The sequence below is a fragment of the Pezoporus occidentalis genome, unplaced genomic scaffold, assembly GCF_034315485.1.
Source record: "Pezoporus occidentalis ecotype Australia unplaced genomic scaffold, CSIRO_AGI_Poc_V1 ctg106, whole genome shotgun sequence".
NCBI classification, from domain to species: Eukaryota; Metazoa; Chordata; class Aves; order Psittaciformes; family Psittacidae; genus Pezoporus; species Pezoporus occidentalis.
This window is the reverse complement of record NW_026912843.1, coordinates 826,909-962,253: the sequence shown is the minus strand read 5'-3', so window position 1 is coordinate 962,253 and position 135,345 is coordinate 826,909. Positions and strand designations below refer to the sequence as shown.

Sequence of the window (135,345 nt, the reverse complement as noted above, 5' to 3'; positions counted from 1 at the left end):
GGTGTGTCAGTGATTTTCTCTGTCATTATTAATGGAAAATAGCTTATTTAGATTTTTCTGAGAGAACTACGTTTTCCACAAGTGTGCCTTCCCCTTATATTAAACACTGTACGATGATATAGTTTATAGAGTTAAAAACCTTTAAAATGAGGTAATAGGGCTTTTAAAACCAACAGAACTGTAGTAAAATCATGGGAAGAATGCATGAAAACATGATCTGTAACTAAAAAGATAAATTTTCAGGTTTAGCCCTCATCTATCATCCCAAGACACACTTCCGAGCCGTAAATACCAGCAAAGTCTTGGATTTCAGAGCTCTCTCAGCATTTTCAGGTTATTTGGACTGCTTTTATCTTGGTTCAGGCATGGAATTCCAGTCCCCAGTTTGGTGAATCTCTGGAGTTTCTTCTGCTTCTTGCTGCATTTCTTCTTATTCTGATCTGAGGTATGTACTCAGTGCCGACTGACTTTTATTAGGCATCTTCTCAACCAGGCTGTTTTATTTCACTCTTGTGTTTCTTGTTGACCAGATTGGGGGCTGAATGTAGGGGTCTTTTGTATTTACTGAAGTGAAAGAGCGATATGGAGTGTGCCCACAACAGCTGAAGACTAAGAGCTGCAGTGTGATCATAAATGCCTCTCCTTCGTAAAGCCATCAGCACTGGTCAGTGGGAGGAAGTGTTACTATGGGCTGGTCTTCACCATGCCTCTTTGGAAGACTGCTGCTACCAGCTGCATTAGAGCAGAGTTCTGCAAAACACCTTCTGAAAGGCCTGCTAAAATCTGTCTCACAGTGACTGATAGATGTTTTGGATCTCTGCCTGCTGTCCAGGCAGGTAAGTGGTCAGCATCCTCTGGCTTTTTCCTTTGGGCATTTCCTAGTCTCTAACACCTGCAAGACTCCTCCCCCGGAGGAGGTGTTTGCTTTCCCAGTTCCAAGCTGATTGCCACCTAATAGCTCTGTGATTACACATCTTTCCTTCAGTAATTATGTTTGCTGTTTCCAGTGTGCTTTTCTGGCTCTTGCATACCGTGTTTCTCCACAGCATTCAGTATCTAGCTTCCCGAGGTAGGCCTTTGGGTTAGAAAGTAATGCATGCAAGCTGAAACTCAGAAGGCAGAGGGTAAAACTAAACCCAGTGCAAGCAGCCACTAAACGGAGCAACCTCCAGTAGATGAGTGTACTTTGATAATGGGTCACTAGTTTGATTGTTGTGTCTCTCTAATGATACGAAAACCAAAGGTAGAAATTTTCTGACCTGACGTAGGGAATTGCTTCATCTACAATTGTGTCCTGCAAAACAAATCTTTATTAAAATTAGCAGATATTGTGGAAAGAAACTCCTGTGGGAACAGGGGATGCGTAGCTGGTATCCTAATGAGCTTCAGAGTAACTGACTGCTATTAAGATCTACATTTGTGGTTTGAATGGTGGATCAGTTTCAATGCAGAAAATGAACTGAAATTGCTTCACTTGCAAGAACTGAAACCTTAGCTGTTTTATCTGCAAAGTGGAGAGAATATCATTCAAAGCCTGAAAGCAGCTTTCTGTTTGTGGTGAGTTGGTGTGACTGCTCTGCTAGTGCTGGGATATTTGTCTTTATTTTCTTAGCAATTTATTTTCCACAATCCAAAACACAGAGGGAACTGAAAGAAAGAAAATGTGTTTTTAGAAGCAGAGAAAATGAAAACTACAGAAAAGATCAAGGAATAGAAAGAATGTGTCTGTGTTGACTAATGTTTGATGAGTCATTAAACTTTCAGGGTTACTTTACAACTTGTAACCAGTTCATCAGGATGTGACAGATGTGCCCTATTGAAAAAGGGATGAAAGAACAAAGAAAAATTACAGCTCTCTCATAACGTGAGCCTGCGGATAGGAACTCCTATTCTCACTGTGGGTAGAAGACAAACATTGAACAGCATCTCTCTAATGTTCTACTGACTGCATGCCGCATGTTTCCACCCTTCTGATATGTTGACGAGGTTCGATTCTGGCCTGTGCAGTTGTGGGGAGTGATTCAGTGTTGCCACCTCTTCCCCATAGAGGCTGTCCAGGCAGAGGAGCAAATGCCAAAGGTGTTGGCATGCTCTTGGGTTGGATTCCAAATCAAATGGGGGAAATCTTTTGGTTTTAAGCAGTTTGTGGGGTATAATTGTGTTGCACACAGCAAGGCTAACATGAAGAAATTGTATGAATGCATAAATAGAACTAAATTGCTCTCCTACTTTAGTGGTCTGTGGGAATTCCCTGTCCTTGTGTGACATAGTGCTGCAGGCACACAGTTGCCTGCAGTGTATGTTTCCATCTGGAGGATTAATATGGCCTTGGTATTGTATTTGAATGTGAGGCTATTCCCCAGTTACTTCCTCTAGATTAGCCCCGTGTCCCTTGCCTGTGTCTTTGGGGTGGCAGGTACTCGCTCCAGTTAGAGCTGCTTTAACAGGTACTAGTAAGTGTCATGGCTTTGATACTGCAAGCTCTGCCTCTTCTGCTCAAAGCCCGATGTCCATTACTGGGAGAAGGGGGCATTTTAACTCCTTATTGCTCACAATTTAGAGCTCTTCTGACGTGAATTAGCTGCAGCACGCTGATTCAGAAAGCAGGGTAGCTTGGCTTGGATTGCTTTAGCTAGAATTTGTACAGCTGAAGATATAGTTTTAAATATTAATCTGGTCATTTTAATCTCTGTAATGAACAGCTTTAATGCAGAAACAAATCCACTAGGAAGAGTGGCTGAAGATTTTATTTCAAGTTAAGGAGAAACAGCCCAGGGCTGTTTGTTTCCTAAAGCAAACAACCAAAGCGTGGTAGCAAAAGGAGGTAACAGGCTGTCAGCAATATATTCTGTGTGCCACTGCTAGTTTGAGTCAAACAAAGGGAACCTGCAGAACCTGCAGGACTGTTACCCATCTACTGCTGTAAGCTCCACATATCCTGGGCCTTGGTGAAGGCTTAGAGCTAGAAACCAGTGCATGAATCCACCTCTCTGTTGTTTGTTGGAGGTCTGTTACATTGGCACCATGTGAGAGGGCAGCCAATGTGTACACAGAGGCTGCTGCACTCAATTCTGGTCCTACACAATGTTGCTAATGAAAAGCTGAGCATATGAAGTATCATGGGCTAAAGCAGCAAGTGGGAATGGGAAAGCTAATGAAAGAAAAGGTTGGCATGCTACCCAGAGACAAACATGCAGAGATTCACATGGTTTATCCCTTTTTCTCTAAGTAAGTTTACACGTGGGTGGGGTTGGGATCCAGAAGCTTTACAATGAAAAAGCAAGTTCAGTTAATGAAAGACCAAATTGCATTTGCAGAACCTCTTCTCTTGGGTCCTTGTCTGGTTTGGTTGGGAAGCCAACGATTCATCTATCTCTGTTAGTTTTTGACAAGGGAAGTAGGCTTGCTCTTTATCTCTCCGGAGTGTTGAGAGGGAGATGCTGTTGTTCAATGAGGGGAAGCGTGTACATAATGTCTGTTCATTTGAAGAATGCTAGAAACCAAACTGTTGTAACTTCAGGAGCTGGTTGTTTCCTACTAATTCTTTTACACTGGGGATCATCACAAAGCTGTGACAGAAAGGAGCTTGCAGTTCCTCATCCTAGGAGTTACAGTATCAGCGATTCTAAAGTGCCCTTTATTTGGATGCCACTGAAAGTTCCTATTAGTCTAGCAAGCATTACAGTGCTGTCCACTTGGGTATCTTGAGTGATTAATTTTTCTGTATTAAAGGTAATTGTGCTGCAGGAGTTGGCCTCAGGCACTGCTCCATCTCTGTCAGTGTTAAGTATGTAGCAAATCGCCTTAATATGTGTAGGAAGTGCTGCCTGGCATGGCTCCAGTTAGTTTGTTGTTTGCTTTCTTTCTGCCCTTCTACTTATCTGTATTAATCATATTAGCAGTTGTATATGCTCTAATATGCTTTACTTCATTGTTTTTAGTGAGGGTAAACATCCAAAGATGTTTGCCAGGGAGAGCAGGAAAAGGAAGGTAAAGGTTCTGTGTTCTCCAGGGGACAGGTACTGAGCAGTGGTGAGTCTTTACCAGGGTGTCACAGAAGTCACTTGGCTTCCTGAATGAATAGCTATTTACCAGTGTCAGACTTGGAGCAGTGATGTCTCTCCCACCATTTTTAGTATTCTTTTAGGTCAGTGTTGATGTGATATAAAGCATACACTGTGGGTGGTTGCCTATGATTACTGTGGTAGTTGTGGTCTGAGATAATTTGATTTAAACGCTTAATATGTGTAGGATTGCTAGTGTGTGTGGAACAGGCAGAGCAAGGACTTGGAGCTGTGCTCCAAGGGTGAGCTAGTGCCCTAGCTGGCAGGCTGTTTACATGAACAAGTGAAAAGAATCACAGGACGGTTTGGGTTGGAAGGGCCCTTAAAGCTCCTCCAGCTCCAACCCCTGCCACGCACACAGACACCTTCCACTGGAGCAGCTTGCTTCCAAGCCCCTGTGTCCAGCCTGGCCTTGAACACTGCCAGGGATGGGGCAGCCACAGCTTCTCTGGGCACCCTGTGCCAGCGCCTCAGCACCCTCCCAGGGAAGAGCTTCTGCCTAAGAGCTCAGCTCAGTCTCCCCTCTGGCAGGTTCAAGCCATTCCCCTTGGCCTGTCCCTACAGGCCCTTGTCCCAAGCCCCTCTCCAGCTTTCCTGCAGCCCCTTCAGCCACTGGAGCTGCTCTGAGGTCTCCCCTTAAGGAGCCTTCTCTTCTCCAGGCTGCCCCAGCCCAGCTCTCTCAGCCTGGCTCCAGAGCAGAGCTGCTCCAGCCCTCGCAGCATCTCCGTGGCCTCTGGATTCACTCCAACAGCTCCACGTCCCTCTTGTGCTGCTGTCCCAGAGCTGGATCAGGACTGCAGGGGGGGTCTCCCCAGAGCGCAGCAGAGGGGCAGGACCCCTTCCCTTGACCTGCTGCTCACGCTCTGGGGGTGCAGCCTACCAGTGTGGAAGTGTGCAGCTTTACAGGTGGATTGCATCTTGTATTTAGAGTTACTTGGAGTGAGATATGTATCGAAACGATTACACTGCTCCAGTCAGGCTATCTCAGTTGCCTTGGGGGCTGACCTTTTGTAATACTGAAAATATTCTGAGAAAAAGGAGAAATTAACCCGGTTTAACATTTAGACATAAATTACAACATCACCAGAAGGAGGTACTTGTTTGATTTGTCATTTTACAAATATTTTTGGTTAATGTAAGTGGAATGTAAATGAATTACGTAAGGGTTAAAGTTAGGGAAAACTCGGTTTCTGATTCATGAGAGCAAGGAATGGTTTCTTTGTCCTGATAGGTGTTGATCTCCTTACTAATGGCATCGACAGGAGGTGCCTGTAGTCTCTGCAACGCTGTTGACTTTGGTGAGGAAATAAAGTCAGTGCATTTGGCTTTGTGCCCCATTGCCTTATTTTCAGGATGATTCCTGCTGTCTGGATGGGAAATGGAACTCTGTTGTAATGCTGAATAAAACTAATGTGTTGGCTTTTGCAGATGGGGGGGCTGGGGATGTGGAAGCATTGTCTAACAAGGAGTAGCTTTAGAAGAAAAGGCAAGAGTAAAACTGTTTTCCAGTAAAGCAGTTCTAGAAAAATTGTAGTTTCCAGTAAACAGATACTTGTGGATGTTAGTAGGTGAGTCACAGAGTGTGGTAAATGAACCCTCTAAATGAAAGTTAAAATCTAATTAGACTAGAATACCTTACAAGAGAAGCCAGGAACTAAGCTTAATTCACTGGGCCTCTGGGTTTGGATTGTGATTGTGATGGTTATGAAGGAGAAGAGATCCTGAGCCTCAAGTAAATAGCATAGAAACAAGTTGGAAGGATGCCGAAAAAACTGCCACTGTCTAACGTGGTAGAATGGGAGGGATGGTTGTTTGTTAGTCTTGTTCAGACTTCAAACCTTCAGTGGGGTAGCAGTGTGGGATAAACACTATGCAAGAGCAGCCTGTCTCCCTTCTGAAAACTTCCGCTGCCTTGGACCTCTCTCTCAGTCTGGAGCTAGATGGAACGCAAATGGGAGCCAACTGCTCAGCTACTGGTTTTCCTCAAGCAGGGACAGAGCCTCTTGAAGATGACACTTTGCTTACCCACTGGATAAATGCTTTCACCAGAACCCTAAACTGCTGTCAGGGCTTGTTGAGTGTGGGAACACATCTTGCTTCTGTCTGAGGCTGCAGTAAGTGCCTGGGGAGACACCCTTGTTCCGTGATCACAGATCCACAGGCATTTGTAGCTTCACACACTTCTGTATGGTGATGTGCTGCAAATGACAGTTTGTTTAGCATGGGAACTTCTCCTGCCTGTCCCATTGTTCTGCAGGCTTTAGTGGCTTGGGGACTGCGCTTTGATCCCTCCAATAAGGAAAATGGTTTTGCTTGCAAATGCCATCAACTCTGACTGTCTATCTGTTCCCGAAGTGTGATGCAAAGCATTCTCTCTTCTATTTATTATTTCTCATTTAGTGACTTATTATTTCTAATCTCAGCAAATGCCTATTGATCCCATGGAAAGTATCTGAAAAAGGCTAATAGGGAGCTCCTAGTTGCAAAGGACATATCAAGATGAAGATGGGTTAGGTTCTCAGGAGTACATTAAATAAGAATGATGCTGCAGAACCAATGGCAGAGATGCTCTCGCTGTAACTAGGACATAATACATGGTTGTCTTGTTGACAGAATTACATTAGCCAGGCATAAGTTTTGTAGACAAGAAGATAAATGTTTAATGCATGCACTACTTGAGAACAGAACACAAAATACATTGGGAAGTTGCAAAGGTGGGGTTTAATTTGTTTCTTTGGAAACTGGAGCTTCATAATCAATTTATTAGAGGGACTGTTACTGTCTAAATCCAGCATAAGCAGTACGAAGGTGGGAAGGAGGTTCTTGTTTTCACCCATGTACTGACTTCCTCAAAGTAAGTCATGCTTTAAATGTGTATATGCATACATACTTACAGGAGTACTTAAAACATGGCTCTAACTTGAAAATGTGTATGAAGTGTGTGAGAAAAAGGATTTAAAAATAAAATCCTCTTTAGATAAGGCAGGCAGTTCAGGACTTAGGTGAGGAATTACGTGTTTGTTTCTTACTGTTGGGAAGTTAAGGTGGAAACATATGTATGGATATAGCATGTTCTCACCTTGCTGCTGCTTCGTCCCCCATCTGCTTTATCTCCTAACCTGAAGTGCTGCAGAATGGAGACCTCCCTGGGTGACAGACATCCCTTATAGTGGGGTACATGTGGAAATCTGGACTGCCCCTACAGCCACCACAGGATCAAGAGCAAAGGAGGTAGAAAGAATAAGGTTCATCCCCTTTGAAACTCCTTCCACAGTGTGAAACCACAAATGCAGGTTCTGCTGCTATGAATTCCAAATAGGGCCTTCAGCTGGGAGTGCTTACAGTTAAAAACAGTATTTTCGTGACAGGGGATAATACTCAGCATGAATAATGATGGAATAATCTGGTTTATGGTGTGGAAAACCATGAAGAGGAGATAAGTGCTGGTTGATAAAAATGAAGAACTTTATTTTCCTTCTGTTTGTCCTAGGAAATATTTTTGGGAAAAACAGAACGTTTAATACAGCTACATACCCTCTGTTTCTTTTCTGTCTGTGTTTTCTGGTGTTCATGGTTATTCAGAATCGGATTATTTGGAAAACATCAGCACTAGTTCTATTAGGTATGCTCTTCTATTAAAAAAATAGAGCAGGGTTGCTCTGTCTTTAGGAATTATTTGCAAATAGTTCACTTGAATTTCCAGCTACATCTTGGGCTTAACTTATGACTTAGAGACTTCTTCTACTTCCAGAAAATAAGGGCCTTTTGAATTATCCTCTGCTGGCCTTGAGTTTTCCCTTTAGCTTCTTCCAGGAATCTGGTTTGTTGGAGAGCAAAAGACACCTATTGCTTGTATGAGTGCCACATGTAATTCTAAGAATACCAGGAACTGGTTTTGGGGATTTTGTTGGTTTATTTTCCTGGAAATGCTCTGCCCTATCATGTAATAATCCCTCATGTGAAAGAAAAACAAGCAGAAGATATGACTTCTCTAGCTAGTTTAGAACAGCAGTTGATGTTCCTTCAGATCACAAAATCATGGAATGGTTGAGGGTGGAAGGGCCCTCTTAAAGGTCTCCTAAAGGTTTCCACCACACATTTCCTGAGATTAGAGCAAGAGTTGTCTTTTCTGAATTGGGCCAAGAGCAGCAAGGCTCTGTTCTCATTGTGAGGATACCAACATGGTTGTATTTATGCAAAATCCTGATGGAGAGGCACAAAGTTCCCTTTTCCCTTGATAACATCAACAAACAGGTTGATGGTTCTTAGTTATGTAGTGGGTAGTACCACCCATGTGAACCCCCCCGCCCAGATCTTTGTCCCTGTGAGGGTTTTACCAAGACACCTTCTTTAGTTGCTTTTTAATTTAATGAATTAATCCATTAAGTTATTAATCACAGAATAATGTGTCCCTGCGCATGGCAGGGGATTGGAACCAGATGACCTTTAAGGTCCCCTCCAACCCAACCCATTAGAGGACTCTATAATCCTATTTTCCAGTCACAAAGATCATCTGTCTAAAAGCATGAACTCTCAAGTTTGAAACTTACTTTGATACTTATTCTGCCACCTCCCTTCCTGTGCTACTTCCAATAATTTTACCATAAATACCTAGCTGAAGGTTTATTCCGTACTGTTTCAGTCTACTCCTGGCATGCCAGAAGTTTGACCAGTGCCTGAGAAATCCTCTGGTTTCTTCCTGACGGCTTCAGATGCGCTTCTGTGTTTTACACCAAGATGATGTAGTGCACTCATCATCCACAATCTAATTGATCTAAGTGCAAAATGGAATTAAATCACACTGGTAAGGTAGGCCATTTCCTTCTCATTCTGAGAAGCTGTGAAAAGCTTCTTTTTATTTCTCTCTAAGCTGTTCAAGCTTTGCCGATAATGAGCTTCTAAGAGCTGTGCTGAAGAGTGCTGCCATTGAGTTCTAACAGGGAATGTGAGAGAGAAATACTGTAGGCTGATATAATAGTTCAGGTTGGAAGGGATCTCGACTGGTCATTTGGTCCCATCCCTTACTCAAAACGGGGCCAATGTAAAATTTGGATCTGATTTTGAAATTAGCTCAGGTTCTTGTCCAGTCAAGTTTGAGTATTTAACAACAAAATCCTCCTATAGCTCTGGCAGCTTATTCCAGTGTTTGAACACTCCCATTATGAAGAATATTTTTCCTTATGTGTGATTGAAGTTGCCTTTGCTGCACCTTGGTTTTGTTGCCTCTTACCCTTTTGTAGAGCACTTCTGAGGCAGGTCTGCCTCTAGCTTCTCTTTAGCATGTTCTGCAGTTCCTCAGTCATCTTAAGGCCTTATTCATCTGAGCATCTTCTGTGTAGTGGTACTCCACTAGACTGACTCATTGTGGTGTTATTTGTGTTATCAAGAAGTGAAGAATCTCTTCACTTGTTCTGCTAGCTACACTCTTGCTAATACTGAACAGCATGTGGTGAACCTCTTTTGCCTCAAAGACATGGTGCTGCCTTATATTTGACTTATCATCTGATGGGCGCCAGGTCCTTTTCTGCTAAGTTGCCATTGAGGCAGCTGGCCTCCAGCACGTACCATCGTGTGATGCTCTTTCATTCCAGGCACAGGACTCTGCATTGATGTTTCTTGACTTCATAAGGTTTTCATCAGCCCATTCTCCAGGGTGTTGAGTTCTTTCTGAGCAGGTAGCCCTATGCTCCAGTGCACTGACTGCTTCCCCCAGTGCGGTGTGACCGTTTTTGTCTTGTAGTCATGAAGGTTGAACAGCTCAAGTAGCAGTCACACCAAGTAGCTGCTGGTTGGTTGTTATGCAGGCAGCAGTGCCCTTCTTGAATTGCAAAGTAACAATTACATTGTTCTAATGCTGAAAATCTCAATTATGCTTAATTGAGATGATAATCTGATCACAGGCCATGCATAATAAATACAGAGTTGATCATTTGCAGGTGCCCTGAGTATTTTGAACTGCTCATCTGATGCCTGTAAAAGACAGTTGTATCTTAATGGCCATAGTTGATGATCTAAGTCCTGGGGAGCTCTTCCCCCATGTTTTCCCTATTTTTAACTGCCTTCCTCTTCAAGTTCTGCAAGCACATTCTGCCTTTTCTGTGTGCTCAGTACAGTAATTACTACTCCATTTTTTCTCTTTCTAAGTTCTGGAGTGTAAGAAATGCTCTTGATATTTGGCTTTTCTTAAGGTTTTCTTTTCTAAGCATTGACAATTTTCTGAAGTGTATTTCATTGGATGTGCCTGTGTAGGGAAGCTGAAGGGTCCTTTCCCTTGTTAGCATTCATGTCTTTTGCCTAAAAGCTATGTTAAAGAGCACTAAAAACCTGTTAGGAATTCCTCTCTCTGAAGGCTGTCTGATTCTGTCTTCCTTTAATAAAGGAAAGAAGTGAAATGTGGGAAGTTGTTTTTTTTCTCATAAAGGATCCTTGTATTTTTATTCCATCTCAATCTGGTACTTAGAACAAGCTGCTATACCTTTAGATGCTGTAGAAGTCTTCATGTCTTAAAAATCCACCAAAGATCAATGTGGTTACTAATATTAGACTGGGGGGCTGCTGGTTTGCCTAGTACAGTCTGTAGTGTTGAAATCTGAACCACAGCTGATCAAGTTGTAGGTTGCCAGCTTTTAGCCCTGATCACACCTGATCACAATGAAGGGAAGCGCTTCCTTTTGGCACCAGTGGACTCTGGCTCAGCCAAACCATTGGGCTAGGAGAATCCTGCAAGCTGGAGTCTTAAGTTGCATGAGGGCATCCTAAGCTACAATGCTATCAAGTAGATTTGGCTATTGTGTCAAGTAGAATGGCAGTATAAAACACTGCCTTTATTTGTTCGTTCCCTTCCTGTGCCTCAGCTTTGTTCTATTTATTGCTCACCTTGACATACTCCATGATGGTAATTTTCCTGGATAATGCTCGTGTTTGTGCAGCACTCGGTTCAGTGCAATCTATTACCTTTGCCTGGGGCTTCAAATGGCAATAAAATTTACACAGGTCTTAAAGCTGGATTGGTCAGACTGCTCAATGACTTACACCTTAGAGTGAAAGCTGCTGCAATAGGAAGTAAAATATACCCAATCTTGAAACATAGAATCATAGACTATCACTGACAAATACTTTAGATCCTGAAAACTAAAATGGAAGTCAAGTAGCAACCTTGTTCTTAGTACTCAGTGAGGAGAGACTGGAGGTCTGGACATCCTTCCCAGCCAAATCAGGGGTTTGTGACCTTCCCCATCTGCAAAGATATATCAGCATTCTTGCCATGCTGTGGAGGTGAGAAAACAAATCTCTCATTCTCCTGAGGTGCATAAATATCTCAGTAACAAATATGGTAGGGAAGCCTGTAAATATTACAGAGATGCATGAAGTTCAGAAATGAATGAGGTTAAGCTGAGGGCTTATTGTAACTTTCAAGCTCTTAGACTTGAATAAACAAGCAGAAATGATAAGATTTTGCTCAAAAACATTTGAGGATAAATAAGGAGTGTAGAATTTAGAGTAAACTCATTCTTTGCTTATCTTCCAAGTGTTACTGATGGCATTAAACCTAGCAATTTCTACAATACTTGATGCTCTTGGTGTTCATGCAACTGTTGCATGAGTTTTATGGATTAGAAGGAGATAGCAGCCTCTGCTGGCAAAAAACCTACACCAAACCCAACCCAACCAACCAACAAATAGACTCATCAACCTTCTAGACAGAGTATTTTTAGGCTATCCATACCAGCATGTGTTTAGTGGGTCTGAAACTGTGGAAAACCAAATGAAATGTCTCACTGACTGTATGATTTTACATCATCCTTTAAGTCATCTCATCAACTTGATTAAACCCACTCTTCTATCCTTCAAGTCTATGTGGAACTTGTTCCAAAGCTTGACCCATCTGCTGGCCCTGCATCCTGCATGTTTTTCTGCATTAGAGGAACTGCCTGATTTGGTGAAACTCATGGAGATCCAGGAATTTTGAGGAGTGTAGTTGCTGTTGTGGGCTCCAGATGTATGAGGCTGAGGCACAGGAAGGGAACGAACAAATAGGAGTGTAGTTGCTGTTGTGGGCTCCAGATGTATGAAGCCGCTGTACTGTATATACAAGTAGCTGTGAAAGAAGGCAGTTTTGGGGAAGCAATAATTCATGTTCACCTGTTTCATTCTCTTTCTCCCCTCCCTCTGCCTTCCCCAAAATGCAAGTTCTATTTTTCTGTGTGTGTGTGAAATCAGTTATCTCACTCAGGGCTCTGCAACATGTGGGAGCTTTGCCAGGACAGCACCTACCTCTGACAGCATTGTTCTAAGAAATTAGATTTCATTTTAATGCACAAACCCCCTTCTCACTGTGTTTGGTCCTTGAACATGTACATTTAGATTGGTATTTGAATGGCATCCTTCTACATACTTTTTGATAAATGGTTGTGAAACCAGGGTTCCATGCTAAAGACTACTAATAATACAGGAGAATATGTGCTGTGTGTGGAATTAGAACCACAGAATGGTTTGGGTTGGAAAGGGCATTAAGCTCACCCAATTCCAATCCCCTGCCATGGGCAAGGATGCCTCACACTAGACCATGTCACCCAAGGCTCTGTCCAACCTGGCCTTGAACACTGCCAGGGATGGAGCATTCACTTCTTTGGGCAACCCATTCCAGTGCCTCACCACCCTCACAGTAAAGAACTTCCTCCTTATATGTAACCTGGACTTTCCATTTTAGTTTGAACCCATCACCTCTTGTCCTATCACTACAGCCCCCGAGTCCCTCCCCAGCATCCCTATAGGCCCCCTTCAGATACTGGAAGGCTGCTATGAGGTCTCCACGCAGCTTCTCTTCTCCAGGCTGAACAGCCCCAACTTTTCAGCCTGTTTTCATGCAGAGGTGTTCCAGCTCCTGATCATTCTCATGGCCTCCTCTGGACTTGTTCCAACAGCTCCATGTCCTTCTAATGCTGAAGACACCAGAACTGTACACAATACTCCAGGTGGGGTCTCAAGAGAGCAGAGCTAGGACAGGATCAGCTCCTTTGACTTGCAGTTTAAATTATGAATTTAGTTATGAATTCCAGTTCAATTTATAATGACTCTTTTTTCTTTGTGAACTAAAGTAACAACCAAGTAAAAATCACATGGGGCTAGGATGTGCAATGTATATAGAGGTTTCATACATACCCAAACCTTACTGCTTAAACTGGGCACTTCTCATTCTTTCAGCTATTTCTAAAGGAGTTTCCTTCTAAGGAAAACCAACCACTGTTTATTTTAGACCTAAAATGCCCCACTAAATTTATTGTGATATAGAAGGAATGTAATCTTATCTGAAGCAATAAGCCCTCCATCTGCAGCTGATAAGCACATTTTTGATATAATGACAATAATAAATAATTTTCATGTGTCTAAAGATTCCAAACTGCATTCAGCTTGTTAAACAAGAGCTGTACACTTGGAAAGACAAACTAGCCATGAAGCTTCACTCCTTGGATTGAAACGGTGGATCTCGCTACTCCAGAAGGGAAAAACCAAACCAGAGTGAGAGATTTCACGTTTGGAACAAATGTTCCAGCTTGGCCATGCCTCAGAATGGTTTTGAGTGCATCCCTGTGATCGGGAGCCCTGTTGGGAGAGATTAGATGCAAATTCTTCTGTGATATTTTCTTAAGAATGATGATGAGAATCATTAGAGGATTTCAGTGAAAGGTCAGTAAATCTTGCAGAGCTTCGGGGAGTTCTACAGCTTTATTCACACACACACGCACACAGAGTTTCTAATTAACAGTCCTGCACCTTTTTCCTGGCAATGTAGCAGCAAGATGTGACTGTATCCTCCTGCAAAGCTTTCCCTGTGGTTTTTGGGGGTTGTTTGTGTGGGGCTTTTTTAACAAACTGTTTTGAGTCTCTTGAATCAGATGTTTCAAGTGAAGATTTCCTGTAGGGGAAAAAAGCCTGAACTAGACTTGTTATTCCAGTGACAGCTGGGGAATGGGTGAGCTGCGAGATGAGCTGAGAGGTGGTTGAACTGTAGAACCTCACCCAGACAAAAGCGATCATAGAATCACAGACTGGTTTGGATTGAAGGGACCTTAAAGCTCATCCCATTCCAACCCCTGCCACGGGCAGGGACACCTTCCACTAGAGCAGCTTGCTCCAAGGCCCTGTGCCCAACCTGCCCTTGAACACTGCCAGGGATGGGGCAGCCACAGCTTCTCTGGGCACCCTGTGCCAGAGCCTCAGCACCCGCACAGGGAAGAGCTTCTGCCTAAGAGCTCATCTAAATCTATCCTCCAGTCTAGTGCTACAGAGTACAGAGGGGAAAATTGGTGAAGTGCTAAAAGCACCTACGTAAGGACTCTGACCAGGGCTGCTCACAGTGCATTGTCAAGAGCTCAGCAAGCTGTTTCCTGTAGTCCCTTGTTTTCTCAGGGTGTAAACAGTAGGAAAAGGCAGGTCCCAAGGGGAAGAATAGGGCTAATGTGCATGGCAGGGAGTTCGGGAGGGAATGGGGTTGTAAATGTTTCAGAGCAGCTGAAGTTCAAGGATTGTTCTTCCCAAGCCATCAGGTTGAGGCTGATCTCTCCAGGGAAAACTTGTGAAGAGCTGAGGAGGGTTTCTCAGTCTGCTTCCAGTGGTCAGGTGTTCATTTCCGATTCCAGCCTTGAGTGTAAGCCTGGACAGGCTCTAAGCTACTTTAAGTGTCAGTCTAGTAGCAGGAAAGTACTACCTGAGGTTAAAAAGCAAGGGATAACTTAAGCCTTTCAACTCAGTGTTTGCTCCTAGCTTCTAGCTAGGAGGTTTTATACTGCATCATCTTTCTGCTGTCTCATGTAAAAGTAGGAGTGTATGTGGTAGCAGGAAACGAAATCAAGTTGTTCATTTGCCCATGTCGTTGTGAGACCAGATGGTACTGAGAAAATGGGCAGGATTTGTAGCTGCCATTGACACCACCGTTCTTCCTGCCACTGGATGGCAATGTTTGACCAGAAAACCTAACCCTATCAGAGGAAATAGTGAAACAGGAAGCCGATACCCTCTTCTGTTGGCAGAGGAGGTACACATCTTCCTTTGGGTATATGGCTTTCTGGAATCTGAAGAGGAGGAAAATATTATGTTGTATTAAACTGTGAACCAAATTTCTTTGCTCTGTTTATTATTATTATTCCAATAGAGCTTAGAAACCTCTTGGGCTCTGAACTTCAGTGTGATAGATGCTGTAGGGAGTGTATGTAAATCATTTCATGTCTATGAGAATTCAATAGCTTCCACTGTACCCCAGCTCTTTTAAGAAGCACCTTCTAAGATTAGGAATGTAAGACTCGGTATGTAATTTAAAACACACCAAACTGTGAAAAAGAAGCAAAAGGTTGTAAATGATGTCAACTATGATATAACTATATACCAGCACATGAATTGTACTTGGGAAGATGACATTGGTGAGGTGGTTTCTTAGTGTTAAAATGAAAACTGAGACACTGGAAACATCTCTGGCTGCTCTGGTCAGCTGCGAGCAGTGCTGTGCATTGCACTTTGTAATCCAGGTAGGGATTCGGCCAACTATGGGAATTTGAAATCAAATAATATTATAAGTAGATCAGAGAATATGTAACAGCTTTTTGGTCAAGTAATAAGCCGAGGAACAGTAGTAATGTCTTCTTGAATGCATATATTATATAGTATATAGTATATATTATGCCCTCTGTGTGTGCAAATAATGTACTTGTTTCATTTTGACTCAGTTGTTTTACCTCAGTGTTGGTTGCAGACAGTTCTCTGAGCTTACCAGTGTGGAAAGCTCAAATCTCAGTGTCCACTTGACCATACCTGACTCTTGCTATAGCAAGAAATTTGTTCATCAGCGTATAGGAGTTTTTCTACAATGTTTACGCCTCAAATCACACGGTGTGTTATATCCTAAACCACTCTTTGTGTCATGCAAGGTTACCAGTGCTGCTTGTCAGAAAAGATTGATTTATTGAGCGAAACAAATATTGGTTAATAGAACTATACCTGCTTAAGTTTTTAATGTGTAATTTATGGCTAGAACTTAGAGCATATTTCACTGCATGAGACAAAGGGGCTATTTAACTTAATACTGTATTTTCAACAGAGGCCAGTGGCAACTGACTAGAGAAGAATGTAAGAATGAAGTAAACAAGATACAGAGGTCTCCTCATTTGAAAGACTTCTTTCATGAACTTGTGTGGATTTTTCGGGGAGCTGGAGGGTTTGGTTTGATTTGGTTTGGTTGGGGGTTTTTGTTTGGTTGGTTTTTAATTGAAACTCTTGCAGAGAGGAGTTACAGCTCTATCAGATTTTGTGTAAACACCTCATTTCATTTGGGTTTTGGTCATACTGTGGTGTAGAAAAAGCATGTCAGAACCTTAGAAAATCTTATTCTTTGTAGTCCTACTCTGCCATCACCCAGAATTTATGTGGATTTTTATTAGGCTTTGTGCCAAGTCAGTAGTTGCTTGGGAAACCATTTTGTTTGATTCATTAGAAAGGGGTCAGTGTGGAATGAAAAAACTGACTGCAGTGGAGATAGAATGCAAAGGTCTGTTACTCTATTGGGAGCAGTGCTCCTTTGCATGATAAACTTGAGGACATTGGACATGAAGGAAGAGGTGAGGGGGAAGAGGACATGTAGCTCACTGGCTCACTAGATGGAGGGGTTAATTCATGGTTACTTCATAGGCCATTTTTCTAAAGAGAGACCTTTCTACCAGTGCCCTCAGCAAGTGCCTACTACTTAAAGCCAGGAACGAGACATATTTGGTTTATTTCCAAAGCTGACATGGAAGCCATCCCGTGTGGCTCACAAAGGTGGAATACTGGACAGGTATCCTGCCCCAGGAAACACTGCTGCAGTTGTATAGAGATCTACTGAGGAAGTCCTGGTCCCATCAGTCACAGTGTGCTGCTCTATGTGCAGCAGCGTGTGAACCATGGAGCTGGTGTTGCTTAGCTGCCACATAAAGCACTGAGAGCCTTGTTCTGCATTGAAGTCATTATTGTCTAATTAATTTAAGGCTAATCTTGTCTTAATCAAGGATGGAGTTTCATTCTCCCTTGAAGTAAATGCTCAAAGGGGTTTAGGGTTTACACTGCAGTGTAAATGCAGCGTAATGCAGCAGTGTAAATGCATCTTTACTTTTTCAAGACTCCTTTCTCTTCTTTTCACCATGTCTAAACTCTAACTGTATAGTTATAAACTTTGAGCTGGAAGATATGCTGCAACAGAGAGCTTGGAAATGGTGGTTCGGAGATTGAGTTGTGGTTCTGAGTTATGCTGATGTACTGCAAAGATGATTGCAATAAGGAATGTTGCTTCCCCTCTGTTTCTGCTGGCTGAATGGACTTCTATCAAATAACTTAGAATGTAATGGGGAGAAAAATGTGCCTTTGCTTTCCTTTCCCCCCACTTGGTTTTCCTGCTGTCCTATAACAGGTCGCTTCAGATTGTGATTGTAGTCGTTGAAGAATGAAAATTATCTCAGTGAGAATGGAGATAATTTAAAAATCAAAAAGGAAAGGACATAGAGATTATAAACTGGGGCAGTGGGCACAATGGGTACTTGTGAGGAATCATAGAATCACAGAATCATAGGATGGTTTGGATTGGAAAGGACCTTAAGATCATCCATTTCCAACCCCCCTCCCATGGGCAGGGACACCTCACACTAAACTATGCCACCCAAGGCTCTGTCCAGCCTGGCCTTGAACACTGCCAGGGATGGAGCATCTAGAATCTGTGAATCTTCAAAGAGTAATGTACTTGATTGTCATGGAGAAAAAGAGATGCAGAACATCTGTGAAGATCACTCTACAGCCACTGAGTTTTCAGATATCTCCAGACATCAAACTTGGCAGGTTTTCCAGAGCTCTCTGGAATGACTGTCTAAGCCTTTGTATGCACAAAATTGCCACTTACAGACATTAAAAATCCAGTCTAGCACTCTGGGAGGCCAAAAAAAACACTTGGGAAAGAAACACTGGGCCCTTTCTTCCTTACTTGATGCTTTGAATCTTATGGCATTTTATTCCTGACCTTTACCTGCAAACTTCACATTAATTTTCAGATGTTTTTATCATTGAAAGCTCTCAAGTCTTGAGTTGGCAGCATGCACATCTTCTGCCTAGTGCTTGACTGTCGTGGGTGCATTTGATAGTTGATAGTGCTGTGCTTCCTATCCTGTTTCTCAGAAGCCAAGCTTGCTCTGCTTCGATTGGCCAACATCCAAACACTTCTGCCTGATGTTTATGTGCTATAAAAGTGTTTCATGGAATAAATTCTCACTTAGCTCATACTTTTTGAGAAGGGCCAGATCTGTAAGGTGTTTGTAACAGCTTACAGACTGACTTCTGAGGTTGCATTCCAACAGTGGTCGTTGTTCTGTGGTGCAGGAGGGCATTGATACTAATGTCCTCCTTTAAAGCTCACTTGGGTGTTCCTACCTTCTAGTGCTGTCTACAGTAGAGTAGAACCCAGAACAGCTACTGGCTCCCAGCAAGAACTGATGGAACAGGGCACTGGAGCCACTCTGTGCAGCCTCTTCTTCCCCAAGCTCTCTGTCCCTTCAGTACATCTTCGCATTCCTCTGTGCTGTACTTTGCTTGACAAGATGTATCCAGGGCTGCTTTGGGAGACACAAACCACCAGCAGCATGTTAGAGTTTCTCTTTGGTTGATTGGTTTTCTTTCCTTTCTGTAAATTGCTTTTCTGGCATTCTCTTTTCCTCAGTCCTGATGGTAACATAAATGTTTAGTAATGTGTAACCTGACAGAGACATCAACCAGTTTGAATAGAAACATATTCAGTATCTGGGGTTTTTGGTTCCCATTTAGCCATGGTTTCTCCCTCTAAAGTGGAAGTATCTTTTCTCTTTCATTCAAACAAACAGCAGATTTTCTGCCCCCCCTCCCTAAGTGTAATAGAGTCTTGAAGAATGATTTAGTAGAGGAAAATATCTTTTTTGTCCCTAAATCTAAACATGGAAAGAGAGCAAGCTGCCAAGAGTCGATGAGATCTGAAGTGTGGACTTCCACAGAAGTGCTAGTACACACACAGAGACAGCAGTGGAGGTAGTGCCACGTAGCATTGATTCAGGTTGGTGGCAGAAATACAGAGGAATGAAACAAGTACTAGATAAAACAGACCCATGTTATCTGGCTGCTAGGAGTAATCTGTAGGAGAACATGCTCTGTACGCTTTAGGTGATTCATTGCTGTCCATAGCAAGCTAGTTGCCTAGAACTTGTCAGGGAAAAAGTCCTTTGATGCTACAAACTCCTGTTGAATGTGGATTCAAGTAAAATAGGGTAAACAAGTAAAAAATGAACTTGTTTGGAAGCCTGACTTCCATGGAGGGAAATACACTATTTTGTCTACATAAAATAATTGTACCACTCTTCTCACAGAGAAGTTCCAGCACCTTGATGGTTGGTGAACTTGGAAGTTCCTTTAAAATGCTGACTTAATGCCAGGGTCTTGTCACATCCTTGCAGTAAGATGCTCAAATATGTCTGAATTATGAGTCTTGGGAGAGATAGGGAGGTTTGGACAGCTAAATTAGCTTAAACCTCCATCTGTGCTGAGCATGATCCAACACACATGTGCCAGGGGCTGCTTTCCTTTGCCTCTCCCAACTGTGGCACAGTTACTGAGGCAGTGAGCAGGGCACTGACAGCAGCAAGGGCAAGTGTTCCAAGTTCTATTTGCTACCTCCTATAATACTAATGCAACATCTGTGTTTGAAATGAGAGCGTTTGGAACAGGAGAAAATGCAAGGAAGAAAAGATACAGCATCGTGGATGATAACACTGAATTTGAGTTCTGTCTTCTGTTTAAGAAGTGTTTTAAGTGATTGCAGATGCTGTATCTGGAAATTTCTGATATTAATCCACATACATCTACGTCTGCATCCTGCGCAGCTCAAATGTATTTGGTAAAATCTCATAGGTTGTTTACTTGGTGGGCAGTTCGATCCTTTTATGTTTCCATTTAAAGTTTGCTTGAATTCACACTGCAAAGGGAAACTTTTGAAGACATTTCAATAGGATGTTCAAAGATAACAGCAATTACCAAGTGAGGAAGAGCAGACTACTTCTAAAGCTCTAATTATAGTTTTGCTAATGGAGAGCAGAGGAATGTTATTCCTTTGGCTTTGTTTTAATCTGTTTCTTTTTGTGCATGTCCAGATCAAAGTGCTGTGGTATTCCTAGATGATGACTCTGTTTAAATGTTGCTTGCTGTGGTATGAAGTGTCACTGTTAAGGTCAGGTTAGTGCAGCCTGTGTGGGTCCCCTCCTTGGGGCAGTGATATAACAGACACTCTTCCTTATTTTTTCCCCTTTTTTTCTTCTTGGCCATGTATCTCAGCTATAATTGCATTTTGGCTACAGGCATGAAAAGCCTGAGGTAGAGGAAGCAGAGCACTGGCAAACGTGTTCGTAATGCTAGATGAGATGGAGCAAAGGAAGAGACAGGATCAGGTAATTTTCCTCACTGAACTAGTGCTTGTGGTTGTGGTAGTGCTGTGTCCTTCTGCCCACTACCTGTTTTCCCAGAGAGATTAGGAGCATCTGCCTTCCCAGTCTGAGCTTCTAACACAGGCTTCTAACCTGGACAATGTTGTTGGTATGGGAGATAAAGGTTCCAGACTTCCTGATCACCACAAAGGAAAGCTTGAACAGTTCGTGGTGTGCACGGCAGTGCTGGGCTTTCTGCTCCAGAGCAGTGCAACAACTATAGGGCGCTTCTCCAGACCTGAGTAACTTTCCTATGGCCATTTATCATTAAAGCAACTAAAAACATGCCATGGGTTCTGTCAAACGTTTGCTTTCTAACTCTGAATACTTGTAAAGACTTGGTGATTAGGGGAAGATTGCTGCTTCTTCAGGATTAACTTGTTCTGAACTCTGTTCTCAAAGAGGAAAAGAAACAAGCAACAAAATCGAGACTTTTCTAAAGAAGTCTTCTAAGCAAAAGCTCAGTTTTCTTAATTCCAGTCAAGAAAAACAGAATGAAGGAATCGCTAAACAGTTGACTGAATCCTTGAGGATGGAAAGATTGAATCAGGAAGTCTCTGTAGGTGTCGCTGCTTGCTATTCCTATTGTTCACAGCTGCATAGTGATGCTTTACTAATGTTACAAACGATCAGAACCTAGTGATCTGTAAATACCAACCACGGTCTCTAGGACTGTACACATGGAAAAATCTGCAGGGAGGAGTCTGTGGAAATGTTGTGTTTCTTTGACCACGTTCTGAGGTGTGCTGCTGCGTGTTGCGGCTCAGTTCGGCTGGAGTCTGTATCTGTTCCTCATCTTGACTGGTGCTGTGGGAACAGAATTTTGGTTCATTTCAATGTAGAACAAGAAGCATTGACTATGGATAATTGGAATATTGGTGTGAATGTAAGAAGAATCTATTACCAAAAAGTCCACTGTTAATTATATTATGAATAGAATAGAAGTCTTCTTTAAAAGGTGCAATCACAGCAATGCAAAAAGGCGACTCATGAAAAGCTTGGCAGCCCTCAAAATAGATTCTTTAAGTAAGTGGTTGCATCTTATCATATTTTCTTCATCTGTTATCAAATATTATTGGTTGTATTGTTCATACTGCGTCAAGTGTTTATTTCTGATATGTATTTGTGATCTTATTCTACTGTGTGAACTTCTTTGATGGGGATGGGAGGATTCATCTTGGGAACAGCTAAATGAAGCAAATTCCCAAGAGCAACCAAGGCATTGTGTCTAATAATGAGCCTGACACAGAAAAGTACTGGCAATATAATTTGACTATCAATCACTGTCATCTCTGGAGCATGTGAAGCTTATGGCAGCTGCAAGAACAGCTGTAACCCAGGTCTATTGTCCTTGTGACCATCCCATGCATTTCTGAAGCCTATTAATGGCATTTTTAGGGCTTGAAACTGGATGGTAGTAATATAAATCTGAATATTCTAAATGACACTGGCTCATTAGGCAGTGCTTTCTACAATAATATCTAATTTTTGAGAGTTCACTTGGCAAAAGAAAAGACATTTGAAATGGGACAAGTGTTACAGCTTTACAAATGCGAGCAGCGTTTTCCTATTTAGCACAAAGCGAGAGGCAAACACTCAACAGATGTATCTAATTGCTCCTTCTGCTCAGTGTACTTTATTCCTTCCAAATGCCTGAGGGAAGACTTTGCCTTTCTGTGAGGGTGAGGCAAACAGCATCTCGCCTGGCATCAGGGCCTTTATGGATCCAGATGGATAGGTGTATTCCACAGCAAGAAAAGGAAGGTGTATAGTTGTCTGTCTACTTCCTTGCTTTTACTAACAACGATATGTAATGAGCAAGATGTCTGCGATGTCTGCTGTATGTCTTAGTCTTGTGCTCCCACAGTTTCTGTGTTTAGGATCCACCTTCTTCCTGCTTGAATTTTATCTGTTTATGAATGTTTTGACAGTCTTGTTCCCTGTAGATTTTGAAGTCTTCAGAAGAAGAGTTGGACGTTTCCAAGGCACGTGAGCACGAGACTAATGGTACTGTGCATCTTTAATCAGAAAAATAAGTGTTGGAGACTTCTGAAAAGGAAGACCCCTGGAGAAAAAATGATGAATTTCAGCTCCTGCGTTACTAGCTCTATTCCAACGTAAGCTTCATAGTCTCAGGTGGCTTAGCCCTGGTTTGCCTCTTTGCTGTTGGTTAAGTGAATTGGAGATATTTAGTGTACTTTTAGCATCTCTCATGTATAAGCAACTGCTAAGGCTTCTGTAGGGTATTTTGTGCTGCCTTTTGAACATGAGCCTTCATAGGCACTACGCAGGCTTCCAAGTTCTAGTCATTTTGATGCAAAGTTCGAGTGGATTTGCTGAATGTATTTTGCTTGGCAGCTGTGGGAGTATTGAGCCATATGGAGCTCTGCTGAAAGCTGAGACAAGCTCAAGACTTAGAGTGATGTTTTAAAAAAACCCTAACACAGCTTCTATTTCTACTAGGGACTTGGAGGGAATCCTCAAACTAGTTTCACATACGCCACTGAACCTCAAAGATAAATGACAGTTGTGATGGAGAACTAGATTTAAAGATATGTTAGAGACTATTTCTTCCAGTCAAACATTGCTTCAACTCTTTCTATGGCTCTCACACTGTGTATTTAAGTGCATTCAATCTTTTCTGTCTGAATTCATCAATGACAATGATTTGCTTCGGGTAATCATGCAGAGTGGAGAGCACTGGGTAACAGTGCTTTTTGCAGATGTATTTCCTCTTAAGTATTTCTGGCTCAGAAAAATTTGAGAACCTGCTGGATATCAAAGGCTCTTTCCTAGCTCATAGCTCCTTTCATGTTTATCTCTTCCACCACACTATCCTCTGTGATACCAAACTGCTCTGTTACACAATACCGTTCAGTCTGGGCTGAGAGCAAAACTCTGCGGACGTTATAAGCATTGAAGGAGTTCAACAAGGAGGTGTTTGGTAAAGAAGGTAGCAGTGCTTTGGGATTCTCTGTTATTAACCTGTTGATGCCTCCTGCTGCACCATTTCTGTGATAGAATCTTTCTGCAAACTCAGCCAGATGAATGGTGTGTCTGACTGATGTATACAGTCAAAGTGAGAGAAGGACTGTTATTTAGTACCTGTGTCTGCAGGAAGATACCAGTAAGCCAGTCATTCAGCTCAGCTCACCCATGCGACAGTGCTGTGCAGATGATTGCACACTTCCCACTAACAAGATTAGTTCTACTGTGTAATGTTTGTGGTTTATTTTACTCTTATATCAAACCAACAATTGTCATGTGTCCTCTAGTGTTGTGGATATTAAAATGCAGCATAAATATTTGGTCTTCTGTAGTGATTCTGGCCTATGAAATAATTCTGAGTAGGATTCAGTGTTCTGGGTTACTACTCAGGCTTCTAAATTTAGAATTTCATTTTGAGAAGACATACAAATTTTAAGGGGGTAGTTTTCAAAAACTGAGATATTTAACTTCAAATGACAGTGACCAAGTAACTCTAGTAAAGATCTAATAACTCCTGAAAATAAATACATATGTATACTATATCTAATAGAAAAAAGTAGCATATACATCAAATCATAGAATAATTAGGGTTGGAAAGGACCTTAAGATCATCCTGTTCCAGCTCCCTGCCATATGCAGGAGCACCTCATACTAGACCATATTGCCCAAGGTTCTGTCCAACCTGGCCTTGAACCCTGCCAGGGATGGGGCAGCCACAGCTTCTTTGGGCAATCTGTGCTGGTGCCTCATCAACCTCACAGTAAAGAACTTCTTCCTTAAATCCAAGCTGAACTTCCCCTGTTTCAGTTTAAACCCATCACCTATCATTTACAGTCCATGGTGAAGAGTCCCTCTCCATGATACAGGTTAGCTGAGCTGCTGGTCTAGGCAAAAGTAACTAAAGATGACACAATGGGTCCTCCTTCCCCTCTACTCTGCCCTGGTGAGACCGCATCTGGAATATTGTGTCCAGTTCTGGGCCCCTCAGTTCAAGAAGGACAGGGAGCTGCTGGAGAGAGTCCAGCGCAGGGCAACTAAGATGATTAAGGGAGTGGAGCATCTCCCTTATGAGGAAAGACTGAGGGAGCTGGGTCTCTATAGTTTGGAGAAGAGGAGACTGAGGGGTGACCTTATTAGTGTCTATAAATATATAAAGGGGGAGTGTCACGAGGATGGAGCCAGGCTCTACTCAGTGGCAAACAATGATAGGACAAGGGGTAATGGGTACAAACTGGAACACAAGAAGTTCCACTTAAACTTGAGAAGAAACTTCTTCTCAGTGAGGGTGACGGAACACTGGAACAGGCTGCCCAGGGAGGTTGTGGAGTCTCCTTCCCTGGAGACATTCAAAACCCGCCTGGACACATTCCTGTGTAACATTATCTAGGTGTTCCTGCTCCGGCAGGGGGATTGGACGAGATGATCTTTCGAGGTCCCTTCCAATCTCTAGCATACTGTGATACTGTGATACTGTGGTTTAAACTGAAACAGAGGAAGTTCAGCTTGGATATAATGAAGAAGCTCTTCCCTATGAGGGTAGTGAGGTCCTGGAACAGGTTGCCCAAAGAAGCTGCGGCTGCCCCATCCCTGGCAGGGTTCAAGGCCAGGTTGGACAGAACCTTGGGCAACATGGTCTAGTGTGAGGTGTTCCTGCAAGTGGCAGGGAGCTGGAACTGGATGATCTTAAGGTCCTTTCCAACCCAAACCATTCTGTGATTCTGATTCTATGGTAGCTTGATTATAGGATGCAAATATCCACAAATGTCCATGTCTTTTCTTCTGCACATGCTCTCCTACTCCCTTATAAAAAATACCAAATGGACCAGTTATTCAGCAAGGCACAAAACTTAAAAAGATTTACATTTCATACAAGAGAATGGAAAATGTGTTCTGCTTCTACCACTAGAGAATTCCATGGCTCTGACCCTGCCAAAATCTGCATAGCTTATTTCACAGGCTCAGCTTTGCCTGGTAAAGTAGCGAGGATCACCTGGAGTGCATTAACTTGAATCATGCATGTACATTAAAACCTCCAAACCTCTGGATTTCATTGCTAATGTGTAATTTACTCTGATTTTACAGTGATGATTTTACAGAAGAATTTACAGTGATGTTAAGCAGACGATATGAAGGCTACTGAAGAAACTTATAGGTGAAGTGAATAGAAGCTGAATCCAGATAAACATGAATTAGGTGTCAGGTATGAAAACTACGGGATTCTACGTGGCTGTAACTGGTTGATGTATATGCTCTCTGCTATGCTGGAGGTCAGGCAGGTCCAAAGCTGTGCTGCCCTTCATGGAATAACTAACTAAATAATGTCTCTTTAACAGAAGATGTTTGGGAATGTTTCTCTTGGCAATCGTGCTCTGTGTTGCAAACCAATATGTTAAAATATCTGGTGTATCTTCCTGTTTGAGGGGAAGGATTTTAATTTCACTTGGTTGATGACTTTCTTTATAAAAAGAGTATTTTGTGCCAATAGTACAAAAATGTTATTAAGACAAATTAGATCTACAACATTTCCAATTATTGAACTTTACTAGATGAATAAAGCAGCAGGGAGTTATGTTCCAGTAACTGCCTTTCAACAAATGTGCATTAAACCTTATTGAACTGATCCTCTCTCTGAAACTGCTCTGTTTTGCTGTACATTAGAGTAACGGTGTGTCAAACGCCGGTTCCACCAGCAGTTCCTGCCTCCTCCTGATCTTTTTCAGGATCTTGAAAGTGTTTGGGGAATGTAGTTATTTTGGATAAAGGGACACAACTTTATGGACCTAGTGAAGCTCTGATAGAATACATTATCTCAGAATCTGCACCTTTCTATTTAAATATGGTAGTGCTGTTTAAGTCTGTTTGAACAGCAAGGCTCTTGCCCATCATAAGGAAAGCTTGCTTCCCTCTGCTTTTCTTGTCACATGCAGGGAAACCAGTGAAATTCCACCTCCTGTGGGAGGAAAACTCGGGCTGCTAGTTCTTACTGGGCAGAGTGGTGTTGTTAATCACGGCTCTGGACTTCAAACATGAACCCATCTATGCCAGGAGTAGTAGTGAGCTCATTTCCTTCCTTTGTCCATGCTGAATGGAGACTTCCTGATCTTTCAGCTGGCAGCATAGTCTTGTTTGTAGGGCCACTTGGAAAGGATGTGGGTAATATCTTGGGAGCTCTGCCACCCTTGATTAAAATCTCTGATGGCTGGCTAAGAGGATGAACGCTGAGATGCTGCAAAAGAGTGTGTGCTGAAGTGTGTCACACAAATGAACTTGTGGGCTGTCCATTTTGGTGGGAGAGAGGTGTCAGTGCTCCTGACCTGACTGTTGTGTCTGCCTGCTCCAAGCCATTGTCCCATGCAATGCCTGGGTGCAAAGCCTGTGTCAGGGGGATATTGTTGCCATTAAGAAGCAAGTAACTGAGTTATCTGACTAGGCTTTTTATTTGGGGAGTTTGGGTTTGTTCTGTGTTTTGTGGGGTCTGACAGTCATTTTATATAGCTTTCTAAAAGCCAATGGAATACAGATCTGTTGTTGGTGTATTCCATCCCCATGGAATATTCCTGCCTATAAAATTAATGCTTTTAAGAGGTAATGTGTAATCCAGGAATGCTTTGGTGTTGCATCCTCTGGGTTCAGTGCAGTTCCCACTTGCCAGCAGCATTGGCCTTCAGTTGTAAGAATAGTGTGTGATTGTTGATTTTTAACTTTTTTTGGGGAAGGCTGCATTTAAAATATTAGGCAGGGGGGAAATGAGAAAAAAATGGAATCCTGAAATGGACATTTCCATTTAAATCTGAGGAGGAATCTAGGAAAGAAATGAACAAGCCAGGTTGCAGTATCACGTACAAAACTTTGTAGCTCTCCTTCTCTATTTTTTATATCTTTATTTTTCCTTATTTTTGGCCTAATCTAACTCTTGGCTCATGTTTTCTGTAATGTGGGAGACCTGGATTGAGTTCCTGCTTCTATCTGAGGGCATGTCAACCAATGTGTATCTCCCAGCCATCAAGGAGGCAGCTTAGCTGACAGACTGTTCTCTCTTGTTAATGCTGTTCCACTTTCTATAAACCACAGAGAGCCCTAGGACTAGGATGCTCTCTTGGCAGACTGTAGCTTCATTATGGGTTTGAATTTGACCACTTTGGTGCTGGAAAGTGCCTTTGCAGGTACTGGCATTTCACTACCCTTGTGCCTGACTTCATGACTCTGTGTCAGTGTTACTGGAATCCTTACTTCAAAGGCAAAGGTAGGTACTGGATTTAACCACATTATGGTGGGACCCATCAGCAACAAAGAACTTGATTGAACTTTGCCTGTTTCAGCTGTGATGGGCTTGCTTTTTTTCTATGGGGATGAATGCCTTACAAAGAGCATCTGATGATCTCTACTTGATAATCAAGTCTGTTGGGGAAGAGGAGCGGTTGCCTGGTGCCTGGTTAGATAAGCATTGCTTTTACGGTATGGAGGGAACTAGAACTGGAAGGACCAACTAAATAATACCTTTTTGGATCATATCTGCCTGGCTTGCTTCCAGGAAAACACAGCTCCTGTAGATGCATTCCCTGTGTACAGTGTGATCCTTTGGAGACAACTACTGCAAAAAGGGGGCATGCAAACAGAAAGACAGGTGACTGAGTCCAATAATAATTTTGAAGTGCTCCAAGTCCCTCTAGGACAGTGTGTAAGTGTTCAGGGACTGATGTCTCAGTAGTACCTGCAATTCATGGCTGTTTTGTGTTTGTTCTGAAGTAGCCACCAGCTGGTGTGCAACAGCAGAACATCTTGTCCCTGCTCCACGAAGTTGAACTCCAAACTAAAAATGGCCTTACGTTCCAGAGGCCTCAGCTCCTACTTGGATACCTGCTGAAGGAGGTGAGATTCCTGAAGTGCTTGGTACCTACCAGTGTCCTGCCCATTTGGTTTTATCCTGTCTTGGAGCTGCTGCTCTGGCCTTTTCTCCAGTCTCCACCATCTCCGCCTTCGTTGTCATTCACTTCTGCTTCCAGCTGCAGATCCGGAATGTGTCCTAAGGGACAGCAGCAGAGCCTGGGCTTGAGCAGCTTCCTCAATGCCCCTGTGCTTTTTCTCCCTGCCCTTGCCAGGGTGAATCTTGCCTCAAAACCAGAACAACAGCCAAACACCTTTGAAAATCAACACCCAGCAAGTACTGGGGGAGTTCTTACATGGCTTTTACTTTGCTCTTTTCATTTGTAAAGACTTGATAGGAAATGACTGCACAGCTTCCATCCATAAAACCTGGGTGTGCTATTTCTCCAACCCTTTCGTTTCTCTTTAACTGCACCACAGTGGGTTGCAGCCCTCATTGCAAGTAAATGTACAACTGTTATTAAGCAGCTCTGCCAGCGTGGTTTAGTCTGTATGTGTCAAGGTGACTTTCTTGAGTGGGAAATGGTTGTTGTGTCGTGTGTCCGTCGTCGTCCCGTCCCCCCCACCCCGAGTAATTTTCTCTGACACATCTCTAACTTTCCAATGGGAACAACTGTACATATTGTTTCTGGAGACTTTGAACAGGGTTGAAAACATTTTTTAAAGGGGTTGAACCATAGTCTTTTGCACAAAGGCAGGCAAAACAATCACTGCTTGGCCTTTTTCCAGGCAAGCATTTGAGCCCCTCTCTATGGCTGCTTTTGATCACAGGGCACTTATGCTGCTTTTGGGAGCATGGACCTGAAAACAAACCCCCTGTATCCAAATAAGTGTCACACTTTCAAGGATGCATAAATACTTTTGGTCCTCTGTAAGTCAAATATAGCTGTTTCAAATCTCATATTCTCCCCCAAAATTGTGCTTTTGGGGAAGAGTTGCTCTAGAGGAGGGGAAATAGACCCCAGAAAATGACCAGGAAAAAGGCTTTCAGGAAGGATTAGTCTTGCAACCAGTTCTGTCCTTCAGATACCTTTTTCTTCATTTGCATCTTCAATTCATAGTTATGAATAAAGACAGAGTTCTCTTCTTGCATGCTATTTTACACCATTATATTATTATAAAATGCATTACATTTTTTGCTTGCTTCTCTTTCTTCTTTTTTTTTTTTTTCTGAGATCCATACTTCAACTGCTTGGAAGAATCTTGCTCTACTGTAGATGTTCATTTTATATACTCTATATTTGCAGTAGAGTCTGAAATTTCCTTTGGGCAGCACATACCTGTTTCAGTCGATCTGGGCAGTGAACATTTCATTCTGAGGTGAGTCTGTTCCAGCAGTATCACACAGAAATCACTGTTGCATTCTTTAGTGGAGTATTATAATTGTCAGACACTACAAAAGTAGTGACCATTCATCACATCTGTGTCATATATTCTAATTGTTTGAATGTCTTCAATGAGGCAATAAACTAAACAACCAGTCTCCAAACCCAACTGTATCTCCTCTGTTAATCAGCCTCTTCTGAAGTGCATGATCTCAGTGTGTGACACAGTGCTGACAGACTGCTACCCTTTGTGGAGCTAATGAGCTCTGTGTCGGTACTAATATCCTAAGTCATTAACACAGGTTTACACAGATGTAAGCATTGCACAACTGATAACTTGAATTTTTAAAGACTTAAAGGTGGAGTGAAGGATCTGACAAATATTTTAGTCTTTCTGCTTGCTTGCAGCGTGCCTGCTAGTCTAGAGACAGAAATCAGTTCCTCGCTGTTCTGTTCTTGCTGTTGCTTATGGGCCAGAGTTACTGCAAATGTCATCCCCTCACCAGTGCTCCCAGAAGGAGAGTTCCTGAAGATGTAATTCTAGGAGTTTGTGTCAGAATTCAGAGTTCTTGGAAGACTGTTTTTCCTTGGGGCAAGGCTTTTGGGAATGACTCACCAGACCAAGGTATATTTTGAATATATAAAGGCAGGTGCAGCTGAAGGCAAAGTCATGTTTGCCTGTACTTAGAGATCTTCTATTACAAATGTGCTCTCGGGTTGTATTCATTCACCTGCACCTTTAACAAAGAATCCCAGCCCCAACACTTGCTATCCTATGTGCAGTTTGCACATGTTAGAGATTATAGTTCAGAGGGCTCAAAATCTTCATAGGATCAGTTCTGATTTAGTTATGACATGACAGCCCGATGATGGATGACTTAAGGAGCTGCTAGGAAATGGCTTGTCCATTGCTGTTTATATGAGCCATCTCTTTGCTGTTCCTTCAGTCTCTGACAGAACAGTGGTTTTGAAACACATCTATGCTGGCCCTGCAGCTGTGTCCTGATTCAGTGCCTTTTTGGTGCATTTCTTATTTGTGCAGATACTAAGTGTACAAAACCTTGGCTGTGCGATGTGACATATTACATTAGTGTGAGTCATGCATGCAACGGGAAGAGCAGAGTTGGTGAAATGATGATAATAAATTGGGAAGGTATAGGGTAATGATGGGTATACCACTCTAGGGAAGTGTTCTGACTTTAATGTTGCAACAGACACACTGTATTATATTTCAGGAAAAAGAGAATTGATGGCTTTGGTACTGCCTTAATTGGAAGAGGTGGAATCCGTTGCAGAACTGCTGAAGTGTAGAAAAGCATCTATACAGAAAGTTTGACTTAAAGGTCTGTAGAAAAGGGTTGCAGCATTTTAGTGGGACTTAAATCAACTTCTTTACTGAATATGAGTAAGTGCCTACCTCAGCCCGGCAGCTTTAAAAACCTGCAGGAGCAGGGAGGAGAGTCACCAGCACAGCAGTGATCGCTCTGAAGCTGTTAAGATCTAGGTGGCCTTCAGCCACTTACTTTTTCTTTTCTTATGAAAATCCTAGGGTGACAGGAGGGCTTCATATCCCACCAAGAAGTGTTTAAATAGGATACTTCTGAATGCGACAAAAGGAGGTCCCTAATGATCTAAATATTGACGTGAGGAGCCAGTTGCAAGGAAGGAGGAAAATGTTTTCCTTTGCATGTAGTTTCAACTCTGAATTCTACTGTGCTCACCTGATATTTGGAGAGGAAAGGCAAGTGTGCTAATATGATGCCAAAAGGCACAACTGAAAGCTCAGAAAGTTCTTGTTTTGTACTTGATAGTGCAGGGAAATACAATGCAAAATAAAGACCCGTGCTGTAGACAAGAGGAACAAGACAGCTTATCAGTAGCTGTCAGGAGCCCTGATAAGAGAGATGTTCATTTCTTCAGCTGAATTCCTGATGAGGCTGTGGCTGCCATCCCTGTTCAAGGGCAGGCAACCAAGAAGAGCAAGTTCTCCTCTCTGATAATGACAGGTGAGAGACATGCTAGCATGGAAAACATCACTGTTGGGAATCAGCAGTGTGATCAGAAAACCAGACCCTGTTGCTAAAAAGAATGTAAAGCAGTACCTATAGGATGCATCGTTTGCAATATAGAGCCTGGAAAGCCTTTGGAATGCCTCGCGTTCCACCTGTTGCACCCCTGTTCTCTGCTGGCATGCTGCGATGTCTGTGTGGCACCTGCTTGATGATAACAGCCACTAGCTGTGGGAGAAATACAAAGAGCACCTTGCTGGATCTGCAGAGACAGGCTGGCTTAAGAGTTTCTCTCTTGAAAAGCAAGTAGTGGACAAACTGCATATGAAGAAGTTGTGGAACTTCTGTATATGAGGTATGACTGTTTTTTTTTTTTCCTCAATAGGATTGATGGGGGTTTAGGGCACTTGGGACATAGCCTATGAACTGATAATATCACTTTTGTTCATGTGCATGCTTACGTATTATTCATTGCTAACCCAGTTGCTTTTATGTCTTGTTACTGTAGATGTGTCTTAGGGCTCAAAAGAGCTGCATGGGACAGTAGTCTGTGTTCTGAGTCACAGGCAGGCATTTCGACTACTGCCTATCTTTGCTTTAAACTGCTGGAGCTGTTTAAGCAGAACTAGACATCTGTAATGACATGTTTTCACAGCCCAGTACTTCCCACTGCAGAGCTGAGCCATCGTACTGTTGTATCAAAAAATGGCAGGTGGCAGAGAATGTAAGAATCCTTCTTTCCTGCCCCCTTTCCCAAAACCTCTGCCTGCTGCAGCAGGACAAGCCATCACTTTGGTAGTTTTAAACATCTGAAGCACTCCTATGACTGGTCCTTCAAAGAAGTGAGAGACGGGCAGTGTTCCTTTCTTATGGCATAAAATGTCCCAAGAGCTACAATTGCACAAAAAGCAGGAAATCAAACATGCAACCTGGAAATAATTGAACCCTCAATTGTTTAAATTCGAATCAAGTGGCTGCAAGCTGCAGTTGGTTATTTTTAGATAGCTTTGATGGTTTGATGATTTAAAGTCCTATCACTGCCTCTAGTATTTATCACAGCAATCTGTTTAAATTTGATCAGAGACTGCAGTCCTCCAGAGTTTGTTCTTATGTCATTTAGAAGTTGAGTGACAAGGCAAGAGGCTGCCCATACTTTCAGTCTTGTGGCAGCACTCTATGTAACACCAGTAGTACTTTTGGGTAAATTCCTCACCATACTGGCTTCTACCTGTTTCAATATACTTGTGAGAGCAGAATACCTTCCAGTGATGTGATAGGAAATGCAGTAAGGCTGCTAAGACTACGTGCAGAATCTAAGCTGCAAGAAGAAGTAATGAAAAGGTAGGGAAGGAAAACCAGAGCATTGAAGAACTCTTGAAGTCATAAGAAGTTGTGCCAGACCTTCAGTGGTAATATCAGCTCTCATGACAATAAGCACAGGGTGACATAGAAGGTGACAGTGATGATTTAATATGATCGAGCCACAGACTAGAGAGCAGTAAATCACCAGTTAAGCAGGCAGCTCAGCTAGGCACTGGAGTCAGAAAAGAGATGTCATCAGTAGGAAGCCAGGCCCCAGAATAATGCTGTCAGCAGGCCTCACTTCCCTGAGATTTATGAAGAGCCAGAACTGTTAGTATGAGCTGGTTGCCTGAAGGGTACAGGAGTTACCCATAAAAGTACTTAGGTCTTTGAAAGGTGTTTTTCAGGCACATTCAGGTTTCCTTTCTATATGAACAGTAAAAATAGCCTAACAGATTCCAAGTGTCATGACTTGAGATTCAATACCGAGATTCTTATTGAAATTATAATATTGTTTTACTTATTTCTGTGTTTAAGCCATGACGATATGCTCAAAACAGATTTTCAAGCACTCTCCACATCAGTAGCTTGAAGCTAAACCTTGTTTCATGTTAGGTTTGTGTTTTTTTTTTTATTAGAATCCTGACTTCAGAAGCCTGAACTTTCTGCAGACCAGCAGGTACTGTGTTAGCCACTGTAGAGCTGTTGGTACTGGCAACTCTTTTGCTCTTTTTCCCCCGTTTATCTTGGGAAGGTGTACCCTGCAGAAATGGGTAAGATTGCTTTCATTTCATGTGCAGAGGAAGAAAAGGAATAGGTGAGTCGCTGGTGTGGATTGTCTCTGGCTGGAGGTCCTTGCACCATGCCCTCAGATAACTAATGACTTCTGGACTGGAAGATAGGGCAAGAGGTAGTTTTATTTTACTGATGTGAGTTTTTTTCTCTGATCAGTTTGGGAGACCCTTGGGAATGGGCTGCTTCTCCAGTAAAGGAGACACAGTGTGTCTCATCAAACCAGTTTCGTGTCTTGGGCACGGGTGGAGTTTTGGTTGCTGTCACAGTGCTGTGGAACATAAGTGCTGGTTTTCTTGAGGACTGACATGCTTTGATCTAACCACAGTTATGGCATTTAACATGAGTTATCTTGGTGCAACTTAGTCTCCTGTGATACTTTGAGGATCTGCTGGCAAATGTTAATGTGTCTTTTTAGCAGTAGGCTCCATGAAAATCCCTTCAACTATTACGTTGAAATAATAATGTTACTTGAAATAGCCATTCAAGCTTACAGTATTTTTCCTCTTGCGGGGTTGTCACGGATAGCTCCGTTTTTCCTGAGCTGCCATCCTAAGGATAGCCTTTTCCATTTGGCAGACTCAAGCTACCACTACTCCAGCGTGGCCATTTTGTCATTAATATATGCTGAAGCTCGTGTTCCAGCTAGGGACCAGCTACTCCAATTTTTCCTTTTATATATTATGTCAACTAAATAGTTGACTTCTGCTACGTGCTTAATGTGAGACATTCTTATTTGACTGCTTTTACTTGGCTGAAGTAGGTACAAGGGAAGAGTCGTGCTGGGTCAGTGTTAAAGTTCAGGAAGTGAATCTCTAAGGAAGTGTTTATCAGAGGACTTTATTATTGGATTCTACATAGGCTGCAAAACTAGGAAAAATTCCAAGATTAGAAGGGATCGTTTAGGTTCCACGACTAAACTCTGCAATCAGGTATGCTACTATCTATGTAATCAGTAGGACTTGCAGAAGAAGGATGGAAGACCAGTTATTATTGATGTAAGTTTTATGGCTGCAAATGGCTAGACTGAAGCTTAGTCTTAGTGTAGGCCAATGGCTTGGGCTTAGTTTTTTAGTGTTGAGGAAACCAGGAATTCTTTATTATTATTATTAGGAGTGGGAGCAAGCAGGTGGGAAGAGACCAGATTTCCAGGTTTTGGTCTGGATCTCTGAAGGATGTGGAGGAGAAAGTTGAGGGTTTGATTTAGCAAACCCAGAGGTGGAGAGGATTTTGTATTCAGGAATCTTCTGTAGCTTGTGGTGTTAATGTCTACTCAGCAGCATCCTTGAATTGCTTTAGCCTAATGGCAAGAACACTCTTGTTGAGGGGTGTCTTGAGCAAGCAGCTTTCTCAAGTGCTTTCCATGCTCAGACGTCTGAAATAAGATATGAAATCTGGCTTTCTGTTCTCTTTTTCACACCAAATAAGAAGCTGGCATTAAGTGAAATAATTCTTTTCAGTTTTAAAGGGAAAAAAGGCAAAACTTAATGTGATTTAATGTTTGTTGAAAAAAGTTGAATATATATCTGTAGAACATTTGATAGGAAATATTTAAGCTTTTTTTCATCATACTGAGAAACTTAGTTTGGATTTTGTATCTCAAAGCTTTTTGAGTTTTGCTATTTAGTGAAGGACTATGGAATTCTCTTGAAAGGACAGAAAAAATGTTTGCGCTCTAACTTGGTATGTTCATAAATGTAATTAAAGGAGAAAATGATGGAACATAAATGTTGCATGAGAAATAGAAAAAAAAGTAGGCTTGATGCATGAGGAGATAAAACAATTTATTGTCTCCCTAGTCCAAATTTCCTTCTCAATAGAATTCAAATATCTGCCATGCAAATCTGATTGAGTCATGGCCTAATTATTTCACTTCTGCCACTGTTTGTTTCTTTAAGGTCAGAATTTATTAAAGAAGATTATTCCTTTAATTACCATGTACATTCCTAGAGCTTATCAGGAGGCAAACGTGCTCTTTGCCCACAAGTGGTGTTCAAGCATCTGCAGTGCATGTTCAAGCCAGCATAAACTGGCTGTGGATTGGGTTATTTTGTACTCTGCCACACCAGATGATGTGTTTGCAGATAGCAGTGTGAACGGTGTTGACTCTGTTGCTAAGGTCATGATTTGTGTGACATCAGTGTAGTGTTGCTAAGCAACAGTTAGCAACTTGCATCCCACATTTAGTTCCTTTGATTTCTGTGGTTTGTATCAATCCTGACAGGCTCATGCTCCAAACCTGGGAACACTGGTTAGTCATTGTGCACGTTCCTCATATGAGGTCACCAGAAGCAGTCAAATCCATTTGGCCCTACCCTCTGGAATGTGGTGGTCTTTGGCAAAGCTTTGGGAGCTGGTCAAGCAGATATGCCGGTACAGACTGTAGGGACAAGAAACAGAAAATGCCATGGTATGGAAGCAGGAGATGGAGAAGTGACACCACAAAGTAAAGAGGGCCGCTGTATCCTCCATTGGATAACGTGCCAGCTGGTCTCACACATACCTATTTTAAAAACTAGCATTTATTTAAAGTTTTGTGCTATTTTTCCTCCTCTACACAAATGAAAGGTTAAAAATGTACCTCAAACTGTTCCGCACATAAGCGGAAAATGAGATCCATGTCTGTATGCCCTACATTTTCCATTCAGCTTTGTTCTGAGTTGTGTTTTCTTCAGTATTCATTCTTTCTCTGTTTAATTCCACATGAGTGTTAGGCAGCAGTTTATAAATGTTAATTAGACTTTACAGTTCACCAGTGGGTAAGAATTACTCTTGCTTAATAGACAGGGAACACAAGGTGGAAATGGATTAGTAGAACCTGTGCAGGTGGGAGACCAGAAAGCAGAATACAGTTGTCCTGCATTTTTGGGGTTTTGAATTACCACTGTCAAGTCCAGGAGCACATTGGAATCTGCTCCCCTTAGTGCCAGGGGCCTGCTTGATTAGAGCCATATAACATTAACGTCTGTGCAGAACAGCAAAGTCTAACACACTCCAGTGAGGGCAACCTCCCTCTCCCAGCTGAAGCCCCAAATCCCTGATTAATCTGCCTTGTGCTGCTATGTTAATTCAAGCATGTACAGGTGTGCTTGTCTATCACTGATAAACATGACAGGCAACAACTCTTCTCCACAGATACCCAGTCTGATACGGCAATAGCATGCTGTTAGCTCTGTAGGGGGTGTACTGCAACAAGACACATCAGTGTTGTGAGATGTTAGCCAGGCTGTTTGTTACGTGTCCACAGTGCCTCCGGATTGGTGTGAAGTCATCACTAACCAGATCTCACCTTGCTTCTTCAGCTAAACCATTCAAGCCTCCGGCTTTCTCTTGTTACACCCCACAGAAGCACTATCAGTTGAATTTTTCATGGATGAGGACTGCAGAATGCAGTCTGTGAGAGCTATCCATCTCGAGATATTACTGGTGTGGATTTTTTCTCACACTGTAGACCTGCTGTGCAGTAGATGGCTCACCAGTAAGGAACGTGAACCTTATTTTGCAAAAAGGTACTCTGAATGCGTTTTTGGTAGCAATATAGCACACAAAAAACATTCCTTATAGATATGAATTTGCTTTTTGCTCCCATTCAGAGACAAGCGGTGTTCATTTATATGCAGCACTAGTATACTCAAAGTGGTTTCCTTCTCTGTTACCCAAAAGTGAGCAATGCAGCAGTACTACTGCATCACTCCATAGCTCACTTAGCTAGTGAAAAATCATGCTGTGGCTTTTTGTAACCTAATTAATTTAGCAGTTTTCTTCAAGAAACAGATGCTGCGGTGACACGTCCTCCTTGTCAAAGCAAACCAGGATTTATCAGTCAGCTGGAATATAGTATTTGCTTCTTAGGTTACAATGACTTATTCCAAGGTGATGTTAAGATCTAGTGGGGCAATATAATCCTCTTTTCTTGCCTTCTGCTTATCCCTCTCTCATAGAAGATTGCTCATGATTGTTCCGTCTTGGCTGCAAGCGGATGTCTTGCTCTTTTCACATATTCTGCTTTCTTAGTTGGAGTTTAATTCTTGGTCTTTTTCTCCCCAAATGCCTCCCTAATTTGTCTGTTGACAAGCATACATTCATGTCATTCTAGGAGTGACTACTGCACACAGCTTTGATTGCGTTGCTTTGCAGTGTTAAGTTCAGTCTTTACAGCTAATAATATAAAAGAGGATGTAGGTAGAATTAAATTCTCTGGAGTTTAATTTGCACAAATTAGTTTGCACAAATACCTGAAAGGTCACAGGGGGGATCTTGGGGGAGCAGGAGAAGGGGGGAAGGCAAGAGTCAGGGGAAGCTTAGGGAACAAAACAGGCTGTGGTTCAGTCCAGAATGCTTGTAGAGCAGTTTTGTTTTCCTTTGAGAAGCATAATCAAGACCTTTTGAATGGCAAAAGGAGTCTTGTCGTGAACTTTGTAGACATTAAGGAGTTTTGACAGTATCTGCTGCCATTAATGCTGTGACCCTGTGATAAGTCAGGGAATGGTTTTCACCAGGGCTGTGTATCAAGGGACATCTTTCACAGTTAACACATGTTCAATCTGTATTTACATTATATGCATTATCTCACTTCTGTTTTGGCATTGCCATTGACTTCAAATGAGGAAAAGAGTAGGCACATCCAGTCTGTACTTTGCATGACTCTGCTGAGGATTACTGAAAGCCAGATTTATAGTATAAGATGGCTGCTAATGCCACAGCTTAAACAATATACAGTGAGCAGCCAAATTATTTAGCACTTGAAAATAATAAATTAATCAGAGCTCTAAAGCCTCGACTGTAGCATTACTTTACAAGGTAAAGCCACACAGGAGGCCAATGGAAGTGATGTATACAATTGACAGAACAATTCAGCAGCTACAATAGACTCTGGTCATTGAAAAACTGATATTTAAGGGCCGGCTCAACTTTACTGTTCCCTGACAGCAGCTCATGTGCATTTCTACCTTAATAAGCTAAGAATTCACCAAAGATAGAGGCAGACATCTGAATACCTTTGGGAGTAATTGCTTCAGGAAAATTTTGAAGATTAGAGGAAATAAATTTCTTCTCTATGCCAGGACTTGTCAGAGTCCAAAGTTATCCAGAAAACAGATGGAAATAGCCTGAGACATATTTAGAATGATGTGGAATTTGGAAGACCGTGTAAAAGTAATTGATTGAAAGAATCTATCCATTGAATAGCACTAAAAGAAGAAAAAAATCACTGAACTAGGTACAGTGTGCCTAGGAGTGAAGAGGAGCGTGAGGTGTTGCAGAACACCTCAGCCCATTGGGTTTCCTTCAGTAGTCCCAAAGGAACTAACATAAATGAGATGTTTTTGTTGTTTTCCTGGCTTTATAAGCAGAGTAGAGGAGAAACTTCTTTTGGTGGCTCCTGGTGGCACTGGTGCATTGCATGCACCTCTTCTCTTTAGTAGGAAAAGAAGAGGTTTGTTTTACAAGAAGAGAGTTGATTGTTTTGGCTGTTAGGAAGTTCAGCAAGCATTCTCAACTTGCATTTAACTTCGAAGAATTCTTCACTCTTAAAGAAAGCTTTTATATGAACAAAATGAGCATTTTTCTTCATCCCCATGTTATTGGTCTAAACCCAACCAAAACTACCTCTCCCTAAAAATCCTTAATTTCATTAAATACTTAAATCATGATGGATGGAACAACTTTTATTATGTCAGCGCTTGGGCTTCCTGCAGCGGTTCACATGTTATCAGTCTGATTTGGAGTATAAACTGCTATTTATTTAGCTGCTGGTGAGCTTTGCACTTTGGTTTTCCAGTATCAGGGAAAACTTCCTGACCGAGCATCATCTGAGAATGAATTAGAGTTTTGAAAGATTTTACCTAAACTACCAGTTCTGGCATCAGCTGATAATTCAGTGTCTATAAGTCACTTATTTTACACTCTATGGAGTTGTACCTGTAGTGAGCAGTCAGCTAGCTTGTTATTTCCCAAAAGTGATTTCCAGGCCATTTTATGTCTTTTGTTTGTTTATGGTGTTAGTTGAATCCCTTAAAACTTCCGAATGGATAGTCTCATTTATACCTACCTGTGAGCACACTTTAGTTTTATGTATATGCCCCTTTGTACATAGAAAGGGAGGGAGACTCACACACTAATTAAAATATAATTAGGGAATGTTGTTTGAACAGCAACCCAGAAAAAAACTGGGTCCAATTTTTGTCTTACTCTGAGTCTCCAACTTTTGGGGGGGGGGGGGGGGGGGTTGACCACTTCACTAGGACTTCTTTTCCCTGTGGTTCAACAGTGGTTTCCCTTCTTCTCATCTCTTCTCAGTATTCACCCCAAGCACTGGTAACATGATGGCAAGCAAGAAGCTATTTGTTTGTGATAGAAAGAGAGGTCAATTGAGTAAGTAATGAAGCAGGGTCTGCCAAAAACATAATATAGGCATTAAGGAAATATTAGGTTAATGAGACCATTAGTGTCTTCATTGTTCTGAGTAAATTTAGAGGAAGAACAATTATGATGCTGCAATTACCTTCCACAGTTCATAAATCATTGCTCTGTTCCTGAGTGTAAATGATAACTGTCACTATGGGGTTGTAGAAGCCTGTTGTATAAAAAGGCTGAGAATTGTTAGAAAGCTGGTATCACCCCAGTGCAGGCATAGATGTCACCCAGAGATGGCTGAAATGGCCCCTCAGAAGGGTGAGAGAGCAATGGCTGTGTGGTGGATTGGCACTCTACAAACTGCAACTTACTCCAGTGTCCCTACAAGAAGAGTCCCTGGAAAAAACCCTATTACCTGCATACACCAGCTCCCAGAAATGTTTCCATCATGGGAGCAAGACAAAGCAGCCAGAGTTGTTCAGAACAACAGGCTGGCCTCTGAGTGCAAAATTCCATGTGGCATTAAGAGGAAAGCTGTAGTTTCACATCTGGATGGCAGTCTTTGAGGCAGGATTCTGATCAGTGGGCATAGCATTTAGTAATTGGTGGTAGTAATGATTGGATTCTTGTACACACACAAATGGATGCAATTATTAAGCTGTCTCTCCTGAGATCAAGAAAATTCATTCTTGCAAGGCTGGATCTGCTAGAGGCCTGCTTCTTGAACTCAAAGGCTCCCAGGTGACAAATTCTGCTGGCTGTAAAGGGAGCTGTTGTGATCCTACAAGAAGACTCCAGATTCATTTCTGTTAAGTCCTTCAAAGGGAATGGACAGAGTCTTCTGGAGAATCCTGTTCATAGAACTCCTCTATGAGCATAGTACGTTTTTTAGCATGATTAAAATGGCTTTTTCAGGGTCTGACTTGGGGGGATGCTGCCCTTGAATACTCCTTAGATTTTGCTGAATTGCCTGCAGGGAATTTCCTAGTATGCTATGCATAATAGTGATGTACTTTCTGTATCACTCCCTGATCACAGTTTAGCAAAGCATAAAAGATGGTGCCTAACTTACTGTTTCTGCATAGTTAGTGAAGACTGTTACTGCTTCGTTCAGCACATACTGATGCACTTGCTGATGTGGAGAATGAGTTGGCTGATGGAACTCGCAGCAGCAGGACTTGCCCCTGCTCCCCCGTAGTGTTTGCATCAGTGTATGAAGGAACTAGATGTCCCATTGGGGTCCTGCCATACAATCTTCTCTATGGGTGCTGCTGCCAGCTTGGACCTGTCCTGCTAGTTTTGTGAAATGACCTCTCAAGGGAACGAAGTCATGCCTAAACCATCTGAACAGTGCTGTCTGGCACAGTGCTTCTGTAAACCCTGGGAGGCAGTGTGGAGGGACAGTTACAGCCAGGATGGTTTTATTCACTGGTTTGGAAACAAATCCGCTGATCAAATCACTTGATTTGATTCTCTTTGGAGAGTCAGCAGCATTCAGCAGTACCCACTCTGCAGTGGCCGCTTTGTAGCTAAACCTCACACACGCACGTCAGGGACAGGTAGCTCTGGGTTGTTCTTCTGGGGCCATGGAGGGAAGGCATAGCACGTGTTTGAAGTAGAGTTTAATACTTTCACAGTTTCTCTGGAGCAATTAAACCATCCTTTATAAAAGTCAGGTTGGAATTGTGTTTTAGAATGTGTAAATTGTCAGGGAATATAATGCTATGACATGTAAAGGCTGCTTTTACATGGAGACAGTTTAGGAGAGTGCTTTATGAGGAATAAAGCCTGCAATAGCAGTTTGATGTTATAACTCAAGCAATCCATCATATTTTACTTTGGTCCATTTGTCTTGTACTTCCCTTGCCCAAGACCTTGTTTCTCATTGCAATAAAGGGTCAACTTCCACCACCGAGCTAAACAAAAGCAGTACAGAAGAGAGTTCAAAGGTAAGGTAACACGCAAAACAGAAGAATCCAGATGAAGACTGATATTTAAAATACACTTATTTAAAACATAAATACATATAAAACCATTACTTACTAGTAAATCTGCCCAATCGTCTCGCTACAGCTTGCATCTGTCAAGTCATTTTGGGGATATCAGTGGTTTGAATGTTGTGTATGCGTATGGGCATCAGACTTTGTATGGTGTCAAAGGTTTGCCTGAAACCTAGGAAGCTGCAGGAGGCCTTTGTGAGCCCTCACTTCAAAAAGCATTTCTTAATCATGAGCTGAGGACAGTGGGAGTGGAAGCCTTTCACAGCGTGCTGTGCTCCTGGGTCGTGCAAATTGAGGTCTTTTCAGATGAGCGCTGCTTGAAATGAGATACCTGAGGTTGTAAAGAGCAAAGTTTGTGTCGTACAAGAAGACATGCAGCAAGTTTGTAGTGAAGGTGCTTATCGGGATTATTATTATGACCAGGGAAGGTCAAGCCTGAATAGGAAATGCAAAATAAGTCTTAAGGGGCTGCTAGTGTAGCAGTGGAAAATGTGTTTTGTTTTTCACTGGTACTGTGTTAAAGTAGTGCATGGCAAACAAAGTAGCTGTGGTTCCTGGACATGGCCAGACCCAAGGGAAAATGCTCATGATACGTTTGCTTGATTGGCAAGTGATTGTCTGCTAAATTAAATTAGAGCTTTAATGTAGCAAACAGGGCTCATTTTCACCTGTTGGTGCAGCTGCCATTTTACCAATGTAATGTCTTTTCAGAGTAGAGGAGGCAGTTTGTTCCCCGGTGGGTTTTGTTCCTTTCAGTGCCTGGGTAAGTGTCATTGACAGAGGAGGGCAGAACAAACAGATCAGAAGAAGTGAAGTGCTGTCAAGCCTGCCTTTCCTGAGGCTTCCCTGCTGCTGCTTGCTCAAGTCCCAGCCCTTCTCCCAGAGTCTCCCTTCAAAGTGGCACATGCCACTTTCTTGATGTGCAGTTGAGCTGGTGTGGAGCTGCAGAGCCCTTCCTGTGCTGCCTGGAAGGGTTCAAACCAAGGTGTATTTGGGCAAAACCTAAACATCTGCCTCTGAATTTTAGTTTCCTAGAGCATGCCTCCCCTCAGCACACTGCTCTGGTGCCACTGCGTCATGAGAAATGATCATAGAATCTTATCATAGAAGCCCAGACTGGGTTGAGTTGGAAGGGACCTTAAAGCTTATCCACTTCCAACCGCTACCATGGACAGGGACACCTCCTACTAGAGTAGGTTGCTCCACGCCCCATCCAATCCTTTATAGTGGGTTGCTTTTTCAACTCGAAGTTTGTCAGCTACTTGATGACCTTGACAGTGTATACAATAGTCTTGTGCAGCAGTCTTTCTAATTAACAAGTATGCTTAATGCTTGTTTGTTATGTTAGTTTAGTTTCCTGTATGGTCCTCACCTATTTCTGCAGTGATAAAAATGAAGCTGCTTCAGGCAGGGTTGAGCAAGCACTGGCCCTTTTTCTCCTGCAAGATGGAGAGGGTAACATTCCTGCGTGGCACTGTCAAGCCCAGCAGGACCCGTGGTGTCCAGATCCTGGTTTTTGCACTGCAGTGTCAGAGGTTGTGTGAGCCTACCCCAATTCATCACTGGGAAAGCTGCCACATCTGCACTCACAGATGCTTCACCTGTGCCGTTTTATGTATGCCTGCTTTGAGGGCTGGGTTAAAGGAGGAAAATGAGCTTTGTAGTGATGCTGCTGGGAAATAGATATAACTAGCTGTGCCATAAATTGAGGGTCATCACCCCTGCAGTACAATACATTTACCTACAGTATATACGAAGTCAATTGCAGATTAGTCCATATCAACATTGAAGTGCTTTATTTTGCTTTAGCAAGCTCTTCATTTTCCAGTTGCTCTCTAATTATTAGAAAGCCCACAATGTCTTGGCTTTATTATTGAATCCGTTTTGTGTACAAAGTCATCTTTTCTCAGTGGGACCTCATCAAAATGAGAAACTGAAATGGATGGATGGGAATGAGCTCAGAAAAAACTGCTGTGGAGTTCACAGAAGAATATGGGAAGTGTCAGATGAAGTTTTCACAAAGTTTATTGACAAATGAAATGATTTAATTGAAAGTGAAAAACTTGGTGGATATTTGTGAGCATGGAAGGGTTGAGCTCAATTTCTGTTCTACAGTGTTCTGATTTGCATATTAAAACATACTTGGCATTCAATCCCAGTTATGTTTTGTTAACCTTAGTATAAATAATAGTCCTAAACCACCACTAATTTCACCCATCTTTGGGTATTCCAAGTTGCTGTTTGAAAAGCAGCGTTGCACCGAGAGAACAAGACTAATCCAGTGGGATTTCAAATGATCAGCTGAGCGACTCATAGTAAATGAGGAGATGAAAAGAACACAGAGTACACAACCTTGAGGCTGGGAATTAGTCAGCTAAAGACCTTTCAGATCAGTATAGCAAGCAAAATCAGGAGCTATTCAATAATGCTTTACCTAAGAAGAGATTGTATTATAACCAGCAGTCCTAAAAACCAGTTTGCCTGGCCTTGATAGGCCTTGACAGGACCTGTTCTGGAAGCAGGAGATGTGCTGTAGTTGTGAATGATTATTTACAGAAGAGGTGATGAAAGGAAGAAGAAAATGCTGCTGAAATCATCTTCTCTGTGACTGACTCCTGGTGGCTGGTGCTTCTGATGCCTCCACCTTGGCAGAATAAGGCTGTACTTGGGGTAAGCTGGCTGGAAGTAGTAGGATATTAGTGTTGCTTAAGGGATGAGCCTGTCTTCATATGTACAAGTTGCAGTAATAGACTCTGACCTTTTTATGACACCCTTGGTAGAAAATGCCATCGTGTATTAATAGCTGGTGTTAAATAAAGTGTCACCAGTGAACGAAAGGGCAATCCTTGCCCATTAGATGCTTCACCACCATTGCCCAGCCTCGACTGGGCTGTGACATCCCTCACTGGGACAATGAAAGCTCCAATTTAACATGTTCTCTTGGGAGGAAAACATTAATGCTTGGAGCTTGTGCTGATTGTTACCAGATTTTGTTCCGAAGGTTTTCCTTGCCTTGCTCCGTACTGCCTGGTTGTAGGCCAAGGGACTGAAAAGCTGCATAGCAGTCTCCCACACTGCTGGAGCTCACTGGAACGTGAGTACAGGGAAGGTAAGAAGGTGAGAGCTGAAAGAGAGTCTTAAACCCTGCGGGCCAGTACAGCAAAGGCCTGTGAGTATTCTGACTGTTAATTGTCTTGGCCAGCCTTCCAAACCTTAATTACTTTTAGAGCATTTTTACCTTCCCTGTTTTATATCTGGGCATTCATTTGTTAACACCACTTCTTGTCACACTTCTGCTTTGTCTACGTTCATTGCTTGACAGTCCTTAGGAAACTATACATGTCTTTTTTACACACACACACTCTCTCTGTGTCTCTGTGTAATGGAGTAAATCCACTAATAGATACAACAGTAAAATAGAATCGTTACAGAATGGTTGTGGTTGGAAGGGACCTTAAAGCTCATCCAGTTCCAACCCCTGCCACGGGCAGGGACCCCTTCCACTAGAGCAGCTTGCTCCAAGCCCCTGTGTCCAACCTGGCCTTGAGCACTGCCAGGGATGGGGCAGCCACAGCTTCTCTGGGCACCCTGTGCCAGTGTTTGATCACCCACAGTGTAAAAAATGTCTTCCTTATATCTAGGCTAAATCTGCTCTGTCAGTTTAAAACAATTTCCCCTTGTCCCATCAAAACAGGCCCAACTAAAAACTGAATCCATCTTTCTAATAAGTCCCCTTCAGGCACTGGAGCTGCTCTCAGGTCTCCCCTTCAGGAGCCTTCTCTTCTCCAGGCTGCCCCAGCCCAGCTCTCTCAGCCTGGCTCCAGAGCAGAGCTGCTCCAGCCCTCGCAGCGTCTCTGTGGCCTCTGGATTCACTCCAGCAGCTCCACGTCCCTCTTGTGCTGCTGTCCCAGAGCTGGATCAGGGCTGCAGCGGGGGCATCTCCCCAGAGCGCAGCAGAGGGGCAGGACCCCCTCCCTGAGCTGCTGCTCACGCTCTGGGGGTGCATCCAGCACACAGGAAGGGTCTGTGCTCAAGCACACACTGAAGCCAGGTCATGGGGAGCTTCTCAGGAGTTCGTCTTTGGAAGCAGAACTGGTTACAGCTAAAATGGGCTGTAAGGTTGACATCCAAGTAGCATGTTTATAGCATTATGCAGTACCCAGACCTGCCTGTACTACACAGTAGACTTTGACCTGCTACTGCTTTTTTTTCCTTATAAAAAATGGAGGCCTGTAGATACCTTTTCCACTCTTGTCTTCAGTCTTCTGGTGCTGCCCACGAGTGCTGAGGCACTTGCTGATGAGAGGGTGATGTGCTGTTGCTAGCACACCTCCTCACACCCCTGCCTTTGGGGGTTCCTGCTGCACCCCTGAAGACATCCTGCTCTGTTCTCCGCTGCTGTTTCCAGAAGTGAAAACGAAGGTCTGGGCTTGGAAGGCTTGGCTGGTACCAGTTTTCTTCTGTTTCTTTTTTTGGCTTCCTGGCTTTTAACCAGCAGCTGTTGATGGCTGGCTACAAGAACTCTTGGCTTCAATCTAAGGCTGCAGATTTTGAGCACAATAGATGCTTTGCTAGGCAAGATATGGCTAAAATGGACTGTGCCACAGAACTGAGCAGAGAGAAGGGAATTTCAGATATAAGTAAAGGTGCCTTCCTTCAATGGTCTTTTTTTTGTATAGGATACAATGTGGAAGCCACCTTCTGACTTGACCTCTTTGGTATGTCCAATGACTGTCTTGTGATGCAGATGGTGTCAGCAGGCCCGCTTGCGTCCTTTGGGATCATTAATTTTCTATATGGCTCTTACTGAAGGTACACCCTTACAGAAAAATCTATTAGGGGTTAGATGCTATGGGAGTGCCTTTCCACAGGGATTCAGCAGTGAGCAGTTGTGCTGCCGTCTGCGTTTCTTTCCTTGCTAGCAAGAGGTGTGTGCGAGGAACAGCCCTCTCCAAGAATTTCCAGAGCAGTTCAGAGAGATTTCCATTTTCTGTTACACTCATATGGGCGATAGTTTTTAAGATATATTTTCGCCTCCTCAAAATCTGCTTTTTGTATTTCACAGTTCTGTCAAACCCACTAATCCTCTAATCACCTTAAATTAGCTCTAAAGGTCTTGGCTCTCCACTGAGCTCTTTTGATGCTTTTGAAGAGCATTCTAACAGGATCGCGCGATGGATTGCACTGCTATTTTGAAAGACTGGCTGTGAAAACACATTTTTCCTGCAAACATCAATTTTAACCACTAGTGTGTCAGAACTGAACGCCTATGGCTGTCCTCTTAGGTGAGATTTATGTTACTCTCTCAGTGAATGTGCAGGTGAAACAGAATAGTGTGGTACTGAAGAACAATGACTACTATATAGCTAAATGATTTCTGGGCATGCAGGCTGAGACCAGGAGCTAGAACTGCAAACAAAATATATTACTTTTACAACTGTGGGCAAAACACCCTAAATGTTATCCTGTTTCTGTTTTCCCCATTGTTCGTGTTACTCAGCAAATCAAGTGTCTGCTATGATTCAGTCACAGTTGTGTATTTTCTGCACAACCTTATTTCCTCTTACTTATGTATGTGTTTTTATTTTCAATACTGTGAGTCAGTACAGGTTATATTTACTCTGTTTTGATGTGAAGATGCCACCATGTTACAAGATAGAAACCTGCCTTGCCATAGAGGAATGCTTATGAATAAACTAACTGAAGTCTCTTGGAACACAGCAGTAGCTGTAGGTCTCATGAACTGTAAATCCACTTATGGCTTGTACGACAGACAGTGCATGGACAGAGTGGAACTGGGTATCTGGTCTTGGGCCTTGCTTTAGAGGAACTTTGGACTGAAGAAACCTATGAGGCAAAGTGAAGTTGGGAGAGGTGAACTCCTGACAACTTCAGCCAGTAGGATCCTTACTCAGGTGCAGGGACTCACAGGTTCTGGCTGGAGAAGGTGTGTACTGATGACCATGGGAGAGACTTCCCACCCCTTCATAATCTTTTTAGGGTCTTTCCTTACTCAGGAAAGAGAGCTTTTACAATTAAGTTATAGGAGGAGGCAAGGGTGATTGATTGATAGAAAGTGTACCATGGTCATGCTAGGCCATAGGGAAGGGCACAGAGTGGGGGACACGTCTTTTGTTTTGAATGCTGCATTACTAATTGTGTCTGACCATTGTAGTATCACACACATCCAGGTTGTGAAACTGCTGGGGTATTGATGTATCAACTGCCATTGCTGTGCTGTGCCCTCTTCTGCTCTTTCTTCAGAAAGTAAAGTAGAGCCGAGCAAAATGTTTCATTCCATCACGAGTGCCTCAGCCTGGAATTTTCAGAAGATGTAAAAATCTTCCAGTTGAATTAGAAAATTACCTCTTGAATTAGATAAATTTGTCTTTGATGCTTTGTTTCAAGAGTATGCTCAGTTGGTTTCATGCTGTAATAAAATCTTTGGGTCCTTTGAATCTTGTTTTTGATTTGGCAAAATCGTGTCACCGAGTTTGACTGTTTTATAGGTAGTTTGGATGGCAAATATGTATTATCTGTTTGGAGTGTAGCTGTTGTGGCAGCAAAAGTCATCCTCTGTGCTGAGCACTGTATATTCAAATAGATAAAGTACTGTACTTTATCTAAGCAAAGGACTATTTTCATCTATTTTACTGATGGTAAACTGAGGCTCAGAACCAGACCCATGTTCCAATCTAGTTCCAAGATGGGATCAGTTTACCACTGTTGGTCTGAGTCCAGGAATCGTGTTCTGCTAATGGATTAGTACTGCAAATGAAGGCATGAGCTGAAGCACACGTCTGTATTGCATTTATGGTCTGTTTAATGGAAGCTTGGTGCTATGGTGGTTCACGGGAAGTGCTGTAAGCTGTACACCAAAAAGAGTGGGAATCAGTATTGCTAAAGGAAAGCAGAACACTGCACTTGATCTGCCAGAAGAAGGGGTTTTGCCTCGAACAAACGTGTCTACGTATAAGGGGGTAAACTTCTGGTTATTTTCTAACCATAGCCCTGTGAGATTGGTCTCTACTCACTGGGCTGCACGGGAGTAGTGTAGCGTATGGAAATGGTACCTTCAGATTCATACAATAGCTGAAGTCAGTGTTCTTTTCATTATTTCTTCCAAACGTTCATAGTGTGTGTAGGTGAATGGGAGAAAAAAAAGTTCAGAGCCACAGAGACCTTGCATTAGAAATAAATTGCTGCCTGGGGGAGTTATGCTTTATGGTCAAATTTTAAAGCCATTGATAATAAGAGATGTAAGGAAAATGGATTTTACATTGCTGCACAATATGTAATGATCTGTGCCTATAACCTCTCCTGGATTCCTGTGCAGGATTTAAGCATTTGTAACAGTGCTTTGGGAGTCCTGCTATTTGTTCAGAGGAAATTTCAATAGTTTTCAGCAGAAAAGAGTATGGTTCATGAGCTGATCTCCTTCCTTCTGCTTTCTTTTTAATAGTCACCCTGGGAATATGCTCCGGTTACCAGGGATTGTGCTGCTTGCTTTGGTGGAGAACGGCAAGATGAGGTTTAACGTAGCGTGAAAGACATTGAGCATGAGAGAAAAGGGATGGAGGAGAGGAAAAAGTTTATGCTCCCTACTTGTCAGCATCATTTTGTCCCTGCAGCATCTTTTTTTGCCCTCTTTTCTTCTGCACTGGGATGCGAAGTGTGTGAGACAAGCATGTTGCTTAGCAACACGAGGTGAGCAACCTGTGCAGGCAAAGAACAGCTGGGCAAGGGGAGGGAGCAGGGATACTTACAGCCCTGATTTCAGCTGCTCCTTTTAGAAATGAGATGGAGAATCTTTTGCCAAAGCAATTTTCTTCTGCATTTCTTTTCCCAAACAAGTGCCTTTCTCACAGCACAGGATGCACCCAGCTGAGGTATTAGTGTGGTAAAGGACCACGGTCATCTGGAAATCATACAAACCACGGATCCCCAGAGTGAATACAATGCAAAAATGCACCGGGGATAATTCTGATTGCTGGAATACAAAAGGTTGTGTTGCTTGGGCTGAGCTCTGCAAGTCTGGAATGAACTGGTGTAATGAGAGAAGAGCTCCCTCCCATCCGAAGGTGGGGTGATGTACTTTGGAACAAGCCCTTTTAATGGCTGCAAATACTAGAGGACACAGAGCTCGTTAACAAAGTCTGGTCTCAAGATCTGGCTGAGTTAAGAACCGAGCAGAAGGATGGTTTCACTCTGCCAGAGTCTCCCTTGCAAAAGAGCCAGAGAATGTATCTGTTCAGGCTAACTTTACTGCCAGGTAACCTTAACAGTGCTGTGGAAATTCATGCCCGTTTTTAAATGCATCTGCTGAAATACAGGTGCTTTGCCTCAATACACAGGCATGAGAGATGGAAGAAGAGGCTGCGAATAGTATCCACATGCCAAACAGTGCTGGCGGAGCTTGTGATGGAGCACTGAGCACATCAACAATTAGCTCTGGCTGTGCGTATAGTGGATGTAAAGCAGGATGACCTCATGCTAGGTCGAAATACTTACCCAGCCCATGGCATTGGCCCTGTTACTTTATTGCCTGCTAGAAAATGTCAGAATAAATACTTGTCTTTTTCTAGTGAGCCTAGAGAATGCAACAAGCATGAGTAATATGAGATGTCAGGGGTGCATGCTCCTGAGATGAGACACTCCAGCCTTGGCTCCCCAAAGTCCTCACTCTTCAGGTGGGAATCTGGGAGGGAATGGTTCCTAAAGTAGAATCTCATGGTGGCTTTGTAAATCAAATCTGAAATGAACTGACACCAAAACACTATATCAAATACAGGGCAAAGCTGTGACTTGCTAGTGTCAGTCGTTCTATACAGGGATCACTGCCATGTAAGCAGCCAGATGAAATTTTCTTCCATGGGATTCCTGAGATTTAGATCCACAAAAGTAGGTAGTTTCCTAATTCTCCCTGATTCCAGTAGAGCTTGGGCATCTACGTAATTCAGGTGATCTGAGACAAAGAACCTTCTGCTAGGAGCTCTGCAAAGGACATGTGGAAACCTTTGCTTGTGATTGGTCCCTGGGGGAATTTTGTGACTTTTGTTAATTTAAATGCTCAGTAGATATTCTTACAACTCCTTCCTTCTAAATCATGTATTGATTTTGTGCATTGCATGGCTGCCAGTGCTGGACTCGGCCATTCAGGAGGAGTTGAGAGCAACTTTTGTCGAATAGAATCGTACAATCAACCAGGTTGGAAAAGACCTTTAAGATCAGCAAGTCCAACTGTTCCCCAGCATTGCTAAGGCCACCACTAACCCATGTCACTGAGGGCCTCGTCTACATGATGTGTGAACACTTGCAGGGCCTGCATGTCCCCAAAGCTTGTGCTGCTGTATGATACCAGGTGTAATGGAGCAGAAATACTGAATTCTGTTTGTTTGTTTCACAGGAATACCCCTGCAATTGTGAAGATGGGCTGCGTGTTATTTTAGTCTTCATGTGTGCAAAGCTCTGTGCTAGCTTTTGTGAGCAGCTTAGAATGGCTTCTAAACAGGGAGGCTAGTGCCTATGGGCGGATGATCCCAAAATGAGGTAAAATCCACACCAAAATATTTCAAAGGATTTTGTACAAAGCTCCACATCCTGAGAAGACAACTGCTGGAATCGTTTGTGTTGTACTTTGTTGGGAGGGAGGAAGGGAGGGGAGTAGAATTCTGACATTGTAAATAGTGTCTAAAAACTACAGGGAATGGAAGGTTAGGATGGTGGTGTGCTAAATGCGAAATCTAGACTTTATTGGGGCAGCCCCTACTTCTGCTTTGATGCTGGAAGATTGGGCAGGAAAATGGGGATAAAAGAAACTCTTTCCACTTTTAAGACTTCCCTTTTAAGACAGTGGGAGAGCTGTGGCAGAGCACCAAGCAGCATGCCAACCAGATGTCAGCACCAAGGCAGCTTTCCCTTCCCTCTCCGTTTCCCCTACAGATTGATCTGTGAAACCCAGCTGGCACCAGGAAGTTCTCACTGATGGGGACCATTTGATTTGGGAATTGCTGCAGTGAAAACAGTAAGACAGCGGTGTTCAGTTCTCAATTGGCGTTTCTGTACAATCTAAGCAGTTAAAAGGAGTCTCTAGTGCCTGTATGTTTGGTGTGAGGAACAGCAGAGGTGCGAGGCCGGAGAGGGGCCTGTCATTACCAGCCATTTGGTTTGCTGAGCTGAGGTCATGGTAGAGCATTGAAAAGCTGTGAGGAGTGGAGGAAAGCTATTTGTACCTGACTGCCATTTCTAGGCAGCTTTACCTGAATAGTTTGCTTCATCATTAGTGAGATGTTTTTCCTTTAAATCCTGTTATCTCAACGTAAGATCATAAAGCAGCACATGCAGAAGGGCACTGAGTCATTAGCTCTGGGCTATCAAAAAGCTGTGACATGATATCAAATTCCATTAGTGTCTAATGTTGCAAATCTTTGTTGTTGAGGTATTTTTGCTGGATTTACATATAAGCAATTTAGATTTCCGTTCAATCAGTGCATTCTCAGGAATAATTTCAGTGTATCAGCTTAATCCTCAGTATGCTCTGCTTAAAAGGATGGATTTTATAGTTGAAGCTGATGTTATTAAGAGATTTAGTAGAGTGATGTCATTTTCTGTTTTATCTAAACGGCTTCTTTCATTTTAAACAATTAAGCATCACAAATTCATCTCAGAGGGCATAATTGCATTGATAATATCCAATACGTTGTATTTTTGTCCAGCTTTCAGAATTGTTTGTCTACAGTGAAGTCTCTGAACAGGTTTGGGTCCTTTTTCCTTTCTTTTGACCTTGGCGTGTCCTTCAGCTTTGCCAGCGATGATGCTGCATTGCTTGGAGGCCAGTCTCAAGAGAGAACCCTGTGCATGTGTGATGTCAGCTCCATGCCAGCAGGCTCATGAGGTGAAGAAGACTCACTGCCTCTTGCTCTGCAAGACTCTCTGGAAAATGTTCAGTTCTGTTGCTGGGGTTTGGGTTTTGCTGGAGTTTTTTGGAGAGGAAGGAGGAAGTCAGTGGCAAAACGGGAACAGTGAGAGGAAAGATTGGTAAGGAAGGATTTGAAATGACTCTCCAGTGTATTTATGATTTGCTTGGCAGAAGAGGGTATAAACCACAAATGCTTGTGATTAAAAATAAATAAATAGAGAGACGAAAACAGATGCAGTAAGAAGCTGCCAGTGTTGTTATTTGAGATTAAGCTGACTGATCAAATAATGAGAGCTACAGAGTGTGATCTGCTCTGCTCCTAAACCTATCTTGGATTAATTAAATCTGTCCTTTATTTAAATACATGTCACATTGTCGTATTAAGGTTTCTACCTAAAACAAAAAGGGTTGTCAGGAAAAACAGAATGATTTGGCTCAAAATCAAAGGCGTGAACATGAGCCATAAGTCAGTAGATTTTATAAATTCCATATGAAGGCTGCCTGTGGTCTGTGATCAGGTGGAATTTCTCATCCCTCAGAGATCACTTTGATGGGCAGCATCCTCCTTGTCCTTAAGCTTTCTAGGAAAGCTTTAGGAAGTTTCAGTTCAGTTCAGGTGGAGGGTGTGTGTATTAATGCTTGGCTCCATGGTCTCAGTTCTGCTGAGCTTCTACTGAATTTGGTATTCTCCTTTCAACATCAGACAAATTCTGATCATGTGAAAACCTTAATTGGTGATGAACTGTGTGAAGTTACCTCCTCATGAGCAAGACCGGAGATGACAGTGAGAAAGAGTTCACGCATCTGGATTCTGCAGAGCTGGCAAGAGCATCAAACTGAACAGAAAACAAGTTCTTTTCTAACATGCACTTTTGCTGCCCTGGATACTAGCAGAAGCAAACACGGTGTTTCATTGGTGTGATTCCAGGGCTATTGCAAAAAGAAGGAATACTGAGGGCACAGTGTGCATATTTACAGGGAAACACAGGGCACATGTGGTTTAAAGTCGTTGCTTGGACACGCTGCTGGCATGTCAGCAGTGCTGTGATGCACATAGACAGCTCAGTGGGTCTGTGGTGACGTGTGCAGTTGAAGCAGAAACCTATCTACTGGGGAGAGGACAAGAAGGTTTCTTTCAGACTGGGGCCCTGGGACCTGAGCTGTGATGCCAGAAGATGCTTTGTAAGGTTATCTTCCACGAAATTCATGCTACAGTCTAGTTTCCACTGACCGCCATGGTAATTCACTTCCTAATTTGAGACATTGGTTTGAAATGTATCATTTAAATGGGCCATATTCTAGTAGGATAGTGCCTCAGGCTGTGTAGCTGGGCAGCTAGACCTACCCACTTGCTCCGAAGCAGCTTGGTGAGGACTGTGTAATTAGGAACACCAGCCCAATGTCAAAAACCTTTAAATAAATGGTGAGATGTAAGGCAAAACCTGTCCTGGTATATGCTTGAGAACCCGTTAGTGTTCACAATGAGAGTGGGTAACACTGGAGCCACTCATTCAGTGCTCTGGCATCTCCATCCCTGGAGATTTTAAAACCTGGACAAGACCCCAGCAATGATGTAGCTTTGAAGTCAGAATGCCTTGAGAAGGTTGGGCAATCTGTCCTTCAGGGGCCCTGTCCAGCCTGGTGTTCCTGTGTTGCTGTGATAGACTTGTGAGTACGCAGCATGGTGCCATTATCCACAGTGGATCTTGGAAAAGGGGGTTGGAACTAGATGTTCTTAAGGTCCTTTCCAACCCTAATCATTCTATGATCCTGTGATTCTGTACTCTGAATTACGTGTCCATTCACTTTAGTCCTCTACTGGTGCGCTGCAACCGTTTCTCTATAGGGTAACACCATGACCTTGTGTTCTGAAAGTACTGAGTTGGTGTTCTAAAAACCATAGGGAAATATTGTTGACATAAATGAATGTTAATGAATGTGGGATTTGGAAAATGCCTGAAGAGTCCTGTAGCTGCAGTGGCTTCCTTTATGTACCCTTGCAGGACTGAGTATTTTACATTAAAAATGAGTATTTTACATTGAAAAATAGCTACTTGATATGATATGAGGGCAGATTTGAATTAGGTGTTAGGCAGAAGTTCTTACCTGTGAGGGTGGTGAGGCTCTGAAGAAAGGTGAGATTCCAAGTGCTCATGATCATGCTTTAATGAGAAGAGGAAGGTGCTTTAAAGGTAAGGAAAATATTCATGTAAGCAAAACTAATTGCTGCTGCTTAGCTTTAGTGATGACCTCATTTGATATTTGCTCTCAGAAACACATAGAAAACACCTATTCATATAGACAGAAACCTTTCTTATGTATCTAGGTTTAAAAGTTGGTCCTTAAGCACCTCAGTAGTTTTGACCTCCCTCAGAAAACTTTTTGTGTTTCATATTTGTATTGCACATTGCTCAGCTTTATAAATACAACATGCAATGCAACACAGCAAAGCACTGTCATCTAGCTGAATAACTGCAGCTGCACCAGGAGAAAGGACTACCTAATTTAGATGAAAAGCATGTGACAGCTTTTGACAGAGAGGAAGATAAAGCCAAGATAATCAATGAGTGGCTGCTCATTGATGTATTAGAGCTACTACAGCATCTAGGTTGAACACTGGGCAAGCTTCTCTTGTAGTAATGGGTAAAGCAGTGTCAGTGGTTTGTGTGAACCAGTTGCTACTACAGAAGTTCCAGTGAGTAGATGCATAGAAAGAAATGGGTAGTGCTGTCTACAGCAGGACTGCCACTCTGCTCTCTACACGGATTGTGACTTTCATCTTGTGTATCTGAGACAGCTTGGAGCAAAATGTTGCCATGGAAAATACCCTCATATCTTTCAAATGCTGAAGTCCAGATGTTCTGCTGGAACTGATTACAATACCTTGCTCAGAAGGTATCTTAACTCCTGCCTCTTTCCTTTGATCCAAGGCAGAAGGACTGGGGGGAACGATTACATGACTGACTGGGATTGAAAGTATCTGATGGTCCAAGCACAATTCTCTGTTCCTCTCAAGACATGGGATGAATGCAACTGCAAATAGTAACCATCTGTAGCAGGCTGGGAGAAATTAGAAGGAAATGAAAATTCTTCACCCTTTGGACTTTATTTTAAACTCCAGGACAAAACTGCTGGAGGCATATACTCTAAGAAACCTTTTATAGTGTCGGGTTTTCAACTCCAGCTGCTTTCCAAGACCTCAAATCTGTCCCAGCTGCAAAGCTCATATGACATGGCTATTCGCTTGATTGCGAGGCAAAACAAAATGACTCCAAGATAGATTAATGAAGTAAAGGATGATGTTGCAGAGGCTAGTTTAACATGTTTTGTGAGAAATGGGTTTGCTCAGAATCTGGAGAGGACTGTGATCTGAAAAGATCTGTGCTTCCCTAAAATTGCTACCCCTCAACCCCCAGAATTCATTCTGCACTTCAACCCTATTTGGAACCGCAATGCATTTGGAAATAATAAAATCCAGGCACCCTTCACTTTTCATTTGGAAGCGTAAGCATGGAAAGGAGTATCTAGGTCCTTTGTCTGAGGAAAGGAATTTTCCATCCATGTCCTTTAGGCAGTGACATGGTGACTATTGCTTAGTGTGAACTGAGGAGGGAGTCACATATCGTGACCCTCAGGGCAGTCAGTGCCTGGCAAGTACTGGCCTTGGTTGGCAATTTTGCAGTGGTGAGAGGGGACTGGTGCAACTCTTGCACTGCAATTTGCTCATGGGCAAATAGGACACATATATAACTTTCATAGAAAGCCAAGAATGTACTGCTAGTGTAATTGAAACCTTAATGATCCAGATTAAGATTCATTAGTAGTCTAGATGGAATTGACCTTGATGGTTTCTTCTTTTTCACGCTAGGATTCATTTGTGGTTTTATATGTTTGCTGGCATGTTTTTATATTTCCCTTCTTCTATTCCTTGCTCGTTTCCTTCCTTCCCTCCTTCCTTCCTTTCATTCCTTCTTCTCTCCTTCCCTGTCTCCCTCCCTCCCCTCCCTTCACATTACATGTGGATTTACTACATATGATGCCTTTCACATACTTTAAATAGCATTTCTGTGTTCTCTGTTTTCCTTAATCCCAGCTTTGTCCACCTCTAGGTCTGCGTTTCTTTAATTCACCATTGATTTATTTATAGCCTTGGGGGTCTCTTGTATCCCGGATATTTCCATCCCATGTCTATATTCCTGGGTGCCCCATGCTGTGTCTCCAGTACTCAAGGTCTCTGCTGTAGTACCAGGCCTGTGTTTCTCTGCATTATATCATTGCCCATTTCACACAGAATTACTGCTTGTTACTGCTGCACTATCAAACTGTGGTTACAGCATACAGAGATAACAGAAGTAAAACGGGTTATCCATAGATAACTGTCCATTTAGAGAAATTGCTGCCATGGCTAAACCAAGTAAAATAGGGCTGGGGCAGGTCAGGAGAAGTTCAGACAGAGCAGCCCTGCCAGGCTGCAGCTCTGAGGTCTGCAGACCCTCTACAAAACTTACAGCCTAGTACTAGCACAGCTAACTACCCAAAAACCTGCTCCTCTTCCTGCTGGTGAAGATGACCACCATTTGGAGGTTGGACTAGATGGTCTCCAGAGGCCCCTTCCAACACTAATGGTTCTGTGATTTACACAGGCAAAACTGCAGTGCATTTTCACAAGTTCCTTTTGAATCAGGTCTGGAAGAGGCTTTCTGTGCATATGGTGTTTTCATGCACACATTCCCCATATCCCTCACCTGCACATTGCATTTGTGCGTGTGGTTTAGGGTTGTCAGCACCTGAGCAAGGAGCATCAATCAGTATAGATTTTCTAACAAGAAACTCCTAACTCCTGAAGACGCCTGACTTGGAATGATCAGAAACATCTTAGTCAAGCCCTGTAAAAAAGCCCCGAGATGACAGGCACTGCACAGTGGTGCCTTGCAGCACTATGTGCCACTTTTCAGGTAGGAAAAGTCTTGATCAAACGAGTCCTTGCCAACAGTGCCTTTCTAGGATGCAATTCGAGCAGAGGTGTGCCACCAGGCTGAGTGCTATCATGTGCATGTGATAGCATATCACCGTTATGGTCAAAATTGGAACATGCATGGCCCAGAGAGCTCAAGCATATCTTGGCTACTGCCTGTGTATTTGAGCAAGCACTATCCTGTCCTATGCCCAGAGGAGAAGGGACTTCAAGGATGTGGTCAACCAATACGACTTCTGGTGTGAAGTGGGACCAAACAGAAACAAACCTGTTTCTTTCAAAATTTAGAGGAAAAAATGGATCAAGAAAAAAAAAAATCAAACCAATCTTTTTTATTTAGGCACAATCCAACCTAAAGAAACCCATAACCCAGTACTGCTTGCTTATGGTCGCTAGGTACAAGATTGTTTGTATGAATGAGTAACATTTCCACAGTGTTATTGCTAGACAGGAGAATCCTTGAACAGATTTCCCTCCTACTCCATTGCTTTCTTGTTTTTCAAGTGGCTTTTGAAGAGATGATGCTTCCCTGTGTTTGTATTTAACTGTCATCACCTGCCCACACAATGGATCTTTTTCGTTTAGCAGAGAAAAAGCTCTTTCCCTGAATGGGGTAATTTTTGGATGAAGGTCCTTTTGAATTGCTGCTCCTTGTGGTATCCTCAGCTCTGTATAGCACAGGTGAATGTTGCCAGTTTTCAGCTTTGTCAAGGGAAAGATTGAGTCAAACTTCTGCACTAAGCCTTATCTCTTTCTTTACACTCTGTAATTGCATTTTTCCTTTAGCCTCTTTTCTTTAAGCACTGCTACGGTATTTTGTATCCCCAGAGAGAGACAACGCTCTATTAGATAGTGCTTGAAATTAAGAATGCTTTTTAATTAACAGTTTCATAATGCACCTCATTTCTAAGCGGAGAGGAGAGGGAAATCCCACCACTCCATCACTAGCAGGCTGGTTTTGTCCCCAGCACACATTCACGGTCCAATAGAGATAAAACCACTCTTTGAGTCAGCCTTGTCAAGCTCCCCGTGTGTGTCCTGCGCACTCTCTGGACACCGCTGAGAGCAGTGGGCTGGCAGCAAAGAGCCAAGGGCTTTGGCAGAGTTCAGGACTGGAGCGTTGTGAGGCTCTGCTTGGTCACTGCCTTGGAGGCAGGCATGGTGGGAGCCCCTCCTGGTCCCACCGGCTGGGCTGTGCTTCCCTGACTGGGAATTCCTGTGCCGGCTGGGGCCACAAAACCAGACCGTGTTTTGTCGAAGGTGGGTTTTGATTTCTTGAAAAGCTGTGAATAGAAACAGAGAGCTGGGCTGGGCCAGCCTGGGGAAGAGAAGGCTCCTGAAGGGGGGACCTCAGAGCAGCTCCAGTGCCTGAAGGGACTGCAGGAAACCTAGAGAGGGGCTTGGGACAAGGGATGTAGGGACAGGCCAAGGGGGAATGGCTTTAACCTGCCAGAGGGGAGACTGAGATGAGCTCTTAGGCAGAAGCTCTTCCCTGTGAGGGTGCTGAGGCGCTGGCACAGGGTGCCCAGAGAAGCTGTGGCTGCCCCATCCCTGGCAGTGTTCAAGGCCAGGTTGGACACAGGGGCTTGGAGCAAGCTGCTCTAGTGGAAGGGGTCCCTGCCTGTGGCAGGGGTTGGAGCTGGATGAGCTTTAAGGGCCCTTCCAACCCAAACCAGGCTGGGGTCCTGTGATCTGAGGGGTTGTGCTGTGCATAGCAGAGATTGCCGCAAAGCATTAGCAGGTTCTTCACAAGAAAGGCCTTAACAGCTTGATCCTGTTGAAGGAAAAGGGGCTTCACGTTAGCACCTACAGTCACCTCAGAGCACCATCTATTCTCCCCACACACAAGTGGCAAAGAGAAGCTTTGTCCCAAGGGATCTTGCACTAGTGGGTTTAGCAATCAGAAGGTTTCTTTGCACCTAAAGTAACTCTGCAATGACTTCATGTGGAGCAAAATCATATTTTACTCTGGTTCTTCAAAAGAAAAGAAAATATGGGGGGTTTAACAATTAATACATCTAAAAACCAAAGTATGTCATCTGCAATAATGTATTCACAATACTGTCATTCTAATTAATTTCTAAAGTGTGAGGAAATATTTGCATGAGAAAATCTTTGTAGTTTTAAGTTCTTTAAAAATAAATCACCCATTCATGATGTAATAATGAGTAAGAAGTACAAAGTGATCTAATGCCCATTCTTCTGTATCAAACTGGCTTTCATTTTTAATCATAAATGCTGCCAGTTTGAGCTTTTGAATAGTCACAGTTTACATCAAGCTGCCTAGGGGATGTACTCAGCCTTGGGAGAAGGAAAACAAATCTCTTCTTTGTTCTCTTTTCAAAGGCCAGGCCAAGACTTTTGCACCTGTAGCAGGAAAGGTCTGAGATCCTCATCACATGAACGCAGCAGCACTTCACCCTATGTCTTTGGCATCTCAATTTTGCATCCTTTTCAGGCTATTGACAGCTATTATGGGGCACTCATTCACCAAAGAAGCGAAGGAGGCTTTTCAACCTCCTTGCCAGACCTCTGACATGCAGACAAATGAAGAATTCAAACGAGATGGACAGCAGCTTTTGATGCAAGAGGTAGAAATGCAATTACTTTGTCAGTATTCATATTGTAAACTTTTCAAGGCACATGAGCCAGCAGTATAGTTGAACACTGCTATTCAGTTCAGGGTACTGAGGAAGTAGAGCCAGGGTTTACTTGGAAGTTGATCTTTGTCGTCAACTTGTTATCAGTAACTAGGTTTTAGAACTAAGAGATAGGTATGGCTAACAATATGGAAAAAACCCTTTTATTCTCTTTTTTTTCCCTCCAGCACTGTATATGAAAAACTTTGAAGTCCTGAAGAAGTCCCTGGTGTGTTCAGTTCTTCAGATGAACATTCATCTTTAGGAAATAGGAGCATATGCAGTACGTCTGTATCATTAGCTACATGAGTAGTAAATTCTTATTACTCTTGAAGAGGCATGAGCTCATTCCATCATCGTAACTTCAGGAGGTGCCCACAGGTTAGAAACCACCACAGTGGATTTACAGCTATTGCTAACAACATTCACCTGCTGATGACAACACGCTAGAGAGTATGTGTCCACCAGAATGAATGCGCCTGCTCATGATGTTCGATAGCTGAGTTTCTTACCTGTAACCCCCCCAGACCATTCCACCCTGGTTTTCTTGTAAGCACTTACTGAAGACATTGAGGCAAAAAGGAGGATGTGAAGGAAAGATGTGTTCAAAGTTTAGGTTAATTATTTCTAGCTTTAAATGCAAACTCTCATGTTAACATTGCTCTTCTTCTAGAAAGGGCAGCTGGTATTTTAATACAGATTCTTCTTTCTTTGACTTTTAATGTGCTATTAACATCCTGCCAGAGGTGATAGTCCTGCACATCAGGAATATCAACTACTACCTACTATTTGGCAGGCGGGACTAGTCCTTTTGGGAAGTTTCATGTTTTCTGGTTTTACTGTGTTTAGGACCAAATCACTTACAGAAGTGAGCTTGGTGCCTCTAAGTTGCGGGTAAATAAGAAACCTTTACCTTACAATTTTTAACCTGCTCAAGTTCTGAACTGCACACAGAGAATATTTCCATAAAAATCTCCCTTCCAGACGTGCTCCAAACTTTATCTTTAGGTGGCTGCTGATCAAAATTGTGTCCTGTTTTTCAGTGCCGTATTCTTTTTAAAGGCTGTTGAGTCCTTTGCATCAGTGTTTTGTGTCCTTTGGAAATTGTCCATCCAGTTATGGCGATCGAGGTACTGGTGTAGAGATGGTAAGAGACAAGTGGAAGCCTCAGACAGTAAAATGACAGACATGTACTATATTAAATTATAACCTTTCTGAGTTGAGCCATTTTCTCTCCATGTAGGCGTTTTGCATTTCAGTCTTACACCACTCTAGAGGTTCCAAATGTTAGGAAGTATAACTGATGTTTGGAGATATAGGATGCGGTATCTGTCCTTTCAAGAATTTCTGGTATGTATATGTCTTAGGTAATACAAATCCAAAGTCCCATGTTTCACGTGGCTTTACGTTAGCCACTTCCTATGGCAGTTTATACCAGCTGAATTTTGTCCCCCACACGTTTATTGAAAGCGTGGCCAAGCACTTATTTGAAAAAAAATATTATCATTGATGTTATTAATATATATTAATAGTAATTCTTCTTATTAATATACCAATACTAATACTACTAATAATAAAAGGGTAGCAACAAATCTGGCACTGGCTTTGCTTCTGGATAAAACCCATTTGTAACCTGAATAAATGGTTTCTAACATACTCTTGCTGTTAAGCAGAGTTCTGCTCCAAACCCAGATAATCTTGGACTCTAAGAAGGGAGTTGATGCCTTTCAACTCTAGAAAGGCTTTCTTTAGCCTGTTAGTTTTTATAATTACCACCTAATGTTTCTTTGAACATAATCTCTCTTGTGTCTCAAGGCAACTGTGCTTAATGTTCAGCAGCCCAAGTAAATTTAATGCGGTAAAATCATGGCCTAATCAGATATACCTGGTATGTGATGGGTGGGAGAGAGCGTAGGAGTGTTAAAAGCCATAGTAGTGTTTTCAGTAAGTGTTAATATTTAGTGAGTTTTCGTGGCTTGTTTGATGGGAGAACATCCCACTCCTAATTTGTTTATCATGGGTTGACAAGTTCTGGTGTGCATTCTTTCTTTGCTTCAGTTTCTCAGCTTCCCCATAAACAAAGCATTATCTGTCTTAAAAATGAAGGCATGTTTGGGTGCTACCACACCTCTTCACAATGTATTTTTCAGAGAAGGAATGGGTAGATTGATTACACAAGTCTTTGGCATTCAGAGAAGTGTTTTAGTTGTTATCTATTCAATAAGACCACTTACAAATCATCTCTGCTGGAGGAGTCTGACATTCTCCAAACAGACATGCTACACCTGTATTTCCTTTAGCAGAACACCTAGAGCAGCTCCTAAAGCAATGTTGTTCTTTTTTCGTGTTGTGTGTGTATTAATCAGGCTGTAGCATCACAATTAATTGCTGGATTTAGGAGCCAGATGTTGGCACCTTTTTAATGAAGTCTGCCAGGCAGCATGAGTGGGTAAATAGCTGCTTTAGCAGAGAAAAATAGATGTTCCTTTCAGCATGATCATAGGAAGGAAAAGGGAACTAATTTGAGTTGATTTCCCACAGGTGGATGTACTTCAAGAGACGTTCCCAGAAAGGGCACGTTACTTTGAATGTGAGAGGTGCAGTACTACTGGGTTATTCCCTACCCAGGGTTGGTAATCCCGATGGATTTTACAACATTTGTTGGCGGAGAGGGCATGAAATTGATTTATTTTTTTTTTGTTGTCTGCAAATTTGCAGGATTGAACCTTCTGGGGAAGATTCCCATGAAAAACAGGACCCGAGGGGCCCATCGTCAATAGGCGCTGAGCATCTCCCATGCTAAGGATACTCTTTTCCTTCTCGGTTAGGGTGCAGCCTTGCAGGAGGTGTAGTCAGTGGGATTCCTACCTCTGCTTTCCTCACTGTGTCTGCAGCAGGGGAAACATTGTCCTGGAGGCAAACCTAAAGCAGCAGGTGATGGTGGGTGGTGGGTTTAAGCGCTGGCCAGTACACTGAAGGTTTAAGTACTTTCAGTACACTGAAAGTCTGTTTCACGTGAAGGAAGCCGGTGCATTCCCGGTGCTCAGTATTGCACTGTCTGATGGGCTGGAAACCACGTCAGCATCTAAGGGTGCAGGCAGACGAGCAGGGGGGAGCGTTACCACCCAGGGTCTTGTCTGCAGCTGCATGCTGCACAGCTGGAGCTTTTCAGTCCCTGCTCTTTGCCAGCCGAGCTGCTCCTCTGGGTGCCCCCCCACTGCCTGGGCACATCTCAGGCTGGGAAAGGGCGGCTGCACCCACAACAAGGTGGCTGTCTTGGCTGTTAGGAGCAAATCCCTGAATGCTCTAGGGCACTGTAGAAGAGCTGTAGGTGGCGAGGCGGGTTCTCATCTGGTTCCCATTGGAGCTTTAGGGTGGTTCTACTGAGCTGCACCAATGTACCAGGGGGATCTTCCGGCACTGAGCCTGCTCTGGGGTCCTGTGGGTTAACACACCTTGTCGAGGCATGTGAGGAATTACTGGAAGCTTTTGAGGAGCAACTTCAAGGGCAGGTTGGACAGGGCTCTGAGCAACCTCAGGCTGGGAGGTATCCCTGCCCGTGGCAGGGGGGTGGAACTGGATGGGCTTTAATGTCCTTTCCAACCCAAACCAGTCTGGGATTCTGTGATTAACTTGCAACACAGGCTCATGGAATTTAAAAATGCAGCCTGAACCTCTCCTTCCCCACATGGCTGTGTTGCACTGCCATGGGTCCACTGGTCATTGCTGTACTTCGGACTTGGACATGTTATTCACAGCAGCAGCAAGCAGGTAAGTGGAGATTAGTGAATGAACCTTTTGCCCTATCTTGAAAGCTACGGTAATACAAATGCTGCTCTTGGGTTTGTGTCTGTGCATTGTTCAAGCTAGGGAGATTTCAGCCCAGCCAAGCAGCTCAGGGTTGCTTCAGGAACAGCAATAATGATAAACTGCATTGAGCAGATACAGACAACTGCCTTGGTGACAAGAATTGCTTTCAGAGTTAAGCTGTGTGCAACTAATTGAGGTCTCATACAACCACGGAAGCTACAGTTTTTCACTTTAAAACTCATGAGGATGGTGCCAGGGCCTGTGAGAGCAGCATCTGCCCCAGAAGACCCAAATGAGGTCAGTTTAAATGGTGAACATTGTCCATGAGACCTGAGCTGAAACTGTTCATCTCACTGCGCCAAAGAGACAAGCTGGCCCTGGGATGGGAGCTGCAGGCTGCAGGCCACCCAGCTCTCCAGCGGATCTGTTTAGTAGTGGTTTGAAGGAAAATGAATTTTCCTCCTCTTCCTTCCTGCCCTTACTTACATCAGTCACTAATAAAATGTACACGGCTTGTTTGAAGGCTTAGCCAGTGTTGGCATGTGTACTTACACTGACAAAATGCTGGTCTGTGCAGAGCATCGGAGGAACATTGTTCTGACAGCCCATTGAGTTGTGCAGATCCCAACTTCCCTGGTTAATGTACCATGGGCTGCGCTCTGCTCCCTCCCTGCACTGATGTCACAGCCCCTGAGCTGCTCGCTGCCGGCGCTGTGCTCAAGGACCCTCCGCAGCACCCAGCACCTGGTGCACAAGGGGCTCTGCTCACTGCTGGCTCCAGGACCCTCCTCAGCACCCAGCACCCGGTGCACAAGGGGCTCTGCTCATTGCTGGCTCCAGGACCCTCCTCAGCACCCAGCACCCGGTGCACAAGGGGCTCTGCTCATTGCTGGCACTGCTTCAAGAGGGGAGCTCTGCATGTGGCAGTGCAAGGGCTCGGAACAGGGCAAGTGGCTCTTGCAGAAACCATGCTGTCAATCGGTGCTAAAAAAGAGGCAGGGATGGGGCAGGGCACACCAGTGTGTACTCCTGATGCAGAAAGGGCTTTTTTGAAGGGACTGCGCTTTGACAGCAGTGTGATGGTGCAATAGCATTCCTTGGATTTGCATTTTTATGTTAATGTAAGCTACTCATGAGGCTTTTCCTATAGCAGTAATCCTGGAACATTTTAAACTCAGGGTTTCCTGAAAAGCCAGCAGTAAATAAAACCAGCCCTCACCCCTAGTCCTGGTTTTGTAATCCTGGAGAGTTTACCTTCAGAACACAAAGAAAACCAAAGCAGAGTGTGGAAATACAAACCCAGCATGCCAGAAACCCCTGGGGAAGCCTGTCACTTACAAAAGGAAAGGATGAGCTGAAACCAGATCATTAAATATTGAATGTGGAGTAAGGCATAGTATGTAAAGCACTAAGAAAAAACCCTTCGCATATTTGTGGGAGCATTTTGTGAACATGAGAAGCTTAAAAGCAGCACACACAATGTTTCATGCTGACAGTTGAATGATGGAACCGAGTACGATCACCCTGCTCCAACAGCAAAACCCTCATGTCTCCAGACTTGTTTTGTTGCACCATTTGCTCATAAGCTTGTGTTTTATTGTTCAGTTGCAGGCATTCCAGTGTATGGCTTTTCGCCCCTCCAAACCCCAACCAGTGGTGCTATAAAGCAGTGCTTTTGGGGCTTAATCCCTGTCACAGTCACAGTCACTCTGGTTTTCTTTGCCTTACCTTGGTTAGTCCAAAGAAAGTAAAAAAGAGAAGAAAAAGAAAGGCCACTATCATAGATCAATACGGATGCTGCAGATCTGTGATAAACCTCTGTTAATGCGTTTGGTAGCTGGGTGAGACCTTCCCCCTTTATTTCCTCATTTTAAAAGGAGTATCTCCCAGCGTTTCACCTGCTGCTGGAGATTACCACTATCTCCCTCACTCACAATTGATCAGAGCTGGGAAACTTGAACTGGCTTTTCTACTACATCCTTCTTGAAATGAAAGATTGGACAGGGCTGAATAGAGTTGATTCAATCAGGTAGAGCATGGAGGTGTTCACTGTGTTAGAGCCTTGGGGTGTTTCAGGCTGGGGGTGTTGTGCAGGTCTATTTCATAGTCACAGACTGGTTTGGGTTGGAAGGGACCTTAAAGCTCATCCAGTTCCAACTGCTGGCAATGAGCAGGGACAACCTCAGCCAGACCAGCTGCTCAGAAGGTGAGGAGCTCATTGCTGCCCTGGTCTGTGTGGGCTGGGCCAACATGGGGCACTGGAAGAAAGAAAAGCTTGTGCATGTTGTTGGCATGTCTGAATTACTGCAGCCTTTCTTACCTAGGGTACCCAGTGTGCGGTGCAGCAGTGACTGCTCAAGCCACACCTCAGGTAGTTATGTTGTAAGTTAATGATGGAAGAGAAAGAGCTCAACATAGAGCAATTCCCCATGAGCACAAGTCCGGCTGTTTCCCTGTGTTGTGAAGTCTCCCCAGTGATCCCCTGCAGACCTCACTCACAGGTAAGCTGTACCAGTGGGGATTCAGTTGTGCAAGAATCATTGACTCATAGAATGGTTGGAAAGGACCTTAAGAGCATCCAGTTCCAACCCCGTGCCATGGGCAGGGACACCTCACACTAAACCATCTCACCCAAGGCTCTGTCCAACCTGGTCTTGACCACTGCCAGGGATGGAGCATTCACAACCTCCCTGGGCAACCCATTCCAGTGCCTCACCACCCTCACAGGAAAGAACTTCTTCCTTATATCCAATCTAAACTACCCTGTTTTAGTTTTAACCCGTTACCCCTTGTCCTGTCACTGCAGTCCCTAATGAAGAGTCCCTCCCCAGCATCCCTATAGGCCCCCTTCAGATACTGGAAGGCTGCTATGAGGTTTCCATGACACCTTCTCCTCTCCAGGCTGAACAGTCTTTCTTCGCTAGCTTGTTCCCAGCTTGGACCTGATCAGACACTGGGGTCAGCTGCTGGAAGCTCAGAGTCTTCAGGAGCAAGAGGAACAGAACGAGGGGCTCATTTACCCCAAGCAGTGCAGGAGGATGGAGGTGGGGTGGGTTTTAACCCAAATCCAAGTCTGATTTTGAAACAGATCCTGACAGGATCCCAGCAGGAGCAACCAGGCTGGGAAAGGTCACCCTTATCCCCCCCAGCCTGAGCCTAAGTCTGGGGGAAGCTCAGCAGGAAAGGTCATGTGTTGGCAGCTGGTAAAGAGCAGGTTAAAAGCCACCGAGCTCTTCCACTTGTAGGGCAAAGTGAGTCGCCTCCAGTGCAGGTTGGTGCTTCTCTCCAGTGTTGTGATTGATTGCTCTGGTCATCATTCAGTGAAGGATTTGCAGTGCAGCGCAGTGAACTTAAGTGACCTAGAAATAATTCCCTAACACAACCTGACGCTCTGGCTTATATTCCCAGAGAGATTTATTGTTTTACTCAGAGATCTTCATCAAAGCACTCCTCAGTCATTCCAGGGTAGCTGATGCCCCTCCTGCAGCACCAAATAGCTTTACGTACACAAGGTAATAGTTACCAACTTCCTATTTCGACAGCTGAGTGTGCTGGGACAGGCGTTTTGCTGGTGGAGCTCCAGAGGTGCATCCTGGCAGCAGGAATCTCAGCTGTTTCTCAGGACTGAGCCCTGGGGCAGAGCCATGCCTCACCGTGCTGTGGGACCGGCTGGTTCCAAGCCATTGCCTCAACTGGGGTTACTGGGGTCACCTACCAGCTGTATGGGCTGTAGTTAATGTTAACTGGCTGCATGTGTGGGGAGAGCAATGGGTGCTCTTCTGCAGGGAGGGCCGGGCACAAAAAAGTGTGTTTGCATATGGTATTGCCAGGGATGTCCGGAACACCATTTAGTAGATGAAAACTAGCCTCTTTCTTATGCTTTTCTTTATGTTAAACTCGTTTAGATGCTCCCAGGTTGCTTTAGAATAATGAGCAGAAATTGCACTGACTGAAGGTAATGAGACAGTGATTTGTTCCCATCATCTTCACTCCCCTCCCATCACTAAGTGGGCGTCCAGGCTGGTAAAGTGTAGAAGAGAGTCCAGACAAAAATGTGACGTGTCCATTCTGGCTATTTTTGTACCCACTGTTACTTTAAAGTGTTTATAAGCACTTTTCAGCTATTTATATCCCAAGACATGTAAAGCAGCCATTCCAACATGACTAAAGCACCACTGCTGGCAAAACGCATCGGGTTTTGCCCTCATGATAATGCCTGAGCCATCCTGTCCTGCTCTTTTAGGCGGCGTTGGGCACGTTTAGCACCATCGTGTACTTATGACTCACAGGATTACTTCAGCCTGTTTGATGTTCAGAAATAATAGCGGAATGTTTGCCATTGATTTTAATGTGAGACCATTTGCAAACCTGGGGAAAACAATAATCAGCTCTTCAGTTGCAAAATACTGTTAAGGTGCCCATGACAACTCATGAACTTTGAAGTAGGGTATCTTGAATGAGTGCACAACTGTGCCTCTTCATGTGCACAGGGGTCAGCTTGAGCTGTTGACTGAATGCCACGTGTTTGCTCAGAAGGATATTGCACAAGGCACCGACGCAGCTCTGTAGCCCTAAAAATCAATTGGATTTCTGTGCTAACAGAGGGGAATAATTGCTCATTGCCCAGCACTGTCAGCAGGAAAAAAAGAGTGGCAGAATTATTGACTGGCCTCAACTTGTAGAGGCAGGGCTGACAAGTGGCGGTACTCACATCGGCTTCGTAAGAAGACTGAGCTGTGTGTCAGGACTAATACCATGTCTCACTTTACCCCATTTAATTCCCCTTCATGCTCTGACCCTTTTCTTTTGTTTAACTTCATAGGAAGAAGAGAGGAACTATGGAAGCTTTAGCCTGGAAAAACATGAAAGAAAACTGGTAATATGGGTACCCCCTCCCTCCTGCCTCGGTCTCATCAGTTTTAGTTAAACTCTTCCTAGGCAGCCTTTAGAATGTAAAACCTGGTGCCTTCCTTCTCACTCCGATGAGTAAGGGGTGAAACTGGTTAATTCATGGTAGTGTGCCACCCACCCACACTGAGGTAAGAGCAGCAGCTACAGCGGGTTGGCAGCTGCTGCAGCTCATGCTTACTTGGAGTTGATCAGTTTGGATTCCTGGGAAATGAGGCTTTTGTGGCATTGCTTTCCTCCCCACGGCTGCCTGCGCGCGTTTGTTTGCAGGCAGCTACACAGTGGATTGGAGACTCCTCTTCGTTGGGAATCTGGCCGGAATTGGAAAGGACCCAGATGTGAATGTCCAAATGTTTCAGAGCAACCCATTGCTGCTGCTCCCCGCTGCGCTCAACGGCAGCTGCCAGATGAGGTTGTGGCCAAGGAGGGGTGTTGGCAGGCAGGAGATGCTACTCCATGCTTACTTCCAGCCTGTGGTAAGCATGAGCCCGTCTGCACTGCAATGCATAGCCATGCCTCTGGGGTTCACCCAGCATCCCGGGAAGCAGCCACAGTGGGAGTCGTTCTAATAGTTAATTGTAATGCCTCCGTGGCCTGAGCAGAGCGAACCAGAAATAATAACCAGGATTAAAACAAACAAAAAACCCCAAAAGCAACACAGGGTTATTTTAGAGTGAAAGCACATGTAGCTGAACTAATACTGCTGAGGAGCAAGGACGTGGCTTTCTCCCAGGGCATCCTGCAGCCCTGCAGGGCAGAAGTGACCTTATTTGCATTTTCCTTGTTGAATCGCTGCTGGGATTTCTGCAGCACAGCAAGGGAAAATTCCTCCAGGAGCACACGGAAATATCACAGCACTAACGCAATATCCTTCAACAGGGGCCCTTCTCCTCAGCCAAGCCGGACCCGTCGTGCTGCGCAGACTGCCCGGCACCAGCACCCAACTGGGGCTGCCTCGTGCTGCTGCAGTACTCATGGAATCCAACACAGCTTTGGGTTGGAAGGGCCCTTAAAGCTCATGCAGTTCCAACCCCTGCCATGGGCAGGGACACCTTCCACTGGAGCAGCTTGCTCCAAGCCCCTGTGTCCAACCTGGCCTTGAACACTGCCAGGGATGGGGCAGCCACAGCTTCTCTGGGCACCCTGTGCCAGCGCCTCAGCACCCTCACAGGGAAGAGCTTCTGCCTAAGAGCTCATCTCAGTCTCCCCTCTGGCAGGTTAAAGCCATTCCCCTTGGCCTGTCCCTGCAGGCCCTTGTCCAAAGCCCCTCATGAAGAGCCCCTCTCCAGGTTTCTTCTTGTCCCCTTTAGGCACTGGGCTCTCTTCCGCTGTCTTCCAGTATAGTGTGAAAGCAGCAGGACGTGCATACAAACCACAATGTCCATGAACTGAACATTAAAGATGGTTTAAATGTTCCTCTATATTTCAACAGCATCAAAGTTGCTTCTTCCTCCATTTCCAGGACAGTCTGGGATCCCTACATGCTGCTGCCCTTCCTCCCCAGCCTGTTGGATAAGCAGCAGCAGGATCTGACCTCTCCTGTACACTGGAGTGCTCTGTTCTAAGGTCAGCATTTTGAAGTCTATGATTTTAGACTCTTCTATCAGGAGCATTTTCAGTTCTAATCAAGTTCCCTGGATGGCATCAGTTCTTCCCCAGCATGATGTCCTGCTCCAGTTCTGTCGTTAGATAACAAAAATCAGAGCACAGGAGCACCCGGCTCCTCAGCGGCACTGCGCAGCGCAGATGTAAGGCTGACTGCTGTGCGACTTGCTTGACATCTTCTCACGCTGTAGTGGCAGCTGATACAGAGAGCAATGACTTTTATAAGTGTGTAATCTGTCCGTTTACTATCAGGCCTCTGTTTCACGAGTCCACCGGCTGCAGCTCCTCAGCAGCAGCTTCAAAAGCTTTGGATGCTGCCGTACCACAAAGGAGCCCCAGAAACCTACCCCAAGAGCATTCCAAATCCAGGTTGTTCCCTAGGGCTGCTCGAGGCCCTGCTCTGCATTTCCCTGCAGGAGTGCTCCCGCAGCAGGATGCCAGGTAGAGCTGTAACTGCAGCCTCTGCAGCTGCTGTGCAAGGAATGCAGGTACTAACTACAGAAATAGTAAGGATTCATACATGCATATTTCTAAATGTATAGAGTTATATAAATAGAAGTATTCTTATATAAATACATGAAACAGAGAATGCCACACCTCGGTTTTAGCCAATGAAACACTGCAAAATTCAGCATTTAATGTATAATATAACCTTTATTCTTTGTCCTCTAAACTCTTGGAAACTTACATAACAATCGTGCTTTAATTATGACACCGTTTATAGACATTTAAAATGCATCTTAATTTATAAATATTTTACATTTGGTCCATAGAACAGGTTGCAATTTACTAAATAATACTGTACTCTTTTAAACAGGCTCTGTATATATTTTTTGAATATGTATATATTACATATATATTTTTATATAGAGATAGATTTGCTTGGTGTTCAGATATTTCCTTATTGCAAAAAGCTTACATGATCATACAATAATCTTTTCTTTCAGGGCAAGTACTACAAAAAAGATACAGCTATTCACAGTTTACACACAGTAGTTCTACAACACTAGTTTGTGCTATATGATACGTTTGTACAGCTTTTTGCTAAAGAGCAGGTCTGTCAAACATCGGTCATAATTGTTTACAATCAAACATTAAATACTGCATTTGTCTTAGAACAACATGGGACTTGGTTACATTAAACAAGAAAGAGGAAGTTGGAGTTTTTATCCTTAGTCTAATGAAAGTCACAATTAGGATGTGTATGGATCATCTGGGATGTTGGTGTGGGATGGACAGGTTTCCTCTGAATCCCAATGACTTACAGGACTTTTGCATTTCAGCTATAGCTGTTTAGGATGTAGCTTAGGTCTCATCGTATTTTACAGTTGACCTATGTATGAAAGGGTTTAGAATCTACCAAACATACTCGGAGATTTTATGATGCCGTTTGAAATGCATGTGTATTATATATATATAGTATTTCTACAATGATGTGCTTGACATTCTGAGAATAATACCTTATTGCAAGAATATGGTTGTCACCTTCAGACAAAAACAACGAAAAACCCAACATTCACAGTTAACATGTTTTTCACGTAGTAGTTCTACATAAATTGTGCTATCTAACATTGTACGTTGCACAAAAATCTGCTGAAAAGCATGTTTCATTGCACAGTTCTGTCACAGTCATTTACAATCAAACACCAACTACTGCAGTTTCCAGGATCCGTTGTGTCTGTCATGTAGCTGCCAAACGAGAAACACCACACGGGGCTGCCCGTGGCATTTAACACACAGGGATTCACTGGGAGCACCCCTCGGCCCTTCTCCCTGTGTGGCAAATGCCGACCGAGCCCACGCTGCAGACTCTTGTAGCATGGAACCAACTTCCCTCACACCTTCATCACCACAAATAATAGGTAAATAAAAATAGAACTGTTTTCAAAGTGCTATCGAGCCATATTTCATAATTTGCTTATTAGAAACTGTTAAAGTCCTCGAACAGATTCAAAAGACCAGTTGTGGAGCGAGCCCTAAGTTAGAGCTGCAAGGACGAGCTTCACTCTTGAGGCCATTGGTTTGGTTTCTGTTTTGGTGGCAATGCGATAATAGTAGAATCGTAACAGCATGATAGAAACTCAAGTACTCTGAGCTCGAGTTGCAAGTACTTGGTATTTCTTTTACTCCTGGGAATCTTTAAGAGCTCTTGGATATTATTTCTTATATTGCTAAAAAAGACATATTTTTGCCTCTAGCATCTGCGGCTTGTGTCGCATTGATTCACAAAGACATGCTCTTTTTCATCAGAAACAGTGTATGGATTTTAAAAGACATTTATAATCTTATTCAAAAGGTATCCTGAAAGAACAAGTGCAGGTAGCACTTAGAGCAGTGTTGTGCTGGGCTGCCAAACAGCCACGGGACTCAACTGCACTAGGAAAGTGCTTAAAGGAATGTGTATAGAGGAATGTGTCTGCTGTTAACTGAAGGAAGACTCTTCCCCTTCAAATGGCCTTGACTGGAACCAAGTTTAAGGGCAGACTTTCACTGGAAATCACTTGTTTACAAAATACTTCATTCTTTTGTACGAAACAACTCCAAACTGAATTTTTACTCCTGTAAAGTCAGAAATAACAGTCTTGGGATTGAGCGGTAAGAAATAGTGATAAACTACTAAAAATCAGCAGCACGAAACTTCAAATAGTCCTGCTAAAAGGTAGATTAAAAAGGTCTTGGCACATCAATTTACAAATTCCAAGATATGCAACTATTATTGTGAAAGGATAAAAACATTAACAGTCTATGGGTTGCCAGAGAACACAGAACACTCGACGTGTGAGCTCGCGCAGTGGTGGATCATGCCCATGGCTATTCCCTTGTGGTGGAGATGACCTTTTGTCTTTTTTTTTCCTTTTTTTTTCTTTTTTTTTTTTTTTTTGCCACTAGAGGTAGGTAATTATATTCTCGGACATGAATTTGTGGTCATATTCAACCATATTTTTTGTTGTTCTGGAGTTGTCTTGGTGCTTCGACGACAGAGACGTTTAGATGTAGGCTTCTTTGTTTGCAGAGTTGCCCTGCTGGGCCTGGTCTGGCCCATTTTCAGGGTGAGTGATGTCTTCACTTGGCTGAATCATCACTTGGATGCGCTGAAAGAACAATAAATGTGAGGCAGGCAAAAAACTAAGGGGTTTGGGTGGCCAGTTTTTAAAGGCAACCCGAACCACTTCTGCCCAGGAATTAGAACTAATTTCAGGTTAGATATAAGGAAGAAGTTCATTACTGTGAGGGTGGTGAGACGCTAGAACAGGCTGCCCAGAGAAGTGGTAAATGCTCCATCCCTGGCGGTGTTCAAGGGTTGCGCAGAGCCTTGGGTGACATGCTCTAGTGTGAGGTGTCCCTGCCCGTGGCAGGGGGTTGGAACTGGATGATCTTAAGGTCCTTTCCAACCCAAACCATTCTGTGATTCTGTGATTCTATGAAAATGAAACACCTGTCTCTCCCAAGGAACCAAAAATGCAGTGAGCCACAGGTACTAGAACCAGTGTTAGCTATGTTCTGGACATGACAGTGAGTTTGGAGACCACCTGCAAAGCAATCTATGCCCCTGGCATTCCCAGCTGAGCATGCCTGGGGAACAGAATCAAGGAGAGGCCATGTGGGGCAGAGGAGGGACCGCAGCAAGCCGCAGCACAGAGGCTGCAGCAGGGACTCAAAGCCGGATTGCAGATGTGATGGTGACTGCCCCAGGAAGCAGAGGGGACTGGAGAATGTTGGCAGCAGGTTCTGGGAGTTACTGCCTCCAAGGATACAAGTGAAGTAGACTTGCAGTTCAGATTGCTTTACTTCGGTTCCATCTTTCCTAGTCCTTTTGTGTTCTCCAGTCAGGAAGAGTACCTGCCTAGCTTACACTTGTATCTAGAGCCCAGTTTTAATCATCATGTTGTAGGTTCCTTCTATTATCTAATGATCATTTGTCAATGCTTCACAAATGAGACCTTAACCCACAGCAAGACTGAGATGAGGAATTTTTACTGTGGTCTTGCACAACTCTGCCCCAGAAGCTGCTGTATATTAGAGCAACAATTCTCTGTTTGCAGGTAAATGTTTCCATCGAACTAAAGGAAAGCTGCTCAAAGTGCAGGGGCTAGGGACAAGCAGGGGAAAGAAAAAGACACCGAGTCTTTTAAAATCTGCTGAAGACAAATATTTGGCTCAAGGTCTCAGCATTGCTCGTCAGTTCTGCTTAGGATCACCTGCCCCCTTGCAAAGAGGGCTCTGTCAGCTGACTTTAGAATGTTCCAGAAACTGTGACAGATTCATTCTGACAATCTTTGGTTCCCCCAACCACAGAAGACAGGGATGCGTGTTTCAACCCTTGTGCTGGAAAAGGGCCCCTTACAGAGAGATTATTGGCTGAGAGGGAAAACTGAGGATGCACCCAGCTTAAAGAAAACCAAGCGGTTACTGGGCAGTGTGCGGGGTCAATAACTTCATGACCAGCTCACATTCCTTGAGCAGCATTTCTCCAAGGACTCTAAAACAGATTTAAGCATCTCTTACGTGGGAAGTGTCATCTCCTTTTAACAGATGGGATAAGGAACCTGGGAGAGGCTTAAAGCACAGTGCCATGGGAAGAAGGTCTCTAATGCTCTTCAGAAGAAACTGTTCACAGAAATCCCTCAAATAAAGACTAAAGGGAAGGTCAGATAGTCATAAAATACGCTCCCGAGATTTTACATGTACTTCCTCTGAGTTGCAGCAGAGCAAGGCAGGGAGTGTAATTTAAACCAGGTGTAACTTGCAACACATTGCAGAGGGATGCTAAAAAGGATCACTGTGAGCAGACTCATGGAACTGTGAGTTATGTGGGTTTAGTCCAGTTTTCAGCTTGATTCCAGTTCCTTAGAGCATCACCTGCCTTGACACATGACAGCGTGGCTTGTATTAGTAAGGACAAATTTACATACTTGGTAAAATGCTGCTTTGGTTTCTGAGTGTAAGGAGATGGGTTGCAAAGCATCTGGAACTCTCAAATCCCAGAGATAAGGACACTTGATGCTACGAGTTGTGTTTAACAACAGATGGTACAGACACTGCCTTGCCTTTGGTCTGTTTGGTCCTTGGTTTTATGTTTTTCAGCTCAATGTAAATTAACTGGGTTAAGCAAATGAGGCCACAGCAAACAGACAGCAGAAAAGACCTGCCCAGCAACCTCTGATCAGTGTGCACAGGTCTCACAGGTGAAATCATGCATTCAGGAAAAAGAGAGACTTACCTGTTTTAAGGAGCCTTTCAGGGTTAGAAACATGTATGCCATATAGCCAGGGATCAGCACCATGGAAGACAAAGCCATGAACCAGCCAACCCCTTGGCCCCATTTTGGGAAAACGTAACTTCCCATTGTGAGTGGAGTCATTTGGACAGCACTGAAGAGAAAGACTCCCTGCAAAATACAGTGGAAAAGAAGATTTGCATGAGATTTCCAGAGTGTTCTGTTCAAGAGTTTTTCTGGATTGACTTTTCCATCGAGGCAAGGATCCTCTGATCCCTGGTGATGGTCGCTGGGCATTGGCTTGTAGATGGGGCCTGCAGGTCACTCTTCCAAGTGGAGGTTGCAGAAAATAGGCAAACGTCAGTCCTCTGCACTGACCACTTCCCTGCTCAGTTAACCTTGGGTCTGGGAATGTGTACACGGAATGGAACTGTTTGTCCATTTCAAATAACTTTCTTATTGGAATAATGGTATCAGTACAGCTCTACTGTACTGGCCAGCAATGCACTCCTGGAGGCTCTTTCAAGCCTGGCTCTGCATTGACATCTCTAATATCAACACCTAGAAGGGCTTGGCCCAGAGGCTTTGATAATGCTCAGATCCTCTGAACAAACTCATGCTGGAAAACAAGGGCAGTCAGAATGGAACCTGCGGTTCAGTAAGTGGTTGCAGGTTTGTCTGTGTAACAGATCCTAGCCTGTGAAACTCAAAAACCACGGTGAATTGTTCAGCAACGAGGAGACAGTTTCCCAAGAAGCTTCTTAACAGAATTAATCTTCATGTTTTAAGTTAACAACTCTATTTTCACATACATAACCTGCATCTCAGATTATCCAGGTACGCTGGTAGGGGGAATCCACTGGTACTAGTAGAGTCTTCAGATCACCTGCACAAAATCAGAGGGAAGGGGGCTATTGGGAAAGATGGGGTCCCGGGGAATAACACTGCACACCCATGTACACTGCACCACTGAGCAGCACCCGTGGGTTGTGTTTGTGTTGGTTTCACCTGCAAACACGGTATTTGTAACTGTAAGTTCCCAAGCAAGGCTCCTGTCCTGGCCCGTTCTGTCAGGGAAACCTGCTGAGCTGAACCAGAGAAAGAGGATATCCCAGGTTCAGGCACTGTGCAGAACCCATTCCCATAGAGGAGAATGCAGAGAGGCAGATTTTACTGGCATATCACTACTCTGGACAACAAATTCTGCTGAAGACTTTAAAAGGCAGAAGAGATGTGGTAAGTTTTTACACACAGTGTGGGTCATCTGCCTACTGTTCTGCCCAGCCATCTTTGATAAAATAAAATAAAAAATCATCTAAAATCAACAGAACGCAGGGTTTTGCCTTCCTGAATGCTAGTTTTCAGAAACATGAAAGCTGCCTTCACCTGGGTAGAGATGAATCAAGGAGCCCTCTGTATAAACTCATTTCTGTGCCGCTCTTCAGTGATCTTTGTTTGCTTTTCTATGGCTATTACATGGGGCTACCAGAGAAATGTCAGTGTGTCATGGGCAATAGTGTCTACTTGATTACAGGTTTTCAGTATGGCATTAAAATTATGTGTAGTAAACTGATTATTTCAAAATGTACTGTACGGGCTTAACTGGACAAAGGCTGGAGCCGGGAAGAGCCTGTACTGTGGTTTCCAGTGCACAAAATCCTTGCAAGGTTTGCCAGAAAACCCAGTAGCAACGTTGTTTGAGCTGAATCCCATGAGAGAAGAACATCAGTGCATAACCCCAGTCTGTTACCACAGTGGTGCCTGTGGAGGAATCCAGTTTACAAAGTGTGGGAATTTTTGTACAGATGGAAAATTCAGACTTCAGAGAGATTGCTAAATTTTGTCTAAGAATACAAGAAATGGGCCATGTTTGTTTCTTACATTCTTCTATCTCTACCAATCAAACTCCTGTCTCGTTATCATTTCCAGGGGACTAATACAAGCCTTGCAATTGCACAGGCTTCTTGCCTTAAGGCACAGGTTTCCTTTAGTGACACTGGGTTTTGCCTATTGCCTATTGCCTTCAGTGGAATTGCTCAAATCCTTCAAAAGGGAATGAGGTCAGAGCTAATCTGAACCTGTGGGGATGGAAATGACCGCACTGTAGTACTCAGGCCACCTTATTCACATCCTTTGAATCATATAATAAAAGTTGTTTCCTTACTGCCACAATGATAGGAGTGAAAAATGACCAGCAGAGTTTCCACCAGATGCAGGGTCTGTATCCCACCATCTCTTGAATGTTGTCATAAAATCTGTTAACACCTAAATAGAGAGATAAGAAACAGTAAAGAAACATGTCAGGTAACTGGGGCAGTTGACGGCTCAGTGGTTTTGAGAGACCCTCTCATAAATGATGAGGTGTATCTGGAAGCTCTGTACAGACCCCAACCTTATTTTTCACCAGTCTGAATGGGAAAGAAAAGTGCAGCTCAAAAGCACTGAGAATCATTTGCTCTCATTCCAGCACACTGTGATCAGTGACCAGGAAACTTCTTCCCATGAGGAAGTCTGTACGTCTGAAGGTCAGATGTAGCAAACACACTTGTTTCTTTTCAACTCTAAGTCTTCTTAGAACAAGAGATTTAGAATGATATTGTACCAATTCACTTAAAAATAAACCAAACCCATCCTTGTGTTAAGCAGCTTTCCCCTGTGTGGCTGTACACACACCAGAGCTGTGTATGAAATCGGAGTGGCCCTTCTGCTGCTGCTGTTACCTACCAGCACTCCAGCATCTTCTAAAAATAAATAATGGTTTTATTTTTAGCTTTGATTTCTTCATTATTTAGCTGGTGTATTTTTCCATTCGTATTTGCTGGATTCACATGTGGTATCTCTGAGCTAAAAAATGCTGTTCTAGCCTCTTAAGCAGAAGGACTTCACTTATCTAGCTCTGAATCAGTTTTGTCGTATAAACTGAAGTGCCTTAGTAATCATGGAGTGGGTCCTTGGATGAGCTAACACAGAACTAAGGTCAAATGCACAAATACTCTGGCAAGAATGTGATACATTATTCATCACTCTTTGCACCCAGAGCTTGCCAGTCCAGACTTCTGGATATTTTAGGGCAATTATGAAGACACAAGTGATGAAGGAGCTTGGTTCTCACTACAAGGTCCTAGAGTGACTGAGTCATTTCTGGTAGCTGAACATTACAGAGCTCAAAAGACCCAAGTCACTATGTCAAGAACAGCAGTAGCTAACACCTCAGGATGTCCAGGCTTTCCAAGGAAGGGGGGACGGGAAAAAAAGAGAGAGATGTCACCTCTTTAGTATTCCTGGAAAACTTAGTATCTGATGACTTCTAGGCTTATACATGGGGTGTTTTAAAGAGGCAGAAGGACCTTCCACAAGGCAACTTTGAGTGGAATTACACGCATATGAAACAAGGGCACCCTCAGTTCCCCCCTCAGCGTGGCAACACACACACAGGAGCAAATCAACAGATGAATTATCCTTATGAGGTGCAAAAATTATGGGAAAAAGTAAAAACATTGTTTACCATAGCACCAGGATATTGAGATGCACTCAAAGAATACAAGGAACAAGAGACTCATTCCACTGGCAGAGTAGTAGTCAAAAAGCTTAAACACGTAGATTCCACCCTAAAGCATAAGAAGGAAGTGTTAAAATAAGTAGCAAGAGCTCCAGTTTCAAGACAGATTAAAATGCAAGCTACAGACTACCAGTGGCAAATAGGTTAGGGACATATTAGTGTATATGAAAGTGAACATGTTGAAAGCTTGTGACACTTGAGTTCAATACTGACAAACATTAGAGTACTGCTAGAATTCAGTTAACTGCTTTAATTTCACTTTACTCATTTTTGTTCAATAATTCAATTATTTCTCTCAAAATAGTTTGCAGTCCAGTAGATGGGAGGCAGCATTGGAGAATATCCCTGGCAACCCTTCCGTGCACTGGAAGGCACACTGGAGAGATGTGTATTTTCTTGGCACCTGAACCATAAAGTAGGACAAACTGCAACCATGGACTTCGGGCGTTTCACACTTCAAAGTTACTGCCTGAAGACTTTAGATAGTGTTGATGATTGATAGATCTCTGCCACTTTAACTATTTACATGATTCCTGGTTGGAGCAGGGGATGGAAGAAATAAAACAGATGCTGTCCATTGGAGGTAAGACAACCTTCTTCTACAGAACATACCTGAGTGATGTTGGACAGCCCTATCAGATAGGAAACAATGCACACAAGAGCAATGAAGATTTCTCTCCGATTCCGCAGTAACTTTGGGAACTCATCCACCAAAGCTGTTATGAATCCTTCCACAGTGCAGAACTGCAAGAAAAGTCACAAATAAAATACAATGCAATGCACTGCAGCAGCAGGGTTACATTTAGGGGAGGAGCTTCCATCACTGGCATCAGCCTGCAGCCATGAAATGATAAACGAAAATTCACTGCAGTGGGAGCGGTGATTCTGAATATCTTTGTTTCTGTCTACAGAGATCTCCAGTTAGATTTCCAGACAGAAAAATACTCAGAATTCCTAAGTGTGAACTACAGCACGATCTTTATGAACATAAAGTGCTCGTTGTTGGGGTAGAAGACGATAGACCTACAGTTGGAGGTTTGACCCCTAGGTCCTTCGCAGACTTGCTCTTCTCCTTCCTGTGATTTACTCACACACATGAAAGGCAATAGACAGGACCAGTGTAATCAGATTAGTGAGTGAAGCCTGAAGACACAAGATTGATCCTCATATGTAATAAATCAGATATTTTTGTATTCCCCAGAGAGGATTTTTGCTGAGGACGGGCACCTGCACACACAGCGTGGCCATGCTGCAGGTCTTTTCTGCATGTATCTATTCAAAACGAATGTTACCATTATGATGGCTGAAACGATGAAAACCAGATGTAGGTGAAGTTCTATTCATTTCCAGCAGTGCAATCAGAACTTAACCAATAGTTACAGCTGCTGTAAATGACAGTGCATGAAATGTTTCACTGACAGACAGAAATGAAGCAAGCATGACAGCCTGGAGATAGAGATTCTCTTTAATAGTATCAGACTTGCTCAGCTGTTAGTTGCCTAGAGACAAGGTCTTTCAAGAATATTTTTGACCCAATTAATTTCACAGTAGTTTCCCCCCCCAGATCAAGCAATAGGTTTGAATGTCAAGCCCAAAGCTTATGGAAAAACAAAGGAACAGAAAACAAATGTTCAGCTCCCTTTCATGGTGCAGGATGAAATGCCCTCTTGGTCTTTGTGTATTTCAGTTCACAGGCTGAAGTCAGTGTGGATTTATAGAAAATTATGGATTTTCTCTACTGAAAGCTAAGGAATTCCAGCCAGGCCCCTGTTCCTTCCTGTGCTGTGAGGGTTGTGCCAACAACTGTGAGGTGCTGGTTTGATAGCGGTAGCTCTAGATGGCTTGAACACTTCTGCCTGCGATGGGTCATACACAGATCACCAGACCCTGCAGCAGCAGAAGGGACTTCCCTGACAGAGCCCTCCAAGAACACTGTGCAAGATAAGACAGAGTGCTTTCCTGGTGCTCACAATACAGCTGCTCTCTGGGTTGAAAGTATTGCTGATTAACGAAGGTTTTGTTGGACATAGTCCATTTGAGTGTGTAAAGTGCTTTTTCTTGTGCTGTGTGATGTTTTTGTTCACTTTGCAGTGTTTCTTTTTTATATGATTGCATGACTGAATTATTTCATTGTTCCATTTAATCTAAACAGTGACTCTGAACAATGGCTTATCTGGATTTGCAAAACATCTAGGTTGTGCCCTCCCACTCATCTTCAGTTGTCAGATACAATCTAGAACTCAGGTAAGGCCTGGGCCAAGGAACTCTTGATCCTTACCCCAGAAAGTGATTTCAGAACACACTAAGATGCACAATGTCCTCAGTAATGAGCCTAATGCCCCCTGAATTTGCTCCTGATGTTCATATGCTTAAAATGAAACGTGTGCTGCATCCTTTTGCTCCATGTGGTAAGTTCTGAAGTCGCCTTTGTGGCATCTAAATCTTGTCAAGCTTCTCCCAGTGTCTCCTACACTGATGAACATTGCAAAGGTATTCTTAATACTGTGACTGAACAGGGAAGAGTTCAAAGAAGAAATCTGTTGCACATTTTGTATAGGCTTCCAACAGTTCATGAAAGAGCAGAAGTGTCTCAGTATCAGCCTTTCATTATGCCAGGCTCCTGGAACCACTTAGTCTCTCCTCTCCTTAATACCTCCTATCATTTATGTGATGATTCCTGAAATCATCGTGCACCACTTAGAGCTGGCAGTGCAGAATGCAGAGAGGCACCAACCTTGTACCATGCAGCTGCAGAAAATGTGTCTCTGTTAACAGTTATTACACCAGTTTTACCTGACTGTCAATCCCGAGCATGAGCAACATGGAGAAGAACAGTATTGCCCACAGAGGAGAAATGGGTAACTGCGTCACTGCTTCTGGATAAGCCAGAAATGCCAGTCCAGGGCCTGGGGGAGAAACAGGAGAGGAGATGTCAGTGTGACTGACCAGCAGTGTGATGATGTGCTCTGTCAATGTTTTGGCGTATTTGAATGACTCAGCCATGAATGCATCATCTGATCAAGGATTTCAGCTTCATCAGTGTTCACTGACCAAGAAGTCAGTGCATGCATCTTGCTTTTAAAATGAACCATCCAAAACAAAAACCCAAACCCACCAACCAAAAGACTTGATGTGTTCAGAAACTGCTTCTGAGAGACAACTTTTGTATAGCAAAGGCAAGGAATGTTATCCTGTAGGAATACATCTTCAGGTACTGACCAGCCTTCTGCCTCAAGCAGTAACTGAGAGCTGTAAACTACTGCTTGGCACCAAGTAGCTCAGAAGAGAAACAAAGATAGCTCAGAAATGGAGAAGACTACCAGCATTTATAGCATTCCCATTTGCTGTTCCATTAATTACCTCAAAATACACATTTGAATCAACTACCCAGTTGTGACCAGGCAAACCTTGTCATTTGTGTTTTTACTAGGTGCTGTTGGGGGCGTGGTGTTGGAAGAACAGAAATCCTTATTGAGAAAGAAGGAGCTGTTTTTGCTGTCACAGCATAGCTGGAAGCCAGCTGATTTCAGGTTAAGAGGGAAACCTGTAGCAAACTAATCACAGAAGGAGAATCAGCATGCCTCACCGAAGGGGCATCCCATTCCTTTCATTAGAGGCAGGTTAGCCTGTGAGCACTGGTTGGACATACAGAGCTGCCAGGCCAGTGAAGGGTTGGCCTTACACACCTCAACTGTCAAAGCAAATGCAAAGCAGATTTTGAAGCACTCTCACTTATGATTGGAATGCCTTCCAGTGGCAGTGGTGAGAGCAAAATCAACCTGAGATAAATATGTTCTTAACCTGACTCTGTTACACATTCCACCAAAATGCAGCTGCAGCTTTTAATCATACTGTTGTCTTACAAAGCTGTGTAAAAGATCACAAAGCAACTTCTCGTGGTGCAAAAATGAAGCATCAGTTTCTGAGCTTACACGGAGAAATAGAAGCCTTAATGAAAAGGTCAGGTTTCCAAACATCCTTTGCAATTCATGGCCACAGGAGGTGATGTGCATCTCTGTTACCTTTGGTACCTTCCAAAGTATTTAGGAGCTTCATAGGATATAAAAATATTGTTGTGTTTGCAGGTGTAGTCGTTATAGTTCTATCTGTGTCAGATATCCAAGAGGCTTATTTCACACACCACTGACTTGCCAGAGCAGTTTTTGACAACAGTGTGTGCCATCCAAATTGTTTCTTCTGCTGTCTTTGTATGTGTCCTTTACTGAAGAATATTTTTATGTCTCTGATACTCTCCTTTTCTAACAAAGGAAATACCTCACCAAGGGGAAGTGTTTGCTGGTATAGTAAGGCATGTTTTGTCCACCAGTGACTTCCAACCAAGCTTCCAGTTATCAGATCCCTCCCTGTGGCCAAAATTGCTAAGTGAGTATCTGGTACACCAGCTGGGTTAGGGCAGCCATCTGCTCTCCTCCTTTAAGCTTTTTCATCTGCAAGAAAGACAAGGAACTGCAAAGAATAGCAGAATTCCTGCATGGACATCTTACTGCCCTGAGCAAAATGACTTTCACAGTAAAAGTCCCATTAAATCTGATGATAGCTGTAAGTGTGAGGAGGTGAGAAATGGATCCACCTCCAAGGGCTCAATCACAAGAAACAGTAAAAGGAATTTAAAACCCGAAATGAATTTGAAAATACAGGCTCCAAAACCCTCCTGACCATCATTCCTCCTTTCAGTCTGCTTTTAAGAATTCCAGTAGCATGAGGGTCACCCTGATGTTGAGCTGGGTACGGAAGTCACAAACAGTGCTGCCACCTCTTGTGAATGCATGCCCATAAGTAGCAGTCATTAGTGTTCATTGTGCAGCCCAGATGAGTTTCTGGCTGAAACACTTTCCACACCAAAGCTTTGAGAGCAGGAGGCAGGCAGGCAGAGCTCTGCTCAGTGTGAAGTGACTCTGCTGGTGGTGCCTGGAAATGATGCTCTCTCTTATTGCAGTCAGGGTGACTGAACCGACAGGGAGCTGAGGAGTGTTTCTAGGGAGGGGTTTTGAATCATCACATGAAGCAGTTGGATACAACAGACAAACCAAAACCAACTGATGCCACCAAACAACTTGTAGAAGAATACATTGGATACCTGATGCTGCAACATCTGCAATAGGCCTCTTTGTGACATTAGCCATGAATCCAACAATGGAGAAGATGACAAAGCCAGCAAACATGCTTGTGCATGAGTTTATGCAGCACACTATGATGGAGTCCCTGCAACAAAGGTAAGGTGCTTTAAGCAGCAGGTAAAGCAGTGCTACCATTCATCAGTATATTCCTGTGAAAAGATTTCATGCTTTTAGGATTTCTGTTTGGGTTCCATTTCATACTGTCTCTCCCTTTAGTGCAACAGTGGTTATACATCCCATTCCTAGTTAGAGATAATATTTAATATTCAGATCTGAGCCTACACTTTATTTCAATGATACAGGTCACAGAAAGACAGGATCCAGCTCCAGCTGACACAGGAAGGTGCCATGGTAATAAGTGCAGTCATCTGCTTACCTGTAAACGTTGTTGTGGAAAGGGTTGTAACTTCCAAGGGCAATCAGTGAGCCAAGACCCAAACCGTAGGAGAAGAAAATCTGTGTGGCAGCATCCAGCCAAACCTGATTGCAGGAAACACTGGTGTTAAAAGTCTGTGCCTGCACCTGAGGAGCAGGTCAGATGTCTGCAAGGGGCACAGGGAGCAGTGAAACTTCTGTAACCACAGGTGCAATATTTACCTCAGAGTCTGAAAGCTTACTGAAGTTAGGAGTTATGTAGAATAAAATGCCTTCCTTTGCTCCAGGCAGTGTTACACCACGGAAGAACAAGATAAGCAGCATAACATAGGGATAAGTAGCAGAGAAATATACCACCTGATGGGAAGAAACAAAGGCATTGTAAGTGTGGAAGGAAGAATGATCTGTGCTTGTCCACACTTCAGGAAATATTTGCTCCCTAAAAGTATCATAGCAGCAACTGAGGCTGGCTTCTCAAATGGAAGCATTTCTCAATGGAAAGGCTTGGTGTGGAAAGGGGAGTGCCTACTGCAGCGTTCCCTAACACCATGGCTATAAAGCAGGTGGCTGTTGCCAACTTCCCTGAAGATGGAATAGAGGGGACAAAGGGATTTTTGCATAAGGGGCTCTTGCTTTTCATGCTCTGGAGTCAGCAAGGGGAGCTCCCAAAAGCCACCAGTACCCTGCTTGTAGAACAACGTCCATTAATGTATTTCTCCACCTCTCAGGCAGCTGCTTTTGTGTTTTTCACATGCACTCCTCATCTGTGTTATGATAAACAGGGTCCTACTCTCTTCCCTTTTCCAAAGCCCTACAAAAAAGACACTCTGAGGTCAGACTCCACTGAAACATGGCTGCAGCTTGTCATTTCCTTGCCACTTTGGGGAGAGGGAAGAGCATGTGCCAATGGCAGATGTTGTTGCCCTTTCATTCCTAGGGAAGGATTTGTCAGCAACATAATTTCCTTTAATTCATTAGTAGAATCTATTTTGCACTCAGAAGCCAGCCAAACTCCAAGAAGCACAGCATGCAAACACGCCTGTGGCAAGGACCATCTACAGCTCTCCATCAGCATAAGAAAAGGAAGGGAGTAGCTCTTATATGCAATGCAGCTTCAGCACTTATGTATCTGAGTCCAGCAAGAGCTGTGCAGTAAATGCATGCTTCTCACTAAAGCCAAAATACTGCATCCTCACTCCACTGCTATCCAGACTAGCTGGAATATCCATCCCGGGAACAAGGAGGCATATGTTCAAGCAATTCTATACCTGGCACAGCCCGGCAGTCTGTAAGTGAGCAAGATCTAAGACTGTGGCCAGACCTAGCTACAGAGGAGCCAGCTTTCCAAAACCATGGTGCTGTATCAGTTCAAAACAGAAATTAAACACTTCAAAGTTGTTCCAGCAAAACTGTCCCAGTGCCTCTTACCTCAAGAATTTTCAGACTATGAGTAAAATGGGCATTCTTAATTGAAAGGCATTTACAGTAGTTCTTAAGCTTACCTTTCCAGTCCAGCCTACCCCCTTCCAGATACAAAAATACACTAGAATCCAGGCAATTGCTAGAGTAATTGCTAGTGGCCATCGGATTTGTCCCGGCTTTTCCAATCCATCCGTCATTTGGTGCATGTTGCGTCTAGAACAAGCCAACAGAATGGTGTATTTGACAACTAATTCAAAAGATAGACAGCACGCTCGTCCTCACATGTGTGCGGGAATGATAGAGGGAAAAACTGTCAGCTTACTCCCAGAACTCCACCACGGCACTTGTCATATTGGTGGTATTTGCTAAGGTGTAGTTGGAGAAGCAGCGGTCAGTGTTCCAGGGGTTCTCACAGTGTTTCCAAGGAAGAGTCTGTTCAAGAAAGGGAGACAGAAAAGCCTGAAGATTCAAACACTTCTTAAGTAAGCATTACCTCGGGTTTCTCTTTCCTAGAAATGAGAGTTTGAGTGGGGAGCTACCACACTTTGAGGTCTGCAGTTCACTGATCTCCCTGGGTGGCATGTCTGTCACTGAAGTCACTGAACATGATATCAGCTGGGTGAATCAGGTGTGGAAATTTCTCTTCCTCTCTTTAATATATCAGCCCACATGTTTGATACACCTCTGAGCACATGGGAGTACATTGAGTGCATGGCAAGAAACAAGGGCAACAGAAAGGACCTCCTGGAGGTCCTGTTACCTCTTCTTGCACTAGAAGTGATAAAGGGTGATAGCTCTTGATCAGAGATTTCCATTTCCCTGCTAGGCTAGGGGACAATCAGAAAAATGTAAGCTTATTTTCTACATGTGTCCATTACAATATCTTTCAGCAGCTCTGAGAAGTAGAACCTGCTTCCACATGATAGCCATTAGAATGAATCTCATTTCATTTAGATACAACATAGGTATTCTTCTGATGGCTAATCTTGGAAACTCCTCTCACAGAAGATGTTGTATCAGGGTACTGCATGTTTTAAATACAAGGATAAGAGGCTTTAAGGGAATTAGAAGTCAATATTCATCTGACATGAGCCAGCACACCCCTGCCAGACTAGGCCTGACCTTTCATATGGATAACAAATCTGATGCTGAACAAAAAAGAAATGGCCGTGTCACTCCCAGGCAGTAATTAATGCAAATCTGGTCAAGAGACAATTCTTTAAAGCCAGGAGCACACAAGCATGCACAAAACTGGTAGAAAAGACAACAATTGAACAATAATGCATTAATTATTGAGGTTTAACCAAGAATGCTTCCTCAGATGGCCAAACCCCCAAATCATATGAGTCCAACTCAGCTGATGAATCATCCTTGAAGGGAAAAGAAAAGGCAGCTAAAAATAAGGTTAAAAAAAAGGCAAAAATAACAGCAATGAATGGAAGTTCAGAGCTAATGAAATTAGCTCTTCCACGTGGCTTTTTAAATAAAGGCCTCCACTATTAACACAGATCACAGTGATACTAATTCCTAAAGAGCTGACATTTGTATGGCTGCTATTGAAGACAAAACTAAACCAGTTATGCACTAGAATAACTCTCAGGGGAATGACTGGCCTGTAGCCTCAAAGGCAAAGGGGTACTAGCACCATTGTCAGTGCTGCCAGCACAGGGAGTTGCAGCCTGGCAGGAAAGCAGAGAAGCAAGCAGGCCTGCTTGTCATTGCAGGGCAGAAATGAAACTAAAAGGGAAACTAAAAGAAAGATCTGTGGCTCTGAAGACCAAGACGAGAAAATTCAAATAAATGGGTAAGAAAGAGAAGCCTGTGGCTCCAAAACAACCTTTTATTACATTTCTCCACTGACCTTCTTGGAAAATAATGTTTTTCTCATAGTTTTCTATTTATTTTAGCAAAAAAATGCCTTATCCTACTGATTTCTATGGGTGCTGTATTAATGTCACACCTTCACAGTGAGACAGACTGATCAGCTATCTATACATGACCTTGCTTTAAATTCAACAAGCAATTCCAACCCCGTCCACCACACACACTTACAGTGGTGAAGGAATTATACAGGTAGTATATGGCCCACGAAATAATCACAATGTAGTAAATATTTAGCCAAAAGGAAAGGACTGCAGCAGCTAGTCCCACACCTGTAAAGAAAACAAAAAGGAACAAGAAAAGGCAGCTTTTAGTAATGTCTGTCCAAGGGTCAACCGAAGAGCTGCAGTTCAGAAGGACAAATACAACACATGGGGCAGATACTATTTACCACATTCTGTAGAGGCTGAGTTAAAACTGGAAGTAAAAAGTGCCTGTAAAACCTCAGCAGCAGCAGCAGCTGTGACTGTTCACTGCAACACACTGGACACTAAGATTAGATTTATGGATGACTGAACCACCACCCAAGTTAACAACCTTATCCCCTCAAAGAGCAGTGCCCAGAAACTTCTGGCAGATGCAGGCAAATTGAGTGTGTGTGATAAGACCAGCAGCCATTTACTACACTGATCAAGGGGCTTGATGCTTACTCTAATGCTATTATGCCATCTCAGACTAAAGAAACATCAGGGTTCCACAACGAGAATGCCTGGTCTTCTACTCCATGTGGAGACTTCAGGGGGATTTTAAATATTCAAGCTGGTGACAGCTGCCACATGACACTTTGCAGGAGGAAGTGCTCAAATCAATCAGCATAATGCAAAGCCAGGGCTGTACTTTGCATTGTGCCACCTGCCAACAGCAGTCACTCGAGCAGCTATCTACAGAAACCCTTTTATCTCTCTGGGTTTTCCCAATAGTAAGTTTTCTAGAACAAAATCCACCCTAAACAGACTTAGCTCATGCTATGCTAACTACCAGTCACAGAATGTGGAGTCATTTGTAACTCAATGTGTAACTTGCTCCTCCACTGGCCCAGGAGTCAGCTCAGGAACTCTTTCGTGTCAAAGGATTTGGGATTAGAGGGTGAAAAGCAGAGTCTGGGAGGTTTGCAAGACTGTGCAGAACCTAGATTAAAACCTTGAAGTTCCAGCAATGAGAAACCTCAGTCTAGCTAAAATTCTAAGTATAAAGTCTTAAGCAATTCAGCATGAAATTGCCATCTTTGAAGTGTCTGCCTTTTGAATTTCAATAAAGAATAGGAGATACAAACCTTGGTGACCTCAAACAAAGCCAGTGTTTACCCAATTGCTGTGAACAGAGTTCTCTACCTGCTCAGACAATGATTACTAGATTTAAATGCTACTTTGAACAGTCTTTATATGCTTCTAACAAAAAAATACAGGAATACAAGTTTTTGAAGGTCAAAAATAAGTTTGTTGAGTTTCTAGCACCTAATTTTTGCTATTTGTAATGGGGAATGAACAATACCCTAACATGGTTCCAAACTGTCAGTTACACCTCAGAAAATTAGGGTTTTCTGTAGGAAATTATGGTGTAAGTAGAGCTGCGACAGGCTAAAGTAACATCCTTGCCCTGTCGCTTTGTGCAACTTCTGCAACTTGAAAACAACAGGAAGTTACCCAGATCCCACTGTACCTTTGAACATGGGAGCAAGCTTCCACACTCCAAGGCCTCCTATGGATGTATACTGACCAAGGGAACACTCCAAAAGAAACAGTGGCACTCCAGCAAAAATTAAAGTAAGGAAATAGGGAATCAGGAATGCACCTAAAAAGAAACAAGAAAAGGTCTGTTCCAGTGGAGAAAAACACAACTGTTTCCACTGTTTCTATCCCTATCATATGTGAAAAGAAACCCACTTTTTCTTTACTCTTAAGTGTAACTTTCCAAGAGTTAGTGGAAAGCATGTGTACATTTCTGAACCAGTATCCCAAAAGGTGAAAATAAGGGGAAAAATGCATCTCCTATCATGTAAATATTTTCTGTTTAAGTAAGAAGTTAAAATCCTAAAGGCTGAGTATTTTGTTGCCTTCATCTGTCTCAGGAGCATGCAGATAGCATAAAGGCTTTAAGAAGAGCTGGCTGCTTTCCAGCTGGAGTTAGCTTTTCATGGTGAGCTCAGAGTCAGTATGACAAGCCGTATGCAATCCTCTCAAGAACTTAATCCAAAAGAGAGGGCTCTGAAGGGTTAGAGGGCAATGTGCTTTAGTTCTGCTTTAATCCTTTATGGTCTTTGAAGAGCACCTGCCAACTACAATTTAGAGTACACTCTAGAGCAGACCTCAAAGCAGAGCACCACACTCCAAAATGGCTCCAACCTTCCTGGGCAAGTGTAAAACAAAGAAACCCAACCCAAACCCCACCTAGAGAGCTGAAAAAGCTATTAAACCCAAATTCTGTTTTGCTGGTAAATCTTATGGTGAATTCTAATGCACAAATATATCAGAGGTTGTAAGAACAAAACAGCAAACATACCTCCACCATTCTTGCCACAAAGGTATGGAAACCGCCACACGTTCCCTAAGCCAATGGCATAACCTACACAGGACATAAGAAAGTCAAATTTTCCTTTCCAAGTGTCTCGGTCTGGAAGATCCGTCTTCTTCTTCTGCACTTTTACTACCAAGGTTTTAGGCTTGTCATTGGTGATGGAAGCATCGACTTCCGTGGAGATCTGTCCATCTGCCACTTTGGTCCCGTTTGTCGCCATGTCTCTGGGTTTGGCTGGCGAGGCTCTGGCAGCAGCCGGGCGAGAGACTTCGGCCCCAGTCCACGTGGACAGCAGCTTTGCGGCTGGCAGTCACCCCAGAGGGCAGGGACAGCACGGTGCCCTCGAGCCCCACAGCGGTCTGGATGGCTTGAGAGCTACTCTGCAGTCCTGCTCCCGCTGCCGGCCCCACCTGGAAAACACAAGCCACAGAATTCAGAACCCTTCAGCAGGACTTGAGCCAACTTAAAAACTGACAGTGACTGGGGACCTCGCTGCCCACAGAGCTCTGCATTGCTGGGGCATCATCAAAGAGCTTGGCTCTGCCCTTTGAATTTTTCTTACTGGTTCCATAGGAAAGCAGAGTAGAACTAACACAGCCGCCCAAAACAATCTCCAACCCACAGTTATTCACTGGTGCCCAGGGAAGCTGTGGCTGCCCCATCCCTGGCAGTGTTCAAGGCCAGGTTGAATGGGGCTTGGAGCAAGCTGCTCTAGTGGAAGGTGTCCCTGCCTGTGGCAGGGGGTTGGAACTGAATGAACTTTAAGCTCCCTACTAACCCAAACCATTCTGGGAAGCTATGTCTTTTCCCCTACAGATCTCCTATGTGTCTACAGAAAAAAAATAATTCTAAAATGCATCTCTCTACATAGAGCCCAGATTTTTTATATATATAAAATGTATGTGTGAGATAAGTCAGTATAGAGGTTTCTATCTAATAGCCCAGTATACAGTTTAAATATAACAGCCCAGAACTTGGGCAATGTAACTATTCCATTTAATCATTCTGCATTTAGAAACATAAAAGTGAATTCCCATGATTGTAAAGTTCCTTTATTGACAAGAAGTTGTGGCTACCAAGAAATAGCACTTGCTACCTCTTACAGTGAATTTAAAATGTTACGAACAGCATGCATTTATCTAAAACACCTCACTCTAGAGACTTCTAAAGGAATTAATAAAGCATATCAAGCAAGAGGATTTAATCCTGGGTGATGATGTTAAGTTTTACGAGGTTATAATTATATATTAAATATAAGACAAATATTTCATTAAGCTTTTATTATAACACTGTAAGATGACAGGCTGCAAAGTTCCCTCCTCATTTCTGTATCCTACTGTGGGTTGCATTCTTGCACCTTTTAAAAAACATTGTTGGTACTATATAAATATTCAAAATCTAAGGAAAGGAAGGAAAATTCCAGGAAGCAAATATGCATTATGAAAAATGACCTGGGATAGACCTCATAGCAGCCTTCCAGTATCTGAAGGGGGCCTACAGGGATGCTGGGGAGGGACTCTTCATTAGGGACTGTAGTGATAGGACAAGGGGTAATGGGTTAAAACTGAAACAGGGGAAATTTAGATTGGATATAAGGAAGAAGTTCTTTCCTGTTAGGGTGGTGAGGCACTGGAATGGGTTGTCCAGGGAGGTTGTGAATGCTCCATCCCTGGCAGTGTTCAAGGGTTGGGCAGAGCCTTGGGTGAGATGGTTTAGTGTGAGGTGTCCCTGCCCATGGCAGGGTTTTGGAACTGGATGATCTTAAGGTCCTTTCCAACCCAAACTGTTCTATGATTCTATGGTTCTATATTTCAGTCAACTCTGAAGTGCGCGTGACTCCTGCAAACTCCCACAGCTCTGCTTCAGCTGGAGCCCCACAACGAGCTGGTGTCTATTGCATGTCTACTGTACGCCCATTCATGATCCATTTATTGTCTAGTTCCACTTCATAACTCCTTTTACCACAAGCCAGTCGCCAGAGACTACAACAAATGAAGTGCCTGCCACCTTACAGCAATGGGGCAACGCTGGCCATGAAGTTATGTAAAGGACAATTTCAGTTACAGATTTGTGTAAAGGGACATTGAGGTTACAAACCAGTCCCTTCTAGTTGTAAATTATGGTAAAAGAAACAAAAAGCCGGCACCCATAACCACGTAAAGACTCCGTTATAAACAGTGCTTTGCTTTAACTTCTCATTTCAGATCGCTTCATGACTAGAATGCTCATTATAAGGCCACATCCAGCATGAAAAGTTTTCAGTTGGAAGCTGAAGAAGAGCCAGCAGTAGGTATGCTGGGGTGAGGAGAGGAACAAGGATCATGCCTGTAACCTTCCTCTCTGTTCCAGGACTCAGAGAAGGGAACTCCCTCTATGTACTTCCACATCCTCACAGTGCTTCTGTTCCAGGTACCTCCCCTTTTAAAGCCGTGCACTGAGTTTTCCATATTTCGATGCAAACCTGTCCAATTTGTTTTTGCCCATAAACCTCATTTCTGGCTGTAATCAGAAGCTGGAGCAGTTCGGGTAACGCATTTCCCTATGGCTGAGGAGGTACTGGTCACCGGGCTAGCAAAACAGGGCTCCCGTTTGAGGCTGGGCTGAGACCCCGTGGAAACGCTGCCCTCCCATGGAGACGTTTGTGGGCGGCTGGTGCAGAGCTGGCAGGGAGCGCGGAGGGATGTGCAGCTGGCCAGCACCACCTCCTGATGAAGAGACAGAACTGAAATGGTTCCTTTGGCCAACACCGGCCGTGTGCGGAAAGAATCATCCCTGTTCTAGGACTTTTACAAACAGGTCCTGTACTAGGTTAGATTGTTGTTGTTGCAGTTTACATTTGGGCTGTGCTTTAGCATCAGCAGGAGCTTCCAAGTACTGGAAGAGGCTGTGATGAGGATGAGCGGAAAAAGAAACTCAAAAACAACATTAAAAACCCCCAAATAAACTAAAACTACATAGAGATGTATATATGTATGTCTATGTCATGTTTGGGTCATAATGAGGGAGAAATGCATCCTCCCCGCTCCAGAAGACGGTCTATGCTGAATCTCAGAATGGAACAACCAAGCCAATGGGCGCATGGATTCACCCCCTCCCACCTCCACACAGGCTCTGGGCATGAAGCCTGCCCTCTTTGTTCCAGCCCTGCGGGCTCAGGGAGCTTCCAGTGAGCACTAAAGCCTCTGTGGAACAAAGCGGGTCTTTTAGAGCAGTGTAAGAGTCCACAACAAAGACAAACCAGAGGAAGTTAGGAAACCTTCATGAATAAAGCAAAGAACCTGGGATTTTGTGAGTCCTCCTGGGAAAAGACTCCCAGACCTGTTTAGAGGCTATTGCAAAGCCAAATGTAAGGCTGATGCTTCACCAGACACCCCAGCAAGCGCACACATGGCTATGTCTGGGGGCTGGCAGGCAGTCTGGTGCTTTTAATGTTAAAAAGAGATTGAATACAGTAGTTTAAACAATCCCAATGTGGAGACGTGCTTAACTGTCGTCCAGCCCAGCCCTTGGCAAACACCCCCCTGCACACACTGTTCTGAACAACCTCGGGCTGCAGCAAGCCCAAAGGCTGGTTTTGAGTGGATGGAGGAGGGGACTGGCTTTGCCCTACCACAGCTGATGCCATTATTCCATTTGGAGACCACGCTGGAGATTTTACTGGCAGTGATGTCAATGCATGGACATTTGTGCATATATGGTGATACAGCAAATCAACATTGCAAAATGAAAACATGCTTTCCTTCCATAGGCTTGAAAGTCAGGTTTTTTCCATGCTATGAAACAGCGTTTTCCCCAAACCTAGTAACTAATAATAATACAAAATTACAGCAATAAATATAGCCTCTAACCTCATATCCATACCCTTCACACACAATAATATGTCAAAAACTATGACTTAGGTACAACAGTCTAGAAGCACTGGTGCTACAGCAGTAACGATACTTGCCTCTCTAATCGGATCAGGCAATATCCCACAGCACTGGGATTTCAATTTGAAATTCCTCTGACATGGAATAGGACAGAAAGACACTTATGTAAGCTCTGTGGATTGGTTTGGGCACAATGAAATACCCATAGGAGCTGTCGGCCGGCAGAGCAGGTATGACACTCGCTATGCAATGTTATTGCTTTGTGGGAGGAAGATGGAGAGATCTTTTAAATAAGTCGGTCTTTGCTCCCTCGGTTCCCTCATGCCAACACAGAGTGTGCTAGGAAGGGCACAGCAGCTTCCCACCACATTCCTCAGTGCACAATAGAGCTTCCTTGACTTCAGTTACTAGGGTTGCTCAACCAAGAGGAGAAAGCCCTCTAAAACAGGGGTTTGGATACCATCTGGTTGTCCCGCATCACCACCACATTAGAGAAGAATGGCCACAGAGAGCCAAGCACACATAGCAGCCAAGGTAATACGCACAACCAGGGAAACTGGAACAAAGAGAGTGCCACTTCATTAATAAAAGCAGTTTTCTCTCTCCTGGTCTGCATAAAAGTGGATTTGAAGAGTTTAGAATGGGCTGCATAAAATGAAAGTGAACAGCAATATTACTATCATCTTTCACAAGTGCTCTTGCTTGTGGCAGGACACAGCAGGTAAACCTGTCAGTGTACTACAGCTTTAGAAACATCTCTGTTCATGATCAGCTAAGTAACAGGCAGCAGAAGGAAAAGCAGCAGCTGAAGTCTCCAGCCTGGGGTGCCTGCAGCGGGCTGTGTAAATGGATTTCTAACAGGTCTGCATAAGTGACCTGCTGGTATTGAGAAAAGCAGAACACTCCCCTTGGTTATGGAATTTGTGGATGCCTGAAACGTCTGCATCTGGTTCCCACCTCTGAGAACCCCAGTGGGCTGGGTTCAAAGGCCCCTTTAAGACAGTAACCCACAAAGTTCCCAGCTATCAGCATGTATGAAACAAGTCCTGGGAACTGCAGAATTAACATTGAAGAGAAAACATTGTCTCTTCTGGCACAGCTCTTTTAATCCAGCTGCTCTGACATAAAAGACATCAGAACCTCAAAGACAGATCCCTGGACACACCTTTTCCCCAAGTCCTGCCCAAAGGGACCCAACAGGGAAGTCAAGGGTAGACTTGAAGGGTGGCTCCATGCTGCAGGAAAAACTGCCAATACTGATATTGGCCAAGCCAATATTTATCAGGGGAAAGCAGTCATCATGTTTTGAGTAGTAGAGGAAGCCCACTTGAATTAACTCTTTACAGGTCAGAAACCCAACAGGGACACACAAAACCAGTTCTAAGTCATCTTTGCTTCTCTCCACACAGGGCACACTATAAGTATGAAGAGCTCAAATCCGTGATAGAAGGCACATACCAGACAGGAGGCATCAGACCGCGTTGGACATGTTTGCCCAAAATGTAGTAAATGCTCCATCCCTGGCAGTGTTCAAGGCCAGGTTGGACAGAGCCTTGGGTGACATGGTCTAGTGTGAGGTATCTCTGCCCATGTCAGGAGCTTGGAACTGGATGATCTTAAGGTCTTTTCCAACCCAAACCATTACATGATTCTATGATTCTGTATTTTGCCAGTCCAGTAAGAATTACAGCCTGTACCTGTGCCCACTTCTGCATGCTCGTGTTTAAGATTTATTCATTGCTTTATTTAGCATATCTGAACAGACATGCCCCATCTCTCTGCCAGTTTCACACCTGATCATGTTTAAACATCCTCTGCACAGCAAGATGGCAGAACCATGCTCTGTCCAGCAAATATTCCATATTTGAAACACACGCTGCATTGGTATGGAGAACATACTCCCACCCAAGCCCAGACCCCTGGTGTAAACTGGTGGCCCAAAGAACAACAGAATTAGGACACAAAGGAGTATCTGGCTCAGTATGCGAGACTGGCAGAGGTGATCTCACATTCTATTGCCTTGGTAACTAACTTCTCCCATTGAGAAGGTCTCAAACCACAGAGGAAACCACATCCTTCCTAGGCTCAGGGGGACATTTTCCTCTTAGCTTGGTCTCCAAATGCGCTGAAAGCATTTTTGCTAGGCAGCTGGAGAAACCAAGACGAGTCCTGGGCCTCAGGGGCCAGGGCCAAGGGCATGCTAGAAAATGAGATGAAATAAATCCAATTGCACCTTGGCAGCAGCTGGAGAGTCAGCCTACCATAGCAGAGGGCTGATACATGGCTGAACTGTGTGGTGCTACTGAGGAGCTGAGTCCTGATGCAATTAATTCTGTGGGGAGGAGAGGAGAAGTGTGCACGAGGTGAGCCCTGGGCCAAGTGAGTGTGTGTCAGGCAGGAGGGAACTGGTTCATTTTGAGCATCAGCTTCTCCAAGAAAGAAGCCACTGAGCCCCCATTTCTCTGGACAAAACCCCCCAGGTCCCTCAGCCGTTCCCCATCACACTTGTGCTCCAGGCCCTGCACCAGCTCCATTGCTCTTTTATGGCCCTTCTCCAGCACCTCAATGTCTCTTTTGCATTGAGGGGCCCAGAACTGAACATGGGATTCAAGGTGCAGCCTCACCAGTGCCCGGTGCAGGAGGACAGTCACTGCCCTGGCCCTGCTGCCACACTGGTGCTGATACAGGCTAGGATGCTGCTGGCCACCCGGGCACACTGGTGGCTTATATTGAGCTGGCTGTTTACTAACACCCCCAGGCCCCTTTCAATCCAACAGCTTTCCTTCAGGCTCTAAGACATGACATGAGAACTCATCTGCTCGCTCCCAGTTCTAGCTTCCCTAAAGGAGCAGATTCTCTCCCTAGCTGTGCAGTAGAGCCTGCATATGAAGGAAAGAAATAGTTTCCTAAATAATGTTTGCTCTGTATGCTTCTGGCATTTCTACAGCACTCACCTGTCTCTCATGGGATGCAGAAATGTAGCAAGAATCCAAAGCAGTGCTAAGGATGGTGTGTATAACTGTGGTCATGTTCAGACCACCATCAATAAAGCAAATTAGCAACTTTTCCGTTTTCCAGTTGCCATTTGCAAGAATAATTCAGCACATCAGAAACAAAGATGAAAACCAAAAGCCAAAACCACCACCAGGACTGCTCAGGTCTCTGTGGTGTACCAAGATCCCTGCTGAAATACATGCATCATTTTGAGCCCAAACCACAAGTGTTTACTCCCTAAGTCCATCAATGAGACTCACATTCATCTTCTGTAGTGCGCAGAGCTCTCCTGCTGTGAAATTCACTCTTCATGTAAAAGACACAAAGGTCTAACCTGCAGAAAGAGCTTTTCTCTTAGTGTTACTATCAGGACGTTATAGTCAGATCCTAAAAGAAATATTTAGCACAACGTTCCACAGATGTTTCGTATTTCTTTTTCAAGAACTTGCTAGCAAAGGTTTTTACTTTGCATTTATAATGCTTTGCAATTACAGGAGATCCTGCAGTTCCCCAGAAAAAATACAGCCTACAATATAAAAAAGAGAAACAAACAAGAGACAGGAGTCGCAAAAGCATGGAAGTGCTGGCCATATAGCCTGTAGCAAGGTTACTTTGAAAGACACTGAATTCTGTTCTCCTTGTCAACATCAGGGTGAAGATACAGCAAAACACGCTTGCATCACAAGTGCAAAATTATCCTGACAGTCCTGGGAGTCTGCTGAAGCCTCTTTCAAATATTGCAACATTTTCTTATAGGTCTGTAATGATTTCTCCCATCTGGAGCCTGTAGCATTTTGATTTAAAAGAGACAATTGAGCATGGAGATCAAGGAGAAGGAAGCTTTTTCCACTCACCATGGTATTATGTCAAACCTGAACAACTGTCTCTTACAAGGCTTTTATAGTGATTAACATCATTACTTCCCAATCAACCCCTTTAACAAGGGTGTGGGTAGTTATCCACTGAGTATGCTATTGCTCAGCACGACCTTCCCCTACTACTCCATATTTACACATCAAGATAAATCTGGACCAAACTTCGAATGGATTTCTAGCAATTTACAACAGAACCAAGTAGCTCTTACAGTGTGGGGTACCTGTTTGCTTAGATGCTTTGATTATTCCTGCCTTACTGAGTGGGGTTTTCTTTGTTTCCATAGTTGTTCTTTGCAATAAGGTCTTTGTCACAGTTTCTGATATTAGATTCTACACGGGCTACCGCAAGATACAATAATTACTAACTACTGCAACCACACAGCTGCTTCTAGCTTCACCACCCTTAGATATTCAGAAAGACTTGCTCTAGAGAAGCTGTCTAACTAAGGACAGCATTCTCATACCTGTTTGGACTCTTGTCTACTGGTTGTATTGCCATCCATCTGGAGTTTTATAGAGCAGGGTAATAATCTAAAAGTTACTGCTGTATAAAATGGGTTTGCCCATTGTTCTTCACATTAGTCGGTATCATTCTTTAGCCTGAATTGATATTAATAAGTATCTGAGTTGTGCAAACCCAAAGGCCTTCCCTCAGTGCCCACACTGGTTTTCAATGTGGAAAATGTCACTGCTAGGGAATACGGAGAGGTTCAAAAAAGGTCAAGACTGGTGACAATCAGCATCCTGGTTGATGCTCAGGCAGGTTCCAGTATCCCCTTGCTAACACCCAGGAAATAGCCCAACATACCAGCTCCCTCTTGGCCACAGAAACAAGCCAAATACAAGTTTAGTGGAGCACGGATTTACTGCCCTGTTCTGAACTGCAAAAGTCAGTCATGGTTCTGACTTAGAGGTACTCCCAATCACATGATTTGCTTGCTTTACATATCCCTTTCCCCCAGCCATTCCTCTCTCCTTTGCCTGGGAGCAGATGAGCACAGTAAGCAGCCTGCTCATCCATTGCTTCCCCACTGGCCCCCATTTTGCTCCCTTATTCAGTCTTTGTGATACAGCTGCCCCAATAGTTTCTGCCTTGGCCAGAGCAGTTCCGCTGAGCTGATGTGGGCAGGAGTTGGGCAGTTCTGACTTCCTGCCCTAGAGGCATTGAGCTTCTGGTGGCTCAGGGAGTCACACAATGAGGAGAGCTTGGAGACACACCAACGCAGGAAGCCAGCACAGAAAAAAAGGGAGCAGCAAGTACAACAGAAAGGCAAAGCAATTTGCCCAAACAGTAGGCTGGCACAGAACTCAGAGCAGAGTTTCTGAGTGCCAGTGACATCCCCTAACCTTCAACAATAATACTGTTACACTGCTCTAATATTTTTATTTCCAGGATGTACAAACGATTAGGTATGAAAGACTGTTTGCCTGGTAAAGGCAAATAAAGGCACATTAAAGCACCAGCAAAGATCAGTCTCCCTCTATGCAAGAAAAATGACAAGAAAATCTCAGTGTAAGTAACTGGAAGTGGTGTTTGTTATTTAATTTTCACCAATCTGGCAAATTCCATGTTGGATCTCTTCTCAAAGAAGAGCATACCCTGACATGCTATAGCCACATTAGCTCGCAGGTAGCCTTCTACTAGGGAAAAGAGATGGAGGATGTGTTCCTGCAGTACTGCTGGGAGGGTGTCTCAGTGTGAACTGGACTAAAGCACAGCAGCACCCATCTCACTGAGACCTAGGGCAGGCATCACATTTGGGGTTACAAATGCTGATGCTGTCAGGAGCCCATGAAAACAGCCACACTGCCTAATTCAGTGTCCCTGAAGACCTACATAGTTCCTTTGGTGAAAACACGATGTGAAAACATGACAAAACACTTTGCCTTCCCTCTGTATGGGCTGATGGAGGCCCCTGGGAGTTTGTTTGGTTGAGATGTGCAAGCATCTCCCATCTGTCATTGTGTAATTTTATTTATTCTGTTGTTGGGTTAAGTGTTACCATTTTGGGCAAGAGCAGCTAGAAACATATTGCTCCACATGCCAGAACACATCAGAAAGATCATCATTCCAGCCTGAAGTTTCCTACAGTTAATGGAAGAACAGACTGTGGGTGACTCCTGGTGCACTGCAGCAAAGGAAGTGCTACGGTGGTGCAAGATGCGTGCCCCAACCAAGCTTTCAAAGCCAACATTTACAGCATCCAATCCAAACACGCAGAACATCACTAACTGAACAGTGTTTCTCAATCTGTAGTTTCCCAAGTAATTCCCAGTATGCAATCCAGCCAAATTTAGATCAGATAACCTTCTTACAATGGATTTCTAATGTGAAAAGGCCATTGTTAACTCTCAGAGGTGGAAAAGGTGTATCTTCACCAGGCTGGGGGGAGGAAGGTGGAGAAATAAAACTCACACAGTGGTTACAGTTCTTTTTATTAGCCTTCAAAATAAGAAAGCTTCAATTTCATGCTTCATTATGAAGGCAAAAGGACTGGAAAAAGAACTGTTTCTGTGAAATGAAAATGAAGAAAATTTAAAAGACAAAGTTTCACAAGATGGGGCTTAAAAACATCAACAGTTTGGGCAACAAAAATACAGTATTTTTGTGCTGGATGTTTCCCTTAGTTTAATGTACTCCTTTTGCCATGTCCAGCTCCTAAACTTGGGGATATATGGATTTATCTTAAATCTGAAAACACTGCCTAGAAGTGCCATGGCCAAGGCTTTACAGGATGCCATTTTAGCATACCTGAGATCAGATTTTCTCTGTTCCTAGGCAAGTCTCTTTTGATGACATCTAGAGTGAGACATTGCCTAAAGCTTAGAGAACCACCCATCAGAGAGTACCCACCAAAGCTCCATGCATCAGATTCAGGGCTAGAAATACATGTGGACAAATGGAGAGCTGGTGGTCCCCATTCTTAGAAGCTGGGTATGCCGTCTTCATGCAAGTCAAGTTTCCTTCAGTTGTATCACTTCATGGCAGCTCATTCCCCACCCCAACTCCCACAAAGCCTCTTAACTGATTTTAGCAGCCCTACGTAAGAGTGGCCTCAACTCTCGCAAGCCCAGCAGAGAGGGGGCAGCTATGGCAGATGCTCTCTTTCCTAGTTTACAAGCCTGTTGACTGACAATAGCAGCTTCCAACACCGCTAATTCCAAATGATCTGATTTGGGTGCTGCCTCTGCAGTTTAGATCATGGCTTAAATAGCCCTATTTTCTGAATAAGAAAAGACTTTACATTCGGGATTCTTACATGCAGTTATCATACTCTGCAAACCAAACCAAAGAGGAAAAGACTGCAGGCACATGCACATGTTAATGCAGTTAAGACTCCTGCAGGAGAAACTAGAAGAAACATACTCTTTTGGAAGGGGGTGCAGAAGGGAGAAAGAAAACCCTGAATCTAAGGTTACCCTTTTCAAATACAGCTCCAGGCTGAAGCCACGTTTTCTTTCTGTTCTATTTTCTTTGATCCTTAAACTTCAATCCAAACCTGTAAGTTTAAATGGGATTTAATTTTGAACTAAAAGCTGTTTAAATGGAAACAATCTCCCCCCCTCCCCTCCTGCCAAATCATGATTTTGAAGCTGCAATATTGAGGTGCCAAGCAAATCTGTAAAACTTTCTGGCTTGAAGTGATAAGGACAAATAGTCAGGAAACTCAGTCTGAAGGTAGGAGATAAATGGAACAATTTGCTTTCATTTCACTTAAAAAGGAAAAGGAGAAAAAAGCTTGTGATAAATGGGAGAATTTTGCAAGTGTACAATACATAAATCCAGTCTTTCTGGGTTTAACTGACAGCTCAACTGCATTACAATATCAATGCAGTGAGGTTTCACTCCTGTCCCAAATGATTTTAAGCCTCCATTGAAAGCCTGTCTCAAGACAAGCAGTGGGGTCAGATCCTGCTCTAAAACACTGGCATCACTCTGAATGCCACACAAACACATTTTGTGTATTTTGCAGCTATGGATCTAAGACATAGTTCTTTTCACAGCAAGTCAGCAGTGCCTGAGCCTCAACTTTCTATAACTAAATATCCTTTAGGAGATGCAAACCTTCTCTTATATTCTCCCTACACTCATGGTAGCAAGTCTACACATGACAATGAGGCTTGTATTTGGACATGCCAAGGTACCAAGCTTGAGGTCTGGATGCAGCTCCTATTCACATATGGCTCTGGAACATCTTGCTGGCACATCAGGCTGAGAGAACTTGGGATCACTTGCTTGAGTGAGCCCTCTGTCTAGGGCAGTCCCATCTGTATGGTGGGGCAGTTTATTTATAAGACTATAGGTTTTTTTACCTTCTAACTATAGTAATGATTCTAAACAGCTTTTAGCATAGGATTGGCAGTCCTGGAGTAAAGGTTGGATTTGCTGATCTTAAAGTTCTTTTCCAACTTAACTGATTCCATGATTCTATGATTATTCCAAATACATTGAAATGTAGTACAAAGGTTTCTGGTATGGCAGATGTGCATTGTAAAACAATCACTATCATTTTCATTTTAATGTCTTTAGCTTTTGAGCTACTAAAGGCTTCAGAGCTCTGCTGCTTTGATTAAAAAAGACACAGATTGGACAATCTCCTTAGACATCCCCTGCACACCCACTAATAGCTCTTCTTGCTGTTAAGAATAGGTAGCTTTAAACTGAAAGAGGGCAGATTGAGATGAGCTCTTAGGCAGAAGTTCTTCCCTGTGAGGGTGCTGAGGCGCTGGCACAGGGTGCCCAGAGAAGCTGTGGCTGCCCCGTCCCTGGCAGTGTTCAAGGCCAGGTTGGATGGGACTTGAAGCAAGCTGCTCTAGTGGAAGGTGTCCCTGCCCGTGGCAGGGGTTGGAAGTGTATGAGCTTTAAGGTCCCTTCCAACCCAAACCATTCTATGGTTCTGTGATTTTAAATATAAGACAAAATATGCTCTTTACTTACTACATTATAAACACAGGCTAAGAGTTTTCTACCCCATGAAGGAATTGATTTGTGGTGTTTGGTTTGAGCTTGTTTTTTAAATATTATTTTATTTACAGTAAACTTACCAGCAGGTATCTATGTACCAACAGCAACATCACTCATCACTGAAAGCCAGCTGATAGGGTCATGAAGCCAGATAACACCAAATGTTGGCTTCTGTCATGAATCAAAGCCCACTACTGTTATTAAACAGTAGAATAAGACACTATCTGGTGAACATCAGTGCATCATGGAGAACACAAGACAACCAAAGGCTAATGCTGCAACCTGAAAACCACAGGATCTAGGACAATTTTCCCCACTTTACCTATGCCCCAGGACTAGTGCTTGCCAGTTCCAGAATACCTCTGTCAGTGATGCTGGTGCCACAGTGGCCCAGTACCAAACTGGGATAATTAAGCTGATCAGGAGTCCAGACAAGCAAGTAGAGAAACCTGCAACCCCAAATCAAATACACCACACAGGTAAGTGAAGTGCAGGTTTCATGTTCACAAGGGCCAGGCAAATGGGCTGTTCTGAGAGACAGCTCAAAGGTGCTTGTGAAACCTTGTTAGTAATATGTGAGGCCTTGTCAAAAAGAAAGTGTTACACCTTCGCTTTGAACCCACCAACCATTAATGCTCTGAGAGGACGGCTGTTCGGTCACAGGCAGCAATTCAGTATCAGCCACTACAAAACACAATTTTCCCTGATCTCAAGAACATATTCTTCAGTGTAATGTCCAAGCGTAAGTCTCAGGAGGCAAGCACCTTTCTCAAGGAGGTGAAGGAGAGGGTTATCTCCACCCTCCCTCCATTTGTTTGAATAGTAAGCCCCCTGAGTAAGGATATTCTACACAGGACATGCGATTTTGCTGATTTTTCCCTGGAGAGGATTAGGTTAAGCTCGCTCTTTTCTAAAGATACACAGATCATCAGGAAGAAGTTAAAAAGGGAAAATGTGTTTCCATATCAGGTAGGAGTGCACACGTGGCTTGCTTTGCTCTCACAATGGATGAGCCTGCACTGTTCTGCAAGACTGACAGCTTCATTTTCATCTGCCTGACCTCAGCAATAGCACATCACAAAACAATTCTGCAGATCCACACTCAGGGCTTTGGACATCCGTACTGATACCACTTTAGTTCCATTGGACCGTCTAGGAAAAAAAATCCAAAACATTATATTCATTTACTTAGGTCAGACAAAGCCTTATTTGCTGCAGCAAATAATTTGCTATGGTTTCCTCTCCCCTTTCTGGAAACTGCTTTTTTCCCCCCCATCAGACTTTTACAGCCTTCCAATTGCAAGGTTTGTCGCACTTGCCAAGGGTGAAGGAATCTAATTTGCTAACTCAACCATCATTTGCAAAGTAATGACTGTCAGCACGTCTAAAACCAACATTAGAGTATCTGAAACACAAGCTATGTTGATGTATACATTCTCAGGGTAAATAAAAGCACCTTTCAACTGAAGCACTTAGAGCCTGCACATATTTCTGGTTCAAGAGTCGAGTCTCTTCCTGGACAATAGCTCTATTATTAATGAAATTAAACAGTAAGAAAAGGACAGCTCAAACCTCCTCCCATCACTGGACTGCTCCAAGACCTCCAGCTGGAGCCTAACTTTTGTTTTAAGGCAGCAGTCACTCAACCCCCCTTACTACAGGAAGAGTAACAGGGCTTCTACTTCTCCATCAGTGGAGTCTGCTTCAGATTCACTCAAGAAACCCCAGTTTTTAATGCTCTAAAATTACTCAAGCCCCCTGAGTTCTGCCACAGATAAACACACATGTGGATGAGGTGTGTTTGTAAGGGCAGCAAAGGAAAAAACCCATTGTGAACCGACAGCAACAGTTCTGCAGTATTCTATTCTGTATTTTAACATTGCTTTGGGTTGGATCTGTAATTGATATCAGCAAGAATTCCTTTTCAGATGTGATCCCAAAGCACATCTGGAAATCCTACACTTAACCACATGCAAAATATGTCTCTCCCCAAGCTCTGCTCCAAGCTGGCAGAGATGACCTTCACTGGAGAAATCCATACATATATACACTGCAGAGCACAGTTCTGGCATTCAAGTGTTTACAAATAACCCCTATTTTGTCCAAGTGAGATTATTGTGCTAGAACCTCTCAATTGGAGATGTGAGGAGACTGTCCTCAGGCGATCACAGATGCAAGAATACTCCCAACGTCTTTGAGAAAACAGCTTGAAAATTAGGACAGTTATATTTTCTTGCCAATCAAGAAAATCTGCATTCTCAGCTGCTTATGGATAATAGATAAGCAATGTTATTCATCAGCAGGTTTCCAGTCTCCCGATATTATTGAGGCTGGATGAGCACCAATTCCTCCACTGCCACACCACAGTACACGTTCCGCTTCATGCTTTTCCCTTCAAAGGTTTCACTTAATCGTACTGCAGGGGCTCCTCAGGATAAATGCATTCTACTTCCATTAGGATCTTAGTGCTGCCCAGACAGCCCTTCAAAGCAGGAGCAGACTTCCAGGTAAACATGTGGAGCAGATCTTAGAAAGACATGTATTCACACTGGAACAAAGCAGGAAGATACTGGTCTTGCATGATGCCTCTAAGATCTCCCACCAGCAATAATTCCTTCATGTGAGAAGGTTAAATTTATAGACTTTTAAACATTTAAAAAAAAAAAAAAATCAATATAGCATCATTTGTCTATTTTACAGTAGATACAAACTGAGACTCGGCAAGGTGAAGTGGCCACAACCATCTAACAACAACAGCTTAAGCTGCATTGGAACCCAGCCCTCTTCCTGAAGGCTGTGTCTCTCTCTGTAGCACAGAAGATTTCACATCATTCAAAACCCAGGTTCTCAGGATCTAGAGGACCAGATGGTTGGGTGGCTGTAAACATTTCAAAGCGCAGCCTCTTCCCATACATGGATCAGAATGGCAGTCTGTGACAGACAATGTCCAAGTTTTCAAAGGTCACTAATTTTATTGACCATGAGCTGAAAAAGAATAGCTTACATAATGCTGTCCTTTTCCTCTCTCAAAATCAGAGTGCAATTTGCAGTATCCAAAGTATCCAAAAGATTTGTCTTGCCAATTCCCATATATTTGAATTAGCATTTTAGTAGCAATTGGGTTTTCAGACTCTTGGGGAGCTTTTAGCATCTGCAGTCTGACTGCCTCTGCCATAAATGACTTCCCTCTGCTCCCATGGAGTTTAGCTGCAGGAGGGGTGGGATAGGAGCCAGCCAAGACTCAAACTGGGATGTAGTAAAAGCTTTGCATAGAAGAAAGCTGGAAGAAACCTGAAGGACAAAGTCAGCTAATCCCAGCTCCAGGTTTCAAATGCAAAGCAGAAAGAGCCTCCATTTCTTATCAACTCTTACAATCATAATTCCTGCATTTCTAACATTTTTTCTGTAGCTCATTGAAAGTAGTTCAGGTAAACTGAAGTCAGGATGGTACCACTTCAGACTTCTTCACTGTGTTTAAGCACAGACAAGGAAAAATCAGCTAGTGACAAAGATTCCATGTGTCACATAAATCAGTACAAGCTACGCTAAGCAATGCGGCCCAGCACCAAACCAGTTAAAACAGCTCTGAAAAAGCTAGCTCAGCTACTGCATGCAGCCCAGTTGAATAAGCTCATCAACTTACCCACTGTAGCATTTCTAGTACCCAAGCTAATGTGCTGAGTTAGGTTTATTTGCTTGACTATGTTGGCATTGGTAATTTCCACACTATTTGCATCACTGCAGTATATGGCTTCTGTTGCCCTCAATTAATATTTGTCAGTTTATCACCACAGTGCATATTTTAGTTCAGCATATTTTAGTGACACAGTTGAGTGGTACATAGCTGAAAAACAGTACAGGGCACTATAGTAGTACACTGAGCCAAAGGAAAAGGCAGCTTCCCAGCCCATGTCTATGGAGTAGGTAAGACCAACTATTTGACTTTTACACAGTGAGATCTGATGTTGCTCCTTACGACATTATTGAGCTTATTCACAGATTGTTTATCTCCTCATGTTCCCATTTCCACACCAACCAGCTCCTGCCCTGCTGAGAAGTGACTGTCACAGGAGCGAGGGAGGGATAGGAAAGGAAAACATGACTGGTGAAAACAAAGTAAAAACTCCCCCCTGTCTCACAGGCTATGATTATATACCATGCTTTTTATCTAAAACCTCTTAAGTCTATCTTGTGCTCTTGCCCTTGTCAAGTGTCTGAAATCTCCCTGAACTGCTTTATTCTTAAGAGAAGAATTCAGATAAAGAAATAGGAAAAATATTTTTCTTCTCCTTTCTGTCCCTTGTGCCATGCAGAAACAGCAGACTGTTGGATGCAAGGCTCTGACATGACTACTGACATGGCTCCTAGAGAACCAAAGATTATGGTGACCACCACAAAGCATCGATAAACTACCAAGATATGCTTGGCGGATTAAAAACCCCAAAACCTAAAAAGCACATCTTATGCTTAATTACTAATCAGACTTGCATGCTATTTGTTGCAGTATTTCATTCCTGGTTTGGTTTTGTCTGCATTACATAAGCCTTACAAGTAGTCTACACATTTTCTTCCACTTTAGCTCATAGATCTTACCATTCTTTAGACCAGTCACCGGAAAATTTTCCCATTTAAGACAATTCATTGCATTAAATCTGACCCACTTGATTGAAAAGTGTTGTGAAGACCTGCAAGCAGGAACACTTTCTTGCATCCGGTAAGACAGCAGTTAGCCACAACTAAGAACCTGAGGTTCTCAACTGCATTATAAAACTAGAAAAGCAATGCTGGAGAACTGGGTAAGATTTCTGTTAAGAATGAGCTTTACATTGTTTTAATTGTGTCATAAAAGTGGATGCACTACTATAATTATACACACAACAGAAAGGCTACTTAAAACCTGAATAGAATTTATTTCTTCACTGTTTCACTCCTTTAGATTATTTCCTTTTCAAACCAACAATTTCTTTCTTCAGACCAAGAAAGATGTTGAAGGTGTCAGGATCTCTCCAAGTCCCAGATATCCCTCAGAAAAGCACATTTTCAGGTCCATGCCAAGCAAAAAGCAGCTTAATTGCCTGCAATCGCAATTCCAGCCACTGCAAATCATATAGAGCTCTCCCATGAAAGCTTTAAAAAGCTAAGACTTAATTAGCATCCCTGATTAAATAGCAATTCATACACCATTATATCTCCCAGCTAGGGAGCATAGTGCTCTGAAGCAGCAGCGAAGGAGAAAACAAATGTGTGCACACACACCTCCTTCCCTCAGTCCCCCAAAACTCACCATCTTCAGACTTTATCATGGCAAATGGCCATTATTTAAGATGGAAAGGCTCCTGCCAGACATGCTTTGAACACACCAAGGCAGTTTCCATTTACAAGCTTGACCTGACAGAGATTACAGATGCCAACCCCAACAGAAACCGTGGCAGTTGCCACAACATAAAGCAGTTCAGTGACAATAGCACCGAGCATGAAAAGGCTCCACCAGGCAGACATGTTTCAACAGCCTGCAGTACTGGGGGAGGCAGAGGCAGCAAAAATGCCCCCCAAACCACCACAGCATAAACACCCAACACAGAATCACAGGTTGGTTTGGGCCAGAAGGGACCTTAAAGCTCGTCCAGCTCCACGGGCAGGGACACCTTCCACTAGAGCAGCTTACTCCAAGCCCCTGTGTCCAACCTGGCCTTGAACACTGCCAGGGATGGGGCAGCCACAGCTTCTCTGGGCACCCTGTGCCAGAGCCTCAGCACCCTCACAGAGAACAGCTTTTGCCAAAGATCTCATCTCAATCTCCGCTCTGGTAGGCTAAAGCCATTCCCCCTTGTCCTATCAACTACATGCCCTTGTCAGAAGTCCTTCTCCAGATTTCTTGTAGGCCCCCTTTAGATATTGGAAGGCTGTTATAAGGTCACCCCTGAGCTTTCTCTTCTCCAGGCTGACCACCACTGAAAAAAGTCTAAGAACAAGCATTTCTAAAAGGCAGATCCCATTCTTCCCTTCTTCCAGTTCATACTTTCGAAACACATCACAGTAGGAGATGACCTCCTCTTTGGGACAGCTGGGATTGCAATTCTTCACCACCCTTGCTGTTTGGGAATCCTGAAGTGATGGGGAAAAGGGAGCAAGAGCAATACAAAGATGCAGAGTATATATATCCATACAGATATCCTTTCCATGTTTGGATAGGACAACCATGGCAGCAGCCAGAGATGGCTACTATGAGTAGTAATAAGAGCTAGTGTTTGTGGTGTAGGAAACCCCTTAGTTTCTGAATTTCCAGTGCCTGCATGCAGTTATTCACCTATTGGTTTTGTTCAGAAGGTGCTAGCTTGTGTCTGGTTCTTGCTGGAAGATCTCAACACAAAGATGAGCAGCATCTGAGTACGCTAGTAGAAAATGCAACAGAAACAACTACTCATCACCAGACAGCTTTCACACTGGCTGTGCTCTTCCTAGGCTGGAGGGAGCATGTCACCCCCTCGTGAAGCCTGAGAACATGCTCATTTTAGGATGCCAAGTGGGGAAAATGTACTAGAAGCAGTGACAGGACAACAACAAAAGGAACAAAAGTAATAGAGGAGTTAATGTGCAATGATCAAAGAAGAATGATATTTTAACAGGATTGGAGGTATAGAGGTGCCAGAATTAGCAAAGATCATCTATCACGACACAGCAGATAAAAATCAGTTTTCAAACCCTGAAGACAGATGATTTTTGGCTTTTAATGATAAGGCACAGGATCAAGAACAAGGTTTGTACATGAGGTCCTCAGTACCACTCTCGCTGCTCCAGCAGAGCACGTTGAGATGTTGGAAGCTTATCTCTTAGTAGAGAATTACACTGCAGCAATATTCCTTCACTCATCCAAATCGGAAATCTTAAACTAAGCAAAATAAGTCTTTGAAGAGAATAAATACACTCTCATATGACAAGAGTCCAGTAAATCAGCTAGATAAACAGAACCATGATAGATGGGATACAAGAGAAGAACGAGTTACTGTAGGTAGTGTTTGAAATGTCATTCAGATTTGTTCACTGCTAATGTGCCTTCCAGGGCTTGCAAAGTCCTGTTCCATTGGCCTTCAGAAAGGCAGGGGTCAAATTTACATATAAAAATCTAAATATTCATTCAGGTTTGATCATTTCTTACCTACTGGTAAAAAGCATTTTATTCTTGACTAAACTTTCTGGAAAAGAGCTGCTCTTTACAGCATAGCTTGACAGTCCATCCCTATGCACTTCACAGACTCCTGTGCTGCTTCTAGCATTCCTTATTCCTGGCCCTTAGCCCCTTTCACACTTCATGGAGCAGAATACATTCCTGTAGACTTGAAGGAAACAAATTTTTCTGTCACAAATCTTCTTTTTCAGTGACCACCTGCTAAATAGTGTATAGTATTTGATATCAACATCCGGATTATTCCTTGCTTCATGGTGCTCAACAGCCTCACAAGTGGAGCTGGTCTTTGTCTATTATTTCTCTAGCTTGGAACCAGTGGCAGTGACTATCTGAGAAAAGGAACAACCAAGTTTTTGGACGAAGGTCTTCACAGTCCCAGAGAACTCCAGGCTATCACTGAGCATGCAAAAATAACTCATAGATGAGTCTGAAGCAGTTTCAGTTATCTACACTGTAATACATGACTGCTCAGTTGAAGAGGGAAGCTTGGAACAACATATGGCACCAATTACTTACATCCACCAGTAACCAATACTTTTTCTTTTCAGATACAATTTATCTGTATTCTTGGCAGCTCAACTGTCTGCCTCTCTCCTCTCTTGAGGAATACTATCACATGTAGATGCTATTTATATGCCAAGCAAATTATTTCTGCAACCATATTCTTCACGGTAAGCCTATCCTTGTGTCCCATCCAAAAGGTAAGTGTCACAATTTGTGACTGTGAAAGATGCCTTGGCACTTTTTCCAAAGTAAATGCAGAGTCTTGGCAAAATTTCACCTTTGGTAATTGCATTCTGACTATCTGTAGTTCTTTTCTAGCAAACAGCTGATGAATTCTAACCCAGATGTGACTGGTTGCGTATTCCAGGTTCCAGGAAGCTATTAAATCACAGAACAAACTTAACAATGAGCACCCTAATGATAAGCCTCATTTTTCATGTTGTCTGCTCTGCAGGTATTTTTATGCTCTTTCTCAGCGCCCAGAAACCCATCACAACAATAGCTGGACTCAACAGAAGTCCCAGGAGTAAATCTCTGCAGACACTCTCTCTTTAAACTGCTGGTCAGAACCCCAGAGAATACCAATGGCACATTAAAGCTCATTTTCTTCAGCCTACAGCAGCACTTGGTAGCATTCAGTTACCTCCCATTGAAAAGTTTCCAACCCTCAGCTAAAAAGAAAGCCTCAGAACCACATGGCTAGTAGTGCCAACTACCAGCTTCCAACAAACAGATCCAACGGGAAGCAAAAGTTCGATGTATTTTGGAATAATGATTTTGGCATCATTTCCCTTTGCACTGTTTTTATTGTCATATTTAAGAGCAAAAGTAAAACAAAAATTCTTTACAAAAGCCAATTGCGAAACAGCTTCCTCCAGGAAAAAGTAAAAACTAAAGAAACCAACACACATAGAAACTGCTATGAAAAGCCCCCAGATGACAGAAACATCTTCCTATCCTTGAGTTATGTCTCAGGGTCCATTAACTAAAACCAGTTTGGAAAGGAGTCCAACATGCTATGAAAAGCACTTCTTTAAAAGCAGGAAAACAATGACAGCAGGATTATGAGGTACCATGTTTATCATACGCCAATGGAACCCTTGCTCAGTTTATCCATTTCCAAACAAGCCCCAAGCAAGGGAATTCTGCAGTGGTGGCTCACACGGGATCTGAAAAGGAAAAGGTGCTCATAATAGCTCATCACTTGTCACCACCCCCCAGGCTGAACACTTGTCACAGTGTCACCTATTGCCACATACTTGGCAATTTATTGCAAGGAGAGTGCTGGATGTTCAATAGCCATCCTGAAATAATGCTTCTAACTTCTGAAAGCAATTTTCTAGGCCATCTAGCTGGGAATGTCACCTACCAAATGGGAAGCAAATAGCTGCTGCCTTTTCAAGCTCTAAGAGAACACAGCTTTCTATAGTAGAGCATTACTTTTTATTAAATATATACAGCAGTGATGGCACAGGCAAAATATGGTATTTTTTCACAACTTCTATCAATATATGACAAGAATTATGTATTTACTCTCTAAATCTAGTTCTGCACATTTTTTTCTTTAACTAAAAATCAATAATATTTGGTTTAAACTAGAAAGATCTAAGCATGTGTTTCAAATTAAGATGACACCCAAGAAGTTTAACAGAGCTGCGTCAGGGCATACACAAGGCAAAGCTGCTCCGGCCAATAAGCCTGAATGTCAGGAGATGTGGGCTGGATGTCTACCATCTCCATTGTGTGTCTCTTAAGATGGGGACATTGTGACACCTCTAACCTGTGATATATTTTATTTCCTATTTGTTATTAGCTGTCTGATTGTGCTGTGTACTTAGACAAGTATGGCCCAGCACACCCCCAGAGTTTTTTCTCTTCAGAGCTATATTATTTACACGGTATAGCTGAAAATAATGTCAGCTGGGGGCTGTTGTGTATTGTTTCTTTTCTTGGGTGTGCAAATTGACCATTCTGTTGCTCATCAGGAAGTCAAATATACCTCCGCTTCTTCTCTCAGGTTTCTATCTAGGCTGTGGTTACACCAGGAAGAAAGCATTCATGACAGCAGAGCCATGGCTCCAGGGAAGACCTGCAAGGGAGGAGATGGTTCCAGCTTAACAACTGGTTCAAGGCTCTGCAAGCAATTAAGTGAGAGAACCCTTAAGTAGGCATGTAATTTTTCTGGTTTCTGTGACTAGGAAAACTATAGAAATGTTTAAAAGATGAACTTTTAATTCATTTTAAAAATGAAATGATGCAAGAGATGATCTTGTGTACCAAGATTTTGGAAAGGAAATGCTGAGCCCAATACAAGAGCTGAGCAGCAGCACCCCCCTCATGGCAGGGTTCCTACATGACAGTTACAGGCATAGAAAATACAGCAGATAAATCCCTTCCACTAGCTCCACTGTCCCTGGTACCTGCACAGCAAGAGAAGGACAGGAAGAAGTAGACAGCAGGAGAGGATCTCCTTACCTGTCACAGAGAACCCCAAGGCAGCTCTTCATTGATAATAGGAAGTTATGAATTTGTGACCAAAGCACCAGTCTACCCCATCAACAATGAGCAACTACAGCTCAGTGTTGATGGTTTTTTAAATTACTTTCCTATTTACCAATGAAAGGACAATTTCCAGCAGGTCTTGCTCATCTACAGAGACAGAAGCAAAGCTGTCTGCATTTCACTATAGCAGCATTTGGCTTTAGGAAGGCTCCCCTAGCCACCTTGTGCCTAGATTTCAAGCTGGGAGCACTGTGGTCCTACAGAGTCACAGTATTTGTGAAGGAGCTAACGCTGTCTCTCAGGTTCATCCATCCATTTGGGAGCCTTTTCCTTTATACCAAGAATATGACTGAAACTCCAGAAGTTTGGAGGTAAAATACTGTTCCCTTTAGATAGGCCTCAAAAGCCTCAACTGAAGGAAGACAGTCCCAAAAGCCTAGCCTCAGAAAGGGGAGGCTGAAGAAATACAAGCACTTTTTGGGAATACAGCATTAATCTTGGAAGGGAGAGCATTCAAAAGACTGAGAACCATCCCAAAACAAACCCTGACCTATATAATATAATAGGTTTTGTTTACTGAGGCATGAACAGATACTACATCACTGATTTAAGTGAATAGGCTCAGTGCCAAAGCTATCAATGGAAATTTATCTGCTTATGCTGCTGGGAAGTTCTGCTCTTTGCACAGCATTCAGTGAGGTGTAAAATGAGGACTTAATGTTACTTGCTTGGACTCATTTCAAAAGCAATTGCTGCACCTGTTCATACCAACACACACACAGAGCAAATGCTTCTATTTTTCACAGGGCCCAGTACAATAAAACCTGGATTGAAATAATAAAGCTACAATTTATATCCTTACCCATTTCTTTATTCTTTACTGATCACCTCCTTTCTAAAATGCATTCATTTTCCTAAAGAAAAAATAAGATCATATCTGTTTCTGCCTATTCAGACAATAAGTGATTCTTCACATCATCTCACCACAGAAATCTTTCTGTACTGCACAACACTGAACCCAAGCAACATACCCTGGCTCCTCTGAAGCCATCTCTTCCAAGTATTAAGAGTCCCCATTTCCTGCTTAAAGAATGATGCACAGAAGTCAACCGTATACCCCTCTGAATGCAATAAAATAATAAGAGGCAAAACAACTCAGATTTCTTCCCAGACAAATAGGAATTCTTATCTGCCCAGCCCAGGCAGAGAGAAGTGTTCCCTTCTGTGATTTAGCTCCAAGCCAATCTAAAGCAGTCAGAGTGGACTGGCTCCAAATACACTGTCAGAGTACAGGGACTATGCGGATGGGGGCCTGATTCTGTTAAGCAGTGAATATCCTCGGCTTCCACAGGGAGCTCATGCTGCTTTGAAGGGAAAGGGCATTTGGCAAAATCCAGCCAATTTTAACAAACAAACAGCACATGATGCCATGAAGCTATGGCAATAAGAAGAAAAATATTCATCTCCCTATAGCTATCATAATTTGGTTTCAGTGATTAGCTTCGAAGCAGCAGAGAAAGTGAGCAACTTGAGTGACATGCATAGGATTGCTTCATTCCTTAAGCCCCTTTCTACAAGCCATTCAAACACAGACAAATAAAACCAGCTCACCCATTGCACATGCGTGGACCTGGTGATCTCCAGATGTTCTTTCCAGTCAAGGCCAGGCTGGACAGAACTTGGAGCAACCTGGTCTAGTAGAAGGTGTCCCTGCCCTTGGCAGGGGGTGGGAAGTGGACGAGCTTCCCTTCCAGGCCAAATCATTCTGGGATTATAATTTTTCTAAGTGTGTGTACCATGAGTTTTTCTGATGCTCACCACATCTCACAGCTCAGAGATCCTGGGAGAAGAACAAGATGTTTCAGGCCCATCAGCTGCTATGGATAAAGCTTTCCATCAAGGAAGGCAGAATAAATTCTCCTGCCTTTTTTTTCTTTAATAGAGCAAATAAACTCCAAATATCATTTCCTACTTGTGTAAATATTCACTGAAGTGACTCTAATCAGGTGAGGATGGACTACATGAAGAAACCACCAGTTTTAGACTTTCATCATTTCTATCTTCAAGCCATACAACCTTTTACACTGCTATCTCTGAAAAAGAAGACACCAGCACATGTATCAAACTCTTAATAACCTTATGGGGTAACCACATTCAGGGCAAGGCTGGTACATTGATTAAGGCAGCAAAATTTTTCCTTGCTTGTCACAATTAAGAATGGCCAGTGCTACTTTGCATATGCTTATAGGCTGTTTTTTCAGGTTTGGTCAGAAAAAGGCCATCAGCAAGTCATCACTTACCTCAGCAAGAGATGAGGGGAAACTGAGGAAAGCTGGTTTCTCTTTTGCTATGGAAGCACTTCATACAACTTGGTACCAAGTGGTAAAATTAAAAGACAGAAGAGAGTAAAACTTGTCTACTTCTTGCAACTGATAGGGAAAAACACCCAACCCTATAGTAGCCTTAATTTTAAACAATATGTGACATTTCCAATTCATTCACAATAATTGCAATGGGAATGTCAAATATTTATGTCAAAGATTTTCTATGTCATTAAGAGTATTGATAAAAGATCACCACTGGATTATATTAAATAAGGTGTCTGAATCTTTCCAAAGGAGCCAAAAAGCCATATGTGTACATTTCAGTGAGATTAAGGTGTCTGTCTATCTTAGACTTCTGAGGAAGAGGAAAAAGTACCCTGACTGATTAATGTCTACTTTGGCTCTGAAATACTACATTTAATTATGTTTTGGTCTAATGGCTGGCATAGACTAGGAAAGGAAAGATGTAACCCCCTTCCTGCTCTCATCTACATCTGCCAATCACATCCGCAAATAGCACTACCATTTTTAAGATCCATTGGACCAAATCTTGAAGCCTTTTATTAGCAAAGAAATTTCCATTAACGGAGAGCGTTCCACACATGACAGCACTCCATACCTTGCATAATTCAGCTGCTGAATATAAACTACTGTTTCTAACTCTTCCAGTATTCAATTTTTATTATGCAAAGCATACTCCAGTGCATACAACAGCTCTTTTTAGGGCTTATCACTGCAAGATGACAAAGTGTCAGCTTTAAGCCACCCTTGAAGATTCCCCCTCCCTGTAAAGATGCCAATCTGAGATTCCGCAAGCAAAGGCATCTTGGTGTTCTATCACATGTCAGCAGCTATAAACAACAGCCTGGAGGGTGCTTTCCCTCCTTCTCCTGTAAACAAAGGAAGTCTTTATTCCTGTAGTAGTAGATCTTTCAAGAAAGCTGTGAATCCTGACTGCTACATGGCAGAGATAACTCTTGCGCCTGCTAAATAGAGTTCCTTAGAAATAAACCATGATGTTGGAGACATTTATTTGCAAGACAGTTAGACACCCTCAAACAAAACTCATTCTATAGCATACTATGCTTTTCAGATTCCTCTACACATCCAGCCACTGATGGAATTTCACCTCCAATTGTAAGGAAGCAGTCATGGTTATTCAAATGAAAGAGAGCCCTGTTTTAAATCGAATGAAGATTATTTCACTTTGCTTTTTTAGCACTGTAAATCTGTGGAAGCAGTAGTGACATGAGGTAGCTGGGACTGAATCTGATAAAACCAATAAATGGAAGCAGCATTCTTTGGTGATACTCACCAGCCATACAGAACAATAGCGGATTCCACTTTCCTGGTGAAAATAAGGATTCTCCCCCACAATATATCACAGCAGCCGTGCTGTCATCCAGTCAACATTTTAAGCTCCTCACAACCTTGTCTAAACACACAGAACTGCACTGTCCACTACTGTAAGTGCACCAAGGTCAGTGGAGATAGAGCTTTCTGCAAAGATCCCTGGGGTTTCTTATTTGCGCTTCCAGCTCCCCAACTTCCACTACAAGAGCTTCCTGCTGGTACACCAACACTCATTTCTAGCAGCCATGAACCACCTTTAAGGCAGGAACATCCAGAGGAAAAACTTCTGTACAGCTAACATTCATAGCTAGGACCACAGAATAAATCACGTTACAAACACTGGCAGAAGATAAACAGCTACACAATTACTGCACACACAAACACAGCAAATGCCCTTAAGAAATAACACACAAAGGAGTGTGATCAGCCCAGCCCAGTAGAAAAGTCAAGTGAAGGTAGTGAATCTACAGATAGGCTCACAATGTGTTTTGCACAGAAACCATCTTAGCATAATCATTGATCATATAAGTATAGTGGAATGTATAGTACCCATTTAAACCTTTTTACACCAGCCATTCTCTCCTGAAGAGCATGAATATTCATGAATACAGCACCAATGAATAAAACTCTTCGGAGACACATATATTTTGCTTTCAGTCACAAGACAGGCTGATACACATGCTGGATATGAAGTGTAATAATCACTTGTGCTCCTCTGCCTAACCCTATGTTAGTTATGAGACAATTCTCAGGGCTTTTTTGTTTGCCCCTCGCCCCTTTAAATGGATACAGCATTCCTCAGTTTTCTGCCTGCTTACACTCCTGATCCAGAAGCAAGTGAGAAGCCTGAGGTATTGCAATTTGAGGTTGTTACCTGCTGCTATTCAAAGCTCTTCAGCTGTGAGCTCTTCTCCCAGACCTCACATCAAGGGGCCCGGTTCCAAATCCCATCCCTGCTGGGCAAAGCTGATTACTCAGGGCAGACCTGTTTGTTACCATCTAGCTAAAAAGTAACAGACCAAGATAGATAAAATGGTGCAGGAAGGAGAAAAAAAAACAAACCCAAAATAAAAGAAATGCCCACACTTATGTTCCTTGGCCATTCCTTAATACTAAAGGGTCCACGCAGGAGCAACCACTCCTGCAGCACCAAACAGGAATCATTTTCAGCACCACTTCTGCCACCGTTGCCAAAGTCTCCTAGGCGCAGCCAAGCAGGCAGGAAGCTGCTTTCCAAACAGGACACCCAAAGATAATGCTAAACTCTTTTCACTGTCACCATTCCTTTGTAGCGTTATTTCCACGTCTTTCTACCCACAAGGGAAGTACAAGTGGTGTATGTACCTTTGTGCAATTACAGCTATTTTTCCTCTTTCTGTGCTCCAACAACAGGAGGGCATTTGCTGCCAGCTTAGCTGTCCTCAGGCTGTACACCTTTGTCATCCCCAGGAAGCCTGCCCGTAAGTCTGTACACTTCTTTGTTTGCTTTCTGATATGGTTATCAGCATTAACCATCATCAGTGTGATTTTTAGATTGCCTACATGGAGCAAGGAGGCAGCTTATCTGGACTGTAAATATGTGGATGTGATTAATCCCCACAATATGCTGCAGTGAAAAGCTGCAATAGCTTTTGAGGGAGCCTGAACAACATTTCAAGACAACATCTATATAACCTTTAAGGGAAGTTATCCCCCTGCCCCTTCAGCTCGCCTCTAACATCAGTACATCCATAAATGTAAACAATTCATCTGCAGCCACTGCACCCATGGCTTTTACTTAACAGGTACACGGACACACACACATTCAGCTGCCTTATCTTAGGCACCTCTCAGCAGCTCTTTTCTTTGACTCCCTGAAGTAAATCCCAGTGTAAGCAGCTCTGTCCTTGCAATGCAGTTCTGTTGCAATGTCTTACAACTTCAAAATTAGTGGTAAAAAGAAAACATAGTGGAAGAAAATCCAATATCTTACAGGATTCACCCAGAAAACACGTGTTCCTCAAATAAAATAGCTTTTGTGTTACTCAGAAGACAAGGCAGCAAGTTCTTGCATAAAGAAGAAAAGAACAAACTAAACAGGGTTTCCTTTCTTGTACTGTCAGTACTGGCACAGATGTGATCTGCAAATAATAGTGTGTGGGGTTTTAAATAGACTTTAAAAGAATTATCCAGGAAATCTGTGAATTTTCTCAAAGGTTCGTCTAAGCATTTCCTAAACCATATTTGTCCATTACTAAACTGCTTGGGCTAAGATATACATACTCTTTTAAAGTAAAAGAAATTCTTTGTTAAAACCTTCCCCCACCCTGAAGATTTTACCTCCATAAACTACTCATTTTTTTTGCCATTTGCATAAAGACAGAAATGAAATATAATCCTGCAGCTCAATTTTCAATATAAACCAGTAAAAAGCTATAATAAATTCTGCCAGTCACAGTTCAGCTCTCTTTCATAGGAGGTATTACACTGAAACAAATCAAAATGGTCCATAGCCTCTCTAAATTGCTTTTGAACATCATCCTTGAGCACCTCCAATTCTTTATCATTTATATCAAACCCAATTTCCATTGAGACTCCACTAGTAGTATGTTGTAAATCTGCCAAGTCCCTTGGAGACCCTTGGCAACCACTTTTGTCAATCTAGCACCTCCTTGGAAACTCTTGTTGTGAAAAATCAAAATCATCCTTATGCTTGGTGGAAATTGATATACTTGGAGTAGCTGAATGCAAATGTGAGAAAACAATCTTCCTCTGTGTCCTCCGAGTGTTGCTGTGAAGTAGAACCATCAATCTCCTTCTGCAGCCAGCCACAAAGATGAGATGCTACCACATGTATCTATGCACTGTCAGACAGTGCTGCTTCCTCACGAAGGCTAAAAGGCTGCTACAAGCACTTGAAAAGGGAGTTCTGAACCATAAAACACAGACAATCTCTATTTGGTTGTGTTCAGAAAAAACAGCAAAACCCTTCCTCTGCTCCTCAAGGGACCCAGGGCCTGCTTCACAACTAGCAAAAACTGCTTTTGGTCCATTCAAGTCACCTTACCTTTCCAAGGTAAGCATTTGGTCCCCTTTCCTGCTGTTTTCTTCAGAAATATTCATTCTTGCTCCCTTCTCAACTACACATGCTGCTGATTGGAATGTTATTACATTCAATGCAGCAACCGTCTTACATGCCAGAGTTTTTGTAGGCTTAGGGGGTTTTGGCAGGATAGGGAGAGGGCAGCAGCTGCATTTCCTAGCAGACCTGCGCTCCTAAAATCTATTCAGCAACAGGGTGTTAATCATTACTTCATAATCACTTGATTCCTACAGCTTTAGTACAGTAAACAAGGTGTAGCATCTAGTGCACAGCTACACAAGACCTTAGCAATCATCAGCAGCTTTCGGATTCAGTAGAGCTCAGCTAGGAAAGTTCACCTAAAGAATAAGGTGAAAGTCAATACATTTGGTAATCTGGATGACTCTCTGCAGAATGACAGCACCAGCTTCCCTGGCTTTCACCTGTGTCTGTTATCCAGCCCCTTAAACTCTACCTTGTCCAGAAAAAGCCTAAGTTGAAAAGACCCCATCCTATAAACTCAGTCCCTGCCTTTATTGAATTTAGCACCGTTTTGACATTGACAATCCCTGGGTGCCATGCAACACACCTACGAACATCAACATCATAGCACTACAGAGTCAGCACATTCCTGAGCACTTCAAGCCAGCCTGCTGCATTGAGACATTCATACATGGGCCCATAGTTTTGAAGAAATACTTAGGTTTTAACTGTGATAGTACCAGATAGACAAGTGACAATCCACAACTGCGCCACAGCTACATGTCCACCAAGTACCAGATGACCACCTTGTGATGGTGACAAGCCATTTCCGGCTGGGTGCATTACGTAGACCAAAATCAAAGTTACAATTGACATTTAACTCCAGACTGTTCACTTTGTCCTAAACCGAAGCACTTCCTAACCCAGGCAGTCATCTCAAGCAGCATCAAAAGAGAGCAGGAGCATAACTGACAGTAGGAAAACATAAGAACTGAGGAGTATACACACACACTTTAAATATACATTCACAAGCACACATTGTGACGTGCTGTATTTATGTGTATACATAAGCAGGCACATGCGAGCCTAACTTGGGCCATGGACACCCGGCAGAAGGTCCCACTGACACAACAGCCATACACGAAAGGACCATAGGGCACAAGAAGTACTGCTCAAACTGGGTTCAGGGGAAGGGCTTAGCCAAACTGGTGGATAACTGACAGCACTGGCATCAGGTTTCACTCAGCTGGGAGTCTCACTAATATCCAAGGCAATGCCTAATGCCAAGTTTAGTTCATTTACTAAATTCAACATATATTTTGTATTAAAAAAGACTAAGGGTTTCCCACAAGAATTATTACGCATTCCCAGAAAACGTTAAAGGGTTACAAAAGAAATGACAGACTAATGGCTTTAAGCATATCAGAGTGTAGTGCCACTAGTCCCTTATTACGTTTAGGTGGTCTAAAATGAAACTGTCTATGCATGACAAAGCAGGCATCTTGGCTGTAAACAGGCACCTCAGATGATGTTGCAGTTTGTCCTGGCTGTACAAAAAAACCCCAAACCCAGAGAAGCTGATCCTGGTTTTTGAATTGGCAATAAACCCAGGTACTCAGCTGGGATGCGGTGGCAGGATCTAAGACCAGAAACAGGAAATAGTAGTCAAGAATAAACGGAATGGATATCTGAGCACCACATTTGAGATAACCCACACCAATGAACAAAGTCACATAACCCTGCAAATAACTCTCAGAGGGCGCAACAGCCTCGCATTTCTATGTGCTCTCTGATGCATTTTTGACCAATAACACCTCTTCCTCAAGATAAGTATTTTCTTAGAGCAGACACAGAAAACCTCACTAACAGTTCCTAAAGTTCTGATACTTTTAAGGGAGATTTAGACAACACCCAGAAATTCAGACAGCATGAGGTAGGTATGAAACAACATACACAATCTCCAAAAAGCTTGCAAGATCAGTAATTCCACAATATCTTCTTTAGCAGAAGTTTTCCAGCCAGATACCTTGCAGTAAGTCTTAGGTGTCAACAGCATGGGGTTGTTTTGTTGTTGAGGTGTGGGACTTTTAATAGTTGCCAGAATGTTGTATTCTGACAAACTTCTCACAGTGAAGAGATCCTAAAGCAGAGTATGAGCATCTCTTGAAATCACAAGCCAGGGCTCACCTGCAATGAAGCAGTGCTTCTCCAAGCAGAACACTGATAAACCTTTGTTGGTTTATGCTGGTGAGGATCTGGGCTACTGGGACAATAACTAGAATTTCTCTGCTATTATTCCAGGACACAGAAAAATCTGGCTGCAAATTATAGCAAAACCAGTCCTGCTCCATTAATTTTTATGCAAGATTGCAGACAACTGTAGGAGCCCACTAGTGCCATGCTAACCTGGCAGATGTTGCCATTCTCAAAAGTGTGATTTTCATATATTTAAAGGAAAAGGGAGCACAACCCCTCTGAAAAACAGAACCCCATGGTCCTGCTCACGCAGAATTCTCCCCAGATTAAGACCTGTGTGTTTCATCTTGTCCAAGCCTGGTGAAATGGCCAATGCTGCACCCATCCTCTTGCCTATCAGTGACTGTGGTATTCCTTAATTGCAATATTTTGCACAGTTATGCCATTGATTAGGTTCATCCTCACCAAGCTGGTACAAAAATGAACTTTTCAGTGACATACCAACAACAGCCATGAAGAGGTACACTGTGGTACTGTGCAGCCAGCCAGGTGACAAGCCACCATACGAAACATTATAAAGATGAAATTTCTTTTTCCTAAGGCCTTCCTTCTATTGTCACTCTTAACTCAGGGCACTCACCCATAAAGCCTCAGTTCCAATACTTTTTAACTCACATCAACACAACAGTTAGGACACTGGCAGCTCAATAGGGAAAGGCTGTGAACCTAACAACACTCTCAAGCAGCTCTGACCCCTTCTTCTCCCCTCCCATGCAAAAGTCAACTCCTCTCACACTAACAAAATCCCTCTGGATTTAGCCCAGCTGATAAACTTCTCTCGCTTGTGAAGTGAAACACACAGCACAAAGCACAAAGTTTATGAGGAATTCAAGAACTCTTGCAATCAATATGCAGCACAGATCTCTGCACTACAGCAGTTACATTATCTTGTGTGGCACATGCACTGTTCCCATGGCAACCAGCATCCTTCATCCAATTCCATTATTACAGCTATTTGAGGCTTTCAGAATCTCTGGTGTCCAAGCCATGGCTCAGAGCTACTTTGTGCTAATAAGCCTCAAGAACAGACACAAGAAGAGGAGAAAATACAGCAAACTGGGTTTTGCTCCTCTATAAGCATCATGGAAAGCAAAAGGTGGCATGGGAAATACAATTCAATCAGCTAAGGGGAAGTGACTCTTATATAACTGCCTTCATTAAGGGAGACGAACATAGTGCACATTCACCGCAGCGTTTGCACTCCAGCACAGTTAACAGTCACCTCATCCAGTTTGCTGATGAAGAATGACTTTGTATTAGCTATGAGGAAACAAAAAATCTTACTGTACATTTATTGCAGTATTGATTTCTCCATCGCTAATATCAAATATATCTTGATCTCTTAAAAGGACTGAGTTTGTAACTATCTGCAGAACTGTTCAAGAAGATGATTTGATTGTGATTTTTTTATCATGCCTGATATTTAAACTTTAAAGGGTGATTATCAAAACCTATAATCTTCATAGAATAATCTATACTTTGTTTATATAAATTGTCCCCAGATACATTAAGTAAGCTTTTTCTATCAATATTACCAATTTTTTTTTCCCCTAGCATTTCAGCATTTCCACATCAAAGCATTACAGCAACTTCATTATGCTTTGCACGGCTTAATACAAAGTTTCTCTTGGTCACCAACCAGGGAATTTCAGGCAGAAAATAAATAACCTAATTTATTAAAGAGACCCTTGACAAATCATCCCTAAGTTGCTAGCTAGAGGTTTTATCCCTGTGCAGTACACATGGGTCAGTAGGAACAGAAATGCTTTGAAGTTGGAGGGTTTGAAGGCTCTTAAAAAGAAACGCTAGAATAAAGAAAGAAGGCCCTACACTAGAAAATGCCCTTACGACTGACAGAGAAGACTGACAGGCTGCTGCATCCAGTTGATCTTTAGCTACACCTAAGCTTCACTGTGCTAAGCACCTGTTCAGAAAGAGCAGTGATTCTTCAAGTGGCTTGAACACCATCAGGTCACCTCATTCAGCATCAGGTCAGGTGTACCCGTTGCTGTTGAAGGCAGGCAAGGTCAAAAGCAAGGTCAGTCTTCAGAATAGATCTGTTGGGGAGATGAGGGAAAGCAGTTGGTGCCATTCTCACAAGCCCCTGTCCATTCACAGAGCATCCAGATCAACAAAGCCAGTTTCACAGAGCCCCTGTGAACAGCTGAAACCACAGGGCTCAGGAAGCTCACTGCAAGAGGAGCCTTTTCCCCCTTCCATTGCCACCACACTCCAGTCCTAGAGTAAGCACTGCATCCCACACTAGCACCCAGGAGAGTCCCAGCAGGTCTTGTTCTTTCAAGCTGGAGAGCAGTGGTGCAGGAAAGAGTAACTAACATTACACTTGGAGTATGATTTTCAAGCCTAGGTGATACAGATTCAAATACTAGGTTCTACAGAAAAGAGATTTAAAAAAAACCCACCCCTACTACTACTGGTAAATGAATGTGCTACACATTGAGGAAAGGCAAATAGAGCATTACATGCTCACAGCTCCTGCATCACCAGGGGTCTGTGGTACTGTTTGTCCCCTGGAAGCCTCCTGACCTGCCCATGCCCTCACTTGCTGCTGCAACCCACTGTTGCATCAACTCCGTGCCTGGGATCAGTCTCCAGGCTGACTGCCTGTCCAAACAGGTCAACTCACTCCAGGACAGGGAATAAAGCATGATTACTATCTGAGAACACAGCTTCTGTAAGATACAAGTGTCTTTACGTCTGAGGCTGAAGACATGCTGCTATTCAGCTCTAGGACAGATTTTGAGTTCTGCTCGTGTTTGACAGCTAGTGAAATCAATGGAATTAAATTCAAGTAATTTTTACTACTTAAGCCCACAAAGAAGCTTAACATATTTAATCATACAGCTTTCTGCTATTAAACAACTTGCGAGAGGAAGAGGAATGAAATTTTCCATCTACATCTTCCCTTTGGAACCTGCATAACAAGTTTGCACCTCTAATATTCACGCTTGTGATACTGAAAAGCTCTGGTTTTGCAGAGAAGATATGGAGGGATAATCCAGGAATGCTTAAACTGCTCTTCCCCTTTTCTGTCCTTCGACCCAGGGATAGCTGCTTATGTCCAGTTCAAATGCAGGTCCTGTATCACCTTCCTCTACGTGACCAGCAAAGGACGCTAAAACAGGACTGCTAGGTGAAGCAAACCAGTAGATGCAGCTGCAGAAGGTGACATTGTGTTACCCTGAAACCCATCTGCTATGCTAGAGAGGATTTGTCACACAAAAGCAGCAAGATCCTTGAGGAGTGATATTCTTTCAGAAATGTTAAAACCCCATGCAAATAATCCCAGTTAATTTTAATTTCAGAAGGTTAGATAGTCCTCAGAATTTTCTGTAATTGCATATTCCTCAGAATAGACTCCTCGGGTTGCTCTGTAATCAAATCATAATTAAAGCATCTGTGTCATTTTATCTATCCCTTCCTGCTATTTACAGAAGGCAACAAAGATGCAGCATGCAAAATTTCCAGCATCAAGGCTCATCATCAGAGCAATAATAGGGATTTGTGCTCGTGTGACTGTCTGAGTGTCTCCTTGGGCTTTCATTAGCCTTTAAAAACAACTGAGGAAGAGAAGAATACTAAACAGTGCCCCCCTTGTTGTATCCACAACTGGAGGCCATGTTTTATCCCTGTAACACTTGTTTTTCAAACAGCTGCCTCATTTCATCTCAGCTTCACAGGGAAAAGTCTTAGAGTGGGGAAATAGCTGATGCAGTCTGAAATGAAGAGGTACGTTAAACAGCAGTATCACCTCAATGGAGAAAAATCTCTGAGCACTGTGTCAGTTGTCAGACTGAGTCTCCACTCCATTTCAGCCAAACAACAAAAGAACAACCAACAAGCAACTGTGCTCCCCTGAGCTGTAGCACAGAACACCAAATTAACCAGCTCTAGGGCTCAGCCTGGTGAAGAGCTGAGGGAGCTACCTGCAAGGGAATGTCACAAGGTACATTCCACTGTCCCACTCCCCTCCAACACACACTGCTTGAAGTGATGAAAACACTGAGCAAACTTCTCTGGGAAAACAGTTTGCATCTTGGGCTTAGTTTTATACATTTTACTTCAGAGGGAGGGAAAAACAAAATGCCGAATTTCTTGCACAGGCAGAATTCAAGCTCAGACTGGGACAATTTCCTTCGGCATAAAAGGAATACATTAATCCATAACTGAAAGCAGATATTTTTCACAAAAAAATGTTGTGATGTATTCATTCATCACCAACAGGACTTTTTCTTATTTTCTACCTAGATTTCAGTTTTGTTACACACTTTTATAAGGTTATGGAATGAACCTCAGCTGTGCAGGCATTGTTCAATAAGCAGTTGATACCAGCTGTATTCCTAAGTACTGATTTTTCACTGTGCACTTTTCATTATAACATCATTCTAATTAAACTTTGAAATAATTGTTATTTTACACAGAAAAGGTTCAATTTGCACAGAGATCATTCCAGGACTGCTTCAGACTAAAATCGGCAATAAGCTTGCTAGAAACATATCACAGCTTTTAAAACAAAGATCAAAACTGGAATAAAATCGAAATTTTTCCAGCTTAAAAAAAATAAAAAATAAAGAAAGAAAATCACACAATTATTCTTAAATAACTTCTAATTTGGGATGATGAAGTCTTTCATAAATGATTTTGAGGGAAAAGTGATTTTTGAACAATTAATACGAAAATATGCTTGATTTAAGTCTGAAATAGAAAGCCTTTTAATACCTAACAGAGTGCTAGCTACTGGTGTGGAAGGCCCACATCTGAATTTGATATTATTTCTTCTAGTTGTTTTCTTTCTTCTCATTTTTTTTTTTCTGGTGATTTGTTCTTTTATTTTAAAATGAGACAATAGTAGCACACCGGAATTCCTACAGAGCAGACAAACAGAGGACTTGTGAGACACCAATGTGATAACTTACTGCCCTGCATCAATCACAGCTGAAGTCAAAGGACTTTTGCCTGTTACAGCATGTGGTTTCCCTGTATCCCATGGAGTTTGTCCGTCACTGAACTGTCATTAACACAATAAAAAGCAGAATTATCATCAAGAGTGGCATTTTATGCACATTAAAGTCCGACTAGAGCAGCAACGTGGAAACATCGGAACGTTAATGTGAATGTCCGGGGTCTGTTTCCTTGGGGGAAAGCCAAGGCAGGACCTCTCAAGCTGACATTGTTCCAGCAACACTTGTGTGAATGGCAGCAGCATTTAGTCCTTGGTTTGCAGATTACATCAACTCTATTGTGGACATGGTCAGCACCTCCTGTGTGCACAAGCTTGCATGTTGGCCAGATCTTGAACAACTAAAATTGTTGCAAAACACTTTAATGCAAAAATTAGGAAACCAATAAAGGGTTTTTTGGAGAGTAGCAGTTTGTTGTTCACGTTACACTGTGTGACTTCCCTTCTTCAAATGCCTGTGTGATGGGAAGGAGAGTACATATACAAATAGTATTTTTTAATGATGTTACTTCCTAGTACCTCAGGGACGAAACCTTCTCTGCATTCTGCAAATAGCAAAGAAGATCCAGATGTAGATCAATCTACCTATCAGGTTACCTTCCAATCTGACTGAATGGAACACATTGCAGATATCCAGCTGCTGGTGTTGCCCTTATAAAAGGAAAAAAAAAAAAAAAAAAAAGACAGAAAAAAGCTCTAATAATCCACTTGGTATGTCATTCTATTCTCACACAAAGCTTGTGATAAAAGCAGAAGCTGGAGCTGAAACACTGGTTTATCCTCCTACAATCAAAGGACATGGTTCTGGAAACAGGGGCACAAAATATCTGTCACTAAAAGCAATGAAGCCAGCCAATTGTGGGGGCTTTAAGCCAGATATCAGATAATTCACCCAGGATATGAATGCTGCTTAGTCTTGAGGTAAATAACAAAAATCTCAAGGCTACATTTCTTATTGCTGTTTGTACAACAAAGACTTCATTGCCTTGTCTGCTGCTTTTTAAGCAAGATCTGTCATGACTGTGAAAGCATTTGCAACCTTTCTCCACTTGGCCAAGTCGCCTGTTCAAAGAGGTCAGGACTGCAGCATCAACCTTCCATCACAAGCATTCAGACAGGCTCTGAGGTGCACTGCTTTCAGCATTTTATGTAACCAAATGTGTCACCATATTAAAAGCACAACCATGCGAATATCACAGATGACCGTCTAACATGCAGTTGAAAGGCACGGATATAACCCCAAGTCCAAATTCATTTTTCGTTTCCAACATTCAAAGCAAGCATGAGTTAGAAGAAATCATGGTAAGCAGCAAATCCTAAGATAACTTGAAAAGAAATTGTCACCAAGGATTCTCTTCAGAGATAATATTTTTTTTCTGAATCACTCGTTCGTAGTTGAGTCATCCCAGAAAGCATCTAAAGCTTGTGGAAATTTGTCACTGCATATAGAATAATGAGTGCAGAATTCTTGCAGATTATTTACAATTTTCCTTTTTGCATCTGTGGCTTCAATTGCACTTAATGCACTTACACCGTGAACAGATTGAAATACACAGTTAAAAACATCTTTCCCCACCACCTTCCTACTTGTTCCCTGTTCAATTAGTATTCTGTTACACCTAATAGTGCCATCAATGCTGCAGTACTTTATCAGTAATAGAAGCATCACATCAGCAGTCAGTATCTTCAGTAAATACATTACCCACCAACTCCTCCCCCCCAACAAATCCTTTACTTCTGAAACGCGCTTTAGGAGCCCATGATATTCATGGCTCAAGTAAGATTGGTGTACGCAGCCTCCGAATGCTACTAGACTTGGCTTTCAACTTTACCACACAAAACTATGTGTTCAATAAAGCAGATATGACAATTGCCTCAATTTCTCCCTTTTTCACATGCATATGAAACAGTAAGATTTAGGCACCTAAAACACACACAGCCCTACCCCAGAATATTTCAACTCACTGGGTATGAAGTGAGTCATGATCACAGAACAGCTATTTATCATGAAAACAACTGCCTCCATTTTTTGTTTACCCACGCTATATGAACACATATAATACAAAATAAACTGTAAAATCTAGCAGCTCATGCTGACCATCACCAAATGACATCACTTGTGCCTTCTACCTCAGAAGAAACAAAAACTGTTGTTTTCTTATACATTCTATAAACTCTAAAAAATTAGAGGAGTTCCCTATGATGCCAGTGTTGATATTAAAATGCTTCAAGCTTACCACTGGTTAAATTATGCTACTAGAAAAAAAGTAAGTAATGAAATACCGAGCTATCAATGCTTATCACAGTATTAACGTGGCAACTCCTGATAAAATTTCATGCAATATTAGGATTAAAATTTATTCTGGCAACTGAAGGAAGGTATCAGCATATGTTTTCTCTGGTCCCCCTGCCCCACCTAAAGTATTTAGATTCACGCACATTAAGTGGCTTGATCCTCAACAGTGCTGAGGTGTCTTTGAAATTCAAGTCATTTTTGCACCTCCAGGCAAATTCAGTAACTCCAGGTGTTAAATCACTGCCCTTCATATCTAGATCTCCACATTTAAAGCATAAGGTGTTAAATTCCTCAGATTTTGGAGAAGTCAGGATCAGCCACTGCCCCTTTAATGTTCCACCTCATCTCCAAAAGGAATGTCTTTTTACTAGAGCTCAATGTGATTCACTGGAATTTGCCAGGCAGGTCAGGAAATCCCCTGAAGCAGAGGAAGAATATTAAAGAGATGGGACATGTATATCAAATCTCATTACTGTTCTCTTATGAGAATCAATCAAGTGAAAGGACACAATGATGTCATTATGACATCATTTACTTTGGGATTAGAAATTCATAGCTACTTAGCAACTGAAGCTGTCCAATACATAAGTAAGAGATCCAGTGGAAGATGTTATCACCTGACCCACTTACTGCAAGAGAAATATTTGTCAATTCCTGTTTCAAGAATTTGTAAGACACACCAGAACTTAAGAACCCCACCATTTCGAGGGCAGAATATTAGAAATACAGCATTTTCTGCCTTTTTAATTAACATTCAGGTATAATTTTTACCCCGTAACAGCCAATACCCGCGTTCCCATCTTCCTTTTCACCTTCTCCTAGAACTAAACCCTAAACATGCCAACAGAAAAAGCTTGTGCTAAACAGACTTGGTTGTTTTAAGAACTACAATCTCCATCAGAAACTAAGACCTCGTACAGTTAAGGAGCTCCAACATAATTGTGTGAAAAGCAGAGCTTAGAAAGCAGGTTTATTTCAATAAGCTGAAAACATCCAGCCGAGATGCTCCGGGATCTGTGAGAAATTCCAACGAAAATACAAAATAAAGAGCTTTGTGCGTGGAAAGAGAATTGGTCACGCTACTTCTGAGGCTATTTCTGGGACCTGAAAAGGGTTTGATGCCCGCAATCTATGCCTGACCTGATTTCCTTCAAAGTTCACTCCCCTCTGCTGAAAACACCGTTTAGACGAGTTCTAAAGCAAAGATAAAACGTGAACCGAAATCATAACTAAGTCTTTAAATCCGTTCTCAATCTCCTACAAACAGCACTAGCTTGGCACTTGGGGTTTTCAAACCCGTGCTCTGCTACCAGCTCAGAGTACAGCAACACATTTTAGCATCAAACGAAAGGAAACGAAACACTCCATCTTCTGGACATAACTTTTATTAGAACGGGGCTGGGTGAGATTTCCAATGAATCGAAACACCTCCGCTGAGGGCAACGCAGGGCGCTGAAGGACGCCGCTGCAGGCGGGCTCCGCCGGCACGCCGCGGCTCTGCGTTCCCTTCCGTTGCCCGCCGACCCGAGCCTCACGGGCAGGGGGGAGCTCAGCACCCCTCAGGGCTCCGGGAGCGGAGCCCGGCGCCGGCACCGCCCGCAACAGGCCGTTTCCCGGGCCGTTTACCTCAGCGGCTCCGCGGGGCCGCCTCGCCTCGCCTCACTTCACCTCACGTCCCCTCTCCTCTCCCCACAGGGCTTCACCGAACTCCGAGGAGACTGCGCCTCAACCTCCTTCCCCCGAGGGCGGCCGTGGTGCCGCGGTCTCACCGGCAGCAGCCCGCCCGCGGGGCTCCGCGGGATCCCCCCCGCCGGCTCGGTTCGCCTCGCCTCAGGGTGCCGCGGAGCGGGCACGGAGCGAAGCTGGCGCTCAAACGCGCGCACCCTACCTGCTGCCGCGGCGGAGGAACGGGAGGCAAGAGGACGGGAGGCAGGAGAGGAGACACCGCCGCCGCGCACCGACCCGTCCCACTGCACCGGCGCTGCCCGCCCCGGCCGATAGTAATGTTCATTTAAAGCTCGGCGCCCGCCGCTCCGCCGCGCCCTCCCCACGCAGCAGCGGCCGCGGCCCGCCCCGCCGCGCCCCGCCCACAGCCCGCCCCTGAGGAGACGGCCCGGCCCCAGCAGCTGGGGCCTCGGTTGGCCGCGGGTCCGGGCTCACCGGCTTAGCCCCTTGCTTCTAGTCCCGGGCCCTGCTGCGGAGAGGTGCGCGGGTCGGGAAGGCCGGGCCCGTGCCGGAGATCCGCTTCCTTGAGCCGCGGTTCGGTGGCCGCTGGTTGCCTTGAGGCCCAAGCTGTCAAAAGTGGAACAAAGAAGTTAAGAACGGCGAGTCTGAGAGCTGCTGGGGAGGATCAGGGGTTTCTGGCAGTGTGTGTTTCCAAGTGGGACATGGCTTCAAGCAGGGCAGTTAGATCTGTGTTTTGAAAGCGCTGGGACACAGATACATTCCCAAACTCCCTCAAAATGTCCGCATGTCAGAAACGGCCAGAATCGCCCCATTTCCAGGATCCTTTGGGATCTGGTGTTTTCTCAGTGTAAGGTTTGCAGTCAGAAACCCCTGGCCACGGCTCTCCAGGAGACACCTTCCCAGCCGGGGTTAGCTCACTGCTGTGGTGGCACACTGGAGCAACAACAGAGCAGGTCACACAGTGCCTCGCAATTACAGCCACGTCCCAGGCACCAAGGAACACGAACAGGTAGAAGAAAACACAGCGGTGCCTTCAACTGTCCAAGTGATGCGATGGAGTGAGTGAATGGCAGTGACAACTGGCCAGAGGTCTGAACCAAAGCAACTCCTTCTTGAGGGTTTTCCAAGGTAAGCTGGTTTCTCTTGTGGATTAAAGTAGCCATCACTGCAGCCGAAGAATCAGCCCCTTGTCTTGACCTGTATGTTTCACTGCATTAAAACACAGCCTTGGTGGTTTAGATGAAGAAGCACTCACAGCTCTACCAATATCTCTTATGATACACAAAATTGGTAACAAAACCAGCAACATCCACTGCACTGCCATGCGCTTGTTGAGTGGAGACCAGCCTCCTCCTTTTCCTCCCACGAAGGTCTGCTGAGGTTTTTTGGTATTCACCCCATCAGTTAATTGTGAACCCACCCCAAATGTTTCTCTATCATCTTCTCAAAGTCTTCATTGCTGTATGTGAACTTAAGGATGACATGTGAACTAGTGTTTAATGCATGATAATCATACAACAACAGAAATGCAAACATGAAACTTATTACCAGGACATGCAGATAGCATACATCTCATGAAATTGGCTAAGTACCATTTTGAAACCCAGCTAATTGTGCAGGGATTGCCAGATTGCTCAAAATCGTCAATGACTTGCTTGTGAGTTTTCATGTAGAAAATATGTTAACAGAGTTTAACTCTGTTGCCCATTAATTACAAGGAGTATTTATGCTGAGACAGATAACTGGATTGTCCTGTAATACACCATAATAATCAAGATTTTTCTTTGCCCATGTGGCTTGAAAAGGTGATAGCTAATGATATCCTGTCTTGTTCATACAGTGGCAATGAATGACTACTGCTTTGGCACCTCTACTGTTATTTCAGGATTATAGATTTTGCTACTGATTAGCTCCTGATTAGCCCTTGTCTTCATCATAGTCCTATTGTCCTTGTGTTTCTGCCAAGTATTGGTTTGGATTGGCTTGACATTTTTAAAATACAGGATATATTCGGTTGTTTAGACCTGCTCTCAAAGTATTACTGAATGTTCAGTTCACTTGAGGATGCATCTTAAACTGGAGCGCTAAGGAGGCTCAAGGGACACCTTCTCACTCTACAACCACCTGAAAGGAGGTTGTAGCAAGGTGGGGTCAGTCTCTTCTCCCAAGTTACAAGTGGTAGGACAAGAGGAAACGGCCTCAAATTGTGTCCAGGGAGGTAAGGACTGGAGATTAGGAGCAACTTCTTCACTGAAGCATTGTCAAGCACAGGAACAGGCTGTCGAGGGCAGTGGTGGAGGTATTTAAAAGATGTACAGGTGTGGCAGTTAGGGACATGGTTTAGTGCTGGACTTGGCAGCGCTGGCTTAACAGCTGGAATTGATCTTAAGGGTCTTTTCCAACCTAAATGATACGTTCTTGTGAATTGGTGCTGTAGTATCACAGAACCAAAATGCCAGCCCATATTGCCTTCCTTCTGCCTTCCTTCCCAGTCTTCCCACCTACAGCTTTTTCCTGACTGTATCCCGTGAAAGGAAGTGTGTGATTTATTTTGGAGGCAGTGTCATAATCTCTAACTATTTAAGCTTTAACTGCTAGGAGAGCTGTGACATGGTACAGTGGAAAGGTCTGTTTAAAATTGGATGTCACACTACAGTTCATTGACTTGAAAAAGATCTGTTGCTCTTCCATCATAACTCAAAGGCTTGGGAGGGCTGCGTTATACTGGCTTACAAGGCAGGTGAACATGTCCAAACTAACTGCAGGCTGAAAGCAAGGACAATACAGCATGGTTTTCAGCACAAGCAGCACAAGCTTGTGGTGCTCTTGACACTTACACTACTCGTGGTACCTACATGTGAAGGTTCCTTCCTGTTCACTGAACTTTCTGAGTATCTGATTTGTAATGCTGTTGTATGCTGCTGAATTCCTTAAAAACATCTAAGAAAAGGGAGCTCCTGTTCAAAAAAACTCTTGTAGGGGAGGAAAACTACGGTTTCCCGAGTTTCCCCTGTGATTATTTATAAATGTGCTAGGCTTTGCCTGCTGTGTTGGCAAGCTGATGACTCAGAAGCACATATTTAGGGGAATCTGTTGAATGTATGGTTCCTGGATGCACAGACCTGCCTCTCTCGGGGTGTCACTGTGCGCTGACTCCCCTGAGGGTGTATTGCTAACGCAGGCATCTCTGGCAGAAAGATAGGGTGTAAGTTTGGAGCAGACCCACTGCTTAATTGGGTCTGTGAAAAGACCTGAGATTCCTATGTGAGACAAGCTTGTCAATGGGACTGAGCTGTCACTTCCAGGAATTTAGTGTAAC

The 135,345-nt window shown here is 43.3% G+C and overlaps 1 protein-coding gene and 1 long non-coding RNA gene across 2 annotated transcripts; one reads left to right on the top strand and one right to left on the bottom strand.

The window, feature by feature from the left end:
- The first annotated feature begins 70,516 nt into the window (after positions 1–70,516).
- Positions 70,517–72,441, top strand: LOC134164461 (uncharacterized). The gene is made up of 2 exons (XR_009965158.1): positions 70,517–71,045; positions 71,139–72,441. It is a non-coding gene; the product is annotated as an uncharacterized LOC134164461 (long non-coding RNA).
- Positions 71,719–132,321, bottom strand: SLC6A1 (solute carrier family 6 member 1). The gene is made up of 15 exons (XM_062620213.1): positions 132,229–132,321; positions 91,177–91,601; positions 90,337–90,468; positions 88,849–88,949; positions 87,119–87,228; positions 86,877–87,009; positions 85,597–85,731; positions 85,376–85,479; positions 84,960–85,084; positions 82,655–82,767; positions 80,474–80,605; positions 79,808–79,910; positions 78,467–78,567; positions 76,306–76,473; positions 71,719–74,176 (listed from the first exon to the last, which is right to left on the bottom strand). The coding sequence occupies exons 2-15, from the start codon at positions 91,409–91,411 to the stop codon at positions 74,072–74,074; spliced, it is 1,797 nt and encodes a 598-aa protein (XP_062476197.1). The 5' UTR covers positions 91,412–91,601; positions 132,229–132,321; the 3' UTR covers positions 71,719–74,071.
- Positions 132,322–135,345: the final 3,024 nt, after the last annotated feature.

Excerpts from the sequence above, each read along its gene's own strand:
- SLC6A1 (XM_062620213.1), bottom strand. The coding sequence starts at position 91,411 with ATGGCGACAAACGGGACCAAAGTGGCAGATGGACAGATCTCCACGGAA. Across the intron at positions 85,732-86,876 it reads GGGTAGGCTGGACTGGAAAG|GTGGTATATTTCTCTGCTAC; the intron begins GTAAGCTTAAGA and ends TCTTCCCATCAG. Across the intron at positions 80,606-82,654 it reads TGCTCGGGATTGACAGTCAG|TTCTGCACTGTGGAAGGATT; the intron begins GTAAAACTGGTG and ends CTTTTCTTGCAG.